The sequence below is a fragment of the Phoxinus phoxinus genome, assembly GCF_949152265.1.
Source record: "Phoxinus phoxinus genome assembly, chromosome: 3".
Lineage (NCBI taxonomy): Eukaryota > Metazoa > Chordata > Actinopteri > Cypriniformes > Leuciscidae > Phoxinus > Phoxinus phoxinus.
Genome location: NC_136878.1, coordinates 7,153,373 through 7,297,551, shown reverse-complemented (window position 1 = coordinate 7,297,551; position 144,179 = coordinate 7,153,373). Strand labels below are relative to the sequence as shown.

At 37.5% G+C, this 144,179-nt stretch overlaps 1 protein-coding gene and 1 long non-coding RNA gene across 3 annotated transcripts; one reads left to right on the top strand and one right to left on the bottom strand.

Moving 5' to 3' along the window:
* Positions 1-11,694: 11,694 nt before the first annotated feature.
* LOC306996297 lies at positions 11,695-13,274 on the bottom strand. The gene is made up of 3 exons (XR_013797043.1): positions 13,231-13,274; positions 12,951-13,039; positions 11,695-11,818 (listed from the first exon to the last, which is right to left on the bottom strand). It is a non-coding gene; the product is annotated as an uncharacterized lncRNA (long non-coding RNA).
* Positions 13,275-32,469: 19,195 nt separating this feature from the next.
* rtn4r (reticulon 4 receptor) lies at positions 32,470-115,813 on the top strand. Of its 2 annotated transcripts, none has more exons than XM_079607353.1 (2): positions 32,470-32,934; positions 113,704-115,813. In XM_079607353.1, exons 1-2 carry the CDS (start codon positions 32,913-32,915, stop codon positions 115,119-115,121), a joined length of 1,440 nt encoding a protein of 479 aa, XP_079463479.1. In that variant the 5' UTR covers positions 32,470-32,912; the 3' UTR covers positions 115,122-115,813. The 2 variants fall into 2 exon arrangements, with proteins under 2 accessions (XP_079463479.1, XP_079463480.1); XM_079607354.1 differs by lacking the exon at positions 32,470-32,934 and adding an exon at positions 51,719-51,879 and having other exon boundaries at positions 113,704-115,807.
* The last annotated feature ends 28,366 nt before the right edge of the window (positions 115,814-144,179 follow it).

Sequence of the window (144,179 nt, the reverse complement as noted above, 5' to 3'; positions counted from 1 at the left end):
CTACGAAAGGGAACGTCTCGGTTACGGATGTAACCCTCGTTCCCTGAGTAGGGAACGGAGACGTTACGTCTTCCTGCCACTTCCGCTGTACCGCTGGAACAGCCTGAGTTCAGCTTGGCTCCTTCAGCGAAGAAACATATCTGCATGTTGCCGGCTCACTTCCTTATATACCCACACTGTGGGGCGGAGTTACGCTATGCAAATTCAGCAGACCCATGGCATTTGCTTGCCATTGGCTCGTTTTATTACTGTTCGAAGATGATAGGCTTCTAAGCGAACCCCATTCGTCGTCATTTCGACGTAACGTCTCCGTTCCCTACTCAGGGAACGAGGGTTACATCCGTAACCGAGACGTTACCTAATGTTAAAGGTGAACTATGCAGGTTTTTTAACTTAACTGAACAGCTTCGGAGTCATTGGAATGGAACTTTTTTTCGGGTTGAATGGTGGTCGTCTCGCACCCCCCTATTGCCTGGGAGCGGAAAAACCACCCTTGCAACTTTGGGGCGGCGGGCCGCCGGCCAGCGCGTCAGGAAGTATCGCGTGATATCAGGTCTCGCGATGTAATGAATTGCTTTACGGCAAAAAAAAATCTGCTAAAATTATGTCATTATTGCGCTCCCTCACGCTGTTCGAACCTGAATGAAGAAGATGTTGGAAAGAATGTCCCGTCTGCTTTGATGTCGTTGATCTATAGCTTCTGGTATCTGAGAGTCGCCAACGAGTTTTTCGACACTGTTGTCAAATATCTATTCCGAAGCTGTAGGGGGAGCTCTATAGAGAAACCTGTGAGCAAAAAGCGAGAATCCAGTGAAGAAATTCCTGAAACTGCTTTAATAGAAAGCGATTTCTGAGAAACGCTGGTGAAAGTGGATTGGTCCGAGCAGCACAACACTCTTGTAGCCAATCAGCAGTAGGGGGCGTGTCCACTCATGATGGGGGAGGAGAGAGACTGAGCAAGAGGGAGATTTGAAGAACGACTGTAGAAAGAGAGATAGCTGAGAGACATTACAAAAGAGAAAAGCTCAGAGGAATATCACTGGAAAAGAAGGGTTATGATCCGACAAAAGCTTTAGGACATGCATTAATATTAGAAAAGCTTTGCAGCGCTGAAGAGTACGAAGCGGGAAGGCCTGAAAACGGACGCTGAGGTTGCGTTGTTTCTGCTCTATACGTGAGTAACATTGGTTCCGCTGTTTCACAGACTCAAGATATGCTGTTGTTGTAATGTTAGCTGTAGTGACAGGACAGTTTTGAGTGTCATTGTTTGTCTGGAGCTGCTGGAGACTAATAACCAACACATGGTTGTATACTGTATGTTAATGTTTTGTTCTTCATTGTAGATCGTTCGTCATCTTCACATTATTTGCCGTGAATCATTATTTTGCTTCGCTTTAGCTAAGAGACATCCCCTCTTCCGTTGCGTGTTTATGCATTTTGGGGGCGTAGCAATGAAGGGAGGAGTGTTTTTGTTTGAGTTGATTTCAAATATCAACAACGTTTCTCAGTAATCACTTACTGCGCCTTTAATTAACATGTTTTGCTAGAACACAAATTCAGAGTTTCATTCTATGTCCCAATTTCGCAAGGTTGCAAAATTGCATTCCTAATTTAAAATGAACAGTAAAAGCTCATTTAATATTTAGGCATCTAAAGGTTGACCTCCTTTACTGGCCCTTTTCTTCGAAAGTTCTGTGCAGGTGCATGGGGCCTCTGGTCTTGCTGGGAATAACTTGCCTTTAGCTCGTAAGGTCATGATAACAGGAATGCACTGGATACTGACTTCTACCCCAGTCAGTCCTTGACAGATCATCCAACACGGATTCCTGAACTCCAACACGCCTTCGTAATAGAACACAGTATTCAATCTCCGTGACCCCTCTGAAGTGCACAATAGGTGACTGTTTTTGTTGGTATTTCATTATTTATTTTTTCTACAACAGCATCTCAGAGCATGATTACAGGTTTATGGGTCTATCTATCTGGCCGTGATGGTGATAACTATGATAGAGGACACTTCATCTGCTCCAATGTGTAATTTTTTTACTCTCGTCCAGATAGATGGATGTGGTGTGTGTTGTTTGCAATAGTCTATCTGCTTCTTTGCACAATAGGCGTGTTTTGCCAATACAGTATTTGTGCCAGGTGAATTTAATACATTGTGTTTACTGATTGTATTCATTTTGCTCCGTTCCTCCGTCATTTTCAGCAACCTACAGGATTCATATCTCTGAGAACAGAGTCTCTGTGATTCTGGAGTAATACTTCAGGTGTGTGCAGGAATATTTTGTGTTATTTAGAATGCTCCTGAAGAATAGTAGCTATTGTTCAACAGGGTTTTGTGATATTCAGAACTGAATTGACAATGCCTTTTAAACTCTTGCTGAAATTGAATAAAGGAATTATATAATTATAATTCAGATTTGAATGCGAGGAAGGATGTTTGAAAATTAGATTAAAATTAAATATAACTTTAAACAGGGTTATTATAGCTAATTGAAACCAAAACCATAAAAAAACACTTTTGTTTCTAGAACTTTACCTACAATTTTATAAAATAACATTTTTTAATTATTTTATTGCAGCTAGTTGTCAATTTCAATTTCTTATTTTAGTTTAGTTTAACTTGATGTACTAAAATAACTAAAAATAAAAAAAATAAAAAAATCTGGACACATTTTTAAAAACAAAAACGAATGAAAAATGTCAAAAACATATACAACAAAATTAATACAACTTTAACTAAAATGAAAATGAAACCGTGTGTGTGTGTGTGTGTGTGTGTGTGTGTGTGTGTGTGTGTGTGTGTGTGTGTGTGTGTGTGTGTGTGTGTGTGTGTGTGTGTGTGTGAGAGTGTTTGAGTACTTAAATGAAGACTATTAATGCTGCAAGATTGTTTGTTGTTACTAGTGTTAACAAATTAAAATGTTACAGAAGAAAACTTCATTTTACCAGAATTCTCTATTTTACTTATAAATAATTTATACAATATATATATTTTTAATTATAATTATTTTTTTATATTTTACTTTAATAAAGATTTATTTTATACTTATAATCATAAAACATATCTTATTTATTTGTATGAAATTGCCCTTGAACATATTTTGTGGCGGTGTATAACAAAAATGAAATCTGCTTTGACGGCTTTGTTTTGACGCTATTGAACATTTAGAGAAATGCGTCTCTGTCATGTTTCTTGCATATCAGGATTATGAATGTATCATAAATTGAAAGGCAGCCAATTCTTAAATTCTGAATTCCACCCAAACCTCTTGTCCTAAATTAGATTCAGATCACAGTCAGGCTAGAGTCAATCCAGCTAAAGCCGAGAGAACATGATGACAGTATTTACCTTATAACATATTCATGAGTCATAAATCACATCAGAGGAATAACGCGGTCTAAGTAAACTGCTTGAAATATCTAACTTTCAACCAAAAGTCACAAAGCATTAATATTCATGACAGAGGTTTGTTTGGGTAAAAGATGAAACAAAGTGTCCTCTCATAAAATGGAAATGAATTTTAAATGTATTATCAGCAGCAGTCTTTCAAAAAACATTATAGTCAGTCTGCTGTCTGCCCGGCGCTCATAATCTTATCTTTTTATATATTGCATCATATTACGATGCAGTTTTTCCAACATAAATAAATAACTGAATAAAGTAAAAGAACAGAAACACATGTCTAGGAAAGACTGCTCGACTAAAGCTGGTCTGAAAACAGTGCGAAACGTACACATTTTATTTGGATCTGTGTATTTTGACATGTTGCATAATGTTATCATGTATCAAAAGTTATGTAATTTTTCAGAGACAAGATGCGGCAAAGTTTTCCAATCGCTTGTTCAGAACGCTCTTCTGGATTTGTGCTAGTTAAGTGGTCCATTAAAAGCTGTTTCAGTGGAATGAGGGACTTATGGCATATGTTTACACCAGATTATAGAGCACAACATTACCACACCGAGATTCACGGTGTACACCCCCCCACAGATTTAACAAATCCAGGCTTAAATGAAGCTTGACAACTCAAAACTTCAGTCATTTATATATTTTCATTACTGTTTGGTTTCAAAAGCAAAATGATGGCTTTGATAATTCCGTGCGTTTGAGATTGAGCGGCAGACGAGGAAGCTGATGAGGACATGTTGAAATGAAGGCAGAGGAAGCTGTCAGGGGAAATGGTCTGTGGGGGTAATCAAATTGTCTTCAAAACCCATCAGAAATGATTAAACCTCAGATCCAGTGAAATTCATTAGCCGTGTTTATGCAGTCCAAAAAGCGATCTTCTCCAAACTATCAATTTAGATCAATATCAATATTTGTATGCTTGCATTATTTATAGTAAGCCAATTATGTTCCACATCTTCCACTTGATCTGTGTTTGCTACCTCACTCAACCTCATCAGTTCCTCTCCAGAAGAACATACACTGTAGGCAATTCTCTTAAATCTGTCTGTCTGAAATATTTCTCATTTTCTTCATTTGAGTTTGATTATGTCCTTCCTTACATTTATTGTAATGTAATTGTTATGTCCTATACATTTCCAGAGTGATTAGTTACATGGCATTTGCGCTTAAGGTGATGAATAAATCAATTTAATTATATCAAAAAAAAATTTTTTATTGTTTTAATTTACATGCAATAGTGCATTATTTGTTTATGTTTATTTATGTATTCTTTTATTATTTATCATGCATTTTGGTTTAGGTAGTAAATATGTTTATTTGTTGTTTATTATTATGCATTGTGGTTTATTTGATAAATAAGTTTATTTATTTATTGTTTTATATTACATGGAATTATGCATCATTTGTGGTTTAGGTGATAAATAAATGTATTTATTTATTTTAATTACATGCAATTATGTGTCATTTGTGGCATAGGTGATACATACATTCATTCATTTTTTTTAAGTTAAGTAATATATATATATATATATATATATATATATATATATATATATATATATACTGTAAATAAAATGTTGATTTAACTTAAAAAAGCAAGTTACATTGTTGCCTTAAAATTTTGAGTTCGTTGTAATTAAAAATTTGAGTTCAAACAATGAAGAAGAATGGTTTAATAAACAGAAACTCAAAATAGTATGTTATCTTCACATTTGACAAAAGACAAAAAGTTGTACACATGCAATAATGTGTAATTTGTGGTTTAGTTGATACATTTTTAATTTACATCCAATTATGCATCATTTGTGGTTTGGTTGAGGAATAATTGTATGTATTTATTTAAATTACATGTAATTGTGTTATTTGTGGTTTAGGTTGTATGCAATGTATCCTGTTATATATAATTATTAATTATATAATTATATAATGTTCGTAAGTTCGCTCGCTCGCAATTATGACCATCTTCACAATAAGACCAGGAGTGTACTATTTAGAGATGACTTTTGATTTTATTTTTCTATTGAAAGTGAATGGTGAAGGTAAAAGCTTTGCTTGAGGTCAGTGAACAACCTTCATTACCTTAGAAACAAAATGTAGGATTTCAGTCCGTATCTTCCTACTCATGATGTGACGCTCTCCTGCCACAGATTCTGAAGCACTTAGTCTGTATCACTGGTAAATCACACTGTGCTAAGAGCTTTCACTGGGTCATTATGTTGAATCTACATATCTAACAGACTGAAGGAAATCTAACGGACTGAATCAAGGCCATTTTCATTCACAATAACTTTTGCATTCTGCACCACATCTGTTGTAACACCTGAAAAAGTGAGATACCGCTAATGTTTAGGTAATTACTGTATACCTACCGTTCTTTGTGTTTGAGTCTAATGCACTAAATGACTGCAGCCCCACACAAGGTTTGCATTGTGTGTATACCTATAGATCATTGTGTACTTTGTGACCGCTGAAATGGGGATTATTGATGAGATGACCAAATGGGTAGAAAATAACTTTTATTATCTTGACTACTGCACTATTATGGGCACCCTCAGAGGGCAACATATGGTAGTATGTTTGCATCCAACTTCTGCATATCATTCAAAAATGATATATGATGATCATAAAATATGCATGCTTGTCCCAGACCTTCTAAATGGCCCATTTCATCCATAAGAAATCACACAATATCAATTATTTCGCATATTTATTTTGTTTCTCTGCTGAGCCGTGTGCTATAATGCACTGCAAGTCGCTTTAGATAGAAGTATATACCATATGCATAATTGAAAATGTCTATATAAGCAAGGAAGGGCTTCTGTGTTCAAGTACACATTTTTGAAAGTACACTGGTTCTTGTTTTATTGGTAACACTTTAAAATAAGGTTATTTTGATTCTGCTCCATACGTGAGTATCATTGGTTCCGCTGTTTCACAGACTCAAGATATGCTGTTGTTGTAATGTTAGCTGTAGTGACAGGACAGTTTTGAGTGTCATTGTTTGTCTGGTAGCTTTTCCACTGCATTGTTCGGCTCGGTTCGGCTCGGTACGGTTCGACTCGGCGCGGAACGGTTCGGCTCGCTTCGCTTTTCCACTGCGTGGTACGACTCGACTCGGTACGGCACGGTTCGGTTCGCTTTAGCTCGGTTGCTTTTCCACTGCAGTTAGTACCGCTTCAAAGTGGGTGGGACTGATCGTTAATAGTTGTAGGTCCGGTGGTAACCGTGTGCAGCTAAGCTGTGCTACTTCCGCTCCTCGGCAACCAACGAGAGGAACGTCTGCACTTCGTCCACTGACCACGAATCAGCCATTTCTTGTGTGATTTTTTTTTACTTTTTTGTCAAGTAAATACTCTAAAAACAGGTGCTACCGCGTTGGCTGTTTTCTGGCTATTTAAATCTAGCGGGTTTAGTGTCTCGTGTCGCAAATACAATGCGTTACAATGAAGTGACGATTCTGTCTGACCAATCAGTGATCTGCAGTGTTTTCACGTCACATTATAGTATCGGTACGGTACGCTTGGAACCTCAACAGAGGTGGTACCATTTAAAGCGAGCCGAAGCGAGCCGTACCGTACTGTACCATGCAGTGGAAATGCGCCAAAAGTGAGCCGTACCGAACCGAGCCGTACTGTACCATGCAGTGGAAAAGCGCCAAAGCGTGCCGTGCCGTACCAAACCGAACCGTACCATGCAGTAGAAAAGCGCCATTAGTAACCCAAAAAGTTGGCAGCCCTACTTTTATCATAATCCACAGAAAGCAAAGCATATCCAGCATTATTATTCTACAATGAACGAGTGTTCATTCAACAATCAGTTAGACAACAAACAAACAAACAGATTAATATGCATCTGAGCAGAATTTGCATTGCTATCGTGCTGTTTGTTGTAAATGTTTGAACAGGAAGAGTCTCAAAACACTCAATAAATATTGGGTCCATCATTTCTGTTTGTGCTTCTGTTTTGCAGTTTGACAGATACTATGTTTAACCTGTAAATTTTTTAATACAACCACTGCTGTGACACATACTGAGTCATATCTTAACTCTCAGGGCTTGTGGTGGAAAGCTTCTCTGTGTTATTCACCAGAGCATCCAATTACAGGCAGCGTTACTTTGACACGTAGGGTTACAGAAAGCCCAGGTGCATATGTGTCCCATTACTTTTAAATGACACGTTTGTAGTCTCATCCATGCTAGCCTTGAAATAACATTTCCGATCATTGCTGTGAACTTTCACGAATTGTTTTAAAACATTCCAGAGGAAAATGAAATGCTCCTCAATGTGTTTTAGTTCTGAAGTGTCGCAGTAATGCTTTGCTACAGAACTCTAATTGTTGGTCCTTGTGTTCCTCACATTCATATCTAAACCTTTGGGAAGCAGAGAGGGATTAGTTCTGGGTGAGAGCGTCTGGAGAGAGCAGTGATTACTGAAGAAACCTTGAAGGGATCGTTCACCCAAAAATGAAAATTCTGTCATAATTTACTCACCCTCAAGTTGGTCCAAACCTGTATGAGTTTCTTTCTTCTGTGGACCACAAAAGAAGAAGATATTTCATAGAATGTTGGTAACCAGACAGTTGAAGAAGCCATTGACTTCCATTGTACGTTTTTTTTTCTACTATGGAAGTCAATGGAAAATCTGGTTACCAACTTTTTTCTTCTTCTTTTGGGTTTAACAGAAGAAAGAAACTCATACAGTTTTAGAACAACATGAGGGTGAGTAAATGATGCTGAATTTTCATTTTTGGGTGAACTATCCCTTTAACGAACGCTCCCCTCAACATCACTGCATGCTTTTCATGTGTTGTTTACCTTATGATGTGAAACTATGGTGGATGGATTATTATTGCTTGGTATCTCAATTAAACAGGTCATGATGCTACTTTATTGTTTGTTTATTGGGTGTAATAGAATATATGATAACATGCTTTAATGCTCAAAAATACATTATTCTTCACATACTGTTTTGCAGTACCTCTATTCCCTCTATTCTAGTTCTACAAAGCTCCTCCTTCTGAAAAGCCCCAGAATGCTCTGATTGGCCATGCTGACCCAGTGTGTAGTGATTGGCCGAACAACTCAAGCAGTGTGTTAAAAATGTAATGCCTCTGACCATAATCGCAAGCTTTCAAGGCTTTCAAGGCTTCTAAAGCAATATTGTAAACAGTTAATAATGTCATCGGCTTTACCGTATCAGTTCGAGCCAATGTGATGTGAGATTCTGAAAATATGGATGATCATGTAGATAGATACAGACTGGATACTTGGGTAGATGACATATCATGACATGGTGTTGATAAATGTAAACACTTACACTATCTATGAATGTATTGGAATGCTTTAGGTGCTGTAACTGGTGGTGACTCTTTCTTTTAAGCTTATCCTCATGTTTTATCACATTTTTGCCTATTCTATAAGTCATTTCAAATGGTCCTGTGGTGTGACAATTTTTTTTTTTTAAAGCACAAGTATTCCAGTCTCTCAATTAATAAATGATAATAAATTAGTTTTAGATGAAGTACATGGTGTCACACAGTGGCGGGCCGTGCATTTCACACCTAGGCCTTCAGTGATGTGTAGCAGCGCACGCACATACTCTCTATAATTGTTGTGAAATTCCTGTTTTTATTTTGCACCGGCCGTTATAGGGTTAATGCGGTGAGTTCGCGAAAGGCCGGGTAGAAAGAAACGAGCGAGTGAGTTCGGCTTTTGTGTACAGTGGTTCTTGCGTTCCGATTATAAATTCAGAAACGGATCCTCATCCCTGTCTTATCCTTCAATGGCTACAAGTATTAATGTTTGAAAAAAAGAAGTTGTTTCGATCATACATTTACAAAAAAAATTAGGAAGAAAATCATATTCAGCACGGACAAAAACGGGGGCAAAAAATGCATTATACTCTCCAAAACTGATTATTTTTTACACAAAATCCATCCTGAATCCATCCTGAATTACTTGGTTGTACAGGTTGTCTGTGCTTTTCAGTCCCAACAACCTTTTCTATCGCCATCGAGGTTAATGTGCTGAAAGTCGAGTCTGTCCCGTCGTATTTCTGTCATAAGTTTTAATTCGCTTTAGTGCTGCGAGTGTCTGCTCGACAGCAGACGTTAAACAGGGAAAACACCGCAAAACATGACGATGTGTAACGTTACAGCCGACACAAGCTCTCACAGATTTTTTTAACAATATCATTGAGATCAGCGGGACTTTTGCCTTCAAAATCAGTCCTGGCATAACTTTACATTGCAGTCAGTTCTGTTTTTACCCGGACAGATCGATAGAGATCCGTGACTCTGCATAAACTGAATAAGGGATTTTTTCCGGTAGGTTTGAACCTGCTGGTGGTCGAGGAAGGAAATAAACATTAATTTGTGGGTTGAAAAACGATGAAATCTACAGGTATTTTACACAGTTCGCAACAGATGCGGTTAGCTAGCTCTGACTACCAGTAATAATAGTACACGCTCTGACCATCCAATCAAAGGGCGTGGAAATGCTTACGTTATTGTATGCCTGCTAGATGGCCCCGGTGCAATCAACTCGATATCTGATTGGCTGATTAAATCTGACCGATTATCTGATTGGTTAAAGCAACAGTTTCATTGCCATTCATTTAAGCTACAGGCGCCCGCACGATCGATTCTGAAGGCCTCGAAGCAGATATATTTGACCCTGACAACACATGATGACTGAAATATGATTGGATAAAAGCACTAAAATAAATATACACTACTGGAAGCAGCGCAAACAAGAGAAAAGCTATGACATTACGAGAACGGACTATTGGGAATAATTTAATACTCATTCATAAAAAAAAAAAATATTAAAGTGCAAGTCAGTGATTCTCATAGTGTTTAGGCCAGCAGAGAAGGCCTTGCTGGCCCTGACGGCCCACCACTGGTGTCACATTACAGAACATTTCAACTTTCTAAAAGCATTTCATGCCAATTGCCAACTAACCATTCATAATGTATTGTAATCCCTTGTGAAAAAAAAGTGCACTTTAGTGTACTTTTATAAAGTGTACTTATTACACAAATAATATACTTTAAAAGTATACACTTAAGTGTGAATTAAATGCAATCTTTTGGGCGCACTTAATGCACATTAAGTATAATTAATTTCAAATTTATTACATATTAAGTTGAAATAAAATGCAATAAGTTGCCATTAAGAGTGATTTTTTGGAACAACTTAAGTGGGACTTTAATACAACTTTATATCTACTTTCATAATTGCTTCTAGTGTCTTTAAAATATACTTAAAGTGCACTACACAATATACTGACACGCAATTAATGTGAACTAAAATATACTTTAATGTCAGTTAAAAATACACTTAAGTGTGAATTAAATGTATTGTTTTGGGCGCACTCAATGCACATTAAGTGTAATTAATTTCAAATGTATCACATATTAAGTTGAAATAAAATGCAATAAGTTGCCATTAAGAGTGATTTTTTGGAACAACTTAAGTGGGACTTTAATACAACTTTATATCTACTTTCATTACAGCTTCTAGTGTCTTTAAAATATACTTTAAGTGCACTACACAATATACTGACACGCAATTAATGTGAACTAAAATATACTTTAATGTAATATCCATGTACATCGTTCGTTATATAATTAAATACATTTATAATTAAAACATTTTATAATAAAGTTGTAATTTAGTACATTTCAAATTTTAATAAAAAAAAAAATCTCTTAATAACCTAGTTACAATCAAAAGAAACACTATACATAAACACAAACAGTTACAACACTTTAACTCCTTTAGAAAGAGTCTGGAGGACAATGAAGCTTATATGCACAATCATTTTCTTCCTCAAATACAAAGGTACCTAAACATCACAGAAAACATTATGCATTTTTACATTTTCAGAAAACATTCTGTATGATATATAAAATTGTTTTTGTTTCCATGTAATTTACTGGTACTACTACTTTTGGGGTAATTTGGAATTTGGTCCCCATAAAAAAACATACACACACACACACACGCACGCACACACACCTAATATTAACAAAGATGAATAAATACAGTAAATAAATTGTTCATTGTTAGTTCATTTTGGCTAATGTATAAACTAATGTTAGCAAATGAGACTTAATATTAAAGTAAAAATATTAAAGCTCTTAAACCTTTACTAGCACCAACAGGACCAAATGGTTTCTTCTAAAATCTTACTCAATTACAGTGAATGTAAGTTTGTCTAAAAACAAAAAACAAAACAAAATCTGAAGAACTCCAACGGCATAAAAACAAGAAAACCAAAATCGTTTGTCACCAAATGTTTTGAAGTTGTTGGAAAGTGCTGTTTATGTCTATGTCCCAGAAGCTCTCCAGAGTATATGTGAATGGAAATGTTCCAGAGAAGCAGGAAAGTCAGAAAAAATACCTTGAAGAAAGAAAACAAAAACAGAAGGAAAACAATTGTTTATAAAAACAGATCCAGTCCATTATTATATTTGGCTCAATTGAATGAAAGTGATAGATATACAGTTGCGCTTTAAAGTTATACACCTTGCAGTATCTGCAAAATGTTAATAATTATAGTAATAAGAGGGATAACAAAAAATTGTGTTCTCTTTTTATTTAGTACTGCCCTGATGAAGCAGTTTATTCATTGACCCAATCAAATCTGTCAATACATTTTCGTCATAGTTGTCGTCATTTAAAACTGGTTTTTATTTAGTTATCGTCTCGTTTTCGTCTGTGAAAAAATGTCGGTGACGAAAATAATGATACAAATTATTCGTCATTAGTAACATTGCAAGATGGCTGTGGATGAACACCAGTTGTTTGAAACAGCTTTGGCCGCTACAATGAACGAGTTAGACTTTTATCTAAAAGAGGAACCGAAGACGGTGCTCGAAACGTTCCTTTGTAAGAAGGATGTTTTTACTGTTTTGCCGGCAAGAGTAATCTACCAGTTAGCTCCGCTGGTAGCTAGGCGTATGGGGCTTAGTTGTGATTGGTCGCACTAGTATTATCCAATTGCGTGCAGTGAGATTTTCAAATACATGCTTGGTGCCGCCCCTCGAATTGGGTGATTTATATTACTCAATGCCAGACCCTTAATCTTTCGGATTTGGGTCTGGATTTCCAGGCTAGCAGTTCCTGGATGTTAAAGTTGAATTTGCTGTCCAATTCGAACCACTGAATTTGCGAAGCGGAAACATTTTTTTGACCGAAAATCACCTGTTAAATATTATAGGTTGTATTTTTAAACAATTTGAATATTTTTGAAGTAAAATATTAAAGGTGAATATGGATTATTGGATTTTTAATAATGAAAATGGGTTTGAAATGTTTTTAATCAAAATATTCACAGCTTAAATTTCAACCCAATGCAAGCCCTAAAAATACAATGCATTAAAATGCAAGCATAGTTAATGCAATGCATTTTTTTTTTCAAATAGTGCAATTCAACAGGCTTTTTTGTTTCAAAAACATTTGCCATTATTTTACTTCCATACCCAAGACCCATGCAAACGTTTCCTCATCTTGGCTTGTAAGTTTCAGCTTACCGCGCACATCTTCATGAAGGATGTTCCTGTATTTACTGGTACCACGGTTGACACAGCAATTCTGCGGCCCTCTTCCTTTGGTTTGATACCTGTAAAATATATGATGATTATAGGGGCATCTGTAAATGCACAGGTGGGAATTTATTACTTACAAATGGAGAAGATTTAAAGTATTTAAAAGCTATAGGGATAGTAAGTGACGTGATAGCAATGTTTCAGCTTGATCAGGGTGTGCTGTCTGTGCAACAATTCATGACAAATTATGTAATGTTAACATCACCTCATCAATAAAGGCCTGTGATTCCACACCGCTTGCACTGTATCTCCAATCACAAATTAACTGATCCTGCAAAATGAACGTGTAACTCAAGATAAGCACAAAAAAATAACATATTCCAAAACAAATAGTAACTGAACAACTCACTCTTCAAATGCAAAAATAAAAAAATAATGCTACATTACAAGCATTATTTCTAGAGTGATATATTAAATATTTATGGTGGTTATAACATTGATTATATGTATTAAATGTATATAAATGTCTTCGAGTGTTACAATATTGGATCTGTATTTAGCAAATTTGTCATTTAGTAATGTTTAAATGATTTAAAAAGTCGGTTTAATTAAATTATATATTTTTTCAGCAGCCAAATTCGTCGAACACACCCACACGCGAACATATTATGATGTAAGAAATTATTAGAATGCAATCATAGATAAATTATTGAAAACCTGATTAATTCACCTCCCGAGTCTATTGCGTCTGTCTGCGATGAAAATAATGTAATGTGTTACACTCTTAATCGCAATAACAACTGCCATGTTACGCTGAAAATGTAAAAATAAAGAAAGCATCAAGATATACTTACTTGACTCATTATTGCAGTATAACGTCTCATCTGTAATCAAACGTGGCGTTCTCTTCCTGATTGCGCAGCTTCAGTTTCCTTTCCTCACGAATCGCGATTACAGAAACATAACAGTGCATTTTTCAAACTCTAGTGAAGTAGTGCGTCATCGTGACGTAGTATTTCTAGCGCATGCGCATTAAATAAAGTTAATATATTTCATGCATGGTTATATTTCAGCTTTTTAATTTCTGTTCAAACTCATTGTGTTGTAGACTCTGTAAGTTCACAAAACTTGATTCATTCACCTAACTAAAAGTCAATCATTTTTATAGTGTAGTGTAGTCTAATTTAAATTAAATGTATTTTAACTGAATTTAAATGCAATTTAATTTTGTTTAGATTTGTTTAACTTTGCTCACAACTAAATGTGTTTAATTTACTTAGATCAACATAATGATATTAAAAGTGTTCTCTACACAGATGTAAAGTACAATACATTAATATTACATTAAGAACTCCTCTCATAAATTACATTTTATTGTCAAATATTATGTAGAAAACTGACACTTTTAATTGAGTTCATAGAGCAGAAGCTGGTGATAAAAATGTCAACAATAAGTTGTACTGGAGTATACTGTATAAACAAATGTATTGCAGTTTAGAGGAAAAATACATTTCAAGTGCATTAATGCACACAATATATTATAGACTAAACACATTTAAAATACATCAACAAAATAATTTTGGACAACACACTTGAGTTGAAATTAAAAACAATTATTTTCCATATTTTCCATTAAAATTATTCTTTTATTTAGTATATTAGTCAATACATCAAAATAACTGTTTAAGTAAAACTTAATTAGACATTATTACAAAGTGCCTTTTTAAAACATGCACTTAAGTGTGTTTATAAATATTGTGATGAAAGTGTACTTACTTTAAGTTAAACTTAATTAGACATTATAACAAAGTGCATTTGTAAAAAGTGCACTTAAGTGTGTTTATAAATATTGTGATGAAAGTGTACTTACTTTAAGTTAAACTTAATTAGACATTATTACAAAGTGCATTTGTAAAAAATGCACTTAAGTGTGTTAAGAAATATTGTGATGAAAGTGTACTTTAAGTTAAACTTAATTAGACATTATAACAAAGTGCATTTGTAAAAAGTGCACTTAAGTGTGTTTATAAATATTGTGATGAAAGTGTACTTACTTTAAGTTAAACTTAATTATACATTATTACAAAGTGCATTTGTAAAAAGTGCACTTAAGTGTGTTAAGAAATATTGTGATGAAAGTGTACTTACTTTAAGTTACACTCAATTAGACATTATTACAAAGTGCATTTGTAAAAAGTGCACTTAAGTGTGTTTATAAATATTGTGATGAAAGTGTACTTAATTTAAGTTAAACTTAATTAGACATTATTACAAAGTGCATTTGTAAAAAGTGCACTTAAGTGTGTTAAGAAATATTGTGATGAAAGTGTACTTACTTTAAGTTAAACTTAATTAGACATTATTACAAAGTGCATTTGTAAAAAGTGCACTTAAGTGTGTTAAGAAATATTGTGATTAAAGTGTACTTACTTTAAGTTAAACTTAATTAGACATTATTACAAAGTGCATTTGTAAAAAGTGCACTTAAGTGTGTTAAGAAATATTGTCATTAAAGTGCATTCCCTTTAAGTACACTTAAGTGGTATTTAATTTGAACTATATTATATTATCTGCAAGTGCACTTTTCAAAAAGTATACTTTTATGATATTAAGCACAAAAAAAGTACGCTTTCAATACAATTAAGCACACTTATTTTTCACAAGGGATGCCTTGCAGTGCACCTTATTATCAATTCAGTGTTCTCAATTATAACCACAGCTATCATTGCTCTATTTAAATGTACAATGTTTTATAATGCATGTTTTACATCATGTATAATAATGCATTATTAAATAAAGCATTCATTTATTATATATGTGGCTGCAGTGTATACATATATATATATATATATACACACACACACACTATACAGCCAAAAGTTTGGGGAAGTCTATATATCATATATATATATATAAATGGGGACGTCTGCCTTTACATGCACATTAACTTTAATGACATCCCATTCTTAATCCGTAGGGTTTAATATGGAGTCGGTCCACCCTTTGCAGCTATAACAGCTTCAACTCTTCTGGGAAGGCTTTCCACAAGGTTTAGGAGTGTGTTTATGGGAATTTTTGACCATTCTTCTAGAAGCGCATTTGTGAGGTCAGGCACTGATGTAGGACGAGAAGGCCTGGCTCACAGTCTCCGCTCTGATTCATCCCAAAGGTGTTCTATCGGGTTGAGGTCAGGACTCTGTGCAGGCCAGTCAAGTTCCTCCACACCAAACTCGCTCATCCATGTCTTTATGGACCTTGCTTTGTGCACTGGTGCGCAGTCATGTTGGAAGAGGAAGGGCTCATCCAGGGAGCATGAAATTGTCCAAAATGTCTTGGTATGATGAAGCATTAAGAGTTCCTTTCACTGGAACTAAGGGGCCGAGCCAAACCCATGAAATAATAATCCCCCCTCCACCAAACTTTACACTTGGCACAATGCAGTCAGGCAAGTACCGTTCTCCTGGCAACTGCCAAACCCAGACTCGTCTATTAGATTGTCAGACAGAGACGCGTGATTCGTCACTCCAGAGAACACGTCTCCACTGCTCTAGAGTCCAGTGGCGGTGTGCTTTACACACTGCATCCCACGCTTTGCATTGCACTTGGTGATGTAAGGCTCGGATGCAGTTGCTCTGCAATGAAAACCCATTCTATGAAGCTCTCTACGCACTGTTCTTGAGCTAATCTGAAGGCCACACGAAGTTTGGAGGTCTGTAGCTATTAACTGCAGAAAGTTGGTGACTTCTAATCACTGTGCGCCTCAGCATGCGCTGACCCTACTCTGTGATTTTACGTGGCTTACCACTTTGTGGCTGAGTTACTGTTGTTCCCAATTGCTTCCACTTTGTTATAATAACAGTTGGCCGTGGAATATTTAGTAATGAGGAAATTGAATGGTCTTATTGCACAGGTGGCAACCTATCACGGTACCACGCTTAAATTCACTGAGCTCCTGAGAGCGACCCATTCTTTCACAAATGTTTGTAGAAGCAGTCTGCATGCCTATGTGCTTGATTTTATACAACTGTGGCCACAACTGATTGGAACACCTGAATTAAATGATTTGGAGGTGTGTCCCAATATTTTTGGCAATATATGTGTGTGTGTGTGTGTGTGTGTGTGTGTGTGTGTGTGTGTGTGTGTGTGTGTGTGTGTGTGTGCGCCCGTGTGTGTGCGCCCTTAAATTGACAAAAACATCTAAACAATGTCAATCAAGATAAATGCACTTGGCAAAAAAGACATTAAGACAAGGCCAAGCAATTGGGAAAGAAAAATAAACAGTTTTCTGAAGTAAATAATCTCGGATATTCATTTTCACTGTAATACAAGGCAAAATACTGTAAAAAAACAAAACCAAAAAAAATTATATATATGGTTGCAGTGTATAGCTATAGAGACCAATAGGCTTCATAATAAGTGCTGCCTTTACTTTTTTTTAATCTGACTAAGTAGCATAATTGTTAATTAAATATTCCAAACACTCTCTTAAGCGTGATCTCTGTAATTCTTCCTCATAGCGGTTTAACCGCGTTCAGACCCACCACAGACAGGAGAGGGATTATGCCACTTTGAAAGAGGCCTGTCGACTGAAAGCTGTAATTAAGTTCCAAACCTTCATTGATCTTCTTCTCTTTCTCTCCTCCTCCTCTTCAGTGCTAAATAAATAATGTAGCTCCACTGAGCTAGTATTAATTGGACTTCTCTTACGAGTCTGTGGGGCTCGGGTTGACCTTTGGAGGAATCTGTACGGATCAGTCCCATGGAGCTCGCTGAGATACACACCCCAGGCAATTAAGCGGGAAGAGGGTTTGACGGAGAGTCTGTGAGGGGTCCAGACACACTTTTGCGCGGTTGGTCAGTAAGCACATTCGATATTCGATTCATAAATAGACTGCTATACTATGGCCAGGGTATAGGCATACACAGGTGTGTATACTGGTTTAACCTTCTGTAAAAATCTATTTTAAAAAATCATGTCAATGCATTATGGTAATGAGAATGGAATATGTCTCGAAAATGCCAAAGAAAAGCTTAACTTGTCTTTACTCGACATCACATTTTTTCCCTCAAAGTGGCTAGATATATAAATTAACTAAATTAATAACTTTTTTAGAACAAAAATGAACCATCACTGAACTCTGGATGCTATTTTATTCTAGAAACAAATTTTGTTGCAATATTTTCCTGTTATCACTGTAAAGCTGCTTTTAAACAATCTGCATTGTAAAAAGCGCAATATAAATCAAGGTGACTTTACTTGACTATGTATATAATGTTTTTTGTTGTTGTTGTTGTTGTTGTTGTTTTTTTGGGGGGATGAAATGTGACCTGAGCAATAAGTTTGATGCTAGAAACGTGTTCGAGTACCTTGACGTGGACTTTGGGGAACAGAATATGTGCTACAAAAGTGTATGTGTAATACTCCCAGAGAGCACGTTCAGTCTTACCAACGTTGGCAATTGGAGGGCACCAGCGGCAAAGTATCGGAAGGGGTTTTTCCCCTGCACACCAAAAAAACTTAGGTGGGTAAACCATCGGCGGGATGAGTCTTCAGGCACTCCAATTCATGCACACTCCGGCGGAGGAACCGTGAGGAACCATTTTGCCGATCCCGCTTCTTTTTTTTCACAAAAGCTGCTTCCTACTAGAACCGTTGGTCCACATGTGGTGGTGCGTACACGTTTTTATGCGCGTGATCTATTAAGCATCGCCTCTGTACTCGGACCATAGACAGTAGACTCAGGCCTTGTCCACACGGACACGGGTATTTTTATAACCGTGACTTTTTTACGCGGTTCGCCCGTTCGTCCACACGGAAACGCAGTATCAGGTCACTGAAACCGAACATTTTTAAAAAAACCCAGGCCAGGGTGAGGATTTTCAGAAACGCCGGTTGCAGTGTTGTCGTGTAGACAGTAAAACCGGAGTTTTTGCCTTGCGACGTCAAAGTGTGCGCCGTTATCCGCTGTGTTTGACGTCAGATTGTGCGCCGCTGACGGCTTCTGATTGGCCAACGTGGCTTTACGGTTAGGGTTATATCGCCGCCTGCTGGTGTGGAATGCTCTTGACGGCGCTTGATAGCGTGTTTTTGCATTTTCATGTAGACGGAGATTTTTTCAAAACCGCAAGAGGAAAAACTCCGGTTATAAAAATACCCGTGTCCGTGTGGACATGGCCTCAGACTCTCTTGTGAGTATGTTTATCCATTTCAAACACACAATTTTCAGGCCAGTATGTGTTCATCTTGTTTTGTGAACTTATTTTTTCATTGAAAAATATTATTTTGTTAGAAAAACGTCGAGTTTTCTGAGAAATGTTTTCGATAAACGGGTGACAGAAATTGGACGTAAGCTGTATGTTCCCTTTTGAATGGAAACTTGCACTGTGTCCTAGGACACTTTGGGGAAGGCCTCCAGTATGTGTGTGTGTGTTGTGTGTGTGTGTGTGTGTGTGTGCGCGCGCGCGCGTGTTCGTGTGTGTGTGCGTGCGTGAAATATTTATTATGACTGAAAGGTCAAGGGACATGCTTATCTCCATATCGTGAGAATAACGAAGGTCCTCGCATGTATCCGGAACAGGAAGTGGCAACACAATGTTTTCTGTCATGCCGTTGCGTTGAACTGAAAGAGAAATATATGACAGTGGGCAGAGTGAAGGGCAGCGCTGTCACACCCGCGCTCCGTTCATCACTGGCTGCTTAGAGATTAATGGAGGCATCTTAAATGACACTTTAAAGAGGTTATCCTCTGGCAGGTCCATCTTCCTCTGCTGTGAGTCACACACAGGACCGCTCCGTGGTGAAAGCAGTGGAGCGTCTCTCTGAGCCCTATGCTGACTGTTGGTGTCAGTTATCTTTGGCTTTTTTTGGAGTTTCACTATCAGTGAGGTTTAGATTCCATGAGCACGGGGTACTATTCCTGCTGGCTCACCGTTTAAGTCATTTTCGGGATTGTAGCTCCCAGATGAGAAAATCCTGGATTTGATTTGTACACTTCAGCTGACCACTATCTTTGTAGGCTACCCTAGAATAAGACATAAAATGAAGGGAGTAAGAAATGCATTCCCTGAAACTTCTTTTATTATCTCAAACTCAAACTCGAATTTTGACATTTCATGAAAAAAAAAAAGAATCAGAAATTGCATGAATACAATTTATTTTTTGAAAGATATTTTTTGTAGACAATTCCCATTCTCATTACTATAATGCATTCAAATTTCTTTTTTTTTTATTAAACTCAAAGATACTTTAACGAGGCAAACTTATTATTACTACTATTTTTATTATTTTTAACAGTAATTCATATTTTATATTTCTATGTAATAGTAAATATATTTTTATATTGTTATATATTATATTTTCATGCAAAGACTCTTGATGATCCTAAAATCAAGACAGTTTCCCCCATTGTCGTTAACATGATATTAATTATAAATTAATTAAATATTATTATTTTTTGATTCTCATTAATTTCTCATTACTATAATATATAATTACTAATTACTATATATAATGTTTTAATGATTATCATTATCTATAATAATATATAATATTGTTCAATGTTTAATACTATTTTTATGTCCTATAGGCTTTTCTTTATATTAAAGTATAATCTCGTATTTATTGCTTTTGCGTGAAATATGACTTGAACATGTTTTTGTAAGATTTGCAAGTAATCATGAAGCAACAGAAAAGTTCTAATTTTAAAAAGTATAAAATATGGCCCCTTAATGTTTTTGTTTATTTGTATTGCATTTGTCTTGTGATATTGCTATCATTGAAAGATATTAGAAAAGGCTTATTAATAGAGCCTGTATGGTTGTGTTTTATAACATTCCATTCATTTAATGCTTGCAATTTAATCAGTTCATTGCATATCTTTTTTATATGACTGTATCGCACAACACGTATACTGACTTGAAAACTTCAATTACATTAAACATTATTGAATTTGCATTGTTGAGCTGCTTCTGAGACGGATATTCAGATATTATTTAGATTTGACACTTGACATTACACTCACATTTTCACTCAGCCATTTGCCTGCCATAAGAGGCTTAGTACAGATTGCACTGTCTCCATGTAAACACAAATGCGGTTTTCTTCGTGTCTCTGCCTGTTGTTCTTAGATGTAATCATAAAAATCCTTAAGCAATCCCCGGTGACCTCACATCAACGTCTTATGTAAAGCTGGGGAAAGAATAGCAAGCCTCTCTTAGCTTTCTGACCCCCAACATCATTTTCATAGTATTCAAATAGGTTTTAGCATGTAAGAATTTCACTTTTAAGTGTCCTGATGTAATCTAAACATCCGCTTAACACCCCAATTACTCTATATATTCATACATGCTTTGTATTACATGCTAAGAAGCTTTAGGCTTTAGTGTTGAAAAATGAAGCCGGAAAACAAAAGAGTTATATAACATGTCGGAAGTACAGTGCGTGTGTAAATATGATCTTTTACATTGTTCTCTTAGAAAAAACAACTGACATTTGGCATGTAAGGATAAACAGGGCCGCTTATTCGAAAGATGATTGACTGTCAAGGGTTTTTATGATTTGGAGAATTAAAGAACACTTAAAGTGAAATTCTTTTGCCCATTTGAACTCTATGAACATGATGTTGGGGGTCAGAGAAGCTTGCTATTCTCAGTTATGGAGAATAAAATCAGCTAAATTATGCTTTTATTGAAAGCCCTGCATGGCTGTGACCTTTTTTGTGTCGTCATATAAACCATTTAAGCAAACACTGAAATTATTATGTGTGTGTGTGTTTGACTGCAGTGCTATGGTGCTGTGGGTAATTGCTAGAGCATTGCTATGAGGTTGCTAAGGTGTTAAGACCGACAGAAATATGTTTATTTCAAGCAAGTGGTTGAGCTTTACTTATAGAACCGAACTCATCTGGCAGTATCTGAAATGTTCCTTCACTCAGGTTCAGGTTCAGGTTCCTTCAGGCCTGTCCAAAGAAAACCGGAGCTCATTTTCTTGTCATGTGTCATTGTGTCCAGCAATAAACAGTGGAGAAAGGAACTTTAAACAGAATTATCTGAGCCGGTCAGACACAAGATTGTAGCCAAAGGAAAGCCAGAACACTTTTCCCAGTGCCAATGAGGAGGAAAGTTCACTGATGTCTTTGGATTGTTTTGCTGCCTCTGGCACTGGATGACGTGAATGTGTGCAAGGCATCGTGAAATCAGACGAATACAAAGCCAATTTAGAGCATTAGGTTTGTCACGGGTCACCCAGCAGGACAATGACATCGAAGAATTTAAAAACACAAACATGCATTTCAAGACATAGTTAGATACTTTGGGGGGCAGCTATGAATACATTTCTAAATTTACATTTTATAAAAATGTGAGTAAATATAAAAATAGCAGATTGGATGGCACCTTTCCAATTTCTTCATGGACCATTAGAAGTGTTTGATGGTTGTGCATTGGAGTGTTTGAAGTGTGAATAGGTCTCACTAACCAAAACAATGGAACTTATGCCTCTAATGCTTAAAAATAAACAATGAGAGACAAAAGTGTATCATATTCATAAGACATTAATCACAATGAAGGGAACTGTGTGTACTTGTCCTTTACCTAGACCAACAGCAACTCCAAGAAACTCTACCCACAGGAAAATACTATATAAATTAAGAAATATTGGTAGAGCATACATCATAATATAAATATGTAATATAATATAAAATATGTAAGAGTTTTGAAACTCTGAGTTCAGTATTTTTTTTTTTTAGTTTTTTTAACCCATTTTCTTTCAGTGTAATGCACAGAGAAAATGTTCCTGAAACGAGTAAAAATTGTGACTTTGTGGTGCTTTCATCATTGCTTTTAAGTCAAGTAGAGTGATTCAGTCAAGGTGTGTAAGAACTGGAGAAAACTATAGAGGGTATGGATTGACTTCACTTTCCCGCCAGAATGAGTGACAAAACTCCATTCCATAGCGTTTGATTCAGCTAGAAAAAGAAATATGGCATCTAAAAGTTGCAGTTGCTGGTCAGTTTGTGTGTAAATGTATGTTTTTGACAAACGTTTTCCACTTCTGGTGTAATTTCTAGCAAGAAATGACTACTGTAGTAATTAAATATTTGTTCAGTTCTCACCAAAGCTCATTAAACTGTTACGCTGCCTCAGAAGTATATCCAAAAATCCCTTTTGTGAGGTGTTCATGTGCAAACGCTGCCTGCTAAGTCATTGCCTAGCAGAGAGGCAAAGTCAGCTGCCTAAGATTTCGGACGCAGCCATGGTCAAGACGATCTGATGAAGTTCAGCATGAGTATGGAGAAGAAAAGTGATTGTAGTGACTTTGAATATGGCATGGTTGTTAGTGCCAGACGGGCTGGTTGGAGTATTTACTGGGATTTTCATGCTCAACCATTTCTACGGTTTACAGAGAATGATCTGAAAAAGAGCAAATATCCAGTGAGCGGGAGTTCTGTGGGCGAAAATGTCTTATTGATGCCAGAGGTCAGAGGAGAATGGACAGACTGGTTCCAGATGATAGAAAGGCAATAGTAACTCAAATAACCACACGTTAAAACCGAGATCTGCAGAAGAGCCTGAACGCACAACCTTAAAGCAGACGGCCTACCGCAACAGAAGACACACCAGTGCTACTTCTGTCAGATAAGAAAAGGGAACTGAGGCTACAATTCACACGAGCTCACCAACATTGGACATTTGAAGATTGGAATAAAGTTGCCTGGTTTGATTAGTCTCAATTTCTGCTGTGACATTCAGAAGGTCGGGTCAGAATTGGGCGTAAACAACATGAAATCCATCCTGCCTTGCCTTGTATCAACGGTTCAGGCTGCTGGTGGTGTAATGGTGTGTGGGATATTTTCTTGGCACACTTTGGGCCCTTTAGCACCAATTGAGTATCGTTTAAACACCACAGCCTACCTGAGTAATGTTGCTGACCCTGTCCATCCCTTTATGACCGCAGTGAACCCATCTTCTTATGGATACTTCCAGCAGGATAATGCACCATGTCACAAAGTTCAAATAAACTCAAACTGGTGTCTTCAATGGCCTCCACAGTCACCAGATCTCAATGCGATAGAGCACCTTTGGGATGTAGTGAACCGGGAGATTCGCATCATGGATGTGTAGTTGATAAATCTGCAGCAACTGTGTGATGCTATCATGACAATATGAACCAAAATCTGAGGAATGTTTCCAACTCCTTGGATTTATGCCATGAAGAATTAAAGCATGAAGGCAAAAGGCTGTCAAACTCAGTGTTAGATTTGACCTGATGTTTTGCTGGTACTTCAAGATGGGATACAAAGTCAATGGATATTCTGGTTGTTTTAATATGTTGTAGAAACTTTTAAAGTTAACTGGCAGCTGCAGACAATACAGAGTTCTGCCCTGTACACAATCTATTTTATCAACTCATTTGTCCTCCTATCTATTTATCTACCTAAACTTGCGGAAACATTACATTACAACATTAACATAATTTACAGTTTCACAGAATATAGGAAAGTAAATATCTAAACTGCGTTATCAATACAATAAATAAAGTAGGGTATGATTTTACCTCAAAATTAAACATATCTGACACAAAACGGTAAATGCAAATCCACGTTTGGTGCCTGTATTACAGTTGTTTCTGCAAATTGCAGCAATCCATTCCTTTTCTTTTCTGCAGCTTTCGGCAGTCTGTAAAGTGATAGCTCTTGTTCTGGTTTCTTGTTGAATTTATTTGTAGAGTCAATCGCAAATCTCTTTCCCATTTTAGATGTGTTTTTGTTTAATCTTCGTAGCATTAACGCTTAACAACAGGGTTGCTATGTAAAAATATAGTTCCGGGGGACCCGCAGACTAAAAAACAACCCACGGCAACAGTGTAAAAGTTTTCCATGAGAAAACTGCGGACTTGGCAGCATAGGTGTAACCGCAGTGACTCCCGCTTACTGTGATAACACGTGCACACCCTCTATTCCAGGATAAGCATTTATTTTGCACTTCCACATTTCATTGTGACTGAATCACATTTTTGCAGTGCTTTCCGTTTGCTAAAACAGGAGGTGGCAGAACTGTGAAAATTACGGCTTCTTGTGTTCCATCTATTCATTAGTCTATGTAGTTGCATTGGTCTTTGGCCATTGCATCAACCATTCGAGCTTAAATTGCTTCTGTGGGTGGATTTATGTACGGGTCGGGGGGATGATTAATTGCACTAATTTTTTATTGAATAATTATATATTTTTTTGCATAATTAATCTCACTAAATGAATGTGTATAAGTGACAACCCTGGTAAACATTCAAATACATCTACAGTAATTCTGTTCCAAGAATTGGAGTTTAATCTGATAGATACTATACTGAAGAACTGTGTATAATCTGGGAAGAGAAAGAGAAAAGATGAGTAAACATGAAAGAAAGTAGAGAAAGGTGGGAATGGGGTATTCTTGTCCTCACTTACTCTTTATACTAAGTCCTGAGATGTCAGAATAATCGCAGATGGAAAACTGGACCTTATTTTACCTTTTAAAAAAGAGTCTTATCTCGGTCAGGAGATTTGTGCACTAATTCCAGGAAATCTGTATGTGATACTATTACAGCAAGGCTGTCTTGGCTTGATTTCTTTGACATACAATGGAAAAGTAAAATATTAAAATGAACTCGATATACTCGAATATCCATTGAATACTTTGTTCTAAGACTCTGACATTATTATAGTGAAAGCCATGACAATGCTTTTTGGGTACTGTGTATTGGCGGGGAAGCTATATTTTGTATTCTCTATATTCAGAAAAAAGGAACAAAAGCTGTCACTGCGGCAGTACCCTTTTAAAAGTTACACCTTTTTACATTATTTACCCCTTAGGGTTAGTTCCCCCAAAAAGGAAAATTCTGCCATTATTACTCGCCCTCATGTCGTTCCAAACCCGTAAGACTTTTTAATCTTTGGAACACAAATTAAGATATTTTTGATGAAATCTGAGAGCTTTCTTTCCCTCCATTGACAGCTACGCAACCACCACTTTGAGGCTTCATAAAGTTCATAAAGAGATCATAAAACTAATCCATATGAATCGAGCGATTTAGTCTGAAGAGACACGATCACTTCATATAATGAGCAGATTGAATTTAGGCTTTTATTCACATATAAACATTTATCAGCTCACACATCAGATCTGGCAAATGGAAGCTCAAGCATGTTCGCCTGACGTGCGAGAACCAAAGAGGTTCATTCTCGTGTTTCACAGCACGTTTGAGCTTCAGCAAGAACCAATTAGATTCATTCTCGTGTTACGCAGCAAGTTTGAGCTTCTGCAAGAACCATTGAGGTTCATTCTCGTGTTTCACAGCACGTTTGAGCTTCAGCAAGAACCAATTAGATTCATTCTCGTGTTACGCAGCACGTTTGAGCTTCTGCAAGAACCAATGAGGTTCATTCTTGTGTTATGCAGCACGTTTGAGTGTCTGCAAGAACCAATGAGGTTTGTTCTCACGTTACGCAGCACGTTTGAGCTTCTGCAAGAACCAATGAGGTTTATTCTCACGTTACGCAGCACGTTTGAGCTTCTGCAAGAACCAATGAGGTTCATTCTCGTGTTACGCAGCACGTTTGAGTTTCCTTAAGAACCAATGAGGTTCATTCTCGTGTTACGCGGCACGTTTGAGCTTCCGCAAGAACCAATGAGGTTCATTCTCGTGTTACGCAGCACGTTTGAGCTTCCTCAAGAGCCAATGAGGTTCATTCTCGTGTTATGCATCACGTTTGAGCTTCTGCAAGAACCAATGAGGTTTGTTCTCATGTGTCAAGCAGGTTCGGTTGTGCTTCGGTTTATGTTCACTTTTCAATATTTAAATGTGAATAAAAGCCTTAATTCAATCTGGTCATCATATAAAGTGATTCTATCTTTTTGGACTAAATAGCTAGAAACTTTCTGAAGCTTCAAAATCATAGTTCCGTAGCTATCAACGGAGGGACAGAAAGCTCTCAGATTTCATCAAAAAGATCTTCATTTGTGTTCTGAAGATGAACAGAATTTACCAAAGAACCAGTGGTCCATGGAAATACCTGAAGTTAAAACTGTGAGTGCTTCATCTGCTAGACAGATAAATGCTGAGTATAAACTATAAACGGTCTTTTGCTTTTGGAAAGACATCAGGATGAGTAATAATGACAGAATTTTCCATTTTAGGTGAACAAACCTTTTTAATGGCGCATATTAGAACCTTTTGAAAGGGTATCAGCCCAGTGACAGCCTTTGTATCCTTCGGGGAAAAAAAATTATATAGTCTTAATGTGATTATTTGTTCTTAACGCAGAACGTAAATAGTAGGTCATAATGCTAGAGGTACGTTTCAACTAAGTTTAATGGTGCAAAGCAAACATATTTCTTAACTAGTCACAACTAAGTTGTAACTTAGCCATGGTGCAACCGTCCCGTAGACTATATATATGTAGAATACAAAGTGTCCAATCTGTCTGATACTAAGTTCATTACAGAAGAACTTTTGAAGCATGCAGTGGACGAAGGCAGGCCATTTTTCTCAAGGTAAGCTAATTTATACAGCAGCAATTGAAAATCTAATTAAAAAGACAAAATTAAAAGGAGAGAAAGGGAGCGAGAGTGGAAGACAGGGGCGGTGTAATTTCAACTTAATGTGAACAAGTCTACATTGTCTTTATTCCAATGTGTTAATGAGTTTTGGACAGCAACGCGGGGCAGTTCCATCATGGATATTGTCTTTCTAGGCCGCTGAGGAGAATGAGCTGTCACAGGCTTTTAACGGTAACAGTGTCACTGTGCAGGAGGATGTATATCTGGGCTTGGACTCGGTGCAGAGGTCACCGCGCACAGTAAGCCATGACAGTGGAGATTTGCGTGGTGGATCTGTGTCATGTCGACAAATGATGGGGGATGGGATTGTCTCGTCTGGTTGTGTATGAATGCTTGTTAAACGAAAAGGATTGCAGTGGAGGAACAGAGCCTGTAATTAGTGCAGAAACGCGCACCATTGATCCTGCATTTCCTGTCCTATGAGATTTATGTTGTATGAGTGTTATTGGAACAGCTTTTTAAAGGACAGAGGAAAAATATTAGTCAGCATGTCAGAATATCTATCTATCTATCTATCTATCTATCTATCTATCTATCTATCTATCTATCTATCTGTCTGTCTGTCTGTCTGTCTGTCTGTCTGTCTGTCTGTCTGTCTGTCTGTCTGTCTGTCTGTCTGTCTGTCTGTCTGTCTGTCTGTCTGTCTGTCTGTCTGTCTGTCTGTCTGTCTGTCTGTCTGTCTGTCTGTCTGTCTGTCTGTCTGTCTGTCTGTCTGTCTGTCTGTCTATCTATCTATCTATCTATCTATCTATCTATCTATCTATCTATCTATCTATCTATCTATCTATCTATCTATCTATCTATCTATCTATCTATCTATCTATCTATCTATCTATCTATCTATCTATCTATCTATCTATCTATCTATCTATCTATCTATCTACGTCCGTCCTTGTGTGTTCAAAATCAGTTTACTACCTGAATTTTAGGCTTGTGTATTTTGTTAGATTTTATAATACATAGGTTTCTTGTATACAAACAATACCGGATGCGCGCGCATCCAAGAGGCAAGACCGCTATATGTTATGCCGAGTTCTGTAAAAGAACATTGTAATTAACGTAGATTTCGCATTGTTTGTAAATTCTTGTTGACTCAATAATAAACTGCAATTTCAGAGTTGGATCTGTTTGCTTGTGTTTCATTTGCATATTAATATAACATTATGTAAAAAGTTAGTTAGTTGACTAGTATGAAATTGTCCAACTAAGTTTGCGAATCATAAAAACATGACATACCCTATGCATTTAGGTTAGTTTACAGCACAACAGCTCCGCGTCATCTCTGCTTCTGCTAGATATAGCCGTAAAGACTGTTGCTTTCTGCCTCTTAGATGCGCGCGCATCTACGTGATGACGTTGCACAGAAACCCCTGTATACTTTGACTGATGTGTCATGTGATATAATCAAAATTGTACAAAAGCTGCGTGATTGTATAAATGGTGACCCCTTAAGGAATTTGCAGTTGGACGGGAGCTTCAGAAGTACTACAAACGCATGATTCACAGAGCATATTTCCACCAACCCTGATTTCTTCACATGTCAGCATGCAGGCAGATCCCTAACTAATACAATTTGATTTGTGAGTTGACATAAAGAAAACAGCCAGCAGGAAGTTCTGGATGTGGCTGATGGAAACGGTTAAAAACAGCTCCCAGCATGAAAGCTCTCTCTCTGTCATCTTAAAGCCCCTTCATCACTTCAACTCTTCAAGACTTGAGAAGGGATTAGTTTGAAATTGTGGCCATCGTAAATAATGTATGTTTGCGTTTAAAACAATCTTTAAGAAGTCATTTAGCATGCCATGCGGTGCATATTTGATGTTCTTTTCTAAATCCTTTCAAGGATTTCTCTCAAGGGGAGACCTGGCTTGTCACAATAGGAAGTTGTCGCAAGAGTTATAATCAACACTTAATTCAAAACAGTCCTCAAAATAAAATATATCAATATCATGGTCATTTTAGTGACTAAAAATAGTATTGTGAAAAGTGAACATAACAAAGCCACAAGGACACACATTCAGACAAGAGTCAAATAAATAATAGAGGTAGACTGTAACAGAGTTTGAACGTTGTTCTTTGTAATCAGGACAAGGTATATAAATAATTAATATGCAATTTCACTTTATATGTTGCAATTTTATGACAGTATAGATTGAGATTTTTGTATATAACTTTTTCAGAGTGTTCATTGCTTTTCTTTTTTCTGCCTAAATAGATAGCTAAAAAGCCATTTAATCACCCTGAATTTTAAATATCTGTTGAAAGATGGATTTTATTTAATGTTTAAAGACATCCCTTTCAAATGTGCCATTATAGTGTGACAACATGCCCCACACCAAGATATCATCACACAATAAGTGAACGAGAATCGGCATCCACAACTGACTTCTCCATCTTCTTTGGTCACCGGGGGGCGTCTTCTGCCTAAAACAATATCCCTGTTTTTTAAATATTTTTTGGAGAATTAACATGCTAATTTCATCCACTGTTCAAGTTTACACACTGTATTGCATCCACAATCTGGCACTGCTCATTACACTCCAGCACTAATTTGTTAGTGCAAAATGTGTTTGGTAGCCACAGGCTCAATTATTGCGCAGTATTAAAGGCAATCTCAAATACGGCACAATCAACACCTTCGGAGAATCCTCAAGGTAATGTGTATGCATGGACAGAATTAGTTGGATGCTGCATTATTGCATGTTGGGAGCCATATATAAATGAATGCCTGGATGATGCTAAACAACTGGGAATCTAATGCAACTGTTTTGTGCACTGTTGAAATGAATGAAAGTACTTATATATTCATTCTCATGTCTTTCTGGTGGGGAACACTAAAGGAGACATTTGCAAAAAGTCTGAGCTCCTCTTTGCATTATTAAGATGTTGTTTATTTATTTTCGTGTATAGTATTTTTGTTGTTGTACATTTTGAAACAAATGCATATAAATGTATATAAGCTTTAGGTTTACAGTGCTTTGGCAATGCTTTACCCAACAGAAATGCAAATAAGTGAAAGTGAAAGCCTGATTTAGCAATATATTTTTTTTCCGCACTTCTTGCACTTGTTGATTTTCTTTTGCTGTGCTCATTGGAGACACCAAACAGTGGATAATTCACACAAGTAGACCTATGGATAGCCGAAACTCTTTTCGTATGACTGTAACATAAGAGGCCTTCAAAGTCATTAAACTCGAATGTCATCTTTCTCATATTTCACACCTGTACAGAGACAGTTGATTTATGGAGCAGTGTGTTAAATGAAGGCAAAGGAACTTGATGATATGTGTCTGACACTTTATTTCAATGGTCCAGTTTAGACGCTCTACTAACTTTAATGAGAGTTAGTTGACAAGTTGCAAAGTTACTTAGAGTATTAGTAGAGTGAGTGACCAGTCAGTCAAATATGTTTAGGTCAGATAATTCCCTAGTTCACACTTACAAATAATCAGATGTGTATTTGGCATGGTGTCCGGGGAGAGGGCTCGGAGCGCAGAATGTGTCCCGGACCCAAGTGCTCCCCCCATCCCTGGCTAGGATAGGAATAATGGAGAGTGAGGAGTTGGGTTGGAGGAGGGATGCTGGAAAACTGTTGTGGAGCCGAGGTAAGTCGGCTCTATATATAAGCCTCCTCTCGCGCTGATTGGCTAGATAATCTGAACGTGCTCGTCCCGAACTTTGTTAATAAAACTAAATTTTCTAAAAGTTTACATGTCCTCAGGCATCTGTGTTTATAATTCCGTGTGTGTACATATGTGCAGGAATGCTTTCGTTTTATACAAATGGATTCTCTGCACGTCAAAGCATCTGAAATCTATAAAAGATTCATTAGTGCTCTATTCCTGCTCCTGTGCTATAAAACATTAATCTCTCTCTCTCTCTCTCTCTCTCTCTCTCTCTCTCTCTCTCTCTCTCTCTCTCTCTCTCTCTCTCTCTCTCTCTCTCTCTCTCTCTCTCTCTCTCTCTCTCTCTCTCTCTCTCTCACAATACCCTCTACCTTTATAATTTTTTTTATTTATTTCAGTTGAGTTTTTTTTTTACACTACTATTTACAGTAGGTACAATATTGTGAAATTACATTTTCAGATATGTCAAGTATTATACTAATATTTTAACAATACTAGATTAATAATTACAACAACAAAAAAATATATATATTGAAAGATAAATATTTCACCCAAAACTGAAAATGATGTTGCTCCAAACCTGTATGTTTTTTATCTTCTGCTGAACACAAAAGATATTTTGAAAAATATGGTTAACCAAACAGTTGATGGACCCTATTATTATAGTTTGTTTCATACTATGGAAGTCAATACTATGGATGTCAATGGGGATCACCAACTGTTTGGTTGCAAAATATCTTCTTTTGTGTTCAGCAGAAGAAAGAAATTCATACGCGTTTAACAGCCTGAGGGCGAGTAAAATATGACAGAATTTTCCTTTTTGGGTGAACAATAGACACGATTCAATGTATGGATCATTCTGTAAAATGGGTGCTTTTATGGTTTCATTTGAGTGATTGAGTGATTTTTAAAGTAAATTTTAAGCATTGGACATGACTAATAATATGTGTTAATTGAGCAATCTCAAGCTAAATATAAAGTTAAATAAAGACATTTCATGTTGGGACATATTACCATTGACAAGGATCTCTTGAAAATTTCCTGCTGTCATTATTTATTTATTGATTGATTACATAGCTTATTACTGTAGAATGGGAATATGGGGAACATTTTTAATCCATATAATTTATTTTCATCCAAATTGAACATACATTTTTGTTGATGTGTTTAGAAAAATGTGTGGAATAGTGACTCGTATTCATCTCTTAACACCCCCCCCCCCCCCCCTCTCTCTCTCTCTCTCTCTCTCTCTCACACACACACACACACACACGCACGGCGCCACAGCCTCTTCCCGTTCCTCCCGCGCGGCTGCACGGACACTCGGGTCGTTGGAATACTTCTGCTTTCACCGGAAATGTGCCATACAGTCTATATGGATTCATCCCGACAGTAGTTTATCCTCTTCCCGTGTGACTTTCGCCAGGTTTCGGCATTCCTCCGGGCTGGTCCTCTTCGGCAGAAGCAGATATTTGAGTTTGGATATTACTGTGATTGTGTCTCTGCCCAAATGACTGAGAGAGGAACCACCGGGAGACGCTGCTCTCCGTCCCGCGCCTGTACGGCGACCGTCGGCTAAAGTTTCAACGACAGGGATGATGGTGGTTCATCTTCCGTGAGGTTTGCAAATTATTCAATTTTACCACAGCGAGGAAAACACCGTCTTCTCCAGTCCAACGGGGACCTCTTTCTGGGATTACTCATTTACTGGATATATTCATAAAACATGAAGACTTTAATTGTTGAGGGTAAGTCACGGAAATTATTTTTAAAAAGTTATATTTGTTGAATTCGTCATTGTTTATTTTATATAGCCTACATATATTTTAACTGCCGCATTTATACGCTATGCCGCGCGCATCCCCAAATGTCTGTCACGGACGAAAAGGCGGCTTGTATCCCGGAACATATTGAATCGGTTTGGTCATTTATTCAGAACTCTCCATAGCAAACGATAATTTTCTGCTTCCGTACACTTCGTTTAAAAGCATCCTAGTTTGACACGTCAGTCTGTCCCACTGAAAACAGTCTGTCAGTAAGAACCACAATTGCAATGGCTCGTGCAGTTATGCATGTTTCTCAACTCGCTAATGCGCGTTCATGAAGGGATGCGCGAGCTTAGGTGCACCTGAATAGGTTAATGCAGGGTTTTCGCATGGTTGAGGTTGGTTTCCTACCGGAGACGAGACTCTTCTCGTTGTTGATGCAGAAATTTAAAGTAGCCTATATAATTTATATTTTAATTGTATTCATTTGAAAACGTTTTACTTTTTGGTGAGTATCCTAATAATAAATGAGTTTACAATATAAACGCACTGTGTCAATTTGAGTTGTTTCAGCTCCGGTCCTGTCTACTTATTTGCATATGGTGTTTGGGGGAGTGGCCATTGGCTTTTACACCCGAATATTTAATTATGAAGGGCTGGACAATGAATGGAGCGAATGAGGCTTGCAAATAGTTGTTGTTGGTAATTGATAGTGGCGCGTACAGTTCTGTTGATGCTGTTTTGCGTTCAATGTTGGTGTTTGATTTGATCTACAATATTATTATTATAGTTATTAAACGTAGCCTACAATATTGAATGTTAGTACATTCAATACCAGTAACTGAAGAAAGGGACGCTAATCGAACATCTTGAACGTTTTCCTTATCAGCATCTTATGCAACTGCGTACATACTACATAAACAAGTGGCATACAAGTAGAATTGGCATGTGAATGGATATGCTGACTTTAATCATTAGAATTGAGCTTATATAATATCCAAACATGAGTATGTTCAGCTCAAGATATATTATATAAATCAATTTAATTATAAATCAATTAGATTCACTTGTTACAAAATAGTAAAACCAAAAAGGCATTTTTCAGTGTAATATTCTGTAGTTTGCCCTTGTATTTATGGACGAATATGTCAAGGTGATCACGGCTAAACATTTACTGACTAACTTAATTCTATCAAATTGTATCGTTAAGTCTCACATTTTGTTATGTTGTGTTCTACCAGACAAGAATTCAGAAAGACGCTGTCCGTGGTCCTGAAATCAAGAACATAAAGACATGAGAGTTTAGTTCTGCTTCCTGTTTTGCTGTTTTCAACCCAAAGAGGACAGCAGAGCTTTATTAGGGCACTGTAGAAAATGGTTGCAACACATTTGTTCTGCATTATCCATGGTCTAATTAGGATTTAACAAAGAACTTGACGATGCTTGTTGTTGTGCTCGCACCTGTGAGTTTGTGTGCAGATCTAACTAAAGATCACATCACAAGAAGCTCTGGGAGGTGTTGAAAAACAGCAGTGCTCCACCCATATACAGCAGCGACTAAATCCGTAAAGCTCAAAGCATGGAAGCAGCTCACTGCACAACTCTCATCCGGCAAGCGCAATGCACTCTAGTGTCATTCTTTGCCATAAAGCAAAAGGTATTGCATTAATCAAAGTAAAAAATAAAAAGAAAGAAAAAAGGTTGCAGTGTGCAGTGTTTCATGCATGACCCATCTTGTGTTTCCTCACGGTGTGCTTTCTCACAGGAGTTGTGATGTTGTTTAGGATGCCATATGGACACGTACTTCTCACTGTTTAGACCCATTGGGTTTCCGTGGCCCCTCCCGTCTCGCTGAGCTAACCTGATTGAACTGAAAACACATTAAATATTCCATCATAGAGAGACGGAGAGCGTTAAGGATGAGAAAGAGGGGTAGTCTAGTCGCACAGATGGTTTTGCTGGGGTTGAGAGAGGAAGATGAATAAGATGTCTTCATTTCTGTACAGTGTTGTGTGAAGGTGTTGGTATTTGGATGATAAATGACATATGTTTTTTTTGTTTTTTTTTGCTGTGAATCCTGTAATTAAAGCAAGCGCAAAACGGTGTTGAGTGGTGACAGCCCACTCAGAAAGCTTTTTCTCTCATTCTCTTTGTTTGTCTGATTTTTGCCTCTTCTAAGCTGTAGTCACCTATACAGTAATATGATTAATTTAATTAATGAGTGAACAATAGTATATAGAAAAACCTTTATTATTTATTATACTTATTTACTCACCCACGTCAAACTGTTATCTTTTCAATAGAACAAAATGTTTTTTTTTAATGTTCATGCATTGTAGCTAGATCTTGTGTGCGCATCTATCTTTTTATTTTTATAGATTTGCACAGTGGTGTTGTACATTGGCAGAATATCTGATTTCATCTGAAAATTATCTGATTAGTCAAATAAATAATTGATAAATTAATCAATTGTAAAAATAGGCATGATTTAATGTCCAAGTTCCTGATGACATGACTGTCAAGCTCCAAAATAAAGACAAAAAAAACAAAAAAAAACATAAAGTCATAACCAATAAAAACGTAGATGATCCACTGAAAATCTTCCTAAAACTCACAAATTGAATTTGTACTTGCTTTCTAATTAAAATATGGAACATTCTGAGACAACCCAGCAGGTTTGATATCATTAACACCAATGCCATTGATTCTTGCCTGAAGGAGAATTAGAATGACTTACGGGACACACGGATGAGTATAATGACAGCATTTTTGTGCATATATTTGTGTTGTAATCTTTCTGTAAAGTAGGTGGGAAATTATACAAATCAACACCGAAGACAAAAGCAGAAACCTGGAGAAGATGCTTCTCTACAGAAGGGGCAGTGAGTTTAGAAGCACTTCAGTCAGTAGACATGGTTAACAGAGATGTGTGTGTTTCAAACTTGTGGCCAGTGGCTCTGCAGTTGTGTTTTTGAGCCGATGTCAGAATAGCATTTTCTCCAAGAGGTTTCTGTTTCAGAAAAGCAGTTGTAAACATTCCATTTCCTCGAGTCCATCGAAAAACGTATTTAAACTGTGGAAAACATTGCAGCCTGCAGCTCTCCAGCAGAAGCGGGGAAGCTAATTCATTGTGGTGAGCTTTCAGAAGAAGGCTTTGTCTAATAACTTTCCTTCAGACTGTCACTCTCAACCACCCTCTTCAGAACCATCCACATTTACACAGACGGCAAACAAGTCATTTCCACTCCAGTCTCCTATTATCCAAGCAAATGATGAGGATGATCAGAATACATGGCAGCCTCTCAGAGAGCGCTCTGTTGGAGGGAGGCTCATTCTGCTGAGAGGTCTCTCTGATGCAGAGCTTCATCTGCTACTCGCAGGTGTAAAGAAAGAGGATCAGCTGTTATGAAGTCGCATGGTTGACATAGGATGAATCAGGCTAGCTGTGGTCTGGATAGTGCTGGGATTTCAAACATCACGACAGGGCTTAGTGATATATATATATTTTTTTTTTCAATTGTGTGCAATGATCTGTTGAGAGGTTTCATTTTGAAAGCATCACAGTCAACCAATCAAGTCGGCCTGGATTTTCGACTGTCATTTATACTGTGTAATTAGTATTAGTAAGGAAATGAGTATATTCATAATTAAAAATAGGTAAACACATAATTGTATATATGAAGACTTCAGATGCAAATGCCTCTAAATGCCATCTGAAATTGTCTTCTAAAATTATAATTTGTGTCAAGCTTGTATGTTTATGTTCAGTTATTTCACTTCAATGGCAATGAAAATAACCTATTAATTGTCATTAAAGTGAAATTACTGAACTTGTCTGATGGCACTTAGAAGCTTTTGTATCTGAAGTCTTCATATATATATATATATATATATATATATATATATATATATATATATATATATATATATATATATATAAATTGGAATATCGTGCAAAAGTTCATTTATTTCAGTAATTCAACTTAAAAGGTGAAACTAAAATATTACTCATACAGACTCATTACATGCAAAGTGAGATATTTCAAGCCTTTATTTGTTATAATTTTGATGATTATGGCTTACAGCTATTAAAACCTTTTCATAATATTCTAATTTTGAATTTGGGGTTTTCATAAGCTAAAAGCCTTAATCATCAAAATTATAACAAATAAAAAAGGCTTGAAATATCTCACTTTGCATGTAATGAGTCTATATAATATAGTTTCATCTTTTAAGTTGAATTACTGAAATAAATGAACTTTTGCACAATATTTATAAATATACGTTGCCTCCTCATTTTAAAACAACCCCACAAATATATTCTCAAAATCTGAGAATAAATATATTGGGGAATATATTAATTATATATATATGCATATATTCAAAGAACAACAACAACAGATATAAGAATAAACAACATGTTACCTAACATAAAACCAATATGTATATACCTTTCACTTTAGTTACTTCCTGAAGGAAATACAATATCTTCTCTCAAAAGAAAGATCAAATAGAGTGTTGCTCCTGTGTCTCGGATTTTGAGAGAAAACAAAAATCTCACATGTGGGAGTTTCTGAAGTGATCTCAAAAATATCTCAAAATGAGATCTGATTTTAATGAGATTTCAACATGAACTCAACTTGTGAGTGTGTACGGCGTTGATATCATTGCTCTATACTTATACTGTGTGTTAACAATTGACTCATGCGTGTCTATTTTGTATTTCTTTTAGGATTTTAGGAGGGACGTCGTTGATACTTAATGGCATTCTCAAAATGTGTTTAACTTAAGTCTCACGAGCTATGAAAGAGCAACCTTAGAGCAAATTTCGTGTGGGTTTGTCCTTGACACATTATGCAATTGTATGGATTCCAGGATGATGGAAACACATTGAATAATATAATAAGAAACCTGAAAATACCAGCTTCCTGTATCTTGTGGGCTTCAAACTGTCAAAGCTGTGTGTGGCTGATCCTGCGTTATACAACATTCGTGGATTCAATCTTTCTCAAAAATTAATAAATAATTCCATCGTATATAGTGGGAAAAGTATTGCAGGCGTGGCGAGAGACTCAATAGACGCTCATCAAATCCCTCTAAATGAACTGAATCCACTGCAATAGGTTCATTTATTCAGGTAATCTCACATACTATTGCATCAGACAAGCTCTGTGTTCAACCGAATGACCAAACCGCATCAATCGAGTGACCTTTAGAGATGCAGTTTAATGATGCTTTGCAGTCTTTCATCGACACAGGATGTCTTGTGAATGACAAAATGAAGATATTGTTCAATTTGAAGTTATTCTTAGCAAAATAAGCTTAAAAGTCATAGTTGGGGGTGTGAAATTACGTTACCAGCTGCTGTAACTTCTCATTTTATGCAGCTTGTGACTATTAAAATGCTTTAAGCTATAGCGTGGAATGAAACTGGAACAACTTTTGCGTGATTTCAAATTGAAATTGAGGTGAAATTAAATCTTTGAGGATCGTCGTAATGGGTTTGGACCATTTTGACTCCATTTTATGAAAATTCGTTGTGTAGTTTTTAATATCAGAGTTCCAAACATTATTATTCTGGGTAAAAATGTTTTATATTTCCTGCATTATAGGACAGTATGATCAAAATCACAGTATGTGTAAATTTATATAATTTTACATCATATGTGTGTACTGTGAATATGCGCGTGTTTGTGTGTGTGTGTGTATATATATATATATATATATGTATGTATGTATATATATGTACAGATACTACTGTCAGAAGTTTAGAATGGTTATTATTAGTAGTTAATAATTATGTTTATTTTAAAGAAGACTCTTATGCTCACCAAGGCTGCATTTATTTGATCATCAGACATACAGTAATACTTCTTTTTTGTTACATTTTAAAATTACTTTTTGCTATTGTAATCTATTTTAAAATATAATTTATTCCTGTGAATAAAGTTTTCAGCCTCACATGATCCTTCAGAAATCATTCTGATATGCTGTTTTGCTGTTCAAGAAACATTTCTTCTTATTATAAATGTTGAAACTAGTTCATATTTTTGTAGAAAAATCAGCATAATAAATCGATTTCTGAAGGACCATTTCATTGGTAATTAAATGAAAGCTTGTTTCTGCCACAGAATAAAAACTAAAAAAGTTCATTTCAACTTTTCATCTCACAATTTAGACTTTTTTTCCTCGCAATTGTCGAGCTTATAACTTGCAACTCTGACTTCGTAACACGCAGTTGCGAGAATTGTAACAGATTTGTGATATATAAACACGAGAAAAAAAATTCGGTGTTGAAATTCTGAGAAAAAAACTGTAGGCGAAATGCAATATATAAACTTAATCGCGATTGCGATTGTTGCAATTCTGACTTTATAATTGACCGTTCGCAAAGACCCTCCCCCTTTAGTTACTGTTGCTATGTCCGACAAGCTACACCGCTCTCACGCCACACCATGTTCTCACACAGTGAAAAATACATTGCGGAGCAGAGAGGACACTGACAACGTGCTGACAGACAGGACAGACCAGGTTACTTTTGGGTTACTTTTGATATTAAACAAAGTCTCACCTTTCAAATTTGGTCTTTTTTAAAAATAAATTCAAACATTAAATACCGTTTTGTGGCTCTTTAATGTGTCTGACAGATCGCTGTAGAGCATCAGTTAAAGCTGCTCGTGAACCGATCATCTCTTCCTTCTAGTTAATTTATAGCATCAAATAAACATGAATGAACATAAGAAGGAATGTTGTTTTGACCGTGGAAAGGCGTCAGTACACTCCGTTTCTCAAGTTCAAATCCTCCCATGTTAATCTACTAACTCTCCTGACTGCTTTGTCAGACAAAATGGCGGATGGCGAAGTATGATTGGGCAGATCACCTGTCAATCAAGCTCCCAGCAAAGGGTCTATTGCGACTTTATATCATGCAATTCTGAGAAAAAAAACATTGAGATGTAAACTTGCAATTGCAAGAAAAAAAGTACGAACTTTTAGATAAAAAGTCGCAATTACCTTTTTATTCTTTATTCAGTGGCGGAAACAAGCTTCCATATCATTTCAATAATGTAGACAGTAAAACTAATTTGTTACTTTTCACTGTAACTTGTGTGAAATACTATTGTAAACATTATCCTCCTCATCCTGTGTCCTTGTTTTTGTGCATTACTGCATCTACCTCGCTGTCATTTGTAAAAAAAAAAAAAAGAAGCATACGCCTGCATACTGATAACCTCATAAATCTACCACATTATGAAAGGTAAAGCAGAATTGGCACATTTCCTCCATTACAAGCTATCCGCTGAACACATCGTACCGTCCAGCTCTGTTAATTAGTGCTCCTCCTGGGCAGGTACAGCACTGTTTGATCAACAGCTTTTGTCTGCGTTAAAGTCTGCATAAACGATCATATGTAAATGTATTTCAGATATTGCCTGGGAGGAGGATCTAATTGCGGTGAACACGGTGCCTTGAAACTTACAGCGTAATTGACAAGAGCTGGACATGCAGTAAAGCGGCCCTCTGAGGATTAACTCCGACTCTATCTCCAGACAAACACCACTTTCTCCCTTTCAAAGCAAACACGTAAAGCTTTAAGCTAACACGTGAGCCTGTGCTCCTCTTTTAAGCTGCGGAAGCCATTCTCTTTTCTTATAGGAACAAAAAATCATGGTAATTCAAGTTCCACCTCTTTTATTTTCTCATTACAAAACTCAAATATGAACGCTATACAGCTAGCGACCATTTTTAGCTGAACACGCCCATGGTAATGAAACATTTATCCTTTAATCTGGAGAGGAGGTCTCTGTAAGAAGCTGAATAGAGCTCATGATGGATGAGCTGGTAAATAGTTAATTAGACAGAGCACAGGACGACCTTAAATTAGGTGCATGACTGGAGCCTTTGTCTGGATGATAAGTCAGTGTTGTCCCTCCCTCCTTCTTTCGTCCATCTGTCTCACCTTTTTTCTTTTTGCATGTCTTTGTTTGGTCCGATCCAGCCACCTTTACACTCTGTTTCTCTCTGCTCGCTGTCACCTTTTTTCCTCTTTATCACTCAGGAAACCGTGTGTTTTTTTCCAGACCTTTAACACCACAGATCCATTAGTGACAATCTGACTTTGGCAAATAACCCACTAGATAATGCGTAAAGTGGAAACAGAGTTCTACAAATGTTTAAATATGTTTTATAAACTTCTCAAGAACATTTCTGTGTCATATACAGTATCACACCAAAATCACAAGAAATAAAATAGAAAAGTTTCATAAAGACAATTAAGTCTGTTTTTAGGACAAATACATTTATATATATATATATATATATATATATATATATATATATATATATATATATATATATATATATATAAATTTATGTAATACAAAGTCATTTTATTATTTTTATTAGTTTTTTTGTATTACTTTATTGATAAAAACAGAATTGTTATAAATATTAAAATGATCAGATAATGATATTACAGTACTGAGAAACTAACGGGAATAACCACTTGTTTATTTATATAAAATCTTTATCTGTGTATTACAATAATCAAGAATTTGTGGGGGAAATTATTTACCATGCTTTATTCTTATATAAAAAAAATAATAATAATCATAATGGACAGCCTATTCAAAATGTAATTTCTTATTTGTCGTCTTTTTGTTTTGCAACAAAGTTTGTTTTAAAAAAGCTCTAGAAGAAAACAGTGTCATTGTCCAGCATAAGTAAGTTCAGTGTTAATTCATTTCTGTTGTAAAGAAGTTATTAATTTAGTTAATTTATCTATACAGCCTCTGGAGAAAACAGTAATTGCATCGTCTAGCTCAGTTCAATTCTCATACAATGGTGTCAATGCAGGCAGATGAGTAATATTGTTGAATAGTATAGCAGATCTATTCTGCCAAGACCAAACATATCAACATTGTCACATCTAGTACCATGCCAAACACTCCAAGAGTTGTCATGACAGAAAAATATTAATCTGGACCCCAAGGATGCGGTGGAGACAAGGCACAGTCAACCACAGTATCATTTTACATTAGACTATCGTTGCGAAATAATTGGCTCTTGTTTGCATCTGAGACTAGCATGTGTTTCAAATTTATAGCTAAACAAACTCACTTGAGATATCACATAAAACCTTAGCGTATCACACTGATATCGATTCTTTCTGTGTCAACTGATACTGCTAAATTACACTGGGAATTTAATCAAATATGCACAAAGAAAGACTGTTTATCTTTTGTGCTTCTTTCTTCTGGCTTTAAATAAGTATATCTCTTTAGATGGGGTTAAAACATTCTCCAAAGCTTCTTTAGAGAAGAAGCCCCTTATAAACAGATTTATTTTTTTCTAGAACAACAACAATACTGATTCCTTTTACACTGCTTCTTAATACAATTCAGAAGTGCAAGTATTGCTCATCTTAGACATTTTTTTTATTCCTTTGAGGAAAGAAAAATCAATGAGTAAGATAGAAAAAGAATCACAGACAGATCGACGGAGAGAGAGAGAGAGACAGACTGATGGCTAGACAGAGAAACAAAGGCACAAAGTGAATGGCTGATATACCCATCTGAAGAAAAAACACTGATAAAATGAAACAACAAAAAAGTGTGAAACAGAATAGAGGACAAAAGATCTTGTATTTCATCATAAGTATACTTTGAAACAAGCAATGTATCTACATTAGGAGTCAGGCCTGCATGGGAGAAGATATTCAGACCGTCATTCGTCTGGTTGAAGAGGACCGAAGTGTGGCAGATGAGAAGGCAATGTCTGACAGTGAGAAACAACACGGATGTTTTGCTGGATCCGAGCAAATGACTTGCACACGATTACGGAGATAACCACCTTGATAGAACTAATGGCATCATTGTTATGGGTGATTTTTCAGACACTGTTCACATAGTGAAGGGGCTTGTGGGAAGTGAATGAGATGAACTCAGTGCAAATATTCTGGTGCATGGTAATAGTTTTCTGGGCAATTTCAAATGTATCTGTACAGACATAAGATTGAATGAAAAAGAAGGAAGAATCTAACTCTAAAAGTCAAAAACAATTCCAAGTTTCTGAAGAAAACTAAAGTTTTCTTTTATAGGCCTCTGCAAAACCCACAAACACAATTCTAGGGTGTTTTGGGAGGTTGTTGTTGCTGCTCTGCTTTTGCTTGGGTGTTCCGGTGGTTGATAAGTGGTTGTTTTTGTATTCTGCATGGTTGTTAGGGCTGCTATGCTGTTGCTGTTTTTGGGTGGTTGCTAAGTGGTTGTTAGGGTTGCTATGCTGTTGCTGTTTTGGTTGGTTGCTCAAGTGGTTTTCATGGAGTTTTATGTGGTTGATGGAGCTGCTGTGCTGTTTCTATGATGTTCTGGGTGGTTACTAGGTAGTTGTTAGGGGATTCTGGGTGGTTGTTATGGATGCTATGCTGTTTTTAAGGTGTTTTATGTGATTACTAAGTGGTTTTGGGGAGTTTTGTGTGGTTGATAGAGCTGCTATGCTTTTTCTATTATGTTATGGGTGGTTGCTTGGTAGTTGTAAGGGTATTATGGGTGGTTGTTAGGGCTGCTATGCTGTTGCTAGCGTGTGTTATGTGGTTACTAAGTTTTGTGTGGTTGATAGCTGATATGCTGTTTCTAGGATGTTCTGGATGGTTGTTTTTAGGCTGTGTGTCCACCAAAGCGTTTTTTTTTCCTGAGGCTAGAGTATTTTTCCAGTTGGTTTCAATGGGAGCGACATGTTTTCAAAATGCCAGCAGGCGCTGAGCGTCTATTTCACGCTGAGTGCTCAGCGTTTTTTTACCAGTCGCCGGGAGTTGGGTAACTTTGGGTAAAATGCAGTACTTACTTATCACTGTCACTTTTTACCCAGCCATCCAATCACAGTGGAGGAGGGGCGGGACAAATACAACACTGACCAACAGTCAAATTCTGCTTGCACAACGTGGAGACACAACCTTAGTGTTGCTATGATCTTCCGGATGGTTGCTAGGTAGTGGTTAGTGTATTCTTGGTGGTTGTTAGTGCTGCTTTGCTGTTGCTAGGATGTCTTGAGTGGTTGTTCGGAGCCAATAGAACCAACCATCCATTGGAAATTCTGCACAAAACAGTCAACTAGAATTCTATCTTTCATTAAATAGAGAATGCACAGTGGAAAAGCTGTCTACTGTCACCAGCCTTGAACCACGGAAAGCCTTGACAGTGCACAGACTCCACGAACACGGCCTGGGCGCAGAGACAGACAGGTACAGACACACACGGACAGGCTGTGCTCTTTACTGCACACAAAATGAGCTAGAAACAGAACTAGACTTTCTGACCTTATGCCCTTATTCCCACGCGAATTAAAAACACATTGTTCCCCAGTTTGTAAAGAATCTCAGAAACTCATATGTCTGCTGCTTGAATGTGAGGTTCGATTGTGAAGTCTTGATTACTGAGAACCAGTTGTACACAAATGTCAAGCTGAAAGTGACCTGCGTATTAGATAAAATACACTCTGATTCTGACCGGTTTGCAAAATGTCAAGCGTAGCGTTAGTTCTGACAGGTCATGTTAGTCAAGCTCTCATCAGCTGACTCTCAGCTGATCCACATCTACCTATAGGAATACGACGCCTATCACTGTGTGCAGTATATATAAGCTACTTCAGTATTATCAGCAGCTATCGCGTTTCTCAGGAGCGAATTACCCTCCTCCATCCCCAGCTCCTCCTCTCGCCCAGTCAGGATTTGGCATTCTGATTTCCTTTGAATCCGAATAAATTCTCGAATTATGTTGTACTTTAAAGGGCACCTATTATGCCCCTTTTTACAAGATGTAATATTGGTCTTGGGTGTCCCACAGAATGTATTTGTGAAGTTTCAGCACAAAATACCCCACAGATCATTTATTATAACCATTTGAAAATGTTATTTTTGGGGCCTGTTTTAACCCTTTCACACTTAAGTTTAAAATATTCTAATTGACCCCCCAGCGTGAGTTTTTCAAGGCGACCGTTATTTCGAATCTGACACTTTATTGTTTCCATGGTGACGCGTCACTGCTTGTCACGTGACACAGCGCAACCACAACACAGCGCTGAATGAATGATGATCTGCTTTTATGTCATTTTTCCTTTTTTATTCTAAATATTCAAACATTTATTAGCTACTGTATGAAACACTGATATTCCGATTGTCAAATATGTGCATGTGGATGTGTTTTGTTGTATAAACACCTTTATAACGATCGCGTTAGTTTAGCTGTATGCACGATGGGCGGCGCCATGTTAGTTTGTGCCACAGGTCAGAGAATCGGATCTGTTGGATTTACAACACGTCAATTCATCCACTTCTCCCGAAATACATGAAAGTAAGTGGCTGGTGAACTGGGAGAAGAATAGGGTGAAATGTAAAACTACTTACACAATGTGTATCTGATATGAATAAAACGTGTCGTCTTTTTATAATATAAATGATTATTATTGCCGCTTTCTTAGACATCAGTGTGTATTTTACAAACTCAAAAAAATATATTTTTTACTTATGTGATTCTTAAATGTCTGAAACCTAAAATAAACATTATGTGGTTGAAAACACTGAATTGTTGTGATATATGACAAGCACTGAGCGCGTCTGTCTCTGGTTCAGCGCCAGCCAACGCGCCAAAGCACGTTTGAATTTAGCAGTTGATCACGTGATGCACTGACCGTTCTAATCACACCGCTGTGATCGTACGCTCCAGGGACCAGCCAAGACTGATCACACCGGTGTGATCGTACGTGCGAAAGGGTTAAAACGAGCTGTTTTGGTGTATACCACCTTAAATGTAAATGAGCTGCATATCCCCGCCCTGCTTTTGGATGAGGGCGTAACTTAAACATTTCTCAGTTGCATACCGATGGCAATAAACAGTCGGTAGAAGCAGAATGGCTGAGAGTGAGCCACCAATCCAAACTGTTTGCTAATTGTCAATCGAATTTGACGATAGTGGTCCTGACAGAAACACTAGAGAATGAACAGGCACACTATACTTTATGTACATAGATTAAGTGTGTGTGTGTGTGTGTGTATATGTGTGTGTGTGTGTGTGTGTGTGTGTGTGTGTGTGTGTGTGTGTGTGTGTGTGTGTGTGTGTGTGTGTGTGTGTGTGTGTGTAATATGAGGAAACTTGTGGCTTTGAAGTAGTTCTGGGCGATAAACAATATCATATCGAGATAACGATAAAGTCTATGTCGATAACAATGATACACTTGGACATTTTTACTTGATATGGATCAAGCTAACAGCCTATCACATAGCAGATATAAACACGACAACAGCTAGTCAGTGCATGACATTTCTGCGTCTCTTTGTGAATGAACGTCACGGTTTCGGTGATGCTCACTGTGTTTACAGTGTCTGCTGTCTCAACATATGAGGAAATGAACACATGAACTTATTCTTCACAGCTGCTTTGAGAGTCACTTCACAAGCTTTCTCACCATTGTATAAAAACACACTGAAACTGAAACTAAGGCTCTGTTTACACCAGGATGCGTTTTAGTTGATCAGATCACAAGTAGAAGAGGGAGACACATTCCTGTTTACACCTGGTGTTTTAATCTGTCTCTTTTGTCCACTTTCAAGCACTTCTCTCCTCATTTTTTCGAGGGGAGGGTCTATGTAAATGAATTGGCTTTTTCAGATCTTTCGATCTAATGGACAAAATAAGGTTTAACAATTACAGTTAACAATTTACATATGAACATGAAAGGAGACAATGTAAAACCGCAAGATGGAACGGTGAATCAGGAACGGTGAGAGAACATTGTGCTTGGTACGTTTTTCATCTTCAAACCAAACTTGGGTCTTCAGACGACAAAGTTTAAATCCCTTCTGGCTAGCGAAATTCCTATAACTGTATTTAGTGTCGTCCACTTGTGATCCGATCAACCAAAACGCTTCTTAATACCAGGTGTAAACAGGACCTAAGTAAGATTCTTCACGACAACCCATCAAAATAAAAGTTCGGTTTCACTTCAAGAAATGATGACAGAAATATATCACTACTGTATACTAAAAAGTCCTCCTCAAAGTAAAAATAATAGTATTATTTCTAAGGAGTATCATACAACCAATATATTTTTCATCCATGTTTTAAATGTATACAGTTCTGTTGTGCAGCATCTTATTTGACCGATGTAAATGTATTGTTATATTTTCAGTTGATTACATTTTAAAAGCTTGATTAAATTGTTAACGCTTATATCAATTGTATTAAATCATACAATAAAAAATAAAATAAAATAAAATGGTAAACAGAATTTAGGAAATGAAAATGGATTGCATTGGGCCCTAAATTAAAAGGTAGCTACTCTATGGAGTATAATTATGAACAAACTAGTTTACATTCATACTAATCAACAAATATGTGGAAAGCATTTCCTTCCCCATTAATCGTAAAATACATATCTATATTGTATGATAATATTTTTGGCTATATCGCCCAGCCCTAGTTTGAAGTTAGTTTTGCATAGTTCATAAGGCTTAATGGAGTTTATTTACGCTTCAACTTTGTCTGCTAAAATGCCTTAATATATGCAAATAAGCCAAATGGCAAACAGTAATAATGTTCACACAGCAGCAGAATACGCTTGTCAGTCATGTATTTGAGTCCTTTATATGGTTACGTTCACACACATTTCAGTTTTATTTACGGGAGTGAAAACCGCATTCTATAACCAAATTCACACCCTTACATTTTCAGGACTCACAACCGCATTCTCAGAAAACCCGTGCTGTGTGAATGGAACTGAACTGGATGACTACCGGTATTTGTCATGTCATGTTTGAGAGAGTGTCTACTGTGCGTTGAGTGTTTTCTTTTCATGTGTGCTTTCGGTAACTTCGGTAAGCGATGGATGGATGGATATATGAGCTGTGTGTCATCTGAAGGTTTAAATCCAGTCACTGCTCCCGTCAGACTCAAACGCTCCGCTCTCCATCCAGATATAAAAGCTGCTGTCGGTTAATGAAGATTTGACGGATGAACTCGCAGCTCGATTGGACTTATGTTGTGTCAAAAGTGATAAGACAAAGTTTCAGAGTTTAAAGTTTGAGTTTAATGGATGTCGCCATCTTTGATATTACTTTTGCCACTGTCGCTATAGGGTTACTGGTTAGAGAATACGAGCCGGGCTCCCGTTGCACATTCATTCAGACAGTATTTGAGACGAAACTGTGAGTTGCTGTGTGACCTGGACATTTCAAGACTCGCACCTGTAATAATTTGGGAAATATTCAATATTTACTATTGAATATTGAGATCATCTGCAACAGTAAATGGGCAAGACAGAAATACATTTAAGTAAAAAGACATGTAAACGACAGCTCATTTACAAAAGTAAAATTAAGCTGAAGAAAAACATGACAAACATCTAATAAATGAAACACTGGCATGTTTTATTCCATTAATGAACTCTCTGAACACATCATCAGATGATACTTCAAAAGTCTTTTTTAATGAAACACACACATGCAGATAAAAAAAAAAAAAAAGCCAGATAACTGCAGGGTTGAAAAACATCACGTAGACTTCCAGTAATTAGGAGATTATATCCACGTAGCCGGAGAGGGGAGGTGAAATCACTCAGCTCTTCTCAAACCTCTAATGGGGTCAAAAACAGCTCGATAAATCCAGTGCTTGGCTTTCAAATCCACTGCAAGCGGGGTGAGAGGGAGAGATGTAGGGGCAGCTGAATAGTCGATAAGGGTACGGATGTTAAAGTCAACAAGAAATCAAAATTGACCACATTGACTTTCTTATTACATGTTCCTGATGTTATGTTGAATCTTTCATCATTTCAACGAATGTGATCACCATTAATTAAAAATATGCGGTTAATTCTTTTATTTACATTTTTTTTTATTGACAGCACTAATATACAGTGCTGGTCAGAATTATTTGCCCCCTTGGTAAATATGATCAAAGATGGCTATAAAAAAAATCTGCATTGTTAATCATTTTTATATTTTATTGTAAAAAATTAGAAAAAAATCTAACCTTTAATTGAAGTAAAAGAATTGAAAGTGCGAGGGAAATCGCATTATGAATTATTTTTTTCTCTCCAAAACACGTTGGGAACCATTATTTGCCCCCTTTTATTAAATACTTTTTGCAACCTCATTTTTCCAAAATACCAGCTCTGAGTTTTCTCCGATAAATCATAATGCCCGATGAGTTTGGAGAACACCTGACGAGATCAGAGACCATTCCTCCATACAGAATCTCTCCAGATCCTTCAGATTCCCAGATCCATGTCGGCGCTTCTTCCCTTCGGTTCAGCCCACTCATTTTCTATAGGGTTCAGGCCAGGGACTGGGATGGCCATTGCAGATGCTTGGTTTTGTGCTCAGTGACCCATTTTTGTTTTGATTTTGATATTTGTTTTTAGTTCACTGTCCTGTTGGAAGATCCAAACATGGCCCGTTATAAGATTTCTAGCACAGGCTGACAGGTTTTGATTTTTTATCTGTTGGTATTTGATCCAATCCATGATGCCATGTATCTGAACAAGATGTCCAGGACCTCTGCCAAAAAATATATAAAAAATTGTTTCATCTGAACATAGAACCCGTCCCATTTGAAGTTCCAGTCGTGTCAGTTACTTTTCAAATGTTCTATGGACAGATGAAACACACAAAAAAAGAGCTTTTTGGCAGAAAAAAACGTATGTGTATTTTATTTATATATATATATATATATATATATATATATATAGTGTGTATATATATATATATATATATATATATATACACATTTGTGTGTGTGTGTGTGTGTATATATATATATATATATATACTGTGTATGTGTATGTATATGTATATGTCTCTGTGTGTGTGAGTGTGTGTGTGTGTGACCGTATCCCAGACAGTAATTGACAGGTCTTGGTGTGGTTTGTGCAGACTATTATTGTATGTATACCATAACATGACAAATTAAATGTGACCACGCTCTCCCTGGTGGAATGTCCATGATAATGTTATCGCCAATCGCTCGCGTCTCACGAGGGCAGGCGAGGACGTGGTGGCAGGACAGGTTATAGATCTGTCTTTGAAAACTTGGCATTGGTACAGTTCTATGGATTTTCCAACAGTGAATGACATTGTTTGTCCACACGTCACAAAAGGAAGCTGCTCCAATCATGTGAGCTTTAGAATATGTTTTTGTTTGTTTGTTTGTTTGTTAACTCAGTGTGTGTTTCTAAGCTCGAAGGTCATCCATTCTTCCAAATGTACTGACAAAAGAAAGGTATGCTGTTGGCGTTTCACTTTCTGTTTAATTGTCTGTTCAAGTCTCCAAGAAACACAATTATTTCAATAATCAACATCAGAGAACGAGAGACATGTCCAGCAACTCATTTTCTGCATGTGAATAATCTTCCTTTGTTATTCAAAGTAGAATTATTATAGAAAGAATCCATTTCATTCTTATCATGTCTAAACAGCTTTGTGGACAGATTTTATATATTTATTTATTTTTTAAATTGCCAGCATCATTCTTCAGGCAGCTATTATTATTTAAAGTCCCCCTGTGGTGAAAATCAAGCTTTTAATGTTGTTTATATGTCTATGTGGTGTTTTTAATATGATTTAAGACAAACCATGTAGGCCTACAAATTCATAAGTCAACACCATTGCTGAGTACTTTCTCCTTGAAATCGTCTGTGTTTCTTACATCACAAATTACCTTGTAACCAAGCACGTCATCCTGTGATCCTCAACGAGTGGATCTCTAAACTGGTGTGAGTGAGTGGAGGCGGGGGTTAATTTGCATATTCATAGAACCATGTATACTAAATCAGGCAAGGGTGTAGAGTTGCACATTTTTTTCCCTTTTCTTGGTAAATGTTATATAATCAATATTCATGATCCATATTTTTTAAATTGCATAATCTGTTCCTCACATTGTGTTGTAATAGTATTTATCCCAACTTGTGGAAAAGCTACTTGTAAAAATTTTGATTCATCATTTTTCTCTTTACCACTAGTGATTTTTATGGTGGATATCAATATATGTTTAAATCAGATTTAGCAACTTGGCCTTGCTAATTCAGAAGAAAAGGGCTGTTGGATTTACCGTTTTACAATATTTCTGTTTAGTAAATTACATTTTTTAATTGTAAAATGTTCAGGTTGTTCTGTAAATATGTTAAAATTTTTCACATAACTAGCAACCACAGCTGCCAGTTTTATTTCGTACAACAGATTGTGTTTTTTTATAGAAAGTAAGGAATGTTTTGCCATAAATTATGTTTCTACAATGTCAAGGAAAGTTAAAAAAGCACAATGTCTCGCTTCAGAGGTCAAGATAGAATCACACACACACACACACACACACACACACACACACACACACACACACACACACACACACACAGAGAGAGAATGCACGAGTACACCTGAAAACACAAACACCACACGCCAGCGGCATGCATGTTGGCATGAACACACACACACACATACACACCCTCTCCCCCCTCATTTCCTCTGAAGCACACCAGGCTGAGGGTGTAATCGTCAGTTAATTACTCTGCTCTTGACCTGTGAGCGAAACGAGTCGCTTTGGTGCTGCTATCTGTATAAAACGCATTAGTTCAAGCTTTCTCTAATTGCTTTAATTAGTCATGAAGGAAGGCCTGATCAGCTGCTAATTGATAACGACTTAAATAGAAGGCAAATAATTTGATAATAATGAGATTTCCTGACGAATTTGGTGAATATTTTGGTCTATCCATCCATCCATTTGTTATACAGTGCTAGAGAAAATGGTCACCATAAAGAAAAAAGGTGTTATTGATTTTTTTTATTTTCATATGAGGATGAACAGCCGAAAAAAGAAACTGCAGAGAATAAGGCAGCCTGGAAAAAAGGAAATGTGTAATTGCTAAGAACATCTGAGCTTCACAGTCGTAGGTGTTCTTGTTTGCATATACAATATTTCTCACCTAATTTTCTACTCGCATGTATCTCTCTCTCCCTCTTTCTCTGTAGCAAGGTCTCCAGGGAGATGGAGGCGTGTGTGTGTGTGTGTGTGTGTGTGTGTGTGTGTGTGTGTGTGTGTGTGTGTGTGTGTGTGTGTGTGTGTGTGTGTGTGTGTGTGTGTGTGTGTGTGTGTGTGTGTGTGTGTGTGTGTGTATGTGTATGTGTGTGTGTGTGTGTTCACCTGTATGAGGTGAACCAGGTGTTCACTGGCCTCATGTGTTTGTGTCTCTCAGTATTATAAAAACGCAGTGGGATGCCGCTGTGCTGTGCTGGCTGCACAAATTCAATCTGCTCAAACCTTTTTTGCATGGGAGATATCAGACACAGAAAGCCAAACAACACAAAACCTGTCAATTAAACATCACACTGCTATAATTAAATATTAACTTTAATTGGCAAAACTCATTTGAGACTGAACAATCAAAAGACATTATTTAAACTTAGCTACAGACGTCTGTACATTGCATGCTTTTAACCAACAAAAAGTCAACTTCAAGCAAGGATGTTCAAGCTAAGATAAATTAGATTTATAAAAAAATATAAAATATAGCTTATGAATATTTAAAAGGCGGGTAAAATGGGTGCTAGCCACAGTAGCATTCAGTTCAAGGGGCCTTTTAAAAAATATATCTCAAGTCTGTGGGCGAGAAATAAAATAGGATTTGAGTTACACCAGTACAAGTCATTTCGAATGGTTTTGCTATTTATCCTGATTTATATGAAGTCAATCTGTAAAGACCATACGATAATATAAATATGTATGTCCATCAAATTCTAAATTAAAAGTAAAAAAATATATAAAATAAGACAGAGTACCTTAATTTCTTTCGGAGTACCTCTAAGTTATCTAAAAACATATACGTTGCTATAAACCCTAACGCTCAAAATAATTAATTGGTTGGAGGACAAACTTAAACTATTTAGGACTTTCTTTTTCTTTCAAGTTCACAGAACTGATTTATTTTAAGTAAACTGAACTGTTTCATTGTTTTGAGTTTTATGAAATTCTTTATTTTAATTTAGACGAACTTAAGTTTAACTGAAACGGCTGGGATGTCTATTTCCCAGCATGCTTTGCCGATGGCACTCGAAAGGGAGAGTAAAGGCTAAAATTAAGTGTAATATGTGTTTTTTTGTGCAAGATTAATGTTAAGTGGGAGATTTAGTAGTGATTAACGTTTTGTTATGCTAATTTGGAAGAATTTCTGTTAATGTTGGTTTTAGGATGGTGCAAGTGGTGCATGAGTTTGATTTGAGAGCAAATAATACCGTTTTATTGTTGCAGTCATACAGCAAGTGCTTCTGTATAACATACTATTGCTAATATGTTAGTCAATTAGTATGTTAGCAGATTCGCTTGTTAAAGCTAACTAAGTTTATACTGTACTAATAAAAGTGTTCACATTGAGATTACATGAAAATTGTATGAATTAGTATACTCAAACATTTCAAGTTAAGAACAATTAAAATGTATAAGTACAAAATAAAAATCTACTAGTGCTGCTTACGTAAACTTTGAATTTCATAACTTAAAAAAATGGAGGCAATTGATTGCCTTAAATGTTTTGAGTTCTGCTAACTTATTCGGGTTAATTACCAGCACAAATAAATATAACATCATGATATATGCCATGAGTTATACAAATAACTATATCATCATGATATAAAGTCACTCGTAGTCAGATTGAGGTCATACCACCCAGTCTAAAATGCTTAACTGGCGCTAATTATAGACACTCTCAAGTTAAGTCAAATTGAATGTGTGAACCACACGGTCGGCTGAATTCGTATCTTGTCTCTGAAATAGTCTGTCAATTATTGATGCAGCCCTTGCTTTTGTCATGTTAAATGTAAAGAGCTGTACGCCGTGCTCCGACACGTTGAGGTTTTCTTCTGGGGTTTCTCGTCTCGCGCTGATCTCCTCGTGTCAGGACGGAGCGATACAGAGGCACAGCGATAAACAAGTGCATCTGATCAGACAAGATTAGTAAACGCAGACTGATGCTCTTTTATAAACTGCTGAGAACTGCCTATCTAGACAGCATTTTTAGGCATACTTCTGACACGAAGGCTGTTTCGAATGGTGGATACTTGGTTCAGGCAAAATTCTGAATTGAGGAATTCGCATCTGTTCATTAAATGAGTGTGAATTGGTTACACCCACAGAAAGTTGAATTGGAATTGGAATTGGAATTGCAATGGCTAGATGAATTGCAATTCAAATAAATGTAACACAGGGCAGGCAATGCGTTCTGATGTATATAATATGATGAGAAAAACAAAGAAAAAAATACATTCTGTAGGTGTTATTTGTAAACATCAATCTATCTATCTTGACCAAATTTGCTTTTCTAGTGTGATCCTGTGATACTTCAATTCACATATTCACATTGAAATCAGAATCGGTAATTGAATTGAAACTCAACGAATTCTAAGGGTACATTTACACGACAACGATGCACTAAAAACATAAATATTTTTTTATTTGCGTATGACAAAATTGTTGTCGAAAAGTCCCCTGTTTACACGATTTCACGAAAACGACTATAACGCTGTATTATGCGTGCCAGGCCAGTAGTTGGCGACGTCATATGCGCCTATAGACTGAACATGTAATTCGCATGTGTCACCATTTTCACAAATGTGCGTTTTTGTAGTTTACACGGAGAAGATAGCTTATAGCTTTCAAAAACTTGCACTTTGAAACCCTTTTTCAAAAGTTTGCGTTTTTAGGCCCACAAAGTGCTGTTGTTGTGTACGTAAAAAGTTTTCTGTTTCTAGTTGAAAATGTGTAAGTGTAAACACCCTTTATGACACTATTGCATGTATACTTTATGTAGAACAGAATTTCGGCAAGTTGGTGAAAAATACTAATTAATAAAAAATAATAACACTTTAAAGTTTTATATATATATAAAAAAAAAAATATATATATATATATATATATATATATATATATATATATATATATATATATAAATATATATATATATATATATATATATATATATATATATATATATATATATATATATATATATATAAAACTTTAAAGTGTTATTATTTTTTATAAGATAAAAATATTTAAAACCAAACTTTTAACAGTAGCCATTGATTTCCATAGCAGGGGGGGGAATATAATGGAAGTCAATGGCTACTGTCAAAAGTTTGGTTACCAACATTCTTCAAAATATCTTCTTTTGTGTTCAACAGAAGAAAGAAACTCATACAGGTTTGAAACAACATGACGGTGAGTAAATAATGACAGAATTTTCATTTTTAGATGAACTATCCCTTTAACTTGGCAGACAAAAAAAGTTTGGGAATCCCTGATGTATTTAAACAAAAATGTTACATTATTATGCTTAGTAGACAATCACATTGCTAGTTTAGTAACATGCCAACATCAATTTTGAGTGGAGTCTCCTGTGGGCATCGCGTGAGGAGTGTATATGTGCCATGCTGAGCCTCTGCCGAGAGCGCTCCAAATCAGTCACTTATGAGGTTCCATTTCAGTTAGGATGCAGACAGTGAGGCAGCTCGCAAAATGTTTGGAATACATCAAGACTGCAGAAGAAGAGATAGAGAAAAGAAATGAGCGATTGTACGTTTGAGATGGAGAAAGAAATTGATAGAAAGAAAGGGTGGAGGAGAACGGGGATGTCAGGCATCTGATCAAAGACCGTAGCAGTGTGAATATTCATGCATGTCTTGTTAAAGTCCAGTATGTGCTGGCCTATTTACCAGAGAAGTGCAGAGATCTGCCTCCAGGGTTTATTTTCAGATATCTCATGGCCATTAAGAAGTAATGGGGCTTAAGACGGTAAAGCATCACATCGCACACCGACCCGAGTGACACGCAAGGACAGGGAAGATCGACGAATCGAAGCAGGCAGGCAGAAAGAGAGGCGCCTTTGTAGAAAAAGTCGAGGTAATTCAGCACAAGGGTAAATAAATAAAGGAGGAGAATAGCCACATGATGGATGGATGGAGGGAGAGAGGGACTGTTTTCACGTTCGCGTCTTGACGGAGCTGACGAAGCAGGATCGACTCGTTCGGTATTCCGCTCAGGAGGAGAAAAGCCAGGGATTCTACGGCCAACTCGACTCATCTTCAAAGAGATATTAACATAGCGCCGGGTCTCTTTTATCTCTTCTCTAATTTCAAGGATGCCAGCTGAAATTAAAACACTGCGAGATTGAAACAAGACTAAAAATACACAAAGAGAGAGGGGAGGAAAACAGGGCGAGAGCAGGCAGCCCATGGTGCACAGGAAGCAAGCGTGCTCGTAATGAGGTGTGCTTTATTACGACCCGAGCCACAGTCAGAGGAAGCAGCAGGTGGGATTCGGCATTAGCGGGATCGGGTGGAGATTATGATCATCAAGAGTTCAGATTGCAGGGGTGACTCAGTTCTTAACTCGGCCTACTAGGAAAGAGTAAAGTAAAATACCTTAAAGGGCTAGGTCACCGGAAAATGAAAACTCTGTCATCATTTAGGCTACTCGCCCTCATGTTGTCCAGAGTTGCTTTCTTCTGTTGAACACAAAAGCAGATTTTTTATTACATTTTTTATTTTGGTAACCAGACAGTTGGCGGTAGCCATTAACTTCCTTTTTTTTTTCTACTATGAAAGTGAATGGCTTTAGTCAACGGTTTGATTTCCTAATTATTTTTTTTAAATATCTTCTTTTGTGTTCACCAGAAGAAAGACACTTATACAGGTTTGGAACAACTAAAGGGAAGTAATGACAAAATTTTCATTTTGGGTAAACTATCCATTTAAGAAGAAATGACTTGACAATACTCATCCTCAGATGGGATGCCAACAGTTCATGTCATATACTGTATATAGAGTGCATCAGCTAATTTCGGAAAGAAACAAACAACCTTGTTTTCTCCATAAAGACATCAGCAATAATTATTTTATGATTTTGAAATAAGTCTCTTATACTTGCGAAGGCTGCATTTTTTTATACAGTAAAAACAGTAATATTGTGAAATAATATTACCATTTAAAATAACTGTTCTCTATTTTAATATATTTTCAAATATAATTTATCCCTGTGATCAAAGCTGATCAAAGATAATGTTATCCCTTAAAACTCATCTTTGATCACCAAAATTACATATTTAAAAGTTTTTTTCCTTGAACCAAAATGTCTTCATGCTTTAAAATAGCTTGAATGTAACTCTACCCCCTTGCCTCATTTAGTATACGCGGTTCTATGAATATGCAAATTAGCCCCGCCTCCACTCACTCACGCCGGCTCAGAGATCCACTCGTTGACGATCACACGTTGACGTGATTGGTTACAAGGTAGTTTGTGACGTAAGACGATTTTAAACCGCGTTTTTGAGACTTTTGTTCACTGCAGTTTTAAGGAGAAAATACTCAGAAATGGTGTTGACTTTTGAATGTCCACATGGTTTGTCTTAAAGCATATTAAAAACACCACAGACATAAACAACATTACAAGCTTGTTTTTTTCTATCACAGGGGGACTTTAATATTCCATTCACAATGCTTTATGGGCTGTTTTCATGAATCATTGTGAATGGCATGATTTCATTCCCTCTGAAAGATGCTGAGTACACAGCCTTGAACATTTGTCATTTTTCGTATACCTTTTTTTGCTTCAAATCAGTTCTAAAATGTTGTGATTCATCTCAGAACTGGTTGGTTTGGCTCATGACTTAGAAGTCATTTTTTCAATATATTTGTGAAAAATGGGGAAATACTTTGAGGAGATATCAAGGACGCTGGAAAAGTGGGCCATCACTGTTGCGCTCTATTGCCCCAAAAAATTGGCAAGCACAAGCTGAAATTGCCCATTTTTGAGTACATCTGAAACCTGCCTTACTGGATTTGGCAAAGTTTGTGATATCAAATATTTTTGAAAGAATGAGTTTTGCTTGAGGTTCTACTTGGAGCTTGTTAAATAGATGTGCGCGAGCAGAACTGTTTGTAGAAAGTGTGTATGACCAGAATTTCTTGGTAGAATATTTTGCATATGGATGGCTTTTACTAGTGGATATATTTTACTTGATACTAAGTGATTCTAAGTAGACAACTGTATTGATTATAATAAGAGCAGTCTAGTTTTTTTTCCGTGTTGCTAACTTTCAGTGTTTTAGAGAGAATAATATTCTATTTTAGTGAAGTCTATGTGTATGCGCACACGGTTGTGTAACAGCCACAACATAACCCAAATACCAGCTGCACTCAGAGGCGGCTTGCATTTTCAAACACGCATTCATATTTTATAGCAGCTTTTCTTTTAAGTTAGACTGTTGTATTAGACTTTTTGTGACCTTTGAATTGTTCTTTTCCTTGACATTGCATGCATATACATGTACATAGTGCACTTGTACACATCTATGGATTTTGTATTGTATAACTTTGGCTCTGCACACTAGTCATCTTTTGCCATTTATATTTTAATGAATTCCAAATGTTACAAATTGCATGTATGTAAATCATGATAATTAAATAATTAAACCCATGTCCTTGATTGACAATAGAGCAGTGCCTTAATTATTATTACTCAAAATACCTTAAAAATACAGTGGCAGTACCATGGTAAAGTGATGTATCATATAGCTATACAATTGTTCTTTGATATAGTGGAGTTCACACTGACACTTATAGTATAGAAGTCTATCAATACCATAGTATTATCATGGTAAATGTCATAAAAACATGGTATAAATTAAGTATATTGAAAGATCATGGTATAAAGTAGTAAATGTCCAAAAAACATTGTTCCCCTGGGTACTTTACACTTTAAACATTATTAGTATTTTGTTTAGGTTCTTCAAATAATACTGTGGTATTACAGTAAGTGTTAGAAATAACATTGTTTTTAAGGTAATTCAACCACATTAACTGTCAAAATAGTCTCTTTACTCCAACATACTTCATGTAATACTCTGGTATTAAAAGTATTCAACGTACCGGTAGTTCGAATAATACTGTGGTATTAATATAGTAAGAGTTCAAAATAATATTGTTTTTAAGGTACTTTCAATAATATTGTGATTTTAGCATGGTAACTGTCAAGATATCCTTCTTATTCAAAATACTTAAAATTACACCATGGTGTTATTATGGTAAATATCCCAAAAACATGGTTGTTCGAGGCATTTCAAATAATACTGTGCTTTTACTATAATACATGTTCAAAATAACATTGTTTTTAAGGTACTTCCATGCTTTTTTTATTGTGGTCACGCTAGCCTTCTTATTCACAGGAACTTCAAATAAAACCATAGTATTATCGGTAAATGTACAAATAATAATAAAAAAAACACATGATTATTTAAGGTATTTCAAATAAAATTGTCGTTTTAATGTCAATATTTATCACGATTAATGTCATCAATGATTTTTACCATGGTAACTGTCAAAATAGCCTTCTTATTCACTGGAACTTTATTATTTACTGTGGTAAATGTCCAAAAAGCTGGATTCTTCAAGGTACATCACATAATACTGTGGTAATACTATAGTAAATGTACAAAATAACATTGTTTTAAGGTACTTTAAATAAAATCATGATTTTATATGGTAACTGTCAAAATAACTTTCTTATTGGACACTTCATATAAAACCATGATATTATCACAGTAAATGCACAGAAAACCGTAGAAATACTTTTTGGTACTTTATTTTACAGTCATGTACATACTATGTACTTATTATAGTTATTACAATAACTGGGTAATAACTACTGACCTTGAACCTACCCCTAAACCTAACCTTAACCCATGTTACCTTATATTAACCAGTACTTAGGTAAGTACACTGTAAGTACAAACAAGTCCGTACACTGTAAAATAAAGTGCAACCTACTTTTCTGTTGTGGTTGAGAGATACAAAGATTATGTAAACAGTACTGAAAAGAGAGAGAGAGAGAGAGAGAGAGAGAGAGAGAGAGAGAGAGGGAGGGGACGAGCAGGTGTGTGTGTGTGTGTGTGTGTGTGTGTGTGTGTGTGTGTGTGTGTGTGTGTGTGTGTGTGTGTGTGTGTGTGTGTGTGTGTGTGTGTGTGTGTGTGTGTGTGTGTGTGTGTGTGTGTGTGTGTGTGTGTGTGTTTATGTTACGTGTGTGCTCAGGTCCAGAGGAGAAATTCTCAAAAGAGGATCCTCCAGAGCCCACTGAATATTGATGTTCCACTACTTTATGCAACACTTGGCTTTTATCTCTCCCTCTCTTTCTGTACACCACCTTTAAAAGTCGTATATCCACCTATTGATACCATGCAGTCTAAACCACCATTACGGCTCACATTCACAGTGCACCACTGCGGCGGACGTGTAGAGAAAGCCTCTCTCCGGCTAATTACTGACCTATTAGCCTGCAACACTGAAGCGGACCATTACATGCACAGAACATGCAACTGAGAATGCAGCATTCGTTTATCAGAGGCACACACACACACATTCACACAGTCAAGTCTTTTATCAGGGCTCTAAGAGTTTATTGGTTGTTCCTCGATGCAAAATCCCAGTTAATGCTGTAAAACAGCTCCATATTAATTTGAAATTCCTTGAGAGTGTCCTTGCATAATGAATGTTGTGAATGCGCGAGCACAGAACCCATTGTTTATCCATCAAGCTGCAGAATTATTAAAGGGGGAAAACATCCTCGTAGAAGCCGAAAGTACTCAGAGGCAGCAGTTTCACTTACTAAAGTGCGCAGAGTTGACGTTTTAGCTTGCTACAATAAAACACCCCAGTACATTAGACGTCAGGAGTCCGAGACGCTGGAAGGTTCAGGATATTCAGCATTATCTCCTCGCTGTTTGGGCTGATGCACTTCACTGACGCCATTATAATGGCTGAATCTCTTCCATTGTAAGATCAAATCCAGCGGATTGAATTGTGAGTGTTTTTAATTGAGTTGCGAGGACGTGATGTTGTGGACTGGTCTTTCTTCGGTGCGGTGGTTTAATGTGAAGGTAATGATCTGGTGGTGGATAGAGCTTGATGATTAAGAACAGATTGCCTGGCTGGAGATCACAGTGTGTGTTTCAAGGTAGACGCGAAGGATCTCAGTAACCGAGGCTGCTAGCAATGCCAAACCTGAGAGTTTGATTCTGAGGGATAAAATGAAACACCTGCTAACTGCAAAAGCATACTTCATTATTCGGTCAGATATGTGACTATTTTAGCTAGAATAGAATATCTGAATATTGAATACAGTATAGAATATCTACTTGCAGAAGTATAGTTCATACACTTCATGCTCATATACAGTTCATATACAGTTTGTTTAAAGAGAGAGGAAAAATGCACGTTCTTGGACATGGCAATAGTGTAAACCTTTAGTTTTCTTTAATAAACATATACTGTTTATTTACTTTGCTTATGCTTTTATCCAATGCAACACACAGTGCATTCAGAATATGAATTAGCTGAATTTTAATGAACATACACTGGTCAAAAGTTTTAAATAATTAAGATTTTAAAATGTTTTCTTTGTAATGGTGCGTTCACACCGGACGCGAATAGCGCGTCAGGCGCGAGTCATTTCAATGTTAAGTCAATGCAAAGACGCGTTACGCGCGTAAAACGCGTGTAACGCGTCTTTGCATTGACTTAACATTGAAATCACTCGCGCCTGACGCGCTATTCGCGTCCGGTATGTGGGTGCAGTAAGAAATCACATTTTAGATTAGGGTCCAATTCTCACTATTAACTAACTAAAATACGACTTTTGCCTCAATAAACTCCTAATTACGGCTTATTGATAGTTAGTAAGCTAGTTGTTAAGTTTAGGTATTATAGGATTAAGGGATGTAGAATATTGTCAATAATAAGCCATTGTTATGTGCTTTATAAATACTAATACACAACCAATATCCTAGTAATTTGCATGATAATAAGCAACTAGTTCATAGGAAGAATTGGACCCTAAACTAAAGTGTTACTGAAATCTCTTCTGCTCACCAAGGCTGCATTAATTTAATGACTAATACAGTAAAATATTATAAAAATATATATATTTGAATATATTATAAAAAAATATGTATTCTTGATGTGATGTAAAGCTGTATTTTCAGCATCATCACTCCAGTCTTCAGTGTCGATCATCCAGAAATCACTCTTATATGTTGATTTGCTGCTCAAGAAACATTTCTTCTTATTATTATTACCAATTTGAAAGCAGCTGTGCTCCTCCCCCTTACCTGAAACCTCTGTACACTACCATTCATCCAAATGTAAGTACATACAAATAAAAATAAATACAAAATTAATTATTCAACAAGGGCACATTAAATTTATCAAAATTGACAGTGAAGACATTTATAATGTTACAAAATAATTTCCTTTTGAACTTTCTTTTCATCAAATACAATAACCTTGGGAAAAAAGCATCAGAGTTTCCACAAAAATGTTAAGTAGAAAAAAAAAAGTTTTTTAAATGAAGATCCATCAAAAAAATCACAATTTATCAAAAATAATAATTTTTAATAATCAAATCAGCATATTAGAATGATTTCTGAAAGATCATGTGACACTGAAGACTTGAGTAATGATGCTGAAAATTCACAGGAATATTTAGTATGTTATATTAACCCATGTATTATATAGTATATTAGTAACCCATGACTCTAGTCTTGTTAACATCATGCTTTATCCAACCCATTCTCATCCTTGGGCGTCATATACTGACGCTTTTGACAAATCGTCTACATCCAATGCACATGGCACCCTTTAGCGTCAATATGACACGCACAGAGCTTTGTTCGGTTATGTTGGGTTTAGGTCTGGGGTAGGGTTAGGGTTAGACCGCTAGGAGGCGCCTTCTGGCCCATATCTATCTGCGTCTCATATTGACGCTAAAGGGTGCCATGTGCGTTGGATGTTGACGATTTGTCAAAAGCGTCAGAATATGACGCCTTGGGATGAGATCAGGCTGGCTTTATCAGTTGATCTATAAGAGCTTTCCCTCATGAGAAGCTGTAGGCCACTCTAACAGGCGAAATGTAGTTCAACTATTGTTCCAGTACCAAAATGAATTCCCTTTAGGACAAAAGAAAAATCTCAATTTGGCCAAGATCAATGTGACAGAGTCTGCCTATGGAGAACCACTGCTCTGTGCTTTCTCCAATTCTTCAATTAGAGAACCTGAATTGCTAACTGACTTTCCTTGTGTCGCTCTCCATTCGTTCCTATAAAGCTTCCGGGCACGTACTGCACTCATCCTGACTCTGCTGTGTCTTAGGATGGTCTTATCTCGCCCTCCCTGTTTTTTTTTTTTTTTGTTCAGTGAAAGTGTGAAGAGTGTGCAAGAAATGGATGTGCATTATTGATCCCTGATGGGAGATTCAGAGCAAAATAGCGGAAACATCAAATGCAAAACACACAGCTCAGTCTTCCTTGTGCAAGACATCACAGAGTGAGATAAAAGAGACACGTGCAGTGTTACTCCAGGCCCGGTTTGACAGCTCAAAGTAATGTGAGGGCGGGCACAACTGGGAGAGAAGGAAGTGTTGTACCGTCTGATGGCAAGAGGCAGAAATGTTCCCCAGTAGTGCTTTTTCTTTTTTATAACGCTGTTGTCGAACAAGCCGGTGGCTAAAGGTCCTCCAGGACGGAGTGTCGTGGGCATAGGACGTGGAGCATTTTCCAGGATCCCAGCATCGTCTTCTGTGCCAGTGCTTGCGGAGAGCCCAGGTGAGGTCTGATAACACAGCCGGCCTCCTTCATCACTTTGTACGGATTCTCAAACTGAACTAGTGTTGCTCCCTCTGCACTATATAAAGCACTCTGGCTCTCACAAACCGATATAACATCTCTAACAGGGCTGCTGCACACATTAAATGACCCGAGTCTTCCCAGGCAGTGGAGTCTGTTCAGACATTTCCGGATTTCCAAGAGCGGAAAGTGGATGTGGATATTTAATTGCTTTTAAGCCTCAGAGATGATTTTTCCTCAAATCATTTTGCTTCAGGGTAGTAGCAAAAAGTACTTGTACAAAAAAATATATTATTATTAATATTTATTTTTTTTTCATTCAAAAGTTTGTGGTCAGTATTTCCCCCCCAATGTTTTCGAAAGAAGTCTCATGCTCACCAATGCTGCATTTATTTGATCCGAAATACTGTAAATTCATTAATATTATGAAATATATTATATTATCATTTTTATTTCTATGTGAATATATTTTAAAATGTAATTTATTCCTGTGATAGCAAATCTGATTGTTTAGCAGTATCCAGTGTCACATGGTCTTTCAGAAATCATACTAATTTGCTGATTTGCTGTTCATGAGACATTTTTATTAACAAATGTATCCTTTGATGAATAGAAAGTTAATAAAAAGAAAAACATTTTTTAATCTTTTGTATCAATCTAAATGTTTTTTTTTTGTTTTTGTTTTTTACAATTGAATGCATCCTTGCTGAATACGAGTATTAATTTCATTAAAAGCCCCTCACTTTTAAATTGTAGTGTGCAATTTTACTGTGACCCCTGTCCCTATTAGAATGATTTATTCCAACCATTTTTTGAGATATGGATAAATGAGTCATTTTTTTATGAATATTCACTCTTACAGTGATTTATTTACTAGTTGCTAGTAAGTATTTCTACTTTTATATATGGCTAGTTGACTGGCAGTGGATCAGGTGAGATTATTTGCGTAAAGTTTCATTCATCTCATCTTTGTCGCTTTGCCAGCAGTTATTGTTGCTCATGTCTCCTTGAATCTCCTTCAACACTCAATGAAAATGAATGACGACGGTTGCTTTTGTTTCCACAAATCATTGTCAGTGTGAACTCTGTTATATTGTGTTTCTGTCCGGTAGGCAGGGAACGGGGCTGAACACACACCTGCGCTGATTTCTCCTCTTAAGGTGGGGGTGATAAGGATAGGGTTTAGCCTCTGATAGCATCTCAACCATTTAAAGAGGGTTTGTTCTGCCCCAAAGCTCTGATGTTACCGACTCCTAAAAATCTCACACAAGCAGGATCTCGACTTGTTTACAACACAGTAATAGGCAGAGGGAAAGAGACACATAACGAATAACATGGGCAATGAGCTAAAACAATTATATCTCAGTATTTTTAGCCCTTTGACAATGTTTATAAGTTGTTGTTTTTTTAATGTGTGCTCTGTAATGACTTCAAAGAGTGATTTTTTTTTTTAAATTAATTTTATCCATTATTGATCAGTATATATATAATGTAAGAATGTTTTTGGTGAAATAAAATTTACTAATTTCTATTTATACACATAAAAAAAATATATTATATTATTTTATTACCGCTATATTATATTTTTTTGTATCAGTGTATAGAAATAAAACATTTGTATTCATACACACTGAAATATTATATATTATATTCAGTACGGTATATACTTTTTTATCAGTGTATATAAATACAAATATTTGTATTCATACACACTGAAATATTATATTATATATGTTTGTATCATTGTATGTCTACTGTATATAGCCTATATATATATATATATATATATATATATATGTATATATATATATATATATATATATATATATATATATATATATATATATATATATACATACAATGATATATTGTTCATACCGACATTAAGACTTCCTTGAACATTTTTTTGTGTGAAATAATTTTGCTAGTAAAAAAAAAAAAATAGTTGCTTTTTCCAGTAAAATCATTGGGAATATGTAATGAACAATTTGAGATATTTTACCACCCCTAAACACTTCTCTCTATATTTTGTTTCTATCCATCTCTCTCTGATCCACCTGGTGTCTTTGCGAAAAACATGGACCACAATGATGCAAATCCCTTGTCGCACACACTCACGCACCTGCAGCAGAGCAAACAAATAGGTCTGTTTATCTTCCTGCTGCACTTACATAAATCATGCAATTGTTTTCTGGATTATCAGGTTCGCTCTTCTCTTTTCTGATGGTCATGTGTGCACTAGAGCGGATTAGTTGCTCTCAGGCGTGAACCGTAACTTGACCTAATAGCCTAATTGGCCTTCTGGATTCTGTGAAAGGGCAGGTAATCACATTCATTATGTGAACTGGATTCAGTTCCTGTTCAAACAGACGGCAAGTCTTGTGTGAAAGCGGCTTGGGCCTTCATGTATGAGATTAATTAAAGTGCTTCTTTCAGGATGGACTGTATTAGGGCTTTTGCTGATCAGTGCCAGTGTTCTGCAAATGCGTGCCATCCATTTAGCATAAAAGGAAAAGAAAAGACTAGTGTGCCTGTTACGTGCCACGCGCACTAACATATAGAGCGGAAACCTATTAAAAGGTGCCGCCCGGAGTTCCATCTCCTGCTCCATTAAAACACACAATGAAACATGGTAACCCAAAAAAAAGTCAATATTTATTGTTACATGTAGGGGTAAGAATTCATTCGTTTTGAAAGGTGAAATATACTCAAAAAGGAGAGGGTTCAGTCAGCCGCAAAAATAACAAACAAAAACGAGTCTTCTAACTAAATTTAGGTCGTCTTCCCTGGATTTCAGAAATAAACAAAAGTACACAATTCTTACCTCCCTGCTAGCCAGTAAACAGGAGAAAACAAGGTTAAAAGAAAATAGCGCTTCTGACCCTCTCTACAGTATTACTAAAGAATGCAGGACGTCACATTTACCGGCCTATACCGCTAACAGTCAAGCACGCCGTTCACAGGCGGGTTATTCTATCACAGAAAACACACAACAGCCAACCGGCTTTCAACACCACTGTGTTGCGCAAAACTCGTTCACAAAAACACACGTTCTACAACAGCGTGAAGCAGGAGGGGGAACTCGATGAACGAGCCTTCCAGACAGCTTATATTCACGCGTCGAGTCCGTCAGCCCCGCCCATCTAAGCAGCTGCACCTGTTACACTCAAATGAGCGTAAAGCGACAGAGAGAGAGAGAGAGAGAAGAAAAGAGCACAACAAGAAAATCTGCACACACTCACAGTTCTCGTTAACCACATTTACGTTCTGACACGTAACACTCCTCCCCTCCCCAAAAGATTAATGGTTACATCACATTGATCTCACATTAATGCGCACTTACTCGACAGATTCAGTACTGTACACTCTGGACAGCGCATCGGCGATTAGATTTTCAGCGCCGCGCTTATGGACAATTTCCAAATTGAACTCTTGAAGTGCGAGGGACCAACGCATTAAGCGTTGGTTTGTATTGTACATGCGATTGAGGAAAACTAACGGATTGTGGTCCGTGTACACTCTGATAGGAAACGTAGAACCCCCCAGATAAACTTCGAAATGTTTCACTGCCATCACTAATGCGAGAGCCTCCTTCTCAATGGTGCTATATTTGTACTGACAGCTGTTAAACTTTTTCGAGAAGTAACACACCGGTCTATTGATGTTCTTTTCAGACGTCTGCAGAAGGACAGCTCCTGCACCAACCATACTCGCGTCAACCTCAAGTTGGAAAGGGATTTCAAAATCAGGTGCGGCCAGGATTGGGGCATTACATAAAAGATCTTTCGTTCCTGAAAATGCGCGTTCACATACAGAAGTCCACTTAAAACTTTGTGATGGTCGGAGAAGATCTGTTAGAGGTGCAACAAGAGTGGCAAAATTGCGACAAAACCCACGGTAATATCCAGCCATTCCGATGAAGCGGCGTAACTCACGTTTGTTCGTGGGTCTAGGAAACTCCGTTATAGCCACAACCTTGGCATCTAGTGGGCAAACCTGACCTTGACCCACACGTTTGCCAAGATAGGTGACGTAGGCTTTGGCGAATTCACATTTTGTGAGGTTCACAGTTAATGACGCATCAGCTAATCGGAAGAACACCTCACATAATGTTTCAACATGTTCTTCCCACGTGGAAGAATACACAACTATATCATCAAGATACGCAGTACAATTTTGTATATCACACAGTACCAACTGCATTAGGCGCTGGAACGTGGACGGAGCGTTCCGCATCCCGAACACCATTACAGAGTATTGGCAGAAGTAGTCAGGTGTGACAAATGCGGATATTTCAGCAGCGCGCGGAGTAAGGGGCACCTGCCAGTAGCCCTTAAGCAGGTCAAGTTTCGAAACGAACTTTGCAGGTCCGACTCTATCGATGCAATCATCTATCCTTGGTAAAGGAAAACAGTCAGGTTTGGTAACGGAATTAACTTTCCGGTAGTCAGTACAGAAACGAGATGATGAATCGGCTTTAGGTACCAACAGGCAGGGGGAACTCCACGCGCTCTGACTTGGTTTTGCTAAACCGTTTCGTAACATGTATTCAACCTCTGTTTTCATGATACTACGTTTTTGAGGATTCACTCTATACGGGTGTTGTTTAATTGGAGCCGCATCTCCAACGTCGATGTCATGAAACAACACATTTGTGCAAGAAGGCACATCAGAGAAAATACTGGGAAAACTTTCAATCAATTTTACGATACTTCCTCTTTGATGATCTGATAAGTGACTAAGGAAGGTATGCAAATTGTTGAGTACGCTAGAGTTTTGCAAGCTTCCTACCAGCGCTGGGATATTCCCTCCAACTTCATCCTCAACGTTGCACTGGAGAGTAGGGGCCACCAATGTCACACTTTTAACTGACGCTTCAACTTGATCTCTTGCATGATAAGGCTTTAACATGTTAATATGACAATTTCGTCTCTTCTTCCTACGATCTGGCGTTCTCAGTACATAATTTGTTTCACTCACTTTTTTTTCTACAATATAAGGACCAGTAAATCGGGACTGCAAAGATGACCCAGGAACTGGTAACAAGGCCAGCACGGATTCACCTGGATCAAACGAACGAGCAACACTTTTGCGATCGTAATAATCCTTCATAGTAGCTTGAGAGCCTGCTAGGTTCAACTTCGCGAGATCACAAGCGTGCTTCAAACGCTTACGGAGTGAATCTACATACTCGGTTACAGGCACAAGCGCAACCTCATTCTCAAGTATTTGTTCACTCAGAAGCTTAAGGGGGCCACGAACCGCATGACCGAACACCAACTGCGCTGGGCTGAAGCCTAGAGAGTCTTGCACAGTTTCTCGAACGGCGAAAAGTAATAAGGGCAAACACTCATCCCATTCTTTTCCCGTTTCTACGCAGTAAACACGCAGCATGGTTTTGAGCGTTTGATGGAACCGCTCCAACGCTCCCTGCGACTGCGGATGATAAGCGCTAGACATCTGATGTGAAACCGAAATTTTAGTCAGCACCTGTTTGAAAAGCTTTGATGTAAAATTAGTTCCGCGGTCTGTTTGGATTACATGCGGCAGGCCAAAAAGAGAGCAAAATTTGATTAGTTCCTTTACAACGGTTTTGGCTTTTAAGTTACGGAGGGGAATCGCCTCGGGAAACCGAGTGGCAGCGCACATCAGCGTGAGAATATATTGGTGTCCACTTTTCGATCTTGGGAGCGGTCCGACACAGTCCAATATTAGTCGTTCGAACGGCTCCCCCACCACGGGAATTGGGCGTAAGGGTGCGGGGCGCACAACCTGATTAGGCTTCCCCGCGATTTGACACGCACGACAAGAACGGCAATATTTTACGACACTTCCTTTCACTCCGGGCCAATAAAAATATTTCGTAACACGCTGAAAAGTTTTACTGACTCCAAAGTGCCCTGCCATTAGATGATCGTGGGCAAGTTCAAGCACTACAGAACGGTAGCACATAGGCACAACAATTTGATAAGCATGGTTTAAGTCAGTTTTGTCCTCAACCATTGGAAGCCACTTGCACATTAAGACATCTCCATCCCAATAATAACCTATCCTTACACGAGCGAGATCATCTTTTGTCTTTACTGCGGTTTCAACACACCGCAACAAAGACGAATCTGACTTTTGTGCCATACTAAGTTGTTTACGGCCGATAAGTGTTTGCCGCTGAGTACGCCCGTCAGAGCCCGTTTCTAAGACATTGTCATTCACTGACAATGACAACTCCGTAGGTTTTGAACGTAACAGAAATGAATCAGATAAATCAACGGTGTCTGCAAATTTCTGTGACTGTGAGCGCGTCACCGCACACGCTGGAAACAAAGGAGAGACAGGCAGCAAAACCGAATCTTTCGCAGGACACTCGGACACTACGGGAAAAGGAAAAACATTGCCTCCAGCCAAATCGTTACCCAGGATGAAATCTATACCTTCCACTGGTAGTCTAACACAGACTCCCACGTTTACTATGCCCGAGACTAGCTCGGATTTTAGAAACACAGAGTGAACAGGAATTTTAATGCACCCTAGCTCAATTCCACGAACTAATATATCAGTCCCTGTATACGTCTCCGCGGACAATGGAAGAACATTTTCGCGAATAAATGAATGAGCAGCGCCAGTGTCGCGCAACATAGACACAGGTTTTGACGTACTGTCTGGAGAAATAGAGACAGAACCGCCCATCAGGAAGGGTTTAAACAACTCCATCCCAGGCGAAAACGATTCAGCCGATCCTAACTGCGGTTCAAGTACCACATGTGCAACGCTTTTCGCTTTAACCGCCGCATTTTTTTGTTTCCACGCCTTGCAGTCCGCAATTAAATGACTGGGATCAAGACAGAAGAAACACGCACGTTTAGACTCTGTGGGTTTTGAAAAATTTCCCCCGGGCGCGCTCGTACGAGCGTCTGTCTTTGATGATCGCCCGAACGCCGCATTCCTCTCAGCATACGGTCTAATGTTTTGATTCTGACGGGCCGTGGGAAAAATGGTTCGATGAGTCAGTACGTACTCATCAGCAAACACTGCAGCCTCCGACAAAGAAGAAACCTTTTGTTCATTCAGGTGTAACACTAAGTTTTCAGGAAGACAACCTTTGAAATCCTCCAGTAGTATTAACTCCTGGAGACGTTCAAACGTTGTAGCATCAGACGCAATACACCACTTCTCTAACATTGCTCTTTTATCATGCGCGAATTCTACGAAAGTCTGTCTAGCTGCTTTAGTATGATTTCTGAATTTTTGCCTGTAAGCTTCGGGCACAAGTTCATATGCTCGAAGAACCGCTGTTTTTACTACATCATAATCGAGAGAGTCTTCAATGGGCAAGGCAGAACAAACCTCTTGTGCCTTGCCCACGAAGCTGCTCTGTAACATTACCGCCCACATATCTTTAGGCCAGCGCAGCTTTCCCGCTACCCTCTCAAAAGCAGTAAAGTAGGCATCTACCTCCGACTCTCTAAATTGGGGAACGAGTTTCATGTACCGGGTTGGATCAAACTGACTTGACCCACGGAAACCCTGTGACACATCAATGGGATGCTGTTCTCGCTCCTCCCGTTTAGTTATACGAATCAGCTCTAACTCTTGAAAAGCTAGGACACGTGTTTCATGCTCTTGACGCTTAATTTGTAATTCTAGTTCTTTTAATTTCAGTGCCATAACAGGATCAAATTCACGTGGGGCAGGCACCCCTGATTTTTCGGTCACAATACCAAGAGAGATCATCTCCGACAAAATTTCGGTTTTGATATCAGCTTTTACTGCTGAAGGCGAAACGGATATTTTAAAGCTCTCTGCAATTTGCAGTAATTCTTTTTTATTAAAGCGATCCAACTGCTCCACCGACGGAGAGTTAACAAAAGCTTCAACCTCACTCTCCATATTCCCTTCCCCACCACTAGGCTATATTAACTCGTTAGACAAGAAGAAAAAAAAACACTTAAATTTTACTCACCAAATTTTTGAAGCTTCCGGTTTTTTTGTGATTGAGGATTTATGAATTTTGATGACGAGCCCCCATTATGTTACGTGCCACGCGCACTAACATATAGAGCGGAAACCTATTAAAAGGTGCCGCCCGGAGTTCCATCTCCTGCTCCATTAAAACACACAATGAAACATGGTAACCCAAAAAAAAGTCAATATTTATTGTTACATGTAGGGGTAAGAATTCATTCGTTTTGAAAGGTGAAATATACTCAAAAAGGAGAGGGTTCAGTCAGCCGCAAAAATAACAAACAAAAACGAGTCTTCTAACTAAATTTAGGTCGTCTTCCCTGGATTTCAGAAATAAACAAAAGTACACAATTCTTACCTCCCTGCTAGCCAGTAAACAGGAGAAAACAAGGTTAAAAGAAAATAGCGCTTCTGACCCTCTCTACAGTATTACTAAAGAATGCAGGACGTCACATTTACCGGCCTATACCGCTAACAGTCAAGCACGCCGTTCACAGGCGGGTTATTCTATCACAGAAAACACACAACAGCCAACCGGCTTTCAACACCACTGTGTTGCGCAAAACTCGTTCACAAAAACACACGTTCTACAACAGCGTGAAGCAGGAGGGGGAACTCGATGAACGAGCCTTCCAGACAGCTTATATTCACGCGTCGAGTCCGTCAGCCCCGCCCATCTAAGCAGCTGCACCTGTTACACTCAAATGAGCGTAAAGCGACAGAGAGAGAGAGAGAGAGAAGAAAAGAGCACAACAAGAAAATCTGCACACACTCACAGTTCTCGTTAACCACATTTACGTTCTGACACGTAACAGTGCCTTTCAATAGTCTCTGATTTTGCCATTCAAGTTTATCAAATGGGACTGATTGTGATTTGCGTGATCTCTTGCGGATTAAAGAACCGCTGAATAAAACAATCATTTTCAACCGAAGTTTGCTAAAGCTTTATTGACTAGATGCACTTCATCTGATAGTCATAGCCTTTCTGAAATATTTCCCCCTCCTTTTTCAGCTGAACCAATTTGTCACGGCAGAGATGCTGAGATAATAGGTTTAGGTATCACGAAGAGAATCTCAGCCTTTGTTTGCTATGCTTTATTGAATCATAATGAGAAGAAGAAGATGAGATGGAGAACGATGGCTGAGCACCCATTAATATCCGCTGATCAAAAATCACTCACTTCCTGGTGGAGGAGAATCAAAAACAGCCAAGTTTGGCAAGCACTTCCCTTGATACCTAATTATAGACCTAACCCTAATAGTATCCGAGAGACACGAAAAGAGTTATGAATTTTCACTTTTTGCTTCACGATCAGAGAGAATGAGACCTGGAATCTCCGATGGTAAATAAGTAGTTCAGAAAAGACCAGCTTGGAGAATTTTATTGTTTCATAAAGTGCACAAATAAATCATCTTAGCAGGGAACCCGAGACATTCAAGTGCTTCTGAGAGTCAAATAATCATTGGATGGATGGATGGATGGATGGATGGACGGACGGACGGACGGACGGACGGACGGACGGATAGATAGATAGATAGATAGATAGATAGATAGATAGATAGATAGATAGATAGATAGATAGATAGATAGATGGGGGTACCAGGGAACCAGGGACATTCAAGTTCTTCTGAGAGTCAAATAATCATTGGATGGATGGATGGATGGATGGTGCTTCTGAGAGTCAAATAATCATTAGATAGATGGATGATTGGTTGTATGTATGGATGGTGCTTCTGAGAGTCAAATAATCATTGGATGGATGGATGGATGGACGGACGGACGGACGGACGGACGGACGGACGGACGGACGGACGGACGGACGGACGGACGGACGGACAGATAGATAGATAGATAGATAGATAGATGGATGGATGGATGGATGGATGGATGGTGCTTCTGAGAGTCAAATAATCATTAAGATGGATGGATGGATGACTGGTAGATGGATGGATGGATGACTGAAAGATTTCAGCATTCTCTGAGGGCCTAGAGGGTCCTGATGGACTTTAAGTGGTTGACAATGTGAAAATATATGATATATGTTTTTAAGTCTTCATAAATGACTTTGGAGATGAACGGGTTGCGTGGTATGAGTTTTTCCTGCCCTGTTGTGTGGGGTTCTGAGTGTCTTTCTGTAGGAACGGCAGATCTGTTCCTCCACTTTGGAAAAACAACAGTGGAACAGATGAAGCTGTCAGCGAAAAAGCAACAGCATCCCCACCATTCAAAGCACAATTACAGACAGAACTTTTCCCAGGACATTCATATTCATAGAACGGATTGAGCTTTTCAAGACTGATTCACAAAGAAATTATGAATTATTGACTGAGAACATTTTCTAGGTGATATACGACTCCACTGAAGCGCAGAGGCTCAGTGCCACATTATTGAAAACAAGTGCTCATCCCCCAATATATCTCTTCAGAAATGTGTAATAGAACTCATTTTCTTTGCATTTGAGGCATATCCTTTTGATTCCTCTATTATATTATGATACAAGGATCCACAAAGGAAATTAACAGCTAGCTGCATTCATCTCCTTATTACGAAGACTTTTGACAGCTTGAAGAGTCAGCCACAGCGAAAGTCCCTTCTTATTAGTTATGCAGAATTAATGCTAAATCTATATGTGCATTTGCAAAAGAAGAAGACATTGTGTCGCTTGTGGCCAGATTCTTCTGAGAAATGCGATTATTGATCACATCGTATATTTTTTTTACCAGAATATTGATTGTGTTAAGCATCTCTTGACACCACTTTGTAAGGTCAAGAAAGGCCTTTTTTTATGTAGACAAGTCTGGTTTACATGTTTGCCTATTGGCATGTGAGATTTAGGTTGTTACGGGCCTTTAAGCACAGACAAAACAACTGACACGCAACACCGGACACTTTCTCTCTATTGCGCACACCTATTTCTAACTGACCCAACCACTGACCCACAAATTGCCCTGGACTTGAGGCCTCGCTACAATGAATAAACCATAAAGAAGGTGTTTATTACCTCTAGATCAAAGCCAGTGGCAGGGTATAATGATGAATGGGCGAGGGAAGTCAGTGGATGTGCTTGCCGTGGCCCTCCATGGTAAAAACGACACCATTCATTAGTTAGATGGCTACAGCTCGGAGACTGGTCCTAAAGCAAGCGAAACAGTGAGCTTTGAAGCTTTTGTTTTTTAACCGTAACTCAGGGCATGACTCAGTTAAGCCTCTGTGATAGATACGGATTCATCTTTATAATTAGCGTAGCAGGAACGGCGCTGCAGCTTTTACGCGACGCACAAGGATTGCTGGATCTGCTAGTAACTGCTAGTTTAGTCTCACATGGCCAAAATCTTGACTAACAACATCGCTTATCACTTAGACAGGAAAAGACCACCCGACTGACATTTAAAGCAACCAATAATTTTTTTTTTTTTTTGCAAGACGTCTAGTTAGACCTTGATGCCACACTATCAGAAAAAAGGTACAAAAGCTATCACTGGGGTGGTACCCTTTCAAATGGGACATCTTTGTACCTATCATGTTAGTATCTCAAAGGTACATATTGGTACCAATAGTGTACGCATTAGTACCTAAATGGTACATATTATAACCTTTTGAAAGGATACTGTCCCTGTGACATATTTTGTACCGTTTTTCTCTAAGAGTGCACAGTAATCGGTCATGATCTCATTGAAATAATTAAAATGCAATGTCGGTTTGCAATCGAATACGTATATACAGAAACCTTAAAATGATTTGTGGAAATGTTGATCACAATATTTGTCTGTGAAGATTGTGAAGATATGTACACTACCATTCAATCATTATTATTTATTTTTTAAAGAAATGAATATTTTTATTCAGCAAAGATGCATCAATTTGAACCAAAGTGAAGGTAATGTGTGGCGGTTTTTGAACGGTAGTGTATTGTTGCACAGACATAACTTATGTCTGCACATGGATAGTTACTTGCTATAAGGCTATGTTCAGACCGGATTTCTTCTCAAATCAATTAAAAGTGTGGCAGACTCTCCACACTTTTAATTGAAATTGTTCAAATATGATGTGTGTGTCCAGACATAACCAATCTATCTGCATGTGTTGCTTTTGTAATGACAAAAGTGTATCCACTTATGTGACGAGGCTTTCAAAACAGATGCAGGAAAAATGGAGGTGCATCATCTCACTCTCCAAATAAATGCCCTGTCAAATCGCAGTGCAGAACTCCTCTGTGAAAAAGAAATATGCCAGAATCTTTTGACATATCATTTGAACACTGTATGAATATTCAAGCACTTCTGTCACCATTTGACGTTATCGGTGTGTGTCACGTTAAGAATGATGCAAAAGACAGTTTGAAATCCAATTTGAGCAGCCAGAGCATCCTGACTATCTGCAAAAATCAGATTTGAATCGCATTTCAATCCACCTCCAAATGTGGTTTGAATCAGATTTGAAAAAATCTTATTTCTTTTGTTGTTGTTGTTTTGCTGTGCAGACTTTCAAAAACCCATGGAGAAAATCTAGATATGCAACAAAAATCAGCTTTTTGCCAATAAGTGCCTCAAACAAAACACTTTTCAAACACTAGCCTGGTAAACTTTGGCAAAATCCAGTGAATATTTCTTCCTCAAACTCAGTAACTTGTAAGAATTACTTGATTTTTTAAGTGGATTGGTTCACCCACACTCCCAGAAATTGTGTACTACCAACCAGTCAGATAGGAACTATCGATTTTTTTCCCCAGTTCTTGCCAATTTTGTGTGCAAAATACATCAGACGGTCAGTGAATGGACTGAGGAGATAGTATACCCCTAGTTAGGCTGGCTGTCACAAGCATTGAGAATATCTATGAAAAGAAACTTTAATGTTTGCAACAGGCTGAAGAAGTCACTAATAAGCAGGAACTGGCGAGTCAGAAATGGGTCCGTCATCCCCTGCGGGCCATTCTGCTTCCCTTGACACCATCTTGCCAATAGAAAAACAGAGGTAGTGCAGATAAAATCCATAAGCTTTAGCTCCCACTGCAGAATGTGTCAGAACTGTGATGGGTGTGATTTTCACACTGCATCTAATTGCATCAAGATATGAACGGAGCACATCTTGAATATGTGAATGTTACGTCTGCAGAGGGATGCAAATGCGATAGATAGATAGATAGATAGATAGATAGATAGATAGATAGATAGATAGACAGATAGATAGATAGATAGATAGATAGATAGATAGATAGATAGATAGATAGATAGATAGATAATGTTAATTATATATGCATATATCTGCAGAGTTCTGTGGTCATAGATTCCATGTGGGTCTGCTAATGAGATCTAGTCCATCTTGCTTCAGATCCATGGGAGTTCCTAACCACTTTCAGCTCCTGCTGCTCAACACAGTGGCACTGCTACAACTCAGTGAAAAATTACCCACACTGCACCTTTAACGTGTGTGTGTGTGTGTGTGTGTGCGTGTGTGTGTGCGTGTGTGTGCGTGTGTGTGCAGCAAGAAGTTTCTATTTGATTTGTGCCATAATATATATATATATATTGCTAATGCTTTACAATAAGATTCTAAATGTGAAAAAAAATAGTTAATGCAATCCCTGTAACATTAACTAACTATGAACAATACTTTTACAGCATTTCTACATATACTAAAACATTTGTTTCATAAGTTGTGTATTATGAACAAACATGAATTAACAGTGAACATTTTTTTTAAGTATCTACTGTCTGCATTTTTTATAAATTCTGTGGAAAATGTTCATAATGCCTAACGCTTTAACTTATTTTTTTTTGTAGCATTATGAGGCCCACTGTGGTTAAGGTGTGATAAACGTTAAAAGACGGATGAGATATTAAGTCAAACATTGTACAAATCAGATATAAGCTGAACGGGTTTGAGTTTGTCATTCTTCGCATAACTCTCGTCCATGTGTCGTGACTCGTGAGACATATAAAAGCGAGTTTTCCTCGAGCAACGGTTTGCATTAAGTGGCTTAGATTCTGTAAATGGATAGAGTGACTGTATATTAAACCACTAACTCAACAACTCAAAGGTATTACATAATTCATGGGCACAAAATCATATGATCAGGCATGTTGAGCGGAGGGAAAGTTATCTGCAGGAGATTGCAGCGCGGGGGAAGGGGGTCATTTATATTTGAACTGAAGTCCTCTGGGGAATACCGTGAACACTAGGGGGCAATCTTGAGCTTCATGCACACAATTAGAATGGCAGCAGAAAGAAATGGAAAAGCCACTTACAGAACATCTCTCACATCCCGTCTTGTCCTGCCCTCTGCCTCTCGCTTTGTTTCATTTGTGGACCTGCAATAGATTGACATTCATAACCTCTTTCTGCGTTCTGCTTCTTTAGGTCTTCCTCGTATTCTCAGTAGTAGTCTTTCTCAGCAGTTGGCTTGTGTGTAACTGTAGCACTCCGGGAGAAGTCACTTGGATTTCCCTCCTGCTGCATTATAGATGCATGACGGTTGAAGCCTGACTGAGAGGTCTTGCGTTTGCACTGCCTGATTTCATTTGCATTCATCGTGGATGTGCAATGTCAGCTCAGGGCTCTGATCAAAATCCTCAACAGACTTTGTCTACTGCACTCTCTGTTTAAAGGTTAAGTGTGTCATTTCTATGCCACTGGTGTCGGAATTGCAAAAATAATTATATTTTTCATGCAGGTTTCCCAAGCACTTTTGCTGTAGGTCAGACTAAAAGAGTCCGTCCAAAACTAATTGGTCAAATCAATAGCTATATTTGCACACAAAGGGCCCTATTTTAACGATCTAAGCGCATGGTCTAAAGCAAGCGCACTTAGGGCGTGTCCAAATCCAATTTTGCTAGTTTATCGACGGGAAAAATGGTCGGTGCGCCCGGCGCATGGTCTAAAAGGGTTTACCCTATTCTCTTAATGAGTAATGGGTGTGTTTTGGGCATAACGTGCAATAAACCAATCAGAGTCTCATCTCCCATTACCTTTAAAAGTTCCCTGTGTGTGTAATAAGCAGAGTGTATGTGCGTTGTGGACCCGCCTATAGGCGCACATTACTAATGCGCACTTTAAATAACAAAAATACTTAACCATTAACTTTATACCAGGTTTTGTTGGTCAATATTTGAACAACGTGGCGCAGGATGTGATAAAGATAACTGCGTCTGGCTGAAACTAGCAAAAAACACTTGCGTTTTGTTTGGCGCCACATTGCGCCGGGTATATGATAGGGCCCAAAGTTGCGAATTTAACTTATGTGCCAAATTGGAATATTGCATAGAACATTAGCAAATAAAGTGTGTTCAATCCATCCCGTGTGTTCAAGAGAACAAAATTGTCACTTCCTGGGAAATTTCCTTTTATCCTACATCATAAATGACTTAAATCTCCAGAGCGTGCAGACAAAATGCAGTAAACGCGTTGGTTTTCATTTCTACTTCTACGTCGTTGTCCGCGTTGACGCGCAATTACACATGCAGAGGGAGGGTGTGAAACCTGAGGGAGGGATTCTAGCAGACCAATCACAGCGCTTGCATCCACGTAGAATTGACGCGTTGTTACATTTTTGGAGAGGTGCACGTCAGGGTATGCCGAAGGGTACACGTGCTACACAGACTACGACGTACAGTAGCTACGGTGTGAGTTCGACGCAGAAGTATAAATTGGGCTTTATCAGATTTAAAATATGTACCTGCCTCAATTGAGCTTATTTTATGCGCATTTTTAGAATGTATGCATATCACATAAAATAACAGTAGGTTAATGGAAACATAGCTATTGATATTAAGAAATGTTTCGTTTTTTTATCAAATAATTGCAGCCGTAACTCATATATATCCTGTTTCACCCCACAGAGTGAGTTGTATAGGTTTGCAAATTGCTTACAGGATAATTAAACGTGCTGTGACTGTGATATTTTGGCTAAGATGGTTAGTCTGGCCTGGCTGGGTATGATTGCACATTTAATTGCAGTGAAATGCAAACTTTAAAGCAAATACACCTAATTAAATCACCCCGAGTGTTCCACAGCATTGAACGCAGGTTCATTAAACAGAGTCACAGGAGTCGGCCATATTAGAGGCACAGGGGAAGCTTGACTATATTTTAATGGCTCAAAAGATCCGGGGAACTGCTCCCAGTGCAAAATAACAAAACGATTACCTAACCTTTCCACTAATCTCTGAATTCATTTACCTATGAATAACAGTATGGAATATTTAAATTAAACTTTGGTTGTCCTTGTCTTTATCTTTGGCTTGGTTTCCTCCACACTGGTCTAAATGACAGGAATAAACTAGATACGTTTAGAGTGGTAATGTCGTTTTCACAGCACTTTCTGTCATGTTGGAGCTTGACCGCCTCATTCACTTTCATTATATTGAAAAGAGAACAGAATATTCTTCATAAATTCACATATTTACACTATTTTAGCATAGATTTTGTTGTTAAGTCTAGTAACTTGCTGTTTTGTGACATTTGGAGTTAATTTTCTACTAAAACATAATCCAACGAATGTTACTGTTATTGTGTATTTTGTAACAAGTATTAAGGTCTCTGTGTTCGGTACCACACTTATATTATGTAGATCTGCAGTCTACACAATATCTACTGTATTATTTACTCTACTTAGTTGGTATGATTCTTTAGGGTCTTCATGTTAAGTTTGTAACATAGTTAGGTTAAAATTCTCCTCAATGGTTGTGTAAAACAACACCCTTTTTACCTCCCCAAAAACAGCTCTGTTCACAGCGACCCGTTTCAGTGCATGTCTCTTTAAATGATAATGAGCACCTGCTTACCCCACCCCTCTCTTCCGTGTAGACACAAGACACCTAAAGTGCTGCCATGGCAACCTGCTCGGCAGAAAATATACAAATGTCTGAGGGCGGAAATATGCTAATACGGGACAGTCCGTCAGTGGTTGTCGGCGGAGCATTAGCAATGTGACATCATATTGCTCAGAAAATCCAAACGGCTTGATTATTGAGAGTGTTCAGACTTTTTGAGGATAAAAAAAAAAAATGAGTGAATGGATTTTTTTTCCAATGTATGGTGGTTGTGTCCACACACTGCAAAGACACATGTATATGCAAACACCATATAAAAGTGAATTTCTCACCCGATGACCCCTTTAAAGATACTTATTTTCTTTGTTAATTTTACTTAACTTAAGTTAAGTAGATTTTACTTAATTCCTTATGCATAAAAAATATGCAAGCAAGAACTCAAGTAAATTGTATTATTTTTTTATTTTTTTCAGTGTAGTGAACTATCTTTTAAAGAGTACTATACACTGATATTCAATATCAACAGTTCTAGAGAGAAAACATAGGGTGGCTGAAGAAATCAATAGTATATAGGGGGGAAAATGAACCTAAACAAACAAAACCGTGTGTGATCTTGCGCGGTGCGATTAAAGACACGGTCGAGAATGTTTGCCAACCGTATGTTCAACCATAGGCTTGTTCTATTCACACACACACAAAAAAAGGTTATCAAATCTTAAGGTTCAGCAAAAGACCAGAGATCTTTAACAAAGGTCATTTTTCATTCTGCCTGCTAGTAAATCTTCTGTAGCTTAATATTCTTTGTAACATGGTAGCTGGTGCTACACTATAGGTCAGGGTTATTTCAGGGTCATTTTAGGGTAAATAAATATAGTTAACTATATTTCTATAAATCTAAAATTTCTCATTTTCATTTAGTTTGATTTGATGTGCTAAAATAACAGATAAAAATTACAATAACACAACACAATTACTAAACCTTGAACTAAAGTGAAAATGAAAAAATCTAATTAAAAACATTAATAAAAACTATAACAATATCTCATTGACACTAAAATAACACTGCTTCATATCAGAATATTGCTCTGTGGATTCTTTAAAAGCACCAGTGCACAGATTTTTCTTTGTCATCTGGCTGTAAAACTGTATCTGTTACACAAGTCAGCATTGTGCAGCAAATTGACTTTCCACTATCAAATTCTGGGTCGAACAAGCGTCCATATTAGTTAGCATAAATCAAACCTATCTTGCACTTTCCACTGATGCTCATTGCTATTAGAAGCTACACTACACCTAACAGCACTCAGTGGAGCAGCGCATGCTAATGCGAGCTACAAAAAGCGGGCCGCGTCTGCCTTTTTAGTGCTGATTTGCATGTCTGTTTAATTCCATGATGCGGCAGGCTTATTAGAATTAGCTAGTGAAAAGAAGTTTCACTGCACCTTAGAGCGCGCACCTTTCCCGAGAGAAGAAACTACTTGGAGATGCTGGATAAAACATGGCAGATTGTTGTTCTCGTGGGCTGAGCTACTCATTACTGAGACATTAGTGCAGAAACCCTCAGTCATGTGGGTCATTACGAAAACAGGCACTGCAGAAACACATGGAAGGATGACAAGGCGAGAAAAGGAACAAACTATTCCTGACAGAGTGAAAGAATGTCCTGTCCACATGCCCTCAGTCTTAGTAATAATATGTGGGTAAACAGTTGCTTGTTGTATTGTGATAATAACCATAATTATGTCACTGTGTATCTATCTACCTACCTACCTACATACATACATACATACATACATACATACATACATATACATACCTACCTACCTATCCATCCATCCATCCATCCATCCATCCATCCATCCATCCATCCATCCATCCATCCATCCATCCATCCATCCATCCATCCATCCATCCATCCATCCATCCATCCATCCATCCATCCATTCATCCATCCATCCATTCATCCATCCATCCATCCATCCATCCATCCATCCACCTATCATCTATCTATCTATCTGTCCGTCCGTCCATCTATCCATCCACCTACCTACCTATCATCTATCTATCTGTCCGTCCGTCCACCAACCTACCTATCTATCATCTATCTATCTATCTATCTATCTATCTATCTATCTATCTATCTATCTATCTATCTATCTATCTATCTGTCTATCTATCTGTCTATCTATCTATCTATCTATCTATCTATCTATCTATCTATCTATCTATCTATCTATCTATCTATCTATCTATCTATCTATCTATCTATCTATCTATCTATCTATCTGTCTATCTATCTGTCTATTTTAGTTATATTCTAAACTGTCTGTTACTGTCTGTTTATTATAGTTTAAAAACTTTGCTCTGCAAATGATTCAAAATGCAGAAGTGAAAATGCAACGGGGATGCTAGCAGGATAGTTTGCTCGCTTTGTTGAGTAAATACTCAATTAGCAATGAATATTAATAAGACATTGACATGCTCAGCTTTGTTTTCACTGCTCTCAGATGAACTGAAATTGCTGCTGCTATCTGACAACGAGCTGTTTTTGGATATAAAAACAGATTTAAATTGTGAGTACAGCTGAGGGCAGAATGATTGTACATGCTGAGCCGCAGGGAGCTGAAGTCCATGCTAGTGTAGCCAAACAGTGTGAGGTGAGCTGAAACCATGACCGGACAGCCAGACTGTTGATACCCCTTGGCATTGCTCACCTTTTTTTCTTTATTGGACATATAAAGTGGGATCAGAATCAAAATCCGGTTACCTTATTTCGATAGTCCACTTTAGACATTTTACTAAGTAACTTTGCAACTACATGTCAACTACCAGTCATTAGGGTATTAGTAGACTGTTAGGTTAGGGTTCATGTAAGTAGAATAGGTTGACGGAGTTGTAAAGTTAATTTGCGTCAGTAGAATGTCTGTTGGGGAGCATCAAAATAAAATGTTAGCAGATATTAAGCATACACTCTAATAATACTCTAATAAGAGTTAGATGTTAGTTGCAAAGTTACTAGAATGTCTGAAGTGGACCATCAACATAAAGTGTCTCACAAAATTCTGTTTCATTAGTCAATATGAATCTACAAGGAATTTGACTCTCATAGCAATTCCTGGTCTTGTTATTCTCACATTATAAGATAATTGTACCTCAAATCAATATTTCTTGTGGTGTAATAATTGGAATAATGTGCAGTCACATGGTCAATATCATTAAACAAAGCTCTTCAGGATGATACAGTACACCTCTAAAATCTTTCGTATTTCCTATTAAAGATTTTTTTCTTTGAACATTTTTGGTGATCTCTTTAAGAAACCAAAACATGCAGCAGGATATATGTCATATTTATTGTCATCCTTCAGAAAACTTTCTAATATGCTGATTATAATATTCTGATTAGTAGTCACTCATACTAGCCACTTTGGCATGTCGAATTTGATCTGTACCTATACATTTTTCAAATGTAGGCTTTTAAAAAAGGCATCTGAAATAATAAATTAAGTGAAATGTAGTGTTGTCAAAATTACTGTCGATACTGAAATATCTGAAACGCATCCCATACTCATTTCCCGCAGTATAGATACACGATACCAGCTAGGCTTTCTCTCTCTCTCCTCTCTCCGACAGCGAGTGACACACAAACCCGCCTCCCTTCACTCACTCGTTTCATTTGCTCCGGATAAATATTGTTGGTGTTACGGGCTTGAATTTCGGCGTGGAATTACGCATAATTTTACCAATTCCCGCAGATTTTGTGCTCACACCCTAAGTGCGCGCACATAAAGCCACCTCTCAGTACTAAATTGAGTTATTTTTCGCTTCTTATTGCGCTTAAACAGTAATATACATATATGCTGGTCTTGGCGAGTATTCACATAAACACAGTCAGTTATGTTTTAAGTGAATGTAAACAGTTGAGAAAGAAAACGCATGTGTAACTGTATAATGGATCTGTGTGTCAGGTCTTAATGTGACAGCAGCCTAATATAGGCTACCTGCTGCCAAATTAATATAAAAATATATGTCAATTTTTCCTTATGGTATTGATGTCAAAACTGTGGCCAGTGAAAATGCTGATTGGCTAGTAACTTTGGAAAACAACTAGCCGCAGTGGCTGATGAGCAAAACTGTTAGTCAATCCCTGTTACTAACAGTGTTGAAAAGAACAGCATTTATTTGATATAAATATCTTTTGTAACATTATAAACGTCTTTGCTATCACTTTTGATCAATTAATGCGCCCTTGCTGAATCTTCCTTCAGAAAATAAATAAGTCTGCAGCACATGCGCTAACCTTTGTTCCACATTTACGGATGACTTCTTTTTTCGGAAATGCCACAGACAGTGTGCAGATAGTCAAGCAAGCCGGTATCATCCCCAAGTGTTTATATCCCTAACCGATCTGTCTCGCCAGCGTATCGCGCCGCTTATCTGATGGCCACCCCTGTAACGCAGTCCCTCTCGATCGAGCTCATCCCTCACCGCATGGACCTATCCGAGAGCACATCTGCCTCCACCTCTGTTTCACTGTCACAGCTGAGACAAACACACAGCTTATCAGCTTTCCACGCTGCAGATATGACCTTTAAGAGAAAAGGGTGAGTGATCCATTGAGAGGACTGATAGAGGACGACCACTTCATCAGCGAAAAAGAGAGACAAAGAGAGAGGAGGAGGAGGAAATATGCTCGGGAAAAGGGCACTAGATTCAGAAACAAGCTGAGATTGTTCAGCTGGAGATTCAAGAGACAGATGTGAAGGAGAGTGGAGAGAGATCAGCAGCACTTTGAGGAGGAGATGGGCCACTCGCAGAGGAATTAATGGGAGGAATTGCAAAGCAAGTGGCACGATGAGATGTATCGGCAGTAGAAATAATGTGTCCGTGTAATTTGGCAAGGAATCTGTTTTCTTGATGTTAAAAGTAAAAGGAATAGTCCTGGTCCAATACAAGTTAAGCTCAATCTAGAGCACACTCAGCTCAATTACCACAAGACATTGTTTCTAATTGTCTCCTCTTTTATTTCTATAAAATATAAAGCAAAACGTCTGGGTTATAGTGAGGCACTTACAATGGAAGTGAATGGGGCCAATGCGTAAACGGTAAAATACTGTTTTGCTAGTATAGCCACAAGACGGAAAACTACAGTATACATTACAATGTAGGCTAATATTATCATAATATATTGTGTGTGTGTGTGTGTGGGTGGGTGTGGTCACTTACTTTTTTGTGCAAGTTATAACCAATGATTACATTTTTTTTTTTTTTTTTTTTTGCCATGACAGCGTAACATCATAAATGTTAAAATTGTGTACGAATGACAATAACTACTTTAAGGCTTAAATAATACAAAATATTTAACAGAAGTATTGAAGTGCTTATTATAAAATCATACGCCTTATATTACTTATATTTTATTAATTTAGTAATACGCTTTTACCCAAAGCAACAATTTCAGAAATTTTTCAAAAATCCTCCCTATGCACTCCATTATAAGTTTCTCACTGCAGTCTCGATTTTTCATTTTTATAAACATGAGGGGCGAGCCCAATTTGTGTGTGTGTGTGTGTGTGTGTGTGTGTGTGTGTGTGTGTGCGTGTGTGTGTGTGTGTGCATGTGTGTGTGTTAATCAACATTATGCCACAAATGCTGTTGATTAAGCTTAACTTGAATTGAAATATCCCTTTAACATTCTACAAGGGAAAGTGCTTGTAGTTAAGTTGCAGCTGTGCATAATGTATCACATCATGATTAAGATAAACTATTATAAGTGCATGAATCAAAGTCACTCCAGAATGACAATGATTTTTTAATTACGTATCTACACTGGGCAGAGACAAATCATATAGAACAGTAAAGTTGATTACAGTAACATTAACATCTTGTCTGCACTCCGACTAACAGCAGACGAATCATGTGAGACAAGTCGCTCTAATTTGCATAAAGTTATACTTGGAACTTAGTCAAGTTGCTAACACCCCCTGTCGCACTCATTGAAAATAAATGACTTCAAGTTGCTGTTTCGCTATCAGTGTAAACTCAGCTTTTTTGTTAAAGGCACGGTTGGTCATGCAAACTGTATCTAAAAAGGTTATCACATCCCGTTTACACCATCAACGACTTTGTCGCTACATGCCGCTAGTCTCTGTACTGGGAAGTCACTTGTGGGCATCCCTAGTGCTGTCACATTTTTTTTGTTTTTATTGGTGATTTGACATGATATATCTATATTGATACAGTAACACTTTAGTTTAGGGTCCAATTCTCACTATAAAGTAGTTGCTCATTTGCATGCACTAGGATATTGGCTGTTTATTAGTATTTATAAAGCACATATTAATGGCTTATTCTGCATGACCATATTCTACTTCCCTTAATCCCATGATACCTAAACTTAGCAACTACCTTACTAACTATTAATAAGTAGTAATTATGAGTTTATTGAGGCAAAAGTCGTAGTTAATAATTAGTTAATAGTGAGAATTGGACCCTAAACTAAAGTATGACCATTGATGCATAACTTGGCATTGGAGTTTTGGGCGATTTTGTTCTTTTAATCATTAGAACTGTGCCTTTATGGGGTCTATACGTAAGAAATCGTGTGTATTAATCACCTTTTTTATTGCCAATGTATGAACAGCTTGCAACGAAACGTAAAAAAAACAAAAAAACAAGAGGATGTCTATGAAACCCTGTAGACTTATTTTTATACGAAGGACTTGGGACATATCAAGTCGATGATATATATCAACACAGTCATTTTGTTTTGTTTATTTATTTTTTATTGAAAGAAAAGCTCTTAACACATATTTACATATTTAACTGTAAACCCTAATGTTAAAAATAATTAGTTGGTTTGAGTAGGGCAAACCTAAATTAAAAAAATTAGTTCAAACTAATTAACTTTGAGTATTTAGAACTTCATTTTTCTTTTGAGTTCATGAAACTGACACATTTTAATTAATCAGAAATGTTTTACTGGTTTGAGTTTAATAAATTTGTTTCTAACTTAAATTTAACTGAAACTGGGCCGGGATTTCTATTTCCCAGCATTCTTTGCCATGGCACTCAAAAAGGAGAGTAAATGCTAAAATTAAGTGTTACATAATGTTTTTTTTGTTCAATATTAATATTTGCAAAATCTAAAAAAGTTTAATGACCATCATGATGACGAGTGGAGCATGAGCTTCGTTTAACAACAGATAGGCTATGCTATATATTAAACATTCTATATTGTTATACTCATTCAGCAATTGTGATGCTAATCACAGCTTTGTGTTACCAATTAGAAAGTTAACATTTACTGAATTAGCTAATTATAGCTAGTTATGTTTGCACTACTTACAATTTTTAAGTTGAGATTACATGATAATTTAAGTTAAATGTATGAGTTAGCTTACTCAAATACTTCAAGTTAAGAGCAATTAACATGTATAGTACAATTAAACTTTGAATTTCTTAACTTAAAACATTTGAGGTAACTGATTGCCTCAAATGTTTTGAGTTTTGCCAACATATTCAGGTTTACAGTGGATAACTTTGGGATGTCCGTTAACAGTATATCGCTGCAAAGGTGTTTTCAGCTATGTTTACTTCTAAGCAAAAAACAGCAAAGTACTTCACATGTGTGCACGAGTGTGAGCACATGCAATAAGTTGCTGGCTGCAGTTCACTTAATGGCCACCGGTGTTGCTAATAACAAGAGTTTCTGAATTCTACATAGAGCCCCTTTAAAATAGCATGCAAGATGGCTGCCAAGTGGACTGACTTGCATTAGATGACGTTAGAATGGAAAAGGGGGCTCAGAAGAGGCCTTGCTCAAGCTTCATCTCTTTCTCAACACACTCAATTCTCTGCTGTGGGCTCAAAGCTCTGAGCTTTGTCTGAGCAGTGAAGAGCAGAGGAACACAGGCAGGTAGTTAATAATGAATATGCTTTCTTTTCTTTTTTAGCAGAGGCGTTCACACACTCAGCCTCTACTCTCTGAAGTGCCCTTATTACAAAAAGTGCAAATTTCTGTCCTTGTTTTCTTGGGGTTTAGTCTGAAACACGGCCCATCTCAAAAACAAAAACTATCCCAAGAGATGGGGCTGTGCTCTGCACGAGGAGAAAGGAAAGAAACACAGCTACTCAAGTTGCTGTATTTCACACTTATTTTGGTCTGAACCAGAGTTCTGTTCCTCCCTTTACCCCCACAGGACTTTTTTTCACATTGTACTTTTGTGTCCAAACATGGTACTTTGCATCATCAACGTGAGGACCAATGCGAGTATAGCGACAGCTGTTTACCACTGTAGCTAGGTCACGACTCAGGAGGAGAAGACGCCATTTTCATTGTTATTCAAGTATTTTCCCTTTGGATTTGCAACCAGAACTATGCACAGAACATGCGTTGCATGAGATGTGAAGAATGCGAGCTGCTCTCAGAAGGTATTTTGTTTGGAGACGAACAGCTATAAGAAATACATTATCCAATAACATTTGTGACTGGAAGCATGCAAAGATCACTACATGCGAGTTTCATCAGTTCAATTCCATGTGCCAGATTGCTTTCATACTACAATCCTCATAAGTTCGGCATTTTCTTAATCAGTATTTTGTCTTGTTTTTTCAGTCTGAACATCCTTATACAATATACGTTTATATAAGCAAAATAAAGCAATTTTTGTAAAGAACACATCTTTTTGCATTAAGCTAGTAGCGTATTATTTTTTGTACCCATTTTAATTTCTTTCTTTTTCAAGCATAACATTTTTCTTTGATTTCTACCTTAAACAAGCAATAATGATTGATGCTTGCCTTTGAAAAAAAATCATGAAATAAAAACTCACCTTTTTATTGCTGATTACTTCCTAAAACGACAAAGGTATTCGTGTGCACTGTCATTCAAAGGTTTGGGATCAGTAAGATAATCTTACTTTTAATCAGAAAGGGTGCATTCAATTCAGCAAAAGTGACAGTAAAGGTATTCTTTTGAACATGTATCATGGTTTCCATGAAAATATTAAGCATAACTGTTATCAACAATGATAATAAGACATGTTTCTTGAGCAGCAAATCAGCATATTAGAGTGATTTCTGAAGGAACATGTGACAGTGAAGACTGGAGTCTTTTATTTTATTTTAGTTTAGTTCAAATAAAGCAGACTTGATAAGCATGACTTTTAAAAGTATAAAAACATTCTTACCGAGCCCGAACGGTGGAACAATAGTGCATCACATTTAATAGTAGAGATGCCTCAAACAGGTTGAGTTGGATTTTATTTATTTACCTTTATTTTATTAGGAAATAATCCCAATCCCAAAGGGAGTCCTGGCCAAGACAGCAGAATAATAGTTCCATATTAAAAATACATATACAAACATTTAACAGAAAATACATTTTGGCAATTTAACATCATCTCAACATAATCACCAGCAGCACTCAGTAACAGCACATGCATTTTGTACTCAAATAGTCCTTTATCCTAATTTTAAATTGTGTCATTGTCTGTAAATAGTCAAAAAAATTTCCTGACAGGATTTCTCACTCTAAGTGTTCTTCTGAATGGCTGAGAGCCCTGTTAAAGGGATAAGAGAAGAAAGGTGGGGGAGGCTTGTCCATGCTCCTATGTCGGTCCAGGCCAGCTTGCCGCTTTGCCTTGTAATTGCTGGCTTACAGCGTGGACGGCAGAAACATCAGAGCAGAGACAGATGGTTGTGCCTCTCACATCCCTCTCTGGAAGGGATTCAGCACGCAGGCTGATTGAATTCAAGTGTTGGGACTCTAAGCCTGCCTGCTGCCTCCATGACATATTCCAGCATAGGAAGGAGGGTATTTTCACACGGCCATTTGTTTCTCCCTTCCTTCTCCCTCACCTTCTCACTGTATGGCGTTTGAGCTCTTTATCGTTGTCGTATCCTCGTTTCCACCCTTTCTGCCCTCTCTCCATTCCCTAACCCCTTTTTTTTCTTCCATTGATCATAGTGACAGTCATTCAAATGATGCCACCCTGCTTCCTCACATTTGGTGTCCCTGCATGTTAAACATCTATAGTAATATAATTGTGTGTTTGTGCATAATTGTGTGTGTGTAGTCCACTTACGTTCTACTAACTATAAGTAACTTTGCAACTACATGTCAACTAACTCTCATTTAGAGTAAGTAGACTGTTAGGTTAGGATTAGTTGGATAAGTTGACATGTACTTGCAAAGTTACTTATAGTTAGTCGAATGTCTGTTGGGGGAGCATCTAAATAAAGTGTTAGCAGATATTAAGCAGACAGTCTACTAATACTCGAATGACTGGTTGTTGGAGTGTAGTTGCATAGTTACTTATAGTTAGTAGAAAAGTAGGAAATCAAATGTTACCAAGAAGAAGAAAATAGCTGAGCCTATCGAATATTCAGCCTGTTCTCACCCAAATGCGTCTCTATAGCACGCAGTGTGTTTATCGTGCAATTTATACGCGAAAATGAGTTTTTACGTGGATATGATACGCAGTTTTGCGCGTGCATATGATACGCACTTAATTTCGTGATATACACACGCACCCCACACCACTAATCCTACCCAAGCGTATAATACACACGCACCCTACCCCACCCTAAACCCAACCATGTGCTATCCATGCGTATACTATGCACGTAAAAACTCATTTTCGCGTATATATTACACGATAAACACACTGCGTGCTATATAGACGCATTTGGTGAGATCGGGTTGGAATATTATATCACAATTCTAGGATGTTTTTTGGTGGTTGCTGTTTTTACTTGCGGTCCAAGCCTCACGTTTCTATGAAATTCTGGTCCCAGTTGTATCATATATCAGGCACAAATCATAAATCTGATTGCCTAAAAAATCAACATCAGACGTCATCTCAACAAGCTGCGTGATTTGAGGCGTCATTCGCATCTGTTGCACAAATGGTTTGCCATAAGTTTTAGCGTGATTTCTTTCTCCATTCTGTCATCTGATGGAGTTTGGGTTCCTTGCCAATGTCGCATCTGGCTAGCTTAGTTAGGGACACTTAATAGTCATCAGTATTATTGATTTGACTGTACTGACACTGTTGTATGAGAACTGAACCGAGCTGGATGATGGCATCATTTGTTTGCAGAACTGCTTTATAGATGAAATTAACTAATGTTATAATTGACGATCTTCACAACGGAACTGAATCAACACCGAACTGACGTCAGCTGAACAAAAAAATAAAAAATTTCCCAGTTATCACTGTGTAGCTGCTTTGAAACAATCTGCTTTGAAAAAAGTGCTATATAAATAAAGGTGACTTGACTTGACTTGTTTTGCCTTAGTGAACACCATGTCCAGTGTGCAGACAAACAGATTTGAAATATCACACACATTAAGGCTCCAATTTTAACGATTCAAACTTGGGGCACCGAAACTGCGGCAAAGCAGTGCGTAAAAGCACGGCCTAGACTTAATGCACCCTGCAGCCTGTGCAGAAAACTGAGAAGAGATGAAAGGAGTTTGCTTTTTTTTTCAGGTCATTTTGCCTCCAGGGTGTTTACGCCTGGTAAAGTGAAATAGATCAGTGAGGTCTGAGCTAGAATCTATGGATGATAACAGTGTTTGGCTTATCTGTGCATCGGTGTCAGCAATCCAACATCCTCAACCGCACAACCAGGGGATCTCTTGAATACTAACACATATCACTATTACTAGCTATGATTCACAACTGTTGCCTTTGAGTGGTGCACATTCTTTTAATGTGCAAGTCTCTTTTTGAGCTTTCTTACACCTTGTCCTACCCAGGCGTGATGCTGTAAAGTGACAAGCAATAAATCTCTTGCATGTCGATATAGTTTTTGCTCTAATCAGACTAGTTTTATAGGTCACTCGGTTGCTATTTCTGTTGCACTGTGCTGTGGAGCTCCGCCCCGAATGTCACTGGTTCAAAATCACGCTGTACTTCAGTTTTAATTCAAGCATTACATTTGTTCCGACTGGCTTTGATGTTGTTGTTTTACTGCAGCATTTCACTTTCAGTGAGGGCAGAAAAATTACTCAAACACTTTGCAAGGTTAGAAAACATTGTTAGAAATGTGAATCTCCCTCATTTATATGCATTTTGTTGCTTTTCATCTGAATATTTGAATAGATTTGAAGAAACCTCTGAATCATTTTGCAGCTGAGTAAAACCCAGTCTACCAGGAGAAAATACGCTTCAAACTTGTTTTGTTGAATTTTGATTGATTTTATATCCATTTCCTCTGAATCCGAGCATTTTAGAGCCAAACTCTCCTGTCAAAAGATGTAGTCTGAGAAATCGGATCGATCAAAACTATATTTTGCAGTTGTAGAGCAGTGTTCTGTCCCTTTATTTTTAAACGTGGCTTGCTTGGTCACCTGGATAACTTGAGCATGTGAGTGTGAGATATGATGGAATAGTTAGCCTGTCATTGAGCCATTTTGACAAGTCAAAATTGTTGCTTTCTTGAAACATTTGGGTAAGAAAGTGAAGAATGGGAAAATATCGTTTCTTTTGATGCGTGTTCCGGCGCAAACGTTCCCTGGTGCTATTTTGCAGTTTCAGAAAACAATTCCGCCACAGACCAGGAAAAACCTAGTCTAAAGACAGTGTCGCGTTATTCAGATGCTATCTTAAGGGCGCATGCTTGGCCATAATGTAGCACAACGTGCATATACTTTGCTTCTCTCATCTACACAGCAGTTCCCATTTGAGCAAACCATACATAATTACAAGGAAAAATATTACCACACGAGGGAAATCATTGTGGTGTCCATGAAGATGTGAAAAAAATAGCCATAAATCTAGCTTACACATTTACCAAATTATTCAGGCTAATTGTAGTAATGACGGATCAAACCTGTTTTATCAATAGTGGCAAGACACATAAGGACATCTGACACCATCAAGAACCAGGAAACAAAATTCTGAAGACTGCAAAATCACCTTTACCATAATGTAAGTTGCGTGTGCCTCTGATTGGTTTATTGCACGTTACGCCCAAACCACACCTATGAGTAATGTAGCTACTTCAGACCAACACATTTTAGATTTGCGTCGAGTGCAATAGTCATTTATCCCGCCGGTATAATAGCAACAGCGCCCAAGATCCGCCCACAAAGTTACTTGCGTTTCGCATTTGATACTTGCGTTTCAGATCGCTAAAATAGGCCCCTTAGTTAGTCCCCCCCCCCCCCCCCCATTTGTGGCTCCTTTATTCACAATTTATATACAATATATATAAATGATATTTCCTCCTATCTCGTATTTTTTTCCAACACCATGTCTCTTTAGGGGCTCCGTAAAATGTGTAATTTCCTTTTATGAACTTAGTATTTGGCTTTAGGCACATCCCTAATGACAGTAGATATGTTTCCATCCACCTATTTTACGCAAAATGTTGGGATATCACATAAAAAAAGCAAGATGGAAACACCAAGATGTGCATAAATCTGCATAAAAAGCATATGCACTCAATTGAGCTGGGTAACTTTTTATTCCAATAAGAAGATGTGCATAATGCAATGCCATTTTAATACCACAGCATCTCAAATGTTGGTTTGATCATTCTATAATGAAAGGCACAATTTATAATGCAATAAAAAAAAAACTATAATAAAAATGGAAGATGCTGCATCTTCCATTTTTATTATAGATTTTTTGAACAAACTAAAGTGAAGATTTTGTTTTCTTGAACAAATCGGACGGAAGATTTGGTGCAATATTTCAATTATGCACATACGTTACATTTATAGCTAGTGCTATTTGTATTTTTTATTTCTCCAAAGGCTCCAAAGATAATGTCGAAACTTAAACCATAACTGTGAAATGAAACCATAACCAGAATGGAATTCCCTGTATGATAATTAGGAGTCTCCGGCTTGATTTATAAGAAGCTGATAGCATGTCTAGGTGTTGCTAAAGGCCGTGTGTCATGCTGTTCTGGCGTTGCTCATGTTTCCTCTCATCATAATTATGTGTACAAATTGGAAGGAGGAAGCTTAATCTCGATTTTAGTCGAAAAGGAGTTTTTCATACCAGATGTGTTGATGGAGAACACGACTTCTAACACATGCTCCGCTCAAGGGCGTCTGAGTCAGCCGTGTGGCGTGTGTGCAGTTCTGCTCTAGATCATATTTCAACATGAGCAATGAGATTTAGGGTTTTCATGTTTTTGTCCATAAAGACATGAACAGATATGTTTGTTCGGGTTAATATCCAAAGTCACTCCGCAGAAAGTCCACGAATTGAACTTTCTAGTATACGAATATAACCGAGATTTGAGACCTTTTCTTCCGGGCCTTTATTCCACAGTCCAAACAAACATATAGATGTGTAAAACCTCAAAGGAGGATTGGTTAGGAATTAGACTGAACAGAACAATTTCTGAAGAGATGACTGTAAGAGAAGCATATGGACAGAAGGTTGTTTTTGAGTGTGGGCATGTTTACTTCTGCAACAGAGTTATTAATGGATGCTTGTGGGGATGAATCAACCACCCACAATTTGGATTCTCCTGTAGTTGAGGACATTTGAAAGGCAGCAGGAAAAAGCATCGGCAATCCATTTAATCTGTGATGTGCCATATTTCGAATATATAGAAGGAAATAATTTAGGTGGAGCTTCATTTTATCAATTAGGATCGAATTGGATTGTAGATTGAGTGGACATATTAGGGTTTGCTATTTTTAAGGCCAATAAAAAATGGGGGAAATTATTTATTATTATTTTCAAATTATTTTCGCTATTGATTATTATTTTCATCCCCTGCAGTACACAATGTAAAGACTTACTCCAATAATCTTTGATTTATTTAAAACTTTAAATATTAATATATATAATATAATAATAATATATATATATATATATGAAGTTTTAAATAATTCAAAGATTATTGGAGTAAGTCTTTCTACTTAAAAATTCACATTCCGCAATCCCACATTTCACAATATATATATATATATATATAAATATTTAATAATTATTATTAATATTATAATGATGTGTGTGCCTGGTAAACCCTATTGAGGGCATTTGGTCCTCATAACATAGGTTTACCATGCACACACACACACACACACTATCTCTCTCTCTCTATCCCTCCATCTCTCTACACACACTACCTTTGTCTCATTACTGAGATCACACTTCATTACCGCAGCACACTCTCACTCACCGTGTCTCATTAGAGTGTTTTAGGGCAGAGGCCAGCATTACTCAGCTGTTTGTAGATGACACACATTTGATGCAGGTCTGCTTCATCAGCAGCACACTGCATTAGAGAGAACTTCTGCTTTCTCCAATACAGTATACGCTACTATAATCTAGATGTGTTACATTGTCTGAAGGAAATGTGATTAGTGAATACTTTTATTCAGCAAGAAAGTGCTCAAAAGTGACATTGAAGACATGTATAATGTAATATTTCTATTTCAAATAAAGGCTGTTGTGAATGCTAACCCCTAACCCTCAAAGAAATAAAATGTATCATGGTTTCCACAAAAATATTATGGTTTCAACATTGATAATAAGATTTCTCTTGAGCAGCAAATCTGCATATTAGAAGTATTTTTGAAGGATCATGTGACACTGAAGACTGGAGTAATGATGCTGAAATTTAGCTTTACTTGACATGAAAAAAAGAAAATTACATATATCAAAAGATTAGTAATGGCATATAATGGAAATCTGGCCTGCAAGTTCTGTAAAATGATTTGTAAAAAGTCCCTTTCCACTAATCATTTGCAACTGAAAAGGTCATGGAAATCCAGTGGTCAAAGTGTGGGAGCCTTGTACTATAGCTCAGAAATGAGGAGGCATGTTTGTGCTGAATCCACAATGTCTGCAATGTGGTTTATGTTTGCTAACTAAAATCAAGACAATAGATTTTCAATACCAGTTTCGCATAGGCCTTTAAGTAACTGTGTCAGCTCCTTCACAACTTTGTGCCCTAACTTTATACACGCTCAAAACCATTAACATAACGGCTTTGTTTACTGGCTGCATCGATCCAGAAACTTCCTAAAGAAGGATAAAGACAAGTGCTAAACACAGGCTCATGTTTTGGCCTGGTCAGAGTCCAGATTTGAACCACGTAGTGCATATTTGGTCTCATGTTAAACTCAAACTAACTGGGTGACATTTTCTCAATGACTCATGAACTGTTTGAAGTCATTAACAATGAGTGGAACAACACTGACTCTTCTTCCTGTAAAAAAAAAACAAGTTTACCCACACGGCGTGAACTTTTAAAGAAAACAACAGTATTTGTGCAATTCTTGCTAATTTCTGAAACAGTGATTTGTGATTAAAATGGTTAAGACCATAAAAAGAGCACTTAATATTGAGCTATTTTTGGCTTGGCCCTTTTTATATTACATTCTATATTTTACATTACCACTGTAAAATTACAAAACTAATATTATGGCTGTCTTATTAATTTTTCTAATATTAAAGCATGAAACTTTTATTTTGACAGAAAACTCCAGAGAGCCCTTAAAGGTGCAGTAACCAATTTCTGAGAAACGCTGTTAATATTTGAAATCACCAGAACAAACACGCCCCTACCCAAAATGACTACACCCCTATCTTGATAGCCCCGCCCCCACATTCACAAACACGCAATGCAGCAAGGGCACCTCCCCCTCATGAGTGGACACGCCCCTTACTGCTGATTGGCTACAAGTGTTTTGGTGCTAGGTCTGATCCGCTTTCAACAGCGTTTCTCAGAAACCACTAACTGCACCTTTAAAGCTTGTATTTTGGTTTTCTGGTAACATTTCAGCTGGTCAGGTTGGGAGATGCGTTCACTGACTAGCTTAAACTCGCTGTTCGTTGTAAATGCCAAAACAGAAGAACAAAACACACGTTTGACTCGGTCCCTTGTGATCTACTGCTGTTGGTAACCAATTAATCTTCCTGAAAATAGCACAGACACACATACTTTAACTTGTTCTGCTCAGTCATCTGCGCTCTCATTTCACAGATATACGCGCATTCACGCACTTCCACCGACAGGACGATACTGTATAGCATCAGGCTAATAATTCAGCAGTGATGATGGAAAGCCTCTTGGATTGTATGCAGCTGAATCATTAGCTCCCACTTTCTCTCAGTCTGGGGTAATGCATTTTTACTCCCTTAGGCTGGCAACCTGGAAACGCAAAATTGAATTTTATTGCTAATAAAAGCTCTGGGAAAAAGGGGGAAGACAGTTAGTCAATGCAAGGGAAAAAAGAGCATCATTTTAATGGCGTTGTGATGGCTCATTTGCCGTATAATTAAGGGAGGATCTCACAGAGAGCCTTCAATCAGATTGAATACACAAAGGAAGGGCTTTGGGGGAAGACAGGTGGCTTTTTTTTTCATCTTTGAAGGGCACTGTGGAAAGGGGACGCTGTTAGTAGGGTTTTCCCCAAACATACAGTGGTAACTTCAAAGATCTAATCTGGGGTGCATTTCCCGAAAGCATCGTTAGCCAACTATGGTCGCAAGTTCCGTCGTTATCAGCATAGTTCAACGATTTGGTGTTTCCCGAAACCATCGTTCCAACGAACGTTCGCAAACAGCATCGCAAACTTGTGTGGTTGGAGCGACAGCTCTCGAGCTGTGGTTAGAAGCATAGTTTCTAGTTTACATGAGATGTAGACTGAATAAATCCTTATCTTTAGCTAAATAAGCAAGCTGACATTCAGTACAACCCGTGTTATTTATTTAGAATACATACAAATGTAATTTACGTCTTTTAGTTTGTCAAGAGATTTAAAACACCGTTTTTGAAGACTGCGCATGTGCGAACGCGCTCTACTATGTAAGAACGAGCCAAATATTGAGTCTGGTAATAAAGCAAAATAACTGAGAAAAATTAGAAATGGTCTTCAGATGTCATGTCTGTAACTTATATGACAAAATCTAGCGTTAATTCGATCTCAAACAGATTAATTAAAATAATTTATTAGTCCACCACGTGCGAGACGTCATAAACCAGCGTGGTTGAACGATACTTTGCGACATATGGTTTCGGGAAACAGTCGTGACGAGCTAGTTGATTTCTCCAACGATGCATCATACTATGGTAGTTAAGCAGTGAGTTATATAGTTGTACGGGAAACGCACCCCAGGCTGTTTATGCGACTTTATGACCCTGAGGTAACTTGTATCTTAAACTCTTCCATTGCTTTTATACACCTTAGAACTGTTGAATATTTGATACTATATATTTGACATATTTACGTATTTTTGTGTGGCTTTGTTTATTCTTACCAAGCACCATGCGGATTTGATATTCATTTGAAAGTTGTTTAATAGTTAAAATGTTAAAATGTTAAGGCTGTATTTATTCGATCCAAAAAAAAAACAGTAGAAACTGTAATATTGTGAAATATTATTACCATTTAAAATAACTGTTTTCTTATTTGAATATATTTTAAAATAATTGTAAACAATAATTTAAAATAAATTAATAATTTAATTTATTCCTGTGATCAAAGCTGAATTTTCAGCATCATTACTCTAGTCTTCAGAGTCACATGATCCTTCAGAAATCATTCTAATATTTTGATTTGCTGCTCAAGAAATATTCCTTATCAATGCTAAAAGCAGTTGTGATGCTTAATATTTTTTTGGAAACTGTGATACATTTTCTGATGAATACAAAGTTATACTAATAACATTATTCTGTAAATGTCTGCACTGTCACTTTTGATCAGTTTAATGCATATTTTCTGAATAAAAGTTTTTCAAGCTAGATCCACCAATACACACGTGCAGTCCTAAGTGCGCGTCTCAAAACACGGACTCTTTCTATACCAACTGGAGCTTCTAACGGCAGCTACTGTGACGCGATGACTTTGCCAATCAGCGATTGGCTCTTTTATTTAGAAGGCGGGACTTATTCCGGCATTGAATTTTCTCCCGTTCTCCATGTATTATAAGTGTGCTGTCATTGTATATCTTAAGTCTTTAGAGTTACTTTATTTGTTACAGGGGAAGTGGAATGTCAAGTCATGTGCATTGCATTGTGGGATACAGTGTGTTCTGTTGTGTACTGCACGTTACAGCAAATGTATGGCATTCCGTGCATACAGTGCACAGTATATATGTGACCCTGGATCAGAAAACCATTCATAAGTCTGACGGGTATATTTGTGGCAATAGCCAATAATATGGGTTAAAATTATTGATTTTTCTTTTATGCCAAAAATCATTAGGATATTAAGTAAAGATCAAGTTCCATGAAGATATTTGGTAAATTTACCACCATAAATATATAAAACATTTATTTTTGTGAGTGAATGCAGCACAATCGCCAACATAAATGGACAACTTTAAAGGCGATTTTCTCAATGTTCCGATTTTGTTGCACCAGATTCCAGATTTTCAAATAGTTGCATATGTACAGTACACTGAAGAAATCTAAAGAACAGTATGGTACAGTAGTATGCAATAAAAAGTTTCTTGTAAAAGATGCTTGTAAATTCATCATTGCATACTAAGCCCTCCAAACAAACAAATTAAATGATCAAAGGACTTTTAATCTTGAATGAAAAACTCTTAATGCTGGCAAATACAGAGTTAGAGCCAGCTACAAATCCTCAGAGCGAGTCAACACAAGGGATCGAAATGTTAAACTGATGAGACAGTTCCTGACAAGTCAATGTCTGACTATGAAATATTTAGTAGTTGTGTGCAACCGTAGGTCTTAAGCCTTCCAAACTCTCATTTTGAGAGACACACGATGAATACACTCTTCTGGTTCTGGTTAATAACGATGAATGCACTTTTATTCACTCTTAATTCGCTGCATATGCGATGAATGGGCTCTACTTACTGCATGCTCTTCTGACTTTTCCAGATATTTTGTGTCAGAGTAGCCTAATGCATGATGAACAGTAAACATATACATAAAATAGAAGCTGTTATGAAACAGATTCTGGTATATTTAGACAGAACAAGTTGCATCCCATATGGGATTTTCAACAGTAGTGGTCAAAAGTGATGCCTGGAGGCGATATTTTTTTTTTTATTACCCTACAAATTTGTATTTTATATTCTATACAATTTAAATATGTAGGAATAACAAAACACTAAAGTTGGTTATGGTATTTATCTGACAAAATTATCACACACACACACACACACACGCACGCACGCACGCACACACACACAAACACACGTTGTGTTTTCATGTTTTAGAGGGAATTTCCATAGATCTAATGATTTTCATACTGTACAAACTGTATATTCTATCCCATAACCCTAAACCTACCCATCACAAAACAAATTCTGCATTTTTACATTTTCAAAAAAATCATTTAGTCTGATTTAAAAGCTGCTTTCCTCATGGGGACCAAAAATGTCCCACAAGGACAACGGGCGGGCGGACGGACGGACGGACGGACGGACGGACGGACGGACGGACGGACGGACGGACGGACGGACGGACAGATAGATAGATAGATAGATAGATAGATAGATAGATAGATAGATAGATAGATAGATAGATAGATAGATAGATAGATAGATAGATAGATAGATTAGGAGAAAAAAACATTGCTCTCCATTTAATCTTAATGCCATCTAGAAATAATCATTGAGATATTAAATAGATCTGGTTCATGATTTCTCTTTCTTATGGAATAAATGGTTTTCGACTACTTTTCAATACCACTGCATTTTCCCTCGCTCTATCATTTCCTATCAGTGCAAACCATCACTATCAGCTAGTAGATGTCAAACTGGATTCCAAGTGTTTGTCTTTTATTTATTTCTTAGCTGCTCTTGTGAAATACAGGCTGAGCTGTGACACTTGACATATGCCAGCAAGACGTGTCATTCTGAGCAAAGTCATGCAAAAGTCATGCACCCCACCTCCTCCTACAGAGACCAGAGAAACTGGGTCTCCGCTGGCAGAATATGGATTATCTAGTCGCATGAGTTACATAATGTATGCACCAAGCTAAAAACTGACAGAATGATAAAACGCCAGCATGCCTTTAAGAAAAGCCTTTGTTGTTTGTGTATTTTAGTGTGTCTGTGATGCAGGCTATTTTTAAAATCCCTGAGAAATGTAGGACTGCTTTGGTCACACGTTTACATGGCGTGGTTGATTTCCAGCATGTAGAACAAGGGACAAATCCATTGTTTTATACCAAGGACAGAAAATAAACTGTCAGGGTTTAAACACCATAACTAGACGCACACTCACACACACAAACAGTATGTTTAAAGTGGCAAAACACAGGAGTGTGTTCTGAAGAGACCCTTTGTATCTCCAGAACAGTGTTTTTTCACTGAAATGTACAAAAGAAAACTTGTGTTGCACATCTACACGGTGTTGTGTCTGTGAAGAATCTGAGCCATATCATCTGACCCGCAGCTGACCACAGAGCGAGACAGCGAGACGCTGCCGTTCAAACACTTAATCACAGAAGCTCAATATTGACAGTTGACAGCTCCACGGTGCCATTCAGCTATTTTTATCCAGAGTTCATCGAAATTTGAGAGGTCGTTGGGTCTTGTGTTAGTCTGACTGCTACAGGTGGATACAACGAGTGAAATCGTATGTAACGGTCCAGTACAGCTTGAAAAGAGGGTTAAAAAGGTAATGATGTGAAATATCATTTATATGTGTGAGCAAGCAGAGTAGCTTTGCTGGATCCAATCAAAGAGCATGGAAAGTTTTAATAGGGACTAATAAGTGGGATTTGAACCTCCATAAACTGCAAAGATTAGTAATAGTTCAGAAATAATCATGATATTGGTGCCGCGTTAACATTTGCAACCCATTCTATAATTCACAATGTGATAAAAGTCTACGGAAGCTTATTTATAATACTCGCATAAATATAATACTCGCATAAAAATACTCGCAACTTTTTAAAAACTCCCAATTGCAACTCGCAATTGCAAGATATAAACTGTGGGGTGGGGTGGGGGGGGTCTAAATAAATATAGAATTTCTATTTTTTATTCTGTGGTGGTTATAATCTTCCATAGAAATTGGATATTCAACAAGGAATTAAAAGTGCATGGTGGGCCATGTTTTTATCATCAGGAATTGATGATGGATAAAATGTCTATATGGCAGGTGGTTGGAGGGGAGGGATTAACATTGTTGCTCATTTTAAATGCAAAAGGTTTCGCCAATCACAGCAGAGCACATTTACATAATGAGTCTTTGAAGGTACAACAGGGATATTTAATTTCAAGAGCAAAAATGCTCATGCAAAACTTGATTTGACTGTCTTTGGTGAAAGAAACATTGACTATCATTAAAAATTTAATTGAAGATATTAATTTTTTTTTAAAAGGGCCTTTAAAATAGGTTTGACTGGTCTCTAGGTGGAAGCTACACCACAAGGCCTGTTACTATATGAACTATGGGTTATGATATTGCATAATAAATGTACTAACAAGGAATACTCAGCGATTACGTCAACGTGAGAGATGAGGAAAGGAGTTATTGCTGACTACAGAATAAAATGTACATGGATAATTATTAAAATGAGACTAGCAAGCAAGCGATTCATTCTAATTTGTTCTGTCCTGCCCTCCGGTTGCAGCTAGAGCCACTTTCAGCCGTTTATTTGGATAAAAGTGTTATTTGTATACTCAAGATAATGGCCAGTTGATGACCCTCTTTAGATGACAGCTCGTCCTCAGTTATCTGTAATCAAGATTAAATGCGCAGAGAAAACACACCGCTTTCTAGCACTGGTGACTAATGTTGCACTGAAGGATTTTTCCATTGTAATGAAAGGTGTGGAAATACAGTTCCAGCAACAAACATGTTTGTGTTTATATACTGGGTGAGAAAAGCCTGAATGAATGACAGCGCTTTGTGCGCCAAGCCAATTTTCAATTTGCTTCCAACGTGCAGCTATTTAAACTCGCAGATGTTTCTACTCTAGACTGCATTTCGAATCACTTTGCCTCCCAAAACTGAATTAGAATGTTTATCCGCCAGTCCAGGATCTCATTAAGTTAGGCACCTAAAAGATGCCACTGTCAGTCTCGGTGAAGTTGGGGGATTTCCAGCTCACGTCTCGACTCACAGAAAATAAATTGTTTACATTGTGATGAAAGCAGCGCGTTTGGCGCGTCGCTGAATTTATTTATATTTTCATTGGAACGGAGGCGTAGAGGAGCCTTTTTTTTTTCTTTTTTTTTAGAGATCTGTCCACAGGGTTAGCTATCTGAAACTAAATGTGTCTTTGTAGTGAGTAAATACGCTGGATCCGAGGTACCTGAAAAGTATGGTGTGGTGTATGTACTGATGTAGCGTGACGTTTGAGATACTGAATCCTAAAATCATCTGTAGCATGGAAACATATGAGCGGGTCTAGACAGAGATCACTTGATTTGAGGAGAAAATTGTGGATTTTTGCATAATGGATTTAAACATGTTGAACAGAGCTGAGAGAATTACATTCTTATCTATATCTGAAAACATAATCAAATGCATTAATATTTTAAAGCTGCAGTCCTTTTGGTGCTCTAGCGGGTAATAAAGTCAAGTCAAGTCAAGTCATCTTTATTTATATAGCGCTTTTTACAATACAGATTGTATCAAAGCAGCTTCACAGTTATAACATGAAAATACAAAAAAAAAAAATTTGAAAATAATTGAATATAAACAGAACTGCATACAAATATGTTTGCATTGATATGATTGCAAATGATACCTCAGCAACTAACTGAAGTAAAATAAGTTGAAGTACTAAAATTACTAAAACTAAAAAAAAAAAAAATGAAAAGCTAAACTGAAATATAAAATAATACAAAAATGCATAAGAGGTGACTGAACCATAAACTAAAATTTAAAATTAAAATAAAAACAAAAGCTTATAAAAAATAAAATAAAAAAATAACACTGCTCTAGTGTTCAATGCATATTCACAAAATATTAAAAATGTATTGTCTTTTTCTTACAGGAAAAAATTACCAAATTGATATGGCTTATCTTATCCAAATACTTTTAATATTAAGTAAGCTACTATAAGCTCTGTCAGTAGCTACTGGCCTCTGAGTACTAAAACTATTATGCCTATGCTGACTTAAGAAGAAGCTTTGGGAATAGTTATGAATATAATATGATTATACTTGTGTTTGTGTTTATTTTGGCTCATCATCCAGGTGGAGCATGTGGGCTTGTGAGAAATGGGCTGGGAAATCATAATTGTTAGCGAGAGAAGTGGATTGCATGGGTGGGAGGAGGAGGGAAATTCAGAGTTAAGCAATGGGAATTGTTTTGAGAGAATTGGAAAGTGTTATTAGAAGTAGGGGAGAGCCGGGACGGTTGAAACACTTTTCAGATAAACGTCATTTTCTACGATAAGGTTACAGATAGATTTTTTGTGTGTGCGTGATCAACAACGCACATATGTGTTCTCTTAGTATCATGTGTTATTCGGTACAAATATAGAATGATTTAAGTACAAATTGACTTTGATCGGTAGTTGTGCTTTGTTTCAATCGTCCCGCCTGAGCGGGACGGTTGCAACACAGGGGTGGGACGGATGAAACATAACAGTTTAAACGGAAACTATTCATCTAATGCTTGTTTTTATTAACAATACCTGACAAGTAACTTATGTACATATTGTTACAAACATATTTTGTAATTTATTTTAATTTAAAGGTTAATTTTAACCATTTTTGTTCTATCACCCATTAAACATAGGCGATAAGCCTATGCGCATTTTGTGTAATCTTTCTAATAGGCTATTTTGACGAAGACAGACAAATCCGTTTACAATTAATTATCTTATACTTCTTCCTTGAGTCATATCGAGTGTTTACTAGTTGAATAGCCTTAACAGCGGTTTTCCTATGACCAGGTTTAACTGGCAGGAGGCGCTGTTTCATCCGTCCCGACAGCGCATCCCGACAGTTAAACCTGTTTTTCCCTTAAACTAAAAAACTCTGATATTGCACACTTAAGGGTGTGTTGCAGTACTAATACACCTGCCGGATTATCATTACAATGGCACATGAAACAATAAATACAACTTGTCAGTCAAAAAAAAGTACCGCACGAAAGAATTCACTTACTGCACTCAAAAACAGCTTTCCGGCTTTAAATCCAAAACGGCATGACGTAAAGAAGAAATGTTTTCGCGGGTCTGGTAGGCATTGCGTGTTATACGTGCTGAAGAAATATGACGTACATGACGTGAGTGGTTTTCAAGAAAATCGCAATGTTTCATCCGTCCCGCGTTTCAATCGTCCCGGCTCCCTCAAATTATTTGTATATTTGAAATACGTAGGCTACTAATCAGATTGGGTCAAGTGGTTTGGACCTTTTAAAGTCTTATTTTATTAACCACTCACTTTAAAGTTTACTACGGTGTCTTTATTGAAAATCCATCAATTTAAACGCAGCAGTCTTAGCCCTGAAACACATTGTACAATCTTACATGAACAGATGCTTTTAGCCTCTAAGCTCAATTTCACGTCTATTGGTTCCTAAATGAGTTAGAATGCTGTAGAAATTGATACTTTTATTCAGCAAGGATGCATTAAATTGAGCAAAAGTGCCAGTGAAGACATTCAAAATGTTTCAAAAGATTTATATAAAAAAATATATTTAATATAAATTCATCAAATATATTTATATTTAATTCATCAAAGAATCCTGATTTTTTTTTGGATCAAAGTTTCCACAAAAATATTAAGCAGTGCAACTGTTGTCAATATTGATAAATAAAATAAGTTATTATATTGATATTAAGACCCCAAATGTTACATAACTACTGTGATGGTAGAGCTTTGAACAATAAGTTAGTAAGTTACATCTTTTAAACATTGCCCAAAGAACCTTTCAGTGGACAGTTCCTAAAATAACCTTTTTTCTTTCTTAGTGAACATTTTAAAAACCTGAATAACTTTTTTTTTCCACTCTCAAGAACCTTTTGTGGAATGGAAAGGTTCCATGGATGTTTTAAGGTTCTTCATGGACCCATTTATGCCAATACTATAATTTTTAAAGGAGCTATATAATTTAGAAACCCTTGTTATTGGCGACACCGGTGGCCGTTAAGTGAACTGCAGCCAGCAACTTATTGCTCGTGTTCGCACTCCTGCTCACGTGATGTTCAAGAGACTGAACGTGATTTAGTGCCTCGATATTCTCACTGCAAAGTTCTTTTTCCAGACATCAATCACTCTGCTGAGAGTGACATTTAGATGAATATGTAAATTTTTCATGCATGCTTTCTTCTCAATAACAAAAATAAACACAACAAAAATGACAGAGACAGAAAGTCACGGAAGATTGTGATTTTTAGGTTTTGTAAAAAGCTGTTGTTGACTCATGAATAAAAAAAAGTGATTAATAAATAAAATCTTACATATAGCCCCTTTAAGTCTATAGATGCTACCTAAACAACACTTCTGATATAATAGCAAATGGTAACACTAGCTCCCCCTTGATGTTTATTATCATCACGGTAATGCAAAAAGAAAGTGAAGTTAGTAATGTCTGCCCCCTTAGAGGCGCAAAAATAAAAAGCTGTAGAAATAGCTATATATGAAATATTGAAATTTGACTTACTGTTCTCTATCCACATTAAGCTACTTTTAGAAGGAAGTATTTTTTACTTTTGTATTATGGGAATGTGTTGGCCTGGCATTTATTTGCATTTGTGAACTTGCATAAAGTATGTTTCTGGCCTCGGTAGTAAACCAAAGTGTCTGTGCGTTCCTTTATTTATTTTTCCCGCAACCTGCTCGATTCTCTGTTATTCATGAACCATCTGGCAAACTTTGAGCATGTGGTACAGAAGGCAGACACAAATAAGTCCTGATCTGCTTCGCTTTGCTCCAGCATCAATAAAATCATCTGCATTCCACAGCTCATACTCAATGCTACTGCAGAAACCTCAGGCATCTGTTCTCCTTGAGCATCCATCTTTACCTTTCTGTCCCAACAACACCTTTCATCTGTGTCACCTTTCCTGTTGCCTCTTTACTCTCCGCCATTTCTCTTCTAAATGTCCCTCTCTTCTGCCCTTTACCTTTTCCTGGTGTCTTAGTCCTTTATGTCCACACATGACGTGTGGTAAATATACTGTAGGTTTATAAGTAAAAGGGGTCAGGGATGTAGTTTTTTTTTTTTTTTGGTGTAATAAGAAATGGCTAGAGAAAGAAAACACTTTTAACTGCTTAGTAGTTCTTGAGTGAACAACTTGTACAATTTTCAAATGTTTAAATATTTTTTAAAGTGAAGATGCATTCAATTGATTAAAAGTGACAGAAAAGCCGATGTATCATTTTTTTCCGAAGTGTTGACAACTTAGTGTTAACTAATTGTTGCAAACTGGTACTACCAACAAAATATTAGTGCATTCCTGGAACTGGGCGTCGTTACACTACATCCTTATGCATCGGTTTCTGCCAGGACTTTTACAGGCTTTTCCCAAATCACTGAAGTGTCCTCGACGTCCGGATTAGCGGTAGCATAAGCCATCAGGCAAGTGTTATTTAAATAAACTCCTGATGTACTTACAAACTTTCCAATGCCTCGTTTTATGAGTACAGAACCTGTACAGAATTTGTACTACTGTAGAAGTTTGGTACCATTCCGGGCATTATTAGTGGGGTAAATTTCAAGATACAACCTTCGGATCCATTAGGATCCAATCTCTAAATAAGCTCTAACTTTAATAATGTTCAAAAAAGGGGGAAACAAACTTCTGGGGGTGGGGGGTGTTTGGCTCGAGGTCATGGTGCAAAGGACCCTAGGTTGAAATTACTCCAAACCATCCCTTTAACAAAAATAGATGAAGACTCGATAAACTATTTTCCAGGAGCACCTCACTGCAGTACACGAGATCCACCCCTCCAGATCTAAGGAGTGGAGATTGGTAGGTTTAGGGGTGGGTTTAGGGATCAGGGGGTGGAATGGGTAGGTTTAGGTATATGTAAGGTGGGAGGAGTTGGATCCGGATCCAACTCCTCCCCCTGGATTTCGTGTTCTGCAGTGAGGACCATCTCCTATTTTCTCTAACTACATCTAAACTTGGCACTGGATTTTAATTGGTGCTTTAATTCTGTGGTTAATTGGCCTTCAGAAAGCTCACAACGAAGCGGAACCAGTGGGTGCTAAAGAGGCTTGAAATGTGGTAAATTTATTTCTATATTCTGCCGCATGATTAAGATGTTGGCACTGTCACTCATTTGTTTATTCAGTGGTAATGAGTGTAATTAATGTCAACTCCGGAAATGAGTAATCCTCTATATTCATGTAATGCAGAAAATGGCGCTGACGGGGAATGAACTGGCGGGCAACTCAGATGGCCTCAAAAATCACATGAAGTATGAAGCCACTCGATTATGATTGCATTCATTTTTAATTCTTCACTCGTGGACAAACGTGCAAAATATTGAAAAATTCTCGCATAATATTCGAATAAATTCTGAACAGAATGTCAGTGTGTGTTCGTCTGTCGTCAGTGCAATCGTCAGTGCAATCTGATCGTCAGTGCAATCGTCGTTATTTTGCACTGCAAATCTTTTAAAAATATCAATTAAAAATATGTAAACATCCATAAAGATGCAAAATTGCATAAAATATTAAGACTTGTTTTCAGAGAATATGAGGTAAAAGGAAAAAAGCCATTTTGCAAATGTTTTGAATTCCCCCCCCAAAAATATTTACGTTCGCTTGCAAAACCTTTGTGTTCTTTGCGAATGCGATGTTTCTCGGGGAAGCGCAAACGTTTTGCGAGGGAATGCAAAGGTTTTTCAAGTTATCGCAAAGATTCTTAGAGAAACGAACAGAAAAGTATATCGACGCATATATTTTCCACCCATCCCATATTTTTTTCCCCCTTTTTTTTATGTCCCTTTAAGGGCTCCGTACAAAATTTTGTGAGGTTTAGGCTTAAATTAAAACAAAACAATTTGTTAATGTGGTAAGAAAAATATGTTTCAATACTATTGAAAATGTTGAATTATCTTACACTACAATATTTACTTAAAAAGCTAATTTATCTTGTTTTAATTATGGGTTTAAAGTCCCCCTGTGGTGAAAATAACAGCCCAGTCTCACCCCAAAACGTCATATACTGACGGGTCTTGACCATACGTCAACATACGACGAAAAGGGTACCCCTATAACGTCAATATGAGACGCAGACATAAGCGCACCAGCAGCGCCTCCTAGCGGTACCCTAACGCATACCTAAACCCAACCATACCCGAATCGTCACACATGGACGTTAAAGGGTACCCTTTTCGTCGTATGTTGCCGTATGGTCAAGACCCGTCAGTATGTGACGTTTTGGAGTGAGACTGTGTTAAAAATAAAGCTTTTAAATGTTGTTTATATGTCTATGTGGTCTATGTTTTTAATATGCTTTAAGACAAACCATGTGCACATTCATAAATCAACACCATTGCTGAGTATTTTCTTCCTAAAACTGCAGTGTACCAAAGAGTCTCAAAAACGCGGTTTGAAATTGTTGACGTCTCAAACTACCTTGTAACCAATCACGTCAACGCGTGATCGTCAACGAGTGGATCTCTGAGCTGGTGTGAGTGAGTGGAGGCGGGGCTCATTTGCATATTCATAGAACCGTGTATACTAAATGAGGCAAGGGTGTAGTTACATTCAAGCTATTTTAAGGCATGCAGACATTTATTTCAAGGAAAAAGACGTTTAAATATGTAGTTTTGGTGATCAAAGATGAGTTTTAAGGGGTACAATTATTGAATACAGGGACTTTAATGGAAACCAAGACTAAGTTCCTTAGATATGGGTCTGTGGGATGTTTCCACCCATTTTCAGTGTCTGCAAGGTGATCACTTTTAAGTCACACTTTTTGAGGCATCATTCATGTCTGCAGTGCAAATAATGCAGGATGTTCCAATGTCTACAATTGAGAGTTTGTTCAAATCCATCCACAGCATGTCCAAAACACCCCTGTTGGTCTGAAAACAAGGGCAGCCATTACTTCCCATATCCACTTGTACGGTTGAGATAAAATGTTGTCAATCTCATTACATGCTTTCCGTATGCTGGAGACATACTGTATGTAAATGTGCTAAGTCAGAGATTGCCACTCGTCCCTGCTGCCTCTCTCTCTCTCTCTTTGCACAATTATCTCAAGTCCATGTTCAGTATTCTGTCTCCTTTTGTTTTCCATACAAATAATTCAATTAGACAGTAGAGAAGTATCCTTGATTTCGCCTCCCTGTTTGTCAATGGTTTATTCGCTCTCCTGTGGCGTCTTTTATATCAGGATGAGAGCTTTCCACACAAGTGGAGAGACAAGCAGCAATCATTGCATTTTATGCAAAGCTGAAAACACCATTCGGCTTGTCAGTTTCGCAAGAGGGTGGTCCTCAGCACGTCGAACGGCGCGCTGCTAATAAGCTCGTCATCTGAGAATGCAGCTTGGCTTCTTTGCGAAATGAGTAAGCGGTCGACTGGAGTGCTGTTATTATGAGGGATTCTCTTGAGTTTCGAAAAATACCGGAGGTAATGCAAAACTAATAGGTCGGTAAACAGTTATATAGATTGTGGTCTGCAATGCAATAACCTTTTATGAAACAGGCTTGTTCTTTCGATGGCACGACAGGATACGGGCTTCCCCTTGAGTAAAAAGGAGAAAAATAGAAACATAAAAAAGGCAAAGCGGGGCTCCTTACTGGGATTAGAGAAAGGAGAGGCATGACCGGCATACTGATGGAGACGAGGTAGAAAAATATTGAGTGCTGGTATGTAATCCATGTCTGACAAATGGCCTTTACAGTGAAGGGCTCCCAGCAATAAAGGACACGGGTATGTGACTGTCCAGAGGACGAGACAATGCACCGAAATAATTGGGTGGATGGCGTATGACATTTTGAGAAGCTTTACTCAGCACTAAACAGATGAAAGACAGAGAGGAAGCGCAAGGTTAGCACGGTCGGCTATGGGTGAAAAAAAAAGAAAAAAAAAGGAGCTTTGAAAACGGGTCTCCGACGTGCATTGTGTGGGTGGGGATAGTCCACTAATGACTAGAAGATAAAACAGAAGGTCTGGTAGATTCATGAAGCCTAACGTTTCAAAGAGCGGCAATGGAATATTTTTATCGGCAGCGAGGGTGAAAGAGAAGCGCTGTGAAGCAGAAAGACTGAGAGGAAGGCTGACAGCTCACTGGTGGAAGATGACAGGAGCGGGAGAGGGAGAGGGAGGATATTTGAGGGAAAGTGTAACACAGGGATGCTGTCAAGCCTCAAGCAAGCTCCATTTAACAAGCTGCAAGATTGAGGGACGGAGGAGAATTCAGGGAGCCGGGCGAGAGGATCTACAGGCTCCTCTGCCTTCTGCATGTGCACGTGAAAATATCTCACATGGGTTTGATTATGCAAACATGGTTGAAGGAGGAGTTGGTGAACGGTCACATGATATTGAGGCATTGTGATAGATGTTCATGCTAGCCTATAATACAACATATTCATGAAGAAAGACCCATTAAGTCAGTCTATCTATCTATCTATCTATCTATCTATCTATCTATCTATCTATATATCTATCTATCTATCTATCTATCTATCTATCTATCTATCTATCTATCTATCTATCTATCTATCTATCTATCTATCTATCTATCTATCTATCTATTTATCCATTTGCATTTTGTTGGTCTATCCATCCATCCATCCATCCATCCATTCCTCCATCCATCCATCCATCCATCCATCCATCCGTTTATCTATTCAGATAGACAGATATCCGTCACCTACTGTAGATAGATAGAGGATTGTAGAGATGTTGTGGACTGTTCACATGTGAAGGATTAATTGTCCAGAGATGAATGTTTCCCTGCATCAATCTCACGTATGATCGAGATCTCATAGACAGACACTTTTTTTCATCTGCTCTCCTAAATAATGGTTGACTTGAAGAATGGCTGAATAAAAACAACATTTCTTATCTGTGTGCCTCCCGTAGATAAACCCACCCTCAGATGCATCTGTGCCACATCCACACACAGAGACCACTGGGCTTCAGATCAGAGATGAGAGAGAGGCCATCTTATCTGTAACACTCCAGAATCACTTCAAGCATGTTCACACTCGCTACACTCTCATGAGACACAGATCCAACATCCTAAGTCCTTCCCCCTGGCCCCATCTCACCCAACCATGTATTGAACACCCACAGCACACTTATCTTCCCTGGACAGACTAAATGTCAAGCCTTACACCATGCTGGAATGTGATTAGCTAGTGCTAATAGCAATGATGGAGCTAATTTTGTTCAAGCCTCCCTCCTATGTGTCATTTATCGGTTCTCTCATCTGGCTGGCTTTTCTCGCTTGCGTTGGCTGATGGATGGGAATGGATCCCGCGGCACAAATTTTTGCTGGTAGCATTCACACATGCAGGCGCAAGTACAGACAGGTCCTGCACTCACAGGCAGGCAGCCATTTTAGAGCTGTTTAATCTATAGAAGAGCTGTGTCTGAAATAAATGCATGCTGTTTTTACTTAACTCTGAAATGGCTTGTGTTATATTTAAATATTGACTTTTTGAAGGTTAAGTCATTTCTTGGAGAGACTTTTCTTTCATTACAATGTGATGTGTGAATGTGAACATATTTTTAATATTTGCATTGTATCAAGTTACTGTTTTTCTACCAATTATAATGTGCAATGGACATTAGAAATGTACCATTATGACCTTTTATAATTTAATTTATATTTATTTTCAAATAAATGTTTACATTTTCTTTCCATAAGAGATATAATTCAAAAGCAAGCTAAAAAGTTCACTATCTTTCAAAAGTTTGGGTCTGTAAGATTCTTAAATGTTTTAGAAAGAAGTCTCTTTTGCTCACTAAGGCTGTCTTTATTTGATCAGAAATACAGTAAAAACAGTAATATTGTTATATATTATAAAAAATATATATTTTAAATGTAATTTATTCCTGTGATCAAAGCTGAATTTTCATCATCATTACTCCAGTCTTCAGAAATCAGTAGAGTATCCTGACTTGCTGCTTAAGAAACATTTCTTATTATTATCAATATTTTTGTGGAATCTGTGGGGTTTTTTCTTCTTCGACAAATAGAAAGTCCAAAAGAACATAATTTATTTGAAATAGAAATCTTTTGTAACATAATAAAATGTCTTCACTGTCACTTTTGATCAATTTAATGCATCCTGGCTGAATAAACGTTTTAGTGACTCCAAACATTTGAACGGCAGTGTATATGTTGCCTGCTCACAGTTATACATTCTTATTTTAAGCTTGTGTAAAATTGTTCAAACATGAAATGATGTCTCCTGCCAAATGAAGTAGCTGCTGTCTTGACCTTTGAACTGACTTTTTGCCTTTCTCAACAGGTGGTCGCCTCCTCTGCCTGGTGTTATGGCTCAACCTGGTGCCAGTGATGAACGGCTGCCCTGCAAAGTGTGTGTGCTACAGCGAGCCGAAGCCAACCGTGGCCTGTCAGCAGCAGGGTCTGTTCTCCATTCCCACTGAGATCCCCGTCCGTAGCCAGCGAATATTTCTCCAGAGCAACAAACTGACAGTGGTCCGATCGACCAGCTTTAGTTCTGTGCATAACCTCACGGTCTTGTGGATGTACTCGAATAATATCAGCCATATTGAGGCGGGGGCCTTTTACGGGCTGGAGAGACTGGAAGAATTAGACATCGGCGACAACAGCAACCTTCGCATCATAAGTCCCACCGCGTTCCGCGGTCTAACTAAGCTGCACACCCTTCACCTGCACAGATGCGGGCTGTCCGAGCTCCCGGTGGGAGCTTTCCGAGGACTCTTCTCGCTCCAGTATCTGTACCTGCAGGATAATAACCTTCTGGCCCTGCACGAGGACACTTTCCTGGACCTGGCCAACCTCACCTACCTATTCTTACATAACAACAAGATCAAGGTGGTGACCGATCACATGCTGCGTGGTCTCACCAACCTTGACCGCTTGCTCCTGCACCAGAACCGCATTATACACGTGCAGCAGCGGGCTTTCAATGATCTGGGCAAGCTGACAACCTTGTTTCTCTTTTACAACAACCTCACCATGTTGACGGGGGAGGCCATGAACCCTCTGGTGTCCCTCCAGTACCTAAGGCTCAATGGGAACCAATGGATTTGTGACTGTCGAGCCAGGCCGTTGTGGGACTGGTTCAAACGCTTCAAAGGGTCTAGCTCTGAGTTGGAGTGCCACCTTCCCACCTCTCTGACTGGGAAGGACCTGAAACGACTGAAAAGCGACGACTTGGAGGGCTGCGTGGACTCTCCGGCGCAGGTTCAAACCAGTATCTTCAACACCAAGGCACGCTCTGGAAAGTTCCTCTCCCTTGAAGATCCTCTTGTCGAAAGCATTCCCAGGTGCTGTCTTTCTGATAATGACAAATCCTCCATTATCTCCAGTAAGTCCCTCCCAGATCCTTCATCCTACAACAGCCGGCAGATCACCAACAATCCCCTGAAAGAAAAGGAGAACATCTCCAAGACCAAGTTTCGGGAGGTTGATCAAACAAAAAACGACACTCGTAATAAGCAGAGTCTCAATGATGGTCCTTTGGGAACCATGTCCAACCAACTTGACCAGACCTTGGACAAAATTGACCCAGAGCTGCTGGACAATCTGGAACCTTCTACAGCGCCATCTAGGAAGAAAAAAAAGTGCTCCAAAAAGCCCAAATCAGACCAGTATTGCCTAAAGGGTCATGGGTCCACCATTCAAGTATTGGCTGTTCTCTTTCTCCCCTTGTTCTGGTTGTCTCTGGCTTTGTCCTAGTTCACACTCTCATCCATCAGTTTGCTCTTGACAATGACACAAAATACCTGCAGTAGCCTGAGTGGACAGACAAAAGACGTTGAAAAGGGGGTTACGACGTTGCTCCGCATGGTTGAGAATAAAGTTGCAATGCTAATGACGCATTAAAAGAAATGGATGCCTTTACAGAATACATGAAATCTAATGTATATAAAACTGGGTGCCCAAATGTTTGTTCTATGTACTTTTAATGTGCTGTGTTTAAGCAACACTGCGAAGAGCTCCCTATTCCCACATCACCTCCAAAAAAGCTGACCGAAAGTGACTATTGTAGATGAACCACTTAAAAAAAAGAAGAAAAATCCTTAAACCATGACTAAACCAGATCGCCGAAAGCACCCAGGAATGTTGCTGATATGAAACCGAAGGGGATTGACATTTCTTTTTTGGTTCCCAATATTTTTTTTCTTTTAAAAGTGATACATTTGTTTGATGCTGTTTTTTATGTTTCTAAGTATTTCAGTAAGACAAATGTTTATTTCTCCCCAAATACGTGCTATGTTCTGTTTGCGTCATGACACACTGCAGGTGGCATCTTGGGAAGGAATGCTGTCTATTTGTTCACTGACATTGCAATGGAATTATAGATATGCATTTTATTTTGCTGGTGTACAAGCATAAATATATGACAAATAAAATATCTCATTTTTTACAGATGGCTTCTCATGTGACTGAAGACCAACAGCATGAAATATAGGTATATTGAATATTAAAAGATCCATTAGTGATCAAGAAGGTTTTTAATTCAATTAAATTCAATACAAATACTAAATGAAACCCAGGGGAACTGAATGTCTATTTAGTGTATATTCTAGGGGTGTAACAATATATCGTGCCACAATATATCGCAATACAAAAATGCAACAATACGTATCGTGGATAGTGACAATATGTATCGTGGATAGTTCACCCAAAATAGAAATTACTGTATAAGAAAAAAATCATGTTTTCAGAGTTTTAGTGTCAGTACTACATTAAACTACTATATAATGTTGATTATAATGTATAATAATGCAATGGTCAGCTTCAGAATCATGAATATTTTTATTCTGGTGTCACCATTGTCCTTGAATTACAAGCACCAAGTCCAAACCTGTTAATTTAAACCCACAATGTAATATCAAAGTTAGCATTTTAATCAACAGTGAATTTTTTGTTAACCTTTTATCATATGTCTTGGGAGTATCGCAATAATATCGTATCGTGAGTTCAGTATCGTGATATATATCGAATCGTGAAATGAAGGTATCGTTACACCCCTAGTATATTCCATTAGGATTGAAACCTCAAAGCCGCATATTGCTGCTCATTAATGAACTTTAACACAATGACTAATGATTCATCCATGTGTGAAGCTCAGAAATTCACAACATGAAGAGTGCCAAAAAAACCAGGCATCTTTCATAACCAAATTAATGGATGTGACACTGACTGAATTTGAGAAGATTCCTCATAGTACACGTTTCTTCGACTTGGCATTGACTGTTAAGGACTTTCAATAATATTATGATATTTAAGAAGCATTTGCTTGTGGTGTGATGAAATAGTGATTACATTTTTATGGTAAATTGCACGTCAGTAGCAGTAAAAAAAAAACAAAAAAAACACATCCTTTGGCTATGCCTGGCATCAAGTTGATAATCACTACTTAAAATATGAATAAAGAGTGAAAAATGTTATTGCAATGATTTACAGCACTGCACTAGACATTTTTTAAAAGATTAAACACTACAGAATTGCATGTAATTATAAATAATAATAATAATAAAATACATTCATGCATTTCAATAATATTCAATTAAAACCCCTACATTCATAAGATATTTTAACAGGTTTGGGCAACAAGGTGATGGGATTTATATTTATATATATATATATATATATATATATATATATATATATATATATATATATATATATATATATATATATATATATATATACAAGTTTCTCCCAAACCTTTATAGTTACTGTATGCAATCGTTCACATTCAGAGTAAATGGAAAAACTCATTTTAATTTGTACTTAAAGAAAATACTGACAGTGGATGGACAAAAAACAACAAATTATTTTGATTATACATTTAGTACACTAAAGGAAGATTAAATGCTATTTAAAATATAATTTAATGTCAAAATCGTTCAATATGTTAATGTGAACCATATGCCACATTATTAACATACACAGTGCATCCACTCATGTATTATCAAGTGATGCTAGTCTTTCTCTCAAATTGAAAAACACAAGAACTCCATTTTCTCATATTCCATATTACTCTAACATAACTAACATATATAGGAAGACATCACCTAGCAATTTAGACTTTGGTTGTCATCTAGTGAAGTAGCCTCTTCATCAGGGATCCAAACACTCTTACATATTTTTTGCACCATACCAAATTTGGACTGGAAATATCACGTGAAGAATGAACAACCTCTAATCAGTTGTGCACTGAAAAGCTCTCTCAAGTATGGGTCATAGACTATCACACTGTAGGAATCCATGTTCTGTCCTCTCCCATAAACAGATGGCGGAGCGTGCTGGGATTGTTTGCGGATGATGACCCATTGCTTTGTCAATTCTGGCCGGCGCTCAAGTCCTCGTCCGATGCCTTCAACTACACGTGCGCTGCAGGAGTCTGGCATAAGAGAGCGAGGCACACTTCAGTAGGGAGAGGTTTAGCCAGCAGTCGTATGTTATACTAAACACACTCCTGTCAGCTCACTTACGCCCCGTCTACACTGCTTGTGACGCGACAAACCTAGAACACTCAGGTTATAATCAATGAAGCAATCTACAACATACAGTAGGCGTGCAATGATGAAAATACTTTGTTGGTTATAATAGGAGTGTAATCGTATTGCTGCTGTTGCACACTTGACGTCTAGATGGTGTGCAATTATGAGGACAAACACTTGAGATTTAAAAGGTCAACATTTTACTTACTGAGAAAACAATGTTGAGCAGCATTGCGTGCACTGGGAATGGATTGGTTCAAGAAAAATAGGCATTTTGTATAGAACAGAACCAGACGACGCCCCACCAAAACACAGCTAGAACTCATTGGTTCAAACTTAAGTAGAATAGGTGACATAAGCAGAAAAAGAAAAATACCCCTAAACCTATAACCTACCCATAACTTATCCTTGAAATCAGAGGGAAATGACAAGAGAATAAAACTGAAGCAACCAAACCTGGCTGTAAGCCTAAACTGGACATGCCTGTAAACTGGTCCCTCAATCTAAATCTGATTGGTTTGTTGTGTATGTCACTTACAATCAGTGTAATGTTAGTATTGTTAGTATTGTTTAATATTATTGACCAGATTTGATTACATATTTTCAGTTTTTATTTTAACTTTTGTTAAAGTGTCAGTAATCCTGTTCTCTGCTTTTTTGTTTTATTATATTTAATTCTACTGAGCTTTAAATTCTCCAGATAATAGCAAAAATAATAACACATTAATTTCTTGTCAAAACAGGCAACAGACAAAACAGTACAAATTCCATTCATATTCAAAGTAAATAGAATAATTTGAACCTGGATGTACAAAGGAGAATGAATTATTATAATACATTTAGCTCTACTGATATAAAGGCAGAATGCTAATTTAATGATCAAATGTTTAATGTTAAAGTGCCCCTATTATGCTATTTTAATGGTTCCTAATTTAGTTTTGAAGGTCTAGTACAATAGGTTTTTATGCATAAAAGGACAAAAAACACTTTATTTTTCTCATAATATACAGTGCAGCATCACATCTTTTCTCACAGTGTCTGAAACGGTTCAATCAATGATTCAGTGTCTCTAAACCCCTCCTTTCTGAGAGCCTACTCTGCTCTGATTGGTCAGACGGACCAATGTGTTGTGATTGTTCTACCGCTTATAGAGCACGTCGGAAACTAATGGTGTGTTCCCACTTGCAGTTCGGTTCTTGATTTGTTTGGTCCAAACCAAAAAAAACAAACAAACAAAAAAGCATTTAGTCCTGGTCTGTTTAGTGTTCATATATGCATTTTAACACCAAACCTAAAGATACCGAACCTAAAGGCAAAGGAATATGTTCACAACCTGATTGGTTGGCTTTTATTACATATATTTTGTGACAGAACTAACTGAACATCCAAAACAATGCTGTGTGCTGGGATAAATGTGCTCATTGTACTTTGACCAGATGAGAACTCGTGAAGAGCTTATAAACTGTGTAAAGGAGTCAAAACAGCGGCAGGAATCCCTCCGTCACACAAAAGAAGATCTGCTGCGAGGAGACGCGGTTCTGATGCCTGTACTGAACTGTGATGGACAACATCCCGAGTATGACGAGAAAAAAACAGGTATGCTTGAGTATTCTGTCCTTTTTTAGGGTCGCATCTTCCAGTTTTTGATTAGTTTACATGTCTTTGGTCTGTGTTGCGTTCATATACATATCATTTGAACCGCACCAGAGTTCGTTTGAAAGCTTGTTTGGTGCTCACCAGGGTTCGGATGGCAGCGTTCACACATATTTAAATGAACCAGGGTTAGTTTTAATCGAACCAAACATGTCAAGTGTGAACACACCTTAAATGCCTATTTTTTAAAGGGGTGGTACAGTATGATTTCACTTTTCTAACTTTAGTTAGTGTGTAATGTTGCTGTTTGAGCATACACAACATCTGCAAAGTTACAACGCTCAAAGTTCAAAGCACAGGAAGATATTTGCTTTTAAAGAAAAGGACTACAACAAACGGCTGGTACGGACTTACATGACATTCCTCCTAGGTTAGTGACATCACCAACCCTAAAATGTACATAAGCCCCGCCCCCGGGAACACAGTACATGTTGAGAAGAGGAAAAGTTGTTGTAGCCTATAAGAGTACATTTGTGAGTCAGCTCAAACTTTAGCATCCATCTTTTCACATGCAATAGAAAGTCACTCTGTGTGCATCTCACAACAGTTCCTATACGAGCGATTTATAGATTACCATGACAGAATATGCTAATTGAAGATAGTTAACTCCACATCAGCAACATAAATTCATCAACCATTCAGAGACGTCCTGTTGCATTCCATGTTGTCACTTCTTCTTGAGTCTCTCCATCTTTGTCTGACTCCATTTTAACATTAAAGGCAGAACAGTTTCTGTCATTTTAGTGCGTCTGCGTGAGGTAATCGCAGCTGCTAACACACATGAGCTCTTGAAACCCCGCCCTCTGCAGCAGCTCATTTGCATTTAAAGGGACAGGCACAAAACTGTGCGTTTTTGCAAACCCTCAAAAAGTGACAACTTTAACATGCTATACAAAAATATCTGTAGAGTATTTTGTGCTAAAACTTCACATACACACTCTGGGGACATCAGAGATTATTTTACATCTTGTGAAAAGGGCATTTGACCACCCCTTAAAGGCATTCTCAGCACTTGATACAGTGATACAAGAAGTAACGATGGCTTCCATTCCAGCGCGAGTCCTCGTCCTTTGGAGTACACGCATGCAAAGTGGATTTACTCTCACAGCACAGAAAACGGCATCTTCTCTACATGTCATATTCGTGTGGCAATAGCCTCCCTTTAAAGTGAACCACACAATATACACTACAAGCCAAGGTGCATCCACTCAGACAGCATTATCTAAAATTCAATCCTAAAACGAAGATATTCAAGGGATGAACTTAAACAACATGGATGAACTCCACAGGTTAAAGCAGAAAATACAGTCTTAAGATGTTGTTTTTTTTAAACATATTGACTTGCGTTGAGCGAGGGCTGTCTGGGGAACGGTTGTTTGATGTGCTTCCTCTATTCTTTTCAGAAGTAAAGGTCACTGGTTTTGCAATGACCTGTTCGGGGTGACTGACATTCAAAGTTTTTCATAGCTTGTGGCTTTAAATGAAACCCCAGAGTAAAACCCATCCATCATTTATCAAAAAAGAAAAAAAGGACTGCACTGTCACTACATAGAATTCACATCTTCTGCAAGGTTTCTGGGTCCACAGATATGACTTTAAAGGCCACATTTAACCTTTATCGGCACAGGAAAAACGTTTCGCTGGAATACTGTGTATGAGTTTTATGAGGGCCGTCTACACGTCGTAATAAGCAGGAAAGTGGGAAGTGATGGCACTGGGGAGGGGAAAGTGTCTCTGTCATAATGTGCAGTGGTAATTATCAGTCTTACTCTCTCCGGGCGCCGAGCCGAGGAGCCGCTGTATTTACATCATCTGCCCCGGGCATCTGCCGCAGCCTTGCGAGAGGATGAAATTGAGTTTATTTACGCCACCCACTCTTAGTGCCGCACAATATCACTCATCACGAATCTCCACAGGAAAATCACACACGCGCTGGGCCGATGAGTGTCCAACAATCAGACGTGCTTTATGTGTTTTGATTGGATTGTGATGTAAATGAAGGTCGTTTGATGTCTTTTAATCAACTTCTGTTGTTAACCTGCAGCCGCCTTTCAACACAAGAATGAAAATGGCTGTTGTGTCTGAAGCCTTTAAACTACAGGGATCATTATGGTCTTTTCTGGAAAAAAAAGACTCAGTAACACTTTATTTTACAGTGTGCTTGCTACATATGTTACATGTACTGTACTTACAAAGGTAATATCAGTAAATTATGCATAATAACCTCAACCAAATCCTAATTCTACTCTTACCCTATAGTAAGTACATGTTGTTAATTAATATTACTCAGTACTTAGGACTAAAATATATAATTACACTGTAACACTGACACCTTAAAGGGCACCTTTTATGCCCCTTTTCACAAGATGTAAAATAAGTCACTGATGACAGAGTGTGTATGTGAAGTTTTAGCTCAAAATACCCCACAGATAATTGTTTACAGCATGTTTAAATGATCATTTTTGGGGGGCTAAGAAATACGCACCGTTTTAGTGTGTCTCCTTTAAAAGTTAATGAGATGAGGTTCCTCACTCAGGGGGCGGAGCCTAACCAGCTCGCACTCAGAAAGATGATAATAGCAAAACAGAAACTCACAGTAACGGTGTTCGAGTCGGACAATAATGCCCACAGAGCTAGAGAATATATGCTGAATAGAGATAAAACAGGTATGTTTATTTTAATTACGTTTATAACTTATATGCCATCTGCTCCATAAATACAAGCCAGCTGTAGTAGACCCCGTCTGAATGATGACCAAAATATACTGATGAGTTCAATTAAGTTTATTGAACATAACACAAAAGATGAAGCGTTAGTTTTACTGCAGAAAATCACTGTAAGAATAAACACAGGATAAGAAGTGCACATTAAGTCTTATCCATAAACTCTCTCTCTCTCTCCCTTTCATTATCATGGAACATAACGTTACACAGCGAAGTAGGCTACACAAAACACTCGTTATAACTAACAATAAACAAAAATACACACCTTTTCAGTGGGTGCTTTATAAACTGGTAAACTGTATATCTGTAAAACGACTCGATGAGCACGAGCTGTCATAAAGTGCTAGCTCTTACTTTCATTTCTGCCGTGATCACTAACTTTGTCCTGTCGCTCCGGAAACTGTAAGCTGGATCACGAGAGCAGTTGTACTGATCAATCCTCGAGCGAAAACGAGAGTAAATGAACACTGCTATGTTTATTCTAACATCCAAAAAAACAAAACACCTCAATCGCTTTCGGAGACACTCTACAGCTGCCCCAGCGTCGAAACAATGGCGGACTGTGTCCAGCTCACTCAGGGCGGGTCTATGCTCAAACTGCAGTGTCAATCAACAGTCGTGGGCGGGGCTTGTGCAATTCTACGTCACATTGCATTGATTCTGAGAACAGCTCGTTCTGAGACAGTGCTTATAAAAATACAAATAAAAACACTGCTATTTTGTTTTATTACAAAATAATAAAAATTATTTTCATTATAGTGGTTGTGTACACACACTGCCAACACACATTTTTGTTCAAACATCATGTAAAAGTGAATTTTGCATAATAATTGCCCTTTAAAATAAAGTGTAACCAAAGACTTTTATGCATTAAAGACATTTTTTTTTTGCTATTTATTTGCATTATATGGGATGCCTAAGAGACGGTGATAAACAAAATTAGAAAAATGTTGTGTTTTTGTGTTGACTTGTAAAACTTTTGTATTTCCATGAAAAACTTTGTTTGCTAGCAAAACTTTTAATATGAGGTGGGAGGAAATTGTATATTTCAAGGCTTTTTGCGAGCGAATGGTTCATCGGGGAGAGCAGGGTACAACGAGGCTAAAGGCACACCCTAAGAAAAATGGGCTTTTCACTTCTCCCATATTGGAGGGGGAAACATTTTTTTGTATTGAACATTGATGGAGCAACAGATTTTGTGTGAAAATAAATAATACAAGGGGTTTGTTTTTGTCTAAAAATCATATAAAAGTATCAGGTAGACAGGGGGGGACTTTTACCCCACACACAAAACCAGCATGGGTAAAAGGCACAAAGTATTGGTACAAACACTTTAGCTAAAATAATATGTTTTTAATAATGTCTAAGTTAATAAGTTCAAAATGATCGCACAAATACATATTTTTCCTCCCATCTCAGGAAAAATTTTGCATTCGTTTGCCAAAAATTTGCATTTGTTTGCAAAAACGTTGCATTCGTTTGCAAAAATGTTGCATTTCCCCTAAAACTTAATGTTCAGCAAACCTTTTTAATATGAGATGGGAGGAAAATGCAAAGTTTGAAAACGAATGCAGCAGCATTGAAATATAGTTTACAATCTCACATAAAAAGTTTTTCAGGGGAATGCAACAAATGTATTTTTTTTTCAAGGAATGCTGAAATTTGGTAAGCGAACACAAAAGCATTGAAATCCCAGAAAGCAAAAGTGTCGGACCAGATCCGGCCCACATCTGGGCCGTGTGGAATCCACGTGTACCAGATGTGAACCGGATGTGATCCGACATGTTGCTGTCTGGTATGCATTTTTTCTTCCCATCACCATGTCCCTTTAGGGGCACTGTAGCATTAAATATATTCAGGAAAAAATGCACGACACTGTCCTTGTTTGAAAAAAAATCCTACCATTTTAATGTGGCCTCAGACTTCTGGATGCCGCTGTGCAGTTATAATATACACAAATATGCGGCTACTTCCTGCTTAAGCCATTGACCACAAGCTGTGTCCGTATATTTGCTGGTGGGAATCATCCACTGTAGATAATCTGCACAAATTAAGAGAAGATCTTGTGGAAAATCCAGAGTTTATCTCACAGTGAATGAGGGGATTAAATGCAGCAGCTTTGCAAATCCCAGCAGCTAGCCTTTGTTTCCGATTAACCTTCACAAGCAGAATAGCTTGAAGGAACGCTTAAAAGACACTGATCTGCAGCTGAGGTCAAGAGACAGGAAATAAGTGAACAGTTCCCTCAGGAACACCAGAGAACATCCTCTGAATGTGAGAGACTGGGATGGAGAAGACATTAGTTGGAGTAGCTGCATAGTTTGGGGGTTTGCAGAGTTTGACAACAAAAATAACTAATACAATTTTTCCCTTTCTCTATACTGCAAAAAGGTGAATTTCTTCCTCAGCATTTGTCTAAACATTCTTTAAAATTGTATACTAGAAAATGTATCCACATTAAGAAAGTGTATGCTTAAAACAAGAAAAAAAATCTGACAGTGAGGTATGCAAGAAAAACAAGACTTAAAATCTTAGGTGATTTTGCTTCTCAAAGAATGTTTAGATATCTGTAATGAAAACCAACAAAAATACTGAGGAATACATTTATTTTTTGCAGTGTATAAACTCACTTGGCATTGGAGGCAACCATTTTGAGTTGGCTATTTGTACTTGCCTGAAATAACAGTCTCTGCGTCTATGAAAATCTGTAGGCATCCCGCACCGTTCTCGAGACATTCTGCTATGCTGGGACTGAGTTGTGAGTCTGCGGCATACCCTGTTATCATAAGAACAGAAAACAGAAAATTAGGCTTAATTATATCACCCTCCCATCTGCACCACAGACTCATTCCACAGCAAACTGGCAATTTGGCAGCGACACAACATCTCAATATAGGCAAAAAATGTGACTCAGGGGATTTATACAAATGTTGTTGATATGTCAATTACACAAACTGGCTGGTTTGGCTCTAAAATGCTCATTTAAATTGATTTTAGCACATTCTGTCTCGCCGTTTAATACTTTTAAAGACGTGTTTTTTTTAGAGTAGGTAATAACAGTTTTTTTTCTGAAGGCATCAACTGATGTTACCTTCTAAAGGCAAAATCAAGTGCTACGAGAGGCTTGATGGCGAAATGTTAAAGGAAAAAATAAGACAAACAAATAAAATCGATCTCTATGACAAATATTATTACTTAAGTTCATTTTAACCAACCAACAAATGGTTTGTTTGTTCATCTCCCAAACAAATCATTCTGCCCATTTTTGTGAACCAGCTCAATCAATTCACTGAAAAGATCCAATTCAAAATAGCAATTTGTTCTCATATCTAACAATCTCTACGTGAACATGGCAAGAAGAGCTGGGTTGGATGTCAAGATTATCTGTGAATCAGTTTATTCTTCAAATAAAGATATTTTGTATCACTTGAAAAAATCATATGGTTCACATTTATGAACATTTTGCTTTTGCATCCTTTCTGAACTATTGATCTAAACTAAGAACATTCTTATCACAAATTTCATGATTTTATATGTTACGGCTGCAGATTAACACTGAACTATTTTAGCATGGGAGGAATATGACCATCTGGCTGAAGGCTGCAAACACATTTCACAAGCTTTTAGCCTGCGGCCATAAGAGCACGACCATTGAGGGCCATTTGAACTTTAGTTTATCAACAGTATGGTTGGCACAACCAAATGGCACAGCAAAGCTGCAAAGATTACAGAGGCTGAGCCAAGAAGTGGAACGTGTGGGTATTGAATAAAAATGTAATGTGTGTGTTAAAGGAACACACCGACTTTTGGGGATTTTAGCTTATTCACCGTATCCCCCAGAGTTAGATATGTCCATACCCTTTTCATCTCAGTGCGTGCCGTAACTCTTTCCTGTAGCTCAGTGGTAAGAGCATTGCGTTAACAATGGTTCGATCCCAGGGGTTGCACATACCTATGTATAAATGTATAGGATAATGCAATGTAAGTCGCTTTGGATAAAAGCATCTGCCAAATGTAAATGTAAATGTAAACTCTGTCTGACGCAGCCACCGCTAGCCTAGCTTAGCACAAAGACTGGAGGTAAATGGCTCCAGCTAGCATACTGCTCCCAATAAGTGACAAAATAACCAACATTTTCCTATTTACATGTTGTGATTTGTATAGTCACATTGTGTACAAATAGCAAGGTCACATGAGACACAGCCATATTCTAACCTCATGTGTCTCATGTGACCTTGTTATTTGTACACGATGTGACTATACAAATCACAACATGTAAATAGGAAAATGTTGGTGTTATTTTGTCACTTATTGGGAGCAGTATGCTAGCTGGAGCCATTTACCTCCGGTCTTTGTGCTAAGCTAGGCTAGCGGTGGGTGCGTCAGACAGAGTTACGGCACGCACGGAGATGAAAAGGGTTTGTACATAAAAGGCTAAATGTTTTAGAAATTTCCAGTGCATGTTTGTTTGAGGTAAAAGGACACAAGCTGTTGAAGCTCCGCCCCCTGTGCCGGGAGCAGCAGCTCATTTGCATTTAAAAAGACAGACACAAAAACGGTGCGTTTTTCCTCACCCTCAAAAAGGTGACAATTTTAACAAATATGAAAATATCTGTTGGGTATTTTGAGCTAAAACTTCACATACACACTCTGGGGACATAAAAGACTTATTTTACATCTTGTGAAAAGGGTATACCACCCCTTTAATAGTGTTGTTATAAAAATTGTATTCTATTTTATGTATTGGATTCATCAAGGATGCAGTATATTTAATAAATGTGACAGTAAAGACATTTATAATGTTTTTTTTAATAAATGTGGTTCACTTGAATCTTCTATTTATTGAGGAATCCTGAAAAAAGCAAAACTGTTTTCAACATTGATAATAATAATGAATGTTTCTCGAGCAGCAAATCAGCATATTAGAATGATTTCTGAAAAATCATGTGGCACTGAAGAATGGAGTAATGATGATGAAAATTCAGCTTTGCCATCACAGGAATACATTTAAAAAATAGTAAAATAGAAAACTGCTATTTAAAATTAAAATTATATCTCACAATATTACAGCTGTTGTTATTGTTTGTGCATGATATAATATTGATACTATAAACAGTATGTTTTCTGTATGCATAAACTGGACAACATTTGAAAAACAACATGCATACAACATTGACACACTGTGTAAAATACCATACCATGTCCTACAATGCATTGCAATAAACTTGACCTTCCATTTCTAGAATGATCAAGACTCCTTATGCTATCGGACTGTCAAAAAAGTCATTTTTACAAAATTTATTTAAAATAAACTAACCTTATTTATTGTTTAATCAGTTCTCTGGTTCGTGTTGTCAGCAAGATTTTCTTCAGTGCTCTAGAAAAAAGCAGAAAAGAGAAAAGCAGTCAAAGAATAACCAGCACAGGACTAATTCAACAGACTTACACATCCTGTTCCAACTTCCAATGATGTAGTTTTTGCACTATAACTATCTTTTCAAGATCTTTTGAAACTTAGATGCATTATGCATTTTCTTTGGAACTTCATCGTTTATTTCTCAGAAAGTTAATCTAAGTTCCATCCATGATTGAGCTGATCCAACATAATTAGACAGAGGATGGAAGAGGCACGATGTACTCTGCAGAAAATGCAGTTCCATTTAATTGAGCTTTAGAGATGCATGTACCTTCGTGGAGCCTCTGGTCACATGCAATTCATTCATTTCTACTTCTGTGTTTTACAGAGAGAGAAAAAACAGCATACAACTTTGGAACAATATGAGGGTGAGTAAATAGGGAAGAACATTTACAGTTTTTTTCAATCGCTAACAAGCGCTTAACCATACTCCAGATACTTTTTCTAAACTCTTAACACAGACTCACACCTACAAAACACAATTGGCCAAATGGATAATTTTCTTCTCAAAAACACATTTTGTTAAATATATACTAACTCTTCATTTCAAAATAGAACACATCTTTCTCAAAATGAAATTATTCTGTCAAAGAATAACACTTGTTTTCACTTCACAAGTTACATGCAGTCAAACAAAGTACACCAGGTTTCAAAATACTGAATATTGTTGACATTACAAAAACTGCATAGACTTATGTTTCTTGGTTGGGAACTGTATGTCCACATGTAGTAATGTTCACATTCAAAAGCATTCCAGTAAAAGCAAATCCTTTACTGTTTACTACAGGAGGTACAATAGAAACACGGTATGATAGAACAGAAAAAGTTTTACAGTAGTGCTTACAGTGAACAAAATATCCATGAAACACACAAGAGCATTCTGGACAAAAAAAAAACAACAACTTTTTTAGTACTTTTTTTTTTTGTACTAAAAAAAGCACAAAATTACTGTATCTAATCTCTGCGATCTTCAGGGTTAGGCCACATGTTTTCATCAACATCACATCTGATATTATCCAAGGCGATGCAATCATGAACTGTGATGTCCCTGCACCAGCATCCATGGCTTCAAGGAGGGACATCTGGTCATGTGGCTGATGGTCATAAACCGTCCACCTCCATGCAGAAAATAACTCCTCTGGGGTTGAGGAAAGGTGAATAGGGTGGAAGGAAGAGACTTACCAGTCTTGGGTGGACTTCAAACCATGTTGTTATTGCTTGAGAATGATGGAAAGCCACATTGTCCCAGGTAATTACAAAGGTCCTCATGTTTTCATGAGAACCAGGCGCTGCTCTGGAACCAGGCGCTGGTGGAGATCATTGAGAAAGGCAAGGATGCGCTCGGTATTATAGGGTCCACTGGCTCACTGCATCTCTCACTGGGCCTGCTCTTCTCCCTTCTCCTCCTTTTACTGAATTAGTGTCAATGTAATAGAAAAAAAAAACCCTGCCACTGAGTCTAAGCCAGTCTAAGCCAGTCTGGAATCAGCTGTGATTGGCCCAATTTACCCAACATAAATCAGCTCTGTGTCAATTATTCAATTGTTTGTTTATTATCAGCTGAGATATTCAATTGTTTGTTTGTTATCATCTGAGATATATTGTTTTTGAACTGATCATTGCAGAAGCAGAGGTTTTTATACTGTATCTAAGGTTTGGAATATTGTTTTTGCTATTGTGGGATGTTGTGTGTTAACATTCGTAAATACTACAAAAACAATCCATAGTTTTGTTGGGAGGTATAGCTTGTCTGTTAAGAAAATGTAAGCATTGTGGAAATGTGTTCACTGACTGCATATTGTGTGAAAACGACATGAAATGTGTGAATGGTATGGCCACAAAAGACCGATGCTGTGCTAATTGTGTTTAGAGTTTTGAAAATGTGACAACTGGCTGGACAAACGCTTGTTAGCGACTGAAAAAAACTGTAATGTTGATTGAATTAATCCTGGAGCTTGTGTTTAATGCAGATTAAAGTTCACCCGTTGATTTGATTTCATGTAGCGCAATGTGTTCATCCAAAGTTTCTCGATTGAACTTCTTTAAATTTGCAACCTCCTAAAAGAGGCTGATTCGATTTTCCGTGATCTTACACGCAACAAGGTGCAAACCCGAGATGCGGAAGTGGTGTGTGTACAAAGCAAACAGTAATGACTCAATTCTTAAGGTTCATGGTCTTCTGAAACCGTAGGCCCGCATGTGGAGGTTGAAGCTGTTCCTCCTCTCTCCTGCATTTGATCCAAAAATAAAATCAAAAACGGCACAACTCCTACAGAACTACATACCAGCCAAACAGTTGATATAGCCGTACATCCAGCATGAGTGTGTAGGCCAGCTGAAAGAGCTGTGCATTTGAACTTCAGCATTTCAAAAAAAAGCCAGAACACCCACTCTCAAACTGGAGGGGTTCACGTGTCTCTTTTTAGATGTAAAATGCACATTCGCACAGCCCTGCATATAAAAATAATATTAAATGGCATAACTGAATACACATAACTCTGACGTCTACACAGCTTCTTCTGTTGAATCTCATTATGTCTGGGTCACATTTTACCACAAAAACAACATCAATAATCTAAATGATGAGCAGCTGAGATGAATGATTAGTGTCTATGGAAACAGATGAGTAGCGGGAAACAAAGACAAAGAACACGTGACTGATGAAAACAAACTAAATTTGGCAAATAATTTGTCATTATTTGTTTAACTAAAAATTAAGACAAAATGGAGAAGCCATGTGTGACATAAGTAGACCCTATGATCCAATTGCTTGAAGAACCACCTTTAGCAGCAATAACTTGTAATCATTTTCTGAATGACTTTATCAGTCTCTCACATTTTTGCCTGCTTTTTTTTTTCAACATTGCTTCATTACTTTGAGGTTTGCGGGCCTTTGTTTATGCTCAGCTCTCTTAAGGTCCTGCCACAGAATTTCAGTCGGGTTGAGGTCTAGACTTTAACTGGGCAAGTGCAACACCTTGATATTTTTCTTTTTCAGCCATGTTGTAGATTTACTGGTGTTCTTGGGATCATTGTCCTGTTGCATGGCCCAATATCAGCCAAGCTTTAGCTGTCGGAAAGACGGCTTCACTTTTTACTCTAGAATACTTATACAGACAGAGGAGTTCATGGTCGACTTAATGACTGCAAGGTGCCTAGGTGGCTGAAAAATGAGCCAAAATCATCACCTCTGTCACCGTGATGGACAGTTGATATGAGGTGCTTGTGCTGACATGCTGTGCTTGGTTTTTGCCAAACATCTCCACTTTGCTCTCATCTGTCCAAAGGACATTGTTCCAGAAGTCTTGAGGTTTGTTCAGATGCAACTTTGCAAACCTAAGCCATGCTGCCATGTTCTTTATAGAGAGAAGAGGCTTTCTCCTGGCAACCATTGCAAACATGCCATACTTGCCCAGTCTCTAAATGTAATGTCATGAACTTCCACATTTAACATGCTAGCTGATGCCTGTAGAGTCTGAGGTGTAGTACTTAGGTCTTTTGCTATTTATCTGAGCATTGCACGTACTGACCTTGGGTTGAATTTGCTGGGATGTCCACTCCTGGCAAGATTGGCAACTGCCTTGAACGTTTTCACTTGTGAATAATCTTCCTTAGTGTAGAATAATGGACTTCAAATTGTTTGGAAATGGTCTTGTAACCCTTCCTAGACTGATGGGCAGCAACAATTACTTCTCAAAGATGATTGCTGATGTATTTCCTCCTTGACACACACCTGAATGCTCCAGACAGCAAAAAGCCCAAACTTCTGCTTTAATAGAGGTGATCACGCTCGCTGATGATCAATTAATCAAAGACATTTGATTATTAGCGCTCGACTGCTACTTTCCCTCGTAATTCCTATGGAAGCTGTAAGAGTACTTAGTTAGTCACACATGGCTTCTTTTCATTATTTTAAGAAATATGTATAATATTATTTCATCACCACTCTATTTAAGGGTATATGTTTACACGACAACAATATGCTTAAAAGACACCATTGTCAAACCGATCCCCATTCACACGGATCCGCAAAAATGACTAAAAACGCTTCCAGGCCATTAGATGGTGATGAAACACTATAGACTGAACACCAATATGCATGCACATAACATCATCATCTTCAGAGATTCACATTTGTGTTGTTTACACGGAGACTGTTTTCAAAAACTTGCATTTTGAAACCCGTTTTCAAACGTACCCAGAACGCCATTGTAGTGTAAACGGATTGCCAAAACGTCCAAACCAAATAATTTTTTTTACGTTTTTAGTTACAAACGGTGTCGTGTAAACAGTTCAATCTTCAGTTGTCGGTTATTGTTTGTGTAACTGTTAGCGCACACTGTTACCCCTGCTGCATTCTAGTTTAATAAACCAAGTTTATTTTTATTTTCCTGTGGTCGGTCTTCATCTTCTTCAGACTCAGTGTGGCACACATATTTAATATTATATATATATAATCTTCTTTTAGAGCCATTAAAAAAACAATAAGGAAATATATATATAAATAAATATAGCCGCAAGCAGCGATTACGGGCCCAAGCCTGTGGCACCGCCACCCCGGTGCCTTTAGTTGCACTAAAGGCACCAGGTTGGCGGTGCCACCGGCTTGGGCCCTCCATCGCTGCTTGCGGCTATATTTATTTATATATATATATATATATATATATATATATATATATATATATATATATATATATATATATATAAAAAACCGCCACCCCGGTGCCTTTAGATTTCCTGTGCACAACGGACAATAACGTAACTCCGCTTTGACTGTCGAGAAGAAGTCTGCTTTAGAGCTTGCATCAGTGTGGGTTTTGCAAAAGTGCGCATCGAGGGCACATATAAGAAAAAAAATTATATATATATATATATATATATATATATATATTAGTGTTGTCAAAAGACCCGGTACTTCGGTACCATTTCGGTACTAAAAAAATTAAATGGTAACGGTACCAGCTTTTCTTAAGTACCGGTGTAAATTCATAATTTCATAAATTCGTTTCCTCGCCACGGCCAAACCGTTCGAGATATCAAAAATCCGTCCGCAATTTAGCGTCCTATTCTAGCATGATTTACCTTGATTTACCATGTTATAGGATGATTTACCATGATATACCACATTCTAGAATGATTTTCCATGTTTCTAGCTTTAATAACCATGCTTTACCACGTTGCTAGTAATTATGTGAAGCATCAGAACAAATGAAGTGATAAACTGACAAAATATGATTGTGTTATAATAGTAATTGTTATATAAGGGATTTTTTTTAGTGTCTAAATGAATGCAAAAGCACATGTGAAAAGACTATTAATAAGTAGAATGTCCAGCAGAGGGCAGTAGAAGACCACTTATTGGCTCACTTTCATTTTACAAGTCTTGATTTTTACCAGTATTTTGCACCAAAGCAAACCAGTTTTTGCATGTTAACTCCATTATGCATGCTTACACACATTACACGTCCATCATAATAACAAATATATAGCTTTAAGCATTTGTTTGTTACCCAATGCTGAAAGCTGATAAAAAGATTACAAATATAATCCTGCTGCTCTCTCTAGTGGACGACAGTGTTATTACAGCCTCCATCTGACAGTTGAAGTGAATGATTGAATGAATGGTTTCTCACATATATTTTGGGAACGAGAGAGCGAAAAAATCTGAAACTCGGAGCTTAGATAGTGCTCGAGGTGCCCTGTGTAATGAGACCATCCCAGTGTTGGTGGGCGATTGGGGCCGGGAGTTATTCCCGTTCAAATGCAAACATTTTTTGGCTTATATCTCGGGAATGCCCAGGCCAAATCGCACCAAAATCGAATCGAAGCTAGGTGAGGATGGGCCCTTTCCAACAAGCTATTCCACAAGGATCGGGGTGGTCTGGTTCGGGAGTTACAGCCGGTCAAAGGTCGGAGGTCTCGTGATTTTGCGATCGCCGGGGGGGCGTTCCCGAGCTCCACGACAATAGATTTCGATCAAGAGCCTGGAGAGGACCTTACCATCAAAATTTGAGCGCGCAACGACTTTCCGTTTTCGAGTTATGAGTGAATTTGTACTTGGGGGGGGGGGCGTGGCCACCGTTATACTTTCGCTTTCAGGCTTCCCATTTCTCAGTGTGACACAATTGTCAATAGTAATACTACAATAGATGAATTTTGATCAAATGTCATTGTAAATGTTAAAATTCTGATTTTATAAAGTCTAAATATGAATTATATAACAATATTAGGGAGTAGTATGATGAAGAGACAGCAGGGGGCAGTATAATACCACTTATTGGCTCTATCATTTTAACAAATCCCTCACACACTAACAGAGACAGAGAGAGAGAGGGAGGGGGGGGAAGAAAATCCTCCACAAGTCCACATTCAAACAAAAATATCTGACTTCCTGTTGGTCGGAGCTAATGAGTGTAAATTAGAAAGTTGTCCGGCTCGAGGAGAAGAATATCCATACTGATTTTTGTTACTGTAGGTAAAACTAATACCCCATTTTTGACTAAAGGTGGCGCTACTGAGCCTCTTACCACGCCCGTTTCTGAAACGTTGCACAAGTGTACTAGGCAATAATTGTGATATGCATGTTGAGTTTCATGCAATTTGAAGCATGTTAAGAGCCTCAAATGCATCCAAAAAGAATATAAAAGTTTAAAGCGTTGCCATGGCGACAGTATTAAAGATATCAATAATCCTTTCACGGGTCTACATCTGTCGTGTGTTTACATTATACAGATGAAGTTTGAAGCAAATCGGGTAAAAATAAGAGGGTGAATTCAAAGCATTTCGAAAGTGACACACTTCCTGCTGCCAGTTGGTGGCGCTATAACTTTGACTCACAATAGTCACATCCATGTGATTGGCCTCTTACAGCGAACACACTGCTGAAGTTTCATCAAGATCAGTTAATGTATGTGGATGTTATAACACACTTCCTGTTTCCAATATTCGCCATAAATTCGTTTCCTCGCCACGGCCAAACCGTTCGAGATATCAAAAATCCCCTCGCAAGTTTTCATCCTCAATGTCTTGAGTTCATGCACACCGAGTTTCGTGGCGATTGGTTAAATCGTCTAGGAGGAGTATTTTAAATTCCATTGAATGCGTTTTTCTAACTACCCCAAATAGCCGACTTCCTGTTGGGCTGGGGTAAAAAGTCAGAGCACGAAGGATATATGAACCGATGAGATCTATAAGTGTACCGAGTTTCATATTATTTCATGCAAGCGTGTTTGATTTATGGACCAAGTTTTCGGACCCCGTTCCAGGGGGCGCTGTCGAGCCCCCCTGCCACGCCCGGGTACCAGCTTCAGTCCGGCTCTAATGGCCGCAGGTTCTGACCCGTGTGCAAAGTTTCAAGAGTTTTTGAGTATGTTAAGGGCCCCAAAAGCCCCCAAACCCTTGAAGAACAATAATAATAAATAATAATCCTTTGGAAAACAATAGGGCCTTCGCCTTTTCAAGGCTTGGGCCCTAATAATAATCTAGAAGCAATGAAATTCTAAGAAATCTTAATGGTCCTATTAAATAGTAATAGTGGTTTGAAATATGGTGTGTGCTCGGCAAGTTTTGTGAGATTCACCCTTTGCTCCCATAAGTCAGACTCATTGGAATCCCGTCTTCTGCTTCTACTCAAACCCTCCTGTGAGTTTCCGAGGACAGACGGATGACTTGCTGCTGGTCGGTGGTGATTATGTTGGGGCTTAAAGTAGCTGAGCAGGCAGTACAGGAGCTCACAAGTGTCAGAAAGCTTCTCGTCCTATGCCGCCCATCACAGACACTGCTGGGGGTGACACGCACTGAACAGATGGTTCATCAATGTCACCTCGTAACACTGGAACAGAGCGTGAGGGAGGAGCAGCGGCGGACACCTAGAGAGCTGTAGGAATGTACGCCCAGGGATCATGATGCCATGAAACGCCATTAACCTTCACTGAGTGTACGGGGGAAAAACCAAGGAATCCATCTGTCAACTCAATAAGCAGCGTTTTTTTAGACAGCCATTTTTTTTTTTTTTGTCAGTAAGCCAAAGAAAAGGCAACGTTCATCGTTTGGACATATCAAAAAGTTTCAATTAAAATGTATACATTTTCTAAAAGAGAGAGGTTTCTATGCAGTCGATATGGTGTTCTGAATGTCTTGTTGCTATATCGTAAAACACATACAGAATAACGGCCTCTTAAAACAGCACATAAAAGTATGACGGGTAGCTGTAGGCCTACATGTTAGTCAGATGGCATTTTTAAGTGGGCGGTTCTTATGCAATGTGTTGTTTTTATAGGCAAACTGACTGATCAATTGGAAAAGTATAATACAAGAAGCCATGTGATATAAGTGATTAATTTCTGTGTTTCAAATAACATGAGTTTCTGTGTTTCAGAACATGTCTGATATGAATTATAGCTGCATGCTAACTCTGTTACATCATTATGATATCATATTGAGGTCATCTGAAATACACTATATCCCTTTCACTAGGGGCTAAACCACATAGAATATGCAGACACTGTATTTTGAAATAAAACCATGTTTCCCCTGTAGTGACAGAGGTGAGGACAGTGTAAGCCAGGCCTGAAAATTGTCTGGAATTGATCACCTGGCTCTGCTAGCACTGTCATGTATTTCTATTAATCCCAATTTGCTGTCTTCTGTCAAGGCAGACAAATGTCCCATTTATCTCAGTTCTGTTCCTGCACTTCAGACGCACATGGTGTGTGAGTTATATAGACGCATTAAGACCGACTCCTTACATCCAGTTATAGTAGAGCAACATCAGAATTGAATGTACATTAATTGCTCATTATTTCATTGCTGGCAGACATTGTGACGAATTATCTTGTATCCAAGATTAAGTATGGTTATATTTTGTACATTAAAACCTACTTCTTACTCAGCATATATTCCTGCGAGTTAGTAGTTTGTTTGTTTTTGCTTACCATGTACATTACATGTACATTATCCCGCTTTTTGCATTGCTACTTACCTATAAATAAATGAACAATAACTGAATAAAAACTCAAATCAATATTTCATAGAAAGATTTTTGTGTAGTTTTTAGAGAATTTCGTGAACAGCCAATCAGAATCAAGTATCATGTAATAATATACAATGCAATATCCAGATCTATTTAGCCTCTCTGTGTATTTAACACTTTTTTTTCCTTTTGAAGCTACCAGCATTTGAACAATGAATGATACAATTAAGAATTAAAAAAGCCAAGTGAGGAAATAATATAACGCATATCTGCTTAGGTCTACAGCTTAAAAAAGAAGGTTGTCAGGATTTTGGATTTGTAGGTTAGGCCGGGCTGATATCCAACAGGATTTAGGGATTTCTCTTACCAAAGGGTACAAGTAATGAGCTGGCTTAGCATGATTAACATTTTGGGACATAGACTGCCGGGACATGTTCCGCATGCTCCTACAAAAATATAGCGGAGCACAAAACACACAAGTGAAGGCACATAAAAGGCTCAAATACAAACAAAGGTATGTTTCATTTTCAAGTGTTATGGCCCATACTCAGACTGACTGCTCACAACAACAAAGGAGAGAGAGAGAGAGAGAGAGAGAGAGAGAGAGAGAGAGAGAGAGAGAGAGAGAGAGAGAGAGAGAGAGAGAGAGAGAGAGAGAGAGAGAGAGAGAGAGAGAGAGAGAGAGAGAGAGAGAGAGAGAGAGAGAAGAGATAGAATTAAAACATGGAAAATTCAGTATATATATATATACAGTATAAGTGACTGGATAAGAAATTATTTATTCACTCTCTCTCAAAGTATAAAGGAGTGTTAATATCAATTTGAAATCTTCACCTTTTATTCAAACATTTAAAAAAAAAGGTTAAAGATTTTGTAAGCATTTTACGTAGTTGAGCTTAAAGTCAATTGTTTTATTAGTGATGACGCAATGAAACATTACATTTAAATCATTTAAATTTAATAGTGGCTAAAATCACAATATTTATATAATAAATATAATATATTTTCAGGGTAAAAAAAATACGATAAGAAGCTATTTATTCTCTCTTAATCCTCTCTTAAAACACAAAGTAGTGTAAATATCAGTGTCATTATATTAAAGGCATAAGTCAGTCAGAGAAAACATGAGCTCATTGATATCCTGACAGAAATTTAACTGCCTTATCTTAACTTAGCTAACGGTGCAACTCTAAAATATTCAGTAGTAGTAGTAGGAGAAGTTGTAAAGTTGGTGTAACTGGCCTCTGGTGAGTGGCTGACAGGAAAGTTTCCAAAAGCAACTGCAGCAGAGGCAGAAGCACGCAGGCCTTGTCATTTCACCAGTCGAGCAGCTGCCACGGAAATGAACGGGAATGCTAACGGACAGCTTTCTCCAGGTATTAGAATTCCTCGACTCAATCCTCCAGCTGTATTGCCATCTGAAAGTCCAATTGACGTTTAAAACCTTGTCATTATAGTAACACAGCTGCCAGTAATTGGTAGCAATCATTAGATAGTGCTGTGCATACGGCAACTATAGCGTTAGTTTCTCCATTACACACAAGCAAATTATGACAAAAACAATGAAACCATAGCCATGTGACAGTAGCAGCTTCACTTACTATTTTTAAGGTGACCCTGTCCCTGGATGTCCTGCACAAAGGCACATGAGCTGGATCGTTCCTGGATTATGCAGCCTATAGGAAAACTATTTAATCTCATAATATTAATTTGCAAAGTGTAGTTTTAGAAACTGCACATTTTTGCAAAAGTTCAATATCAACATACCGCATAAGCTCAAACGTAAACTTATGCATTTACAACTTCAGAGGCATGCAAATATTCTTTAAGGTTTAACTGATGAGAATTAAATTCATGAATAGAGAGTAAGAGTGTAAATGAAACTGAAATTTAAACTATTAAAAAAAATTGAATGTAATTGAAATAAAATAAAATAAAACAAAACATAAAATTTGATTATTTAAAAACTTAAAACAAACAGAAATTAAAAAATGATTTCTAGACAACTAACTGAAAAAAATGCTTGATTAAAATCAGTAAATCTAAAATTAAACAAAATAATACAAACATGACAAAAGCACAAAATCACTAAACCTATAAAAATCGATATATCTATATCTAGCCTATATATATATATAAAAAAATATATATATATATAGAAATTTGTATATCTATATCTAGCCTATAGGCTATATATAAAAAAAAAATATCAATATATATATATATATATATATATATATATATATATATATATATATATATTTATAAAAAAATTTTTTATCAAATCTAAAAATAAAAGCTATTCAAAAATAGCACTGATCTGGGTTATAAATACATTTTTCATTTAACAGGTCTTGTAAGTTTCTCCAGTCATGTTATGCAATAGTTTCTGAGCATTCAACTTCAAAGTCTTTACATTTTAGATGGTGTCCGTACATTTCAGTTTCCATATCGAATATGAATGAGATTCACCTAAACTATGGAGTAAAAACCAGCCCTATAAATGCAGACTGGTGTACCTTATGTGCTTCATCCATAATATCTCTGTGAATATGAAAGTGAATATTGCCGGTATTATACACTTTATAGCCTAACTTCAATTTGAGAATTAAAAAAAAAAAAGTATTATGGAATGTGTTATTTCACCAGAGGTTTTAACGTATCTAGAAGAACACATTTACCGTTTTTGCCTCTAAAGTTTTCTGCAAACAGTATATTTTGTTTTCTATGTAGCCTATTAAATATAACTATTTTAAACTGAGAAAACTGAGAACAACTTGGATTAATGGTGTCCAATTACATATTCAACTTTTTTTTATATCTCATCACTGAGTAACACATTATTCATGGAGCAATTGTACACACCAAATAGAAACACTGCCTCAGTGGCTGTTGTACACAGAGAAAGTTCCATTAAAATGCTAATTTAAATACTGTCAGATGTAATGTTTAGGTTCATATTCGTCATACTGCATGTGAACCAGAAGGTTAGCTAGCACACGCCAGCTCATGCCAATGAATGTGGCTCAGCATCAGTTATTCAGAAGTACACACCACTCCTGAAATGCCAGTTGGATTCCCTTTAAAGCGTCTCATCATGTTCAGTACATGCAGTCGATGGGCTGCCCGATGGAACCTGCTCGGGCCGCATATTGATATACATTTATGAAATGAATGGTTCCTATTCAATCTTATTAAGTAAGCCCCTTTCAAAGCCAATGTAAATGATGCATCTGTAGCCAATCACCAACTGAATACTATAAATGGCAACTATTATGCTGTTTTAAAGGTTCCTAATTTTCTTTTTGGAGTCTCCTTCAATAGGTTTACATACATCCAAGGTAAAAAAAATAAAAAAAATAAAACAACAAATTCTCATAATAGACATTAGAGCTTCTCACCATGTCTGAAACGGTTCAAAAGAGGATTCAATCTCTCTAAACCTCTCCTTTCCGAGAGCCTACTCGGCTCTGATTGGTCAGATGGCTGTTGTGATCTACAGTTTGCTGTCGGAAAATGAAACGCTCATTAACATATCTGAATTTCAGCTTTGGATCTTCCTCAGCACTTGATACACAGTGAAACAAACAGTAAAGATGGTGTCAGTTTTACCGTATCAATTCCAGCGCGAGTCCTCATCTTTTGGAAGTGCAGACAAAGTGGATTTGCTTTCGTATCACAGAAAACAGAGTGTTCTTGACATGTTGACAACACAAAACAAACATTTCCACAGTTAAACCTACAGTGTTTGAGGGCGGGACAAAGTAGACATTGTTCGCGGGCAGCCAATGAAAACCTAGGCTGGTATTATGCAAATGTCCAGGAAGTAAGACTAGAATTACTGACGATAATAACTAAGTTAATATCTGAAAAAAAGCATAATAGGGACACTTTAACTGTTTAATAAATTGAATTGCTTATTGCTGGAGTATTTTATATTACTCTTGCACCATTTGAAGACCAGCCATCTCAATACTGACAATTACTCTACAGTGATTTTATCAATGTAAAAGGTATTGAGGCAATTTTACCACCGCTTTACCATGGTAAAATCACTGTAACACAGCCTCTAATGGCCTTTTGCTTTATCTATATGTGCAAATCTGACATCTTATTTCTGCAGTTTACTCTGAGTTTTCATCAGTGTCATATTATTCAAGCATCTGCATTCAAAAGTAATCAAAGACGTCACAGAGAAACTGATTAGAAATCAGTGAGGTTGTTGATGAGCACAATTACATGAACTAACTGAAATCCATGCTGAGGACCAGCAATGAAATGGCAATTACTGTTATTGTCATCAAATGGATCCAAGCAAAACACACACAAACCTTAAAGACAACAGATAAACAATCCTATTCGTTATATGCTAATTTCTTTTATAATAATAATTTTTCAGTAGAATTAATCGTCACTTCTGGTCTTCTGGGTAATGCTTGTTGTGAAATGAAGATGAAGATCAAAGCCTGGAAAGGGGGACTGAAATGTCAAGTGCAATTTTCATCTTATACATATTTATTTGAAAGCAATATATACAATGCATTTCAGTTCAGCAGGGGTCTGATCATATGTAGCCTACTGGAATCCCACCTCAAACCGCTACTGAATGAATTGATATTTGGCTTTGTGAGGACAAACACTGCAGCCGCAGATATTTCTGTAAGTATAATAAAACATTCATTGTAATGGCTTACAATTTTAAACGCAAACAGCTGCACTACTGTTCATTATGTTTGGCTATCTGGAAACGTATGAGGATATACACTAACATTCAAAAGTTTGGAGTCAGTAAGATTTTTTTTTTTTTCATTTCAAAATAAATTAATACTTTCGTTCAGCAAAAATGCATTAAATTGATAAAAAGTGACATTATTTATGTCAGATATTTATGGTGCGTTCACACCGGACGCGAATAGCGCGTCAGGCGCGAGTGATTTCAATGTTAAGTCAATGCAAAGACGCGTTACACGCGTCCGGTGTGAACGCACCATTATAATGTTGAATTCCCCTATTTTGCTATTTTAAAGGTTCCAAATTTTATAGGTTTACATGCATCCAAAGCAGCATCACCTCTTTTCTCACAAGCTTTGTTTCCATCCACCTATTTTCATGAATGGGATATCGCATAAAAAATATTGGATGGAAATGCCAAGATTCGCATAGAAACCGTATGCGCTCAATTGAGGCAGATACGGCCTACATTTTTTTATCCAATAAGGAAACATGGTCATATACTAAGATAGAAACATTTATTGATTAAAGTTTCTGATGATAGTCTCTAGATATGGATCATGTTTCTCCTTTAATTTTTTTACCATTAAAAATTTATAGTCTCTAATTAATTTAAAAAGAACACACGTCAAGCTGTGCAATTTGGGAACATTCAAGACAAAATATTTGTATACATTTAATACTGTGTTGTTGAAATCTCACAGTCTTCATTAGAATCAGTTACCTCAGAATATCTGGGAATAGACTCCAGTTAATTAATCTTTTATGGTATCATGAGAATATCTGAGTCATTTTCAAATGTTTTGACAGATATAACCTGTTCGTGGAGATCTCAGATGAGTTAAGGTGAGCGATCCGTTGAGGGAAGCCGGTCCTGAATCAGCAGAACTCACTCAATTTAAACCAGACCAGAAGGAGGGATGCAATCCGCTACATTAGTAATGACCTGGTCAGAAAAAAAGAAGAAAAAAAACATGCATGATGTGGAAATGATGTGCAGGATCTTCAAATCATGCCAATTCCATTTCACACAGTGTCTGGTAAAATGTCTCGGTCGCATTATGAATAAAAGATGCACACAGATTGAAGTAATCAGATTCCATGCACCGGTGTGTCTTTTGTATGGCGACTTGTCGGAGTCTTCTGCGTGAGGTGAATCCTCAGCGCACAGTTTAACACACCGTTTTATCAAGGTAATGAGGGCATTTTACATCCAACACTCACATTAGCTCTAGTCATTAAGCTAATATAGGCTATATAACTGTATTTTGACCTACAGTATTAGATATTCTGGAGATGTGACTATATAATATGTCACAGGATCTTTTCTTTTGGATCCTTTGGGGCATATTCACTAAAACAACTATCTACATAATGCCATTGTCATTCCTTTCAGAGCAAATACAGTTCATTTCTGTGTACATTAGGCTTATTACTAGAGCCGGGACTTTAACGCGTTAATTAAGATTAATTAATTACACAAAAAACAACGCGTTATTTTTTTTTTACGCATTTTAATCGCACTTATTTTTGCACCGCGGAACGTTTCTCACTGGATGAGATTAGGCGGACCGATTATACTGGAGCACCAATAGCGTTCATAACTTGACACCTTCAGACAACAACAAACCACAGTGAACATGAACAAAGGAGCTGAAGAGACTGCTTTGGTTGGCCCCGTGGATGGGACATTTTGTTATAAAAAACGAACGGATGGAAGCGTCGATAAGAGCATGGTTGTGTGCAAGCTATGCAACAAGGAATTCGGAACGGCTATTGCTACACTTAATGGCAAAAATAGCACTGGTCTGCTGCTTGGTTGAACAAAAATAAACAATATTTTGTTGCTTAAACTTATGTATTCAGTCATTATTCAATGGTATACTAAAAATCAATGTGAAAAAAATTACTTCTCACTGTTCTCAGGTCAAATATTTATATGCAATCAAAATGCGATTAATTTCGATTAATTAATTGCAAAGCCTCTAATTAATTAGATAAAAAAAATTGAATCGAGTCCCGGCCCTACTTATTACTACTTATGCTTAAAGGGGTGGTAAAATGCCATTTTCACAAGATGTAAAATAAATCTCTGATGTCCCCAGAGTGTGTGTGTGTGTGAAGTTTTAGCACAAAATACCCCACATATATTTTTATGAAGCATGTTAAAGTTGTCACTTTTTGAGGGTTTGCAAAAACGCACCGTTTTGTGCCTGGCCCTTTAAATGCAAATGAGCTGCTGCAGAGGGCGGGGTTTCAAGAGCTGGTGTGTGTTAGCAGCTGCGATTACCTCACGCAGACACACTAAAATGACAGAAACTGTTCTGCCTTTAATGTTAAAACGGAGTCAGACAAAGATGGAGAGACTCAAGAAGAAGTGACAACATGTAGAATGCAACAGGACGTCTCTGAATGGTTAGTTGATGAATTTATGTTGCTGATGTGGAGTTAACTATCTTCAATCTTAGGATATTATGTCATGGTAATCTATAAATCGCTCGTATAGGAACTGTTGTGAGATGCACACAGTGACTTTCTATTGCATGTGAAAAGATGGATGCTAAAGTTTGAGCTGAGCAAATGTACTCTTATACAACAACTCTTCCTCTTCTCAACATGGACTGTGTTCCCGGGGGCGGGGTTTATGTACATTTTAGAGTTGCCGATGTCACTAACCCGGGAGGAATGTCATGTAGTCCCTACCAGCCATTTATAGTCCTTTTCTTTAAAAGCAAATATCTTCCTTTGCTTTGAACTTTGAGCGTTGTAACTTTGCAGATGTTATGC

Excerpts from the sequence above, each read along its gene's own strand:
- rtn4r (XM_079607353.1), top strand. The coding sequence starts at position 32,913 with ATGAAGACTTTAATTGTTGAGG. Across the intron at positions 32,935-113,703 it reads GAAGACTTTAATTGTTGAGG|GTGGTCGCCTCCTCTGCCTG; the intron begins GTAAGTCACGGA and ends CTTTCTCAACAG.